This window comes from Sceloporus occidentalis, unplaced genomic scaffold (genome assembly GCF_023333645.1).
Source record: "Sceloporus occidentalis isolate IW3139 unplaced genomic scaffold, rSceOcc1.0.p SCAF_106, whole genome shotgun sequence".
NCBI lineage: Eukaryota > Metazoa > Chordata > Lepidosauria > Squamata > Phrynosomatidae > Sceloporus > Sceloporus occidentalis.
Window position 1 is genome coordinate 2,288,893 of NW_028317086.1, and position 115,943 is coordinate 2,404,835.

The 115,943-nt window shown below is 38.6% G+C and overlaps 4 protein-coding genes across 4 annotated transcripts; all 4 read right to left on the reverse strand.

The window, feature by feature from the left end:
• Positions 1–1,586: 1,586 nt before the first annotated feature.
• Positions 1,587–15,799, reverse strand: LOC149283345 (calcium-activated chloride channel regulator 1-like). The gene is made up of 13 exons (XM_089497720.1): positions 15,659–15,799; positions 15,129–15,276; positions 13,781–13,889; positions 11,533–11,707; positions 11,083–11,307; positions 10,358–10,582; positions 8,717–8,894; positions 7,969–8,075; positions 7,137–7,358; positions 6,062–6,332; positions 4,560–4,724; positions 3,587–3,817; positions 1,587–1,951 (listed from the first exon to the last, which is right to left on the reverse strand). Exons 1-13 carry the CDS (start codon positions 15,794–15,796, stop codon positions 1,587–1,589), a joined length of 2,559 nt encoding a protein of 852 aa, XP_089353846.1. The 5' UTR covers positions 15,797–15,799.
• Positions 15,800–50,999: 35,200 nt separating this feature from the next.
• Positions 51,000–66,366, reverse strand: LOC149283346 (calcium-activated chloride channel regulator 1-like). The gene is made up of 14 exons (XM_089497658.1): positions 66,238–66,366; positions 65,037–65,177; positions 64,397–64,547; positions 63,447–63,555; positions 61,634–61,817; positions 60,477–60,701; positions 60,002–60,226; positions 58,239–58,419; positions 57,967–58,073; positions 56,895–57,116; positions 56,067–56,337; positions 54,754–54,915; positions 53,151–53,378; positions 51,000–51,469 (listed from the first exon to the last, which is right to left on the reverse strand). Exons 1-14 carry the CDS (start codon positions 66,328–66,330, stop codon positions 51,000–51,002), a joined length of 2,769 nt encoding a protein of 922 aa, XP_089353784.1. The 5' UTR covers positions 66,331–66,366.
• Positions 66,367–67,562: 1,196 nt separating this feature from the next.
• LOC149283347 (calcium-activated chloride channel regulator 1-like) lies at positions 67,563–89,593 on the reverse strand. Its single transcript, XM_089497721.1, has 15 exons — positions 89,498–89,593; positions 86,581–86,721; positions 83,948–84,098; positions 83,508–83,616; positions 83,032–83,209; positions 82,024–82,248; positions 80,960–81,187; positions 80,575–80,749; positions 79,892–79,998; positions 78,792–79,013; positions 77,351–77,621; positions 76,576–76,740; positions 75,060–75,296; positions 73,223–74,136; positions 67,563–67,676 (listed from the first exon to the last, which is right to left on the reverse strand). Exons 1-15 carry the CDS (start codon positions 89,588–89,590, stop codon positions 67,563–67,565), a joined length of 3,330 nt encoding a protein of 1,109 aa, XP_089353847.1. The 5' UTR covers positions 89,591–89,593.
• Positions 89,594–95,086: 5,493 nt separating this feature from the next.
• Positions 95,087–109,857, reverse strand: LOC149283348 (calcium-activated chloride channel regulator 1-like). Its single transcript, XM_089497722.1, has 14 exons — positions 109,699–109,857; positions 109,305–109,442; positions 106,778–106,928; positions 105,991–106,099; positions 105,503–105,686; positions 105,077–105,301; positions 104,273–104,494; positions 103,457–103,637; positions 102,247–102,353; positions 100,988–101,209; positions 99,343–99,613; positions 98,093–98,257; positions 96,600–96,830; positions 95,087–95,553 (listed from the first exon to the last, which is right to left on the reverse strand). Exons 1-14 carry the CDS (start codon positions 109,855–109,857, stop codon positions 95,087–95,089), a joined length of 2,832 nt encoding a protein of 943 aa, XP_089353848.1.
• Positions 109,858–115,943: the final 6,086 nt, after the last annotated feature.

Genomic DNA, 115,943 nt, shown 5'->3' on the forward strand with positions numbered 1-115,943 from the left:
GAACCAAGACAGGTACTCAGACAAGCCGGGGTCAGGAATACAGAGTTCAGCGAAGTCAGGAACAAGCCAGGAATCAGGAGCCGGGAGGGACGTCAGAGAAAGCAAGGTCATATACAGGAATTCAGGAACACAGCGATAGCACTTGCAGACGGAAACAACACAAGGGCAAGGAGGAAGTGAAGTTTAGCTGCTAAAATAGCCAAAAGGGACTGGCTGTGGGCTGGATAATGGGCTGAGTCACATGAATGACAGGAGTGTAGCCATGGCAACCCAGCCAGGCTGTATAGCCTCCAGCAATGCAGCAGAAAAGCAGCTAGACCATAACAATAACAAATGTGAACAGTATGTGGTATTTCTTATGACAGGAAAAACTAAGCAGCTTTCGTTTTTTAGATTCTAAAGGGGAACTTACGGTTGTTTTTTCTCTGTATGTGGCATTTTACATTGCCAGCAGTTATCCTAGCAATGTGTGCATTTTTTCTCAGTGTGAGTTACAGGATCATCATGTGTTGTCTGTGACCTTTCCTAGCCCTTGAACACTAAGAAGAGTATGAGCCTGATCTAATATAATATAAAAAGAGACTTTTATTACTAACATACTGACACATCCTAACATAAGTACTTACCCACATACATACTTACACATATACACTAACATATATAGTCACACAGACTAACATACTACCATAATTATACACACACGTGTACTAACAATGGCTGCCCACGGGTAAGCTGACCTACAGCACTCTGTTTTATGATTAAGACCATTTATTATTATTTATTTCTGCACCACATCGTTGCACTTTGTGCCAGAACTGCCAAAAAACATGCTCAGCTGATAGTTGGTACATTTAATACCCATCTTGAAGCTTTGTTAATGAGAATTGAACTGATAGAGGGCTGAACCTGTCATGCCGAGAGCAAGCAGGGCGTAAACAGGTGTTTTGCTAGAGGCTGGGGTATGGCCCCCTCGTGGGGGTTCTCTCTTTATTCTGGGACTATACATGTGATTGACTGCCACTTCTTGATCCCATTTGCATTTAAAACAAGACTGTTCTTTTAGCTAATATTTTATGTGGACAGATCCACACCAAGTGATAAAATTGTTAATGAAGACAAGAAACCATATGCTTGTTTAATTAAAAAATATTGTATTGAGTCACGGAGCGGTGATCCCTGTTCGTTTCGCCGTAATTATTTTTCATGTTTACATTTAGCCATTTCATTTAAGTAAATTCCTGTCTTTTTCAGTGCATATAAACTATACTCAGGTACACAAACTTTATATAACTTAAACATATAAGGCTAAAAGCCTTGTAGTCCAGTGTATGATAAAGCCAAAAGGAAAATGAAATTTTTTTTCTAGCGTGCAAAAGTGGGTGGTTTATGAATAGCTATTACTACAAAGTCATGAAGCAGTTGTAGTTATCTCTCTAGGCTTTCTACAGCAGATATCACAGTGGCCAAATATCTTATTACAAAATCCAGTGTAAAACCCAAACCCCAAAGTACATTACAGTCCTCACATTTATTCACAGTGTAAAAAAAAGTGTTTAAACCCTCTTATTTCCTAGTTGTCCAAAAATTTAAACAAATAAAGCAGCCATCAGTGCCAATCCTGAAGTAAGGACCATAAGTATTGTACTCATTTTTCCAGAAATGTCCATGGCTGAATTGTTGTCCGAAGTTGGCTTTGGTGGTGGAGGAATATACAACACTGCCCTTGCTATGTTAGAAACATCTGAGTTTTGATTGCTATCATCAAAAGCAATCAGAGCAAAGTAAATGATCGTGCCATTTTTTAGAGTAATGTTCTCCGGCTCGAATGTAAATGTTTCTCTGGATCCAGCAGGCTGAGGTGTGACGGATGAGATGTTTACGAACGTTGCATTTGCAAAGTTATTCAGCAGTTCCTGAGCAGTGAGGCTCATTCTCAAATCATATCTTGACGCTGAAAGGTTGGAAGAAAATAAAAAAATAAACAATCTATTCATACTTTCTCGGCCATAAGCTTTTGCAAGCAACAAACCATGTTTTCCCATGACACTATAGACTTATTTGAATTGATAAGGAAACATTCTGGATCTTTTGGCTGGTTTTGGGGGGTTAAACCCAAGGACAGGAGTCTCATGTTTGCAAGTAAGGCATAGTTAAAAAGACGTCTAATTTATTTTCCTATTTGTGTATTAACATTCATTGCATCATAGAGTGCAACATAGAGTGGGTACTGTCTTGTATATAGCACATGACTAGGCTTTAAATTAAATTCTCATAATACAACATAAGTACTAAATTTGCTCCCAGATATGCCACTCTGCGCCCCGATTTGCCTTATATCCCCCTAATTGCCACTCTGCCTCCCTGATATGCCTTATACACCCATATATACCACTCTGCCCCCTGATATGCCACTCTGCCCCCCCATAACTTACCAATGCATCCCCAGACTTGTCCCCGTGCTTTAGACTCCCTGGTGTCCAGTGGGGGCAGCTGGTGGAAGTCTGTGTGATGCGCGTAGACAATCTCTGCTGCTGCCTGCCATTTCCGCCGGGGCTTCTATGACTGAGCACCGTCATAGAAACCCTGGCGGAAGTGCCGGGCAGCAGCGGAGGTTGTCTGTGCACATCACGCAGACATTCATCGGCTGCCAGAGAGCAGGATCCAGGTCCCCTGCAGCGCTGCGGGGGATCTGGATCTTAGTCTTATAGTCAGACCTCTATTTGAGGTTGGATTATAAAATGACCTTGAATATAGGACGAAGGGTATTTTTCAGAGCATTTGCTCTGAAGAAAAAACACCTTGTCTTATATTCGGGCAGATACGTTAGCAAAAAAACAAAACATTTATATTTTCACATGGGATCATTTCCTATTAGGTAATATTGTTTAAGATGCAATACAGGAGATGTACTATGGTGCTCTTCAAACTCCTTTATTTGTTTATAAAGGCTTACCATAAGCAATGGTCTATTTGCTCAAACTGAAAACACTCGCAGGCTATTCAAATGTGGAGGTAGGCTGGCCTTTTACTTTCTGTAAACTATAAAATGATATTCAGAGGCAGGGCAGAAAAGAGCCCAGTGAGACAGTGAATATAGGCATACCCCACATTAATGTACGCAATGGGGTCCAGGGCATATATGTAAAACGAAAAGCACTACCTTTTTTCACTTACCAATGCATGTACCACAGTGCAATTGTCAGGTCATTTCACCACAAAATACGAAACAATCAAAAGATGCTCAAAAGATGAACTGACGTGCTGGCGTCATGCTGTTATGTGTCTGTTCTTACAAACCGGGTGTATGTAAACAGGGAAATGCTTGTGTTGCAACAACGTCCTTACTCGCCAGGGTCCTTAAAGTTAATGTCTTTAAAGTGGGGTATGCCTTTACCCAGTGTTGGTAACATTTGGAAACTAGCATGCCAACTCAATACTAAAGGTCCATTATCAGATGAAGGTGATCAGGATCCCCCATCCACATTTTAGAAAAACAGGCAATAGTTTTAAATGTTATTCTTACATTATCTTACACATAGCAGAAATGTATTGACTTGCAGCTTCTAAGTCTTGACATTATACATACCATTTCCCTGGTCCAGATCATCACCAGTTGCTGTCCAAGACAAAGCAACTCGATTCCCCTGAATGAGTGCATCCAAGTCAGTAATTCGATCGGGTTTATAAATATCTGGCAAAGGACCTGCAGGTACATTTGTTACTATAAAGGCCCCACCAGATGTCGTCCTACTGAAATCTCCCAAAGTCACATTCTGAAATGTAGGTTTTGGCTTAGGTGGGTTACTTTCTATTGTACCTGTAATAAAAGAAAATGTGATTTCATATTTATTTCTGCAGCTAGTCAGATAAAAAAAACAAACTACAAGGGTAGGGCGGTCTAACTGTTGTTATGTACCTATGGAATAGAACTATGTATCAACAGATGAGTGTAGTCAGGATCAATGAAACTTTGAATTGATTACTATGAATGTTAACTGAGGTTTAAGCAGTTTGATGTCTAGTTTTTGTTTTATGATACATAAGCTGACATCTTCCTTCTTAAGATGCTTTGTGGCACCTATATGTTTCAGGGCTAGGGCTGTTGGGACCATCTTAACTTATACAGACTCACTCATACAATGTGGCACATGTTCTGATTGTGAACAAGGTTACAAACAAGTGGTAATATGGAAAACAAGCAAATAGGGAACCTCTATTTTTTCCTTGGCTATGTTAATACCATGTGTGACTAGGCATTAAAATACTATAAATGTTACGTTGTTAAAGTTTTTTTTATGTTTAATGGAAAGCTATAATAAAAGCATTTATTCTAAGACAATATTGTGATATTGCTATGGAAGCATTAAAAAAATAAGAAAGTAAATGCCTAACTTGGAAAAAGTTGAGCCCCTCAAAATAAAAAAAAAATGTAGAAATACATTTACTTACAACTGGACTCATGATTACTTGTGCATAACTGGATAAGTAAAAGATGAGTTTACCATCTTATTATTGGTATTAGCAACTTTTTTCAGTTGTGTTTTCAATATATCCCTTACCATTTACAACAATGCCAGGCAAGTAGAGGGCACGGCTTTTTGGTGAGGCTAGTTTGCTATCTTGTGTTGTACTTTCAACGCGCACTTTCAAGTTATATCTTCCATTGCCAGAGAAAGAGGTAAAGTATTTGGAATAGATGCCATCATTCTTGAGAATATCCGCACCTTAAAAGGAAGACAACTTGGTCAGAGACTTTAGAAAAGAAAATTATGGAAAGACAAAACGACTTTAGTTATGATACTGTGAGTCTGACAATATTCATTGTTGAGGTACAATAGCCCCAAGAATATTTAATTTTAGGGTTTTAGTGGCTCTTCATTTTCAGATTATTTAATTAGGTTTGTGTATTTATGCCTATAAACATTTCGGATTTAGCTTTACATATCACTGCCCAATACATATGTGTACATATATTTAAAGAAAGAAATACCGTATTTACTTGAATAGAGGTATCACTATAAGACTAAATTCCAGATCCCCCACAGTGTTGCAGGGGACCTTGATCCTCCTCTCCGGAGGTCTGTGTGCTATGTGCGCAGACAACCTTGTCTGCTGCTATATATATATATATATATATATATATATATACACACACACACAGACACACACTAAATTGTCTTTTTTTGGATTTGTTAAATTATTTGTTGTTCAAATTAGATGTAATTTGCCAGGTAAAGTTAAAGGTTACCTTGAGGGGATAATACATTCTGTATTAAAACAGTTTCTTTCCGGAGTTTTTGTTAGCTTATTAGCGATTTGACAAAAAGGCGGGGCCTCCGCGCACACGCTTTCCCCCGATTGGAGGAATGAGGAAGAGGCTGCCACCATGGTGCGCACCATAGCTCCGTCCTTTTGCGGAAGTACTACAAGAATCCAGAATAATGTAAATGGATTGAAGAAGAAAGAGAGGTGCAGAAACGCTTCTCTTTCTCCGTGAACCCATCCACCAATGGGAAGAAGAGGGTGTGTACGAAGCCTCTGTCCTTTTGAGAAATTGCTCCAAGAGGCAACTGAGATGATACTGGGGCGAAGCAGAGGAAGAAAGAAGACAGAAGAACAATAAGAAGCAAAGGAACAAGCAGAGCTGCAGAAAATGAGACAGGGACACAGCAGCAATCGGCAGAGAAGGTAGGAAGACACTGAGAACGCGCATGCATCAGGGATATTTTTGCATATGTCAGGGAGGCGGGAGAAACACCCGCATTTCCGTGAGACTTGAAACCTCAGAGACAGCACTGGAGAGGTTAAAACGCACCGCTCACCATCCTGGATATCTAAACCCCGATTATAGGCTGCACCCTCGGGACATTACGATACATACACACAAACATTATATATAATTCTTGAGTACAACAGTATAATGGGGGACTGTAAGATAAGTTAGATAAGAACAATTAGGCACATCTAGACTGCAGTTTGTCTTTGATGAGCAAATGGTGAGAGAGTCAAGAGTTGGCTTAGAATCATAACAGCCTATTTTATAAAACTTAAGTTACCTTACCTGCTCCATTATCCAAAAGCTGTAAGTGTTGAATGGCCCCAGTCTGTGGTTCTATTATAGCCGTCACAGTTGCACCAAGAACTGGTGAAAGACCTTGGGTTACGATTGCGTACACAATCATCGGATTGGGGTAACTGCTCGCATCAGCATTCATGTAGGCCTCAGCAACTATAGGTGGCATATTTTCATCAGCTGCTCTGGAATTCACTGTTATACCAATAACTTGATCCGCTGTTAGAGTGTTACATAAACTGTATTCCCATCTTCCTTTCTAAAGTATAATGATAAAGCAAAAATAATAGTAATTTTCAGAACACTATTTACATTTTGAATCCATTATTTGGTGACATCTTACTCAAAGAGAAACCCACCAGATCAACTGAGCTAAGTAAAATTTAGAAAATAAAGTAATAATATAGTAACATAGTAACTTAGGTGAAAAAAACACGCAAGTCCACTAGTTTATTATTTGTATCAGATTAAAATTACTTTTCAAGTGTAGTGTGTCCTTCTTTTAAAAAAAAAACACTTTTAGTTTTTGCATAACATAATGTATTTCAGAAAGCTATTATCCATGTTTCTTAGCTCTGTTATCTTAGCCCAATCTACTAAATAAACACCCTAACTCCTTATCATCAAGCCAGACACCATGACTAGTGGAAGTCCAAGATGGACTTCATTAGCATTTCCATAAACAATCAACTCGGTGTAGTGACCATGCAGGGAAAATCACCCAAAATATCACATGACTGCCTACAATGACAGCTTCAAGGACTGCAGAAGGAAAAATATTGGAACACAATAAAGTTTTTTTCAATGCTAATCTACATTACTGTATACAGCATTGCATTTAATGCTCAAAGTAAAATATCCATTTTTTTTTCATTGGACTTCCCTTCTTAGCATAGGAAATAGAAATGTCATCACCAATCTTTACAATTTAAACACACATAACTAAAATATGAAATAACAAATCGGATCATTAGTTATTTAAATAATTATCAAGTTTTGTTATTAAAGGTAAACTTTGCTAACAAATCCATTATCATGAATGCAATGGGTAAGGATGCTATACCTCTGTTATGCCTGGAATCATAAGACGGGCTGATTTGGAAACTTGGTCACTCGCAAACTCGTTATTTCCATATACTTTTCCTTTTGGATCTTTCAATGTAATACTTGGTATTCCACTAACCCATGTTACCAAAAAGAATGTGTCATTCCCTACTGTGTTATCAATGATCACTGTGCCATCCAAACATTGTGATGGTCCCATGCGTAGAGCTGTACTCTCAATCTGGAACAAAAAATACAAATACTCAGGATATAAATAGTAGAAGTTTAACAATGACTTTACTAATGTTCCTTAATGCGACACTTTTGTTTTCACTCCACTTTTTGAAAACCATTAAGCAAACCTTACTTATTTTAAAAATGTGATTTACTGTTAATGCTCACTTCTGCCTCTCATCTTGTCCCTATCTTCTCTGCGGCAGCTATACAGGCGCCAGGAATATGAAGATTTAGTATGTAAACCTCCCATTCAAGTCAGTGAAGCAGCATACAATAGTGTGTATGCTGGCAAAACATCTATGTTCAGATAGCATAGATGTGATGGCTCAGCTACCATGTGCAAGGAGTCGTTTTGCGGTATGTTACCTCCTTTCAGTAGAAACAACGTATTATTTGCTTGATCACAAACTTATATTTAGAGTAAATTTAAAGGTCTATGTTTATTAATTGCAGATGCATTGTTACTTATCCGAAACACCTCATTATCAGCCATCCAGTTTTAAAAACAGAATGAATAATAGAATTTCATATTTATTATGTATCATAGTATAGTTCAAATTGTTAGAATTGTTTAAAAAGATCTTTACTCTATATATATGGTGCAATTACAATACCTGTATGGATTGTTGTGTCAGATCACCACTACTGGTGACAATTCCACTGAAAGCATCAATCAAGCCATTTGCATCAACGTTATCTGATGCATAAAGTTTTAATCCACCTGAAAACAAATAAATGCATGACAACATTGAGAAATTAAAATATTGACCATTACAGCCTCTACTTGGATTAATCGTCACATATGGTAACGGTTTCTCTTTGTATGTAGCTGATTGCCAGGAGATTGGAACAATCCATTGATTTCCTTGCAAAACTGTAGTGGGTTTGTTGGTATAGAAGGAGACTTCTAGTGAACAAAGCTTTCTACTCAACAGCTCCACTATGCATTGTGATGGGCCAATCCAATTAAGCTTCTCAAACAAAAAGGTCTGAAATAGACCTGGGAAGATCTCTTGAAGGTTTCACACTCAAATTAACGATGCATTCATCAGAGCCCATTTTTTACTTCTTGGAGGAAATAATCACCTGGATAGACCATTCATAATGCAGTCAAGTCGGAGGGTAAAGGAATAAACATCCAATGAGTTTTGAGCTCTTTTTTTTTTTTACTATGCTTGCCAATCCTGCTTTCTTCCTTTCTTCATTATAACAATCGCCCCATTCACCAAAAAAAACAACCCCGTAACTCATAGCTGCAAAGGGATTTTTTTTAAGACATAGAAACTTGGACAAATCAGTTCACTCATCTGTACTACTGTGCATTCATATTTGACTCCATTGAAAAAATGGAGAACTGCCCACCTGTAATTTCTGCTAGTTCTTCCAGTGCTTTGTCCGCACTATTACCAAGAGCTATGGTGTGAATAATTGCGCCACTGTTTGTTACTTCAGGAAAACAAGAGCGAATTCCACTGTCTTCACCGTCTGTTAATAATACAATTTCAGTACCATATGTGATTCCATCAAGTTTTTTGTTTACCTGTAAAATATAGAATTCATTACTTTTTTTCAGCTCTATCATAATGAATGATCATATTTAAGCTATACATAAACAATGTAATTATGCAGATTTTTTAATTAAACTTATTATTTTTCCTCCCTTTAAATCACATAAAGATTTAGTTTTTCCTCACTAAATCGAGAACAAAGGCAAAGCTATCAAAAGGAAGCATGTCCCTACTAAAATTTACGTCCCCATTATATATTATATTTTTTATATTTTTCTTATATATATATATATCTTAATATGATAGATGGTTATGAAAAAAATTGGGAGAGCAAATTCCTTATCTTGAATGTAGAATGTGGAATGGCTCTAATTGCTAGATATCTGAAACTAATTAGTAACTAGTTGATATTAGATTTTTAAGCAAGCTATACTTTTACATTTTCATATTACATTAATTTCTGGTAAAATTAATATAATATATATATATACATTCTTCTTCTTTTTTATATTTTATGTAAGTGAATGCTATATTGCATCTTGTCTGTCTAAATGAAAATGTTTTATTGGTAAATACCAATATCACATTTCCTCTTAATTTATTCCTTAGACAAGAGCGCTCCTTAGTGGTACATAATGGTAGCAAACATGTGAAAATATGTTAAAACTGATCAGGTTGTCAACTATCCTATGTAAAACTTAGAAATCTGATTGGTGGATTCTCATAAAGGTCTTTAATAAAGGTCTAGGAGGGCTGTATGTTCATGAATATTGTCTTTAAAAGTTTATGTTAAGACAAAGAGAGGGTCTTGGGCCAGACAATTATCCGTAAGCTCTTTCACTCTTATTTTTGTTTTACTCTCTTCATAGTTTCTATTGTCTTCTGGGTAATTGGAATTTTGTGGCAATAGCCTAATTTTAAGAAAATTCTTTTTCTACTTCATTTTTGTACTGCAGCTGAAATGTTCACCCTTTGGTGAATATTGGATATTATTAACCCATGCTTGTTATCTCTAAATTGATATCATTTGATATGAGATGTTTATGCATAGATCCCTAAGCCAGTGATAACCGACATGAGCCACATGATAATAATGCACTGCATTTTATGTTATAATATATTTTGATATGCTTCAAAGGTAAATTCTTGATTTTATCTTTTGCACAGGACAGATCATATAGATATTTTCCACTACTGTGGTGATAATTTCTCATTTAGTTACACATTTTTGGTGATCTGAAAGTATTTTGGATCAGAGATAAAATATAGAGTATATCTTTGTATTGATATTGTGGATGTGGTCCTAAAGTAATTAATAGCGCTAGAATGTAATAGAATAAGACTAAACATAACACACAAAGGCTTACAATGTAACTCACATAAGTTACAGTTGTATCATACAATCCTAAATAGGCAGCAGCAGTAATAACATAACTTTTACGTAAAACAATGCAAACTGTGTAGAATTAGAATATCTAATGTATTTTTTTTTTACCTCAAGACCCGCTCTTACACCAGCACAAATATTAGTGCCTCCAGTTGCTATAGTTGGAAGAAGTGACTTCAGTTTTTCACGCTGAAATGTATCGGTTATTTTAACTAGCTGTGACTTCACAGTTGCGTCAGTTGAGAAAATTACAATGCCTAGATGGGAGCCAGTTTCTATAATCTGCATTACATACACCTCGGAAGCTTGATACAAACGAATGATCCGATTAGCCTGCAACGATAAGAAGAGATAGTAGTGACAACTCCATTTATTTTAATTTTCTCAACTCAACTGTTTTTTACCACACATGACCACATGGGCTTTCTAGATAAAAAAAACTGGATATGTATTTTTAGACATAATTTCACAAAATAAAAATTATTTAGGTTACAAATTCAAGTTTTGAGTCATTGGATTAGCTTTGCTGAAAAGCTGCCAGTCTGTTGCAGTGTCTATTTATAAAGAACATACAGTATATGTTTTTTTGCCCTCCTTGTTATGTGGTTGGGGACAGACCTAGAACCGGTAAAAGATTTAATGCGTTTGGGTAGTAAATAGGTAGGATAACAGAGGAGAACAGAAGGATCTAGTTTCAGTTTGGAAAATATATCTCTGAGCCTAGAAGAGATAGTTCTATCCATAAGAAATGCATAAATACTTCCTACTATTAGTCACAGACATCATGTTTTTTATAATAATGAACAAAAGAATCCATTGTAAAATACACTTACACCACTCATACTTCCGGAAACATCTAGGACCAAGGTGACTACTCTGTCCTTGTACTGTAGAAGTGAGATCACTGGAGGAGGTACATTGGTGTCCGCTAGCGGAGAAGTGTTACTCATGTCAGGCGATTTCATGATCACTTCCCATGTACTCTGGTGGTTACATAACCTGTTTTGTTGATTTGGGGCTTCTGAATTATGACTATTCTTATCACAGAACTCGTGCACCTTTAAAAGAAAAATTGAGAAAGGGCAATGAATAAAGCATATTTTCTGAAACACATTATCACATCTGCTGTAATTAGCCTTGTCTGCCAATACACCGCACAACCCTGTGGCTCTCATATGATTTATATGCAACTGTTAAACAAAAATATCTTACAGAATAATGATCCAATTATGGCTTGATGTCACATTTATAAGACCTTTAATACCAACACCAATGATACTCACAGGTTCGAGGCCTTGGCCATACATAATGGATTCCTTGATGCTCCCATCTATATTTGGATAAAACTCACAACCTTCTTCAAAAAGATTGTTCTTGTCATATTCACAGTCTTCCTTTTTACAGTTTGTTCCCACACACACATCAATTTTATTTAAACCTTTAAGACTTGAAGGACACCTAGCAGAGAAGAAAATATATAATTACAATATTTTGTTTAAAACATTCAAAAGCACTGGATTCAAGCATTAAACTGCAGAAATAAGTAGTTGTAGCTATATTTTAATTATTATAAGTTAATTTAATAAACACCAACAATCTTCACAGAGCTGTACATAGGGCAGACATATGTGGCCAGATGTAGGCTAAAGACAGCTATAGATGCTAAAGCTAGAAGTCCACTGGGGCCCACATGTCTGTGTTTGCCACTCATTTGCTACACCACATTTTGTCCGTGGAATCTGGCGTTATCATAAATTCCCACCTAGGAGCAGACGTGTGAGTTTGAGGAACTGGCTCTTGCGACTTGAGGAGAGATACTGAAACACTGGGTTCTAATGCCTATAATATATAGCTAGCCCCAGATCCTCCCGCAGTTGGGTAGAGAGATGCAGAGAGACAGGGATGAATAGACCCATTCTTTATGATTCTTTCTCTCCTTCCATTGTATTTTCCTATTAAAGGAAAGGAGTTACCATCCAATAGTAATAATACCGGGAAAGAATAAACTGCAAACTAAACTATATTTTCTGAAACCATACGATGGCAGAGACTCTACTGGAGGGCGCAGTAAAGCCAAAGAGCCTGGTATGTTTGCGCTCAGGACTTCATTTTTAGCACTTGTTCAACTAGGAGAATGATGTTCCTATATGTTATGTATACAAAGTGATTCTGATGTAAAGTTTCAAAAGCTGTTTTAGCAACGTAGCAAAAAAAAGAGAAAGAAATGGGCCTGCTGATTGAAGGCCGCATCTTTGCAACAGAATCACTTACGTAACTAATGGAAGAAAAATAGGTTCTACTGTTGTAAAATCTCCATGTGTCTACATATTTGTCATCAACCCTTCTTATCATATTATCTGCCAAATGCTGATATAATGATCCTGTGTGCTGTATAACATGCTTTATCTAGTTTGCCTAATATGTTTAACAGTTGCATAATATACATTCTGCAACAGTGATAAATCGCTGACTCACTGTGTAATGTAATCTATGTAACTGCTTTTTAGTTTCAATATCCCTGGTAAAAGTATCCTATTAACAAAAAGTTGCATGTTTAACATTGGCCGGAACATGAATAAAACAATTCCCAGTGTGGAGAGCAGTATGGAGTTGAGAGTGATAGTTAGGGTAGCAGGAGGAAGCAGTGGTTGTGTGACAGCGGTAGGGAGAGAGTAAGCTGGAATTTAGATAAAGGTTGAGGATCATACTTGTAAACTCTTTGGGAATCGCAGGGTATGACCAGACACCCGGGACAGCCTTTGCGTTTTTAATGTATGAGGGCTGCCCTGTCCCAAGTCTGCCTACTCAGAGGTTGGGCAGACTGGATGGGCCTACTAGTTCTTTTCTGCCATCACTTTCTATGTTTCTATGTTACTCACTAATGCACTAGTAGCAGCACCACTAATGACTAGCCCCATCAATCCAAACAAGCTCGGCTGTTCTTTCTCCTATAACAGACTGGTCTTGAAGCACTCCAGGGCACCAGAAGTTCCTAAATATCCTTGTGATGGGTGAGAGAGGAGTGACTGCTTGGAGGGAAAAACAATGGAAGGAAAAATAAATCATGAGGCTTAAAATTAAAATATGAGCTGTTTCCGTAGATGCTGCATGTCAACCTTTTTTTGCAACCAACTCCTGTCAGTCATAGAAATATTTAGGTACTTCTGATACTCAACTTCTGTTCAATAAATACTGTTAAATCTGTTTTCTGTAAAGTACATCAGCAGCTGATATTAAACAGATGTTGAAGTTTTATCCTGCCAGAAGTAATCAAGGGGTCCATGGGCAGAATTCTGAGGAATTTGGCTGTGCAGTACAAATGGTCTGACTAACAAGGATGTAGCACCTCTGACATGCTAATCTAACAAACAGCAGCGAGGAATGCAGACTATGTAGAGGTGTTGGGATGGAGAAGACATGGGTCAGATAAACTAGTAAAGGAAGGCCGATTAGAGGAGAAAGAGTGCCTGGCAATAGATGTGGGGAAAAAATACACCAGCACATACTTTGTTACAACTATACACATCATACCTTGTTGCTTCCACTTGCCCCTGTCCGGAAAGGTAGTACGGTTGATTAGGGTTGTATTCATCAAAAACACCCCATCGAAGATGAGCCCATTCGTGAACAAAGACTCTACCTGAAGTGACAAACAAAAGTAAATAATCATTGATTTTGGGTATGGTAACTAGAGTGAGGACTCCACTATTTTACTACTACCAATATAGCTAGTCATTCTGTTATGAAAAGGGATATGTTGTTAAGTAATCTTTTTACATTTACACTCAACTTTAATTAACCCTGTGTGTGTTTTGTCATGGGTGTGGGGCTTTTCATCTAATAATACATCTGTATTACTTTATTTTGTAGCTTTTAGTATATAGCCTGTTTTTCTGTGTGCTTTAAAAACAACACTGTCAGTGACATGTCCCACTATGCACATTTTATCCTATTGAGAGGGTAGAGGGCTGAGATTGTGGTCCAAGTCTGTCATGTATGTTGATAACAAACCTCGGGAGACCTGGCAATGAGTTGGACATTTCCATATATAGGATTGTGTAAAACGTCCATATTTGCACTCAAAAGTTGGAGGTATTCTTTAGTTATTGGAGTTAGAAAATGTCAAGTATGCAATTAGATAACTAAAAGCGTGCCGTGCACAAAATATCTTAGAAATTATTGCACTGCTCAAGTATTTGAATTTATGTTTTACATTCTCTGAGTGAAGGTGATATTTTCCATCTGCAGTTTACATAGTCGATCACCTTATCTTCTGACTTACAAGGCCAGATATAGGTTTTGCCTTTTTTTACTGTGTGCAGAATACAAATCCTGTATAACTTAACCTTCAAATTATACACTGTATCATATCATATAACTTTGTTAATAGTATTTATGGCAGCACACGATCTATAACATCCTGTTCCATGGCATAACGAATACATGTGTTTTGGGGTACTATTGTTTAACCCAGGGTTCCCCAAGGACCCCAACACAGGGTTTCAGGGATGTTTCACGTATGTCCATGCTACTCTTTAAACAGATGAGTCTGAGTGATTAAACTGCTTGTTCTTACATGGGGAGTTATTGAAGACCTAAACTAATGTAGTCTTATTAATTGGGTTAGTTTTGAATGATTTTACTTTTTTACCCATTTTACTTTGTTATGACATGTTTGATATCTTTCACTCTTCCATCTAGGTTGTATGTACATCAGAAGCATATAGGCTCACAGTAGCATAGATAGTCAGGGTTGGTGCTTGGGAAGCTCTGTTCTCATTTAGCTCACTTTAATGTTGTATTATCAAATTTTCAATTTATCCTTTCAATATTCTGTGTGTATGATTTTATCATTACATTCAATTTTTATTCACTGTACCTCTAGGTCCATAGATACGTAGCACTTCGTCATTCAGCAAAAAATTTGGAGTGAGATGGATGTATTTTCCTCTTTCGCCACATCTGCCATATTGCAAAGTATATGGGTCATCTCCATAAATAAACGGATCAGCTACAATGAGATCTGCCTAATGGAATCCAAATGTAAGAAGCGGAATTAACACAGACCAATATATACAGAATATGAATAATGTACCAACACATTAGAAACACAGTTTTCCTATCTGGAAATGGGAATAACTGTTTACTTGGAATATAAACTTCAAATTTCGTTATTAATCATATTGGTAATGTGAAGCATTTTTTCAACTAAAAATGATTAATTGAAAAACAAAAAGAACGAAGCTACAAGTAGTTTAGATGTTCAATTTAATGCTATGTAGGGCTGTGCAGGTGACAGTTATGACGCTAGGCCCATTCAAGTTAAATAAATGATCTCATTTAGTACCAAATAGGACAGATTATCCAATTATTTTATGTCTCAGTTATATATGGTTTTTTTTTTCTTACCTTATCATAAGATTCCATTTTTGGCCGTCCATAATCGCTTTTGGAAGACCATGTGTTGGGAATCAGAATTTTTGCGCTTCTTATGAAAACTCTTTTTTTTGTAGCTTGTAACATGTACGTAGAAGCATCTGTCAGCATGTTCTACGGTTAAAAATAAACACTTTATGAAAATAGCCCCATACACGCTGTTTACCAAAGATAAGGAGTTCTTAAAAAAGAGGTGTTTATGGTCTTTGAACGTCAATCCTGCGTGAGCCTTTTTTTTTTTTGCATGGAAAAACGCACTTTTTGATATTTGTGAAACCTAGCAGGTTTTGCATGTTACTTCATACAGATCTTTCTACAAAAGCAATCCAAATACAGAAATCCTCCTTTGAAATAGAGAAACATTAAAGATTATATTTATCCGTAATCAGGCCTGGACTGGCTAGCGAGCAAACTGGGCAAATGCCTGGTAGAGCGGTGTCAGAAGGCACGGCCCATTCATTTTTGCTGCCACTCAGGCTTGAGATCCAGTGTATATGGGGCCACACGCTGCTGGATGTAATAACCCCCCCCCCAGGCTAGCCATAGTTTTGATATAATAATACAATTATTCAATAGTAAAATAAAAATGTAAAAAAACATTTTTTAAACCTTAAAAAGAATGCCATTGTTAAAGGTTTTAATAATGTTATAATACAAAATTTAGTAACACAAAATAATGGTCACAATGTATCATGCTAATATGATATTAGTCATAATGGACCATATTTATGAAGGCAAAGCTTGAGATAACATGTTATATTTAGAACCAGTAAGAACAATTTAGCATTTTGCCCCAATTTTGCCCAGTTAAATTTAGTCCAATATGGCATTATTTAAATGTTTTAGTAAAGAGTTTGTATCAATATAATGATTCAATTTGTGGGCCTATTTTGTCTTCATTAGAGTCAAATCTTCCTTCTTAAAAATATTGGGGCAAATATAATATTGGGACAAATTAAATATTTTCGAAATTTATGTATATTATTATTATTATGATTATTATTACAGCCCCAACAATTTACACCACATTTTAAACAATAGAAGAAAAAATGCTACATTTGAAAATATGTGCTATAGAGGAGCAAATGGAAAAAAATCTGCAAAAAGTTAATTATCATGAGGGTTTTTAATGTAATTAATCAATGATGTAACGGATCTCACCGCCATTCGCTAAATCACCTATCAATGTCAGAGCTGCTTTTTAACATGTGAAGTCCAACAGCAGGTCCACCCAAATGATAAAACATACTAATTTGTCAATTTAATTTTTGGATTACCGCTTTTATGTGAACTCCAAAAACTCCAAACTTACTTTAATTTTTTCGATTAGCTGAGGATTTTCGGGTTGATTTGGACTAATGGCAATCACAATGTCTTCATATCCGTTGTCTTTTAACTGCACCAATGACTCTCTTGCACAATGTACGGTATGAAAGAGGGAAACCACGGTGAGTATGTTTAAGAGTTCCATTGTCCTATCGCCTGACTTGTCACCGGTGCTCTTATTACGTAGATATGTTCATCCAAGGTAGAGTTGTTCCAACAGCCTTTATCCTGCAGAGAATGAACAGTTCTCGTTTAGTTCATTTGTGAAGCAAAATCAATCAAAACAGAACGTGAAGTAAAATGAAGTGTGCTCATCACCTTCCATGCCCTGCAATTCATCTTAAACCTTTGTTATGGGCCAACACCAGCTTCCAGAAAGGCTCAGTTAGCCCTGCATCATGTGTAGTTAAATCAGTGAGATTGTTTTTTTATTGTCATCTGAATTAAATTGCTTTCTGTGGACCTTATTTTTAATAAAAAGTTTTCAGTTTAATTGAATTTGACAGTAGAGAAGAACCATTCAGCCCATCTAGTCTGCCCATTTTTCCTGATGTAAAGACCTTGGTCTCGTCTTATTCTGGATAGCCATATGCATGTTTAAATTCTCTCACTCTTTAAATTTGCAACAGGGGAGGGATGGGAAAAGCAGAACATTTATGACATACACTTACACAAACATGTGAATCAAAGTAAGTGGGTAACAGTTTAGCCGAAGTGACTTTATTAAAGTTATCATTGTCCTGGGGGAATGCTGTTGTAATCCAAGTTTCCTCTATTTCAGTAGAATGAAAGACTTCATTATACAAGACTGGAATGACTTAGGAATTTGCTGGGGATAGGTTTCATGTTGCTACATGTACCCAAAAAACCATTATTCCTATTGTAAAAGTTCAAACAGGATTCAGTCCTTGGTCTTGTCTTAGATTCAGGATAGCCGTATGCCTACCTCATGCATTTTTAAATTCCTTCACTGTATTAGCTGTAACCACCTTTGCTGGGAGGCTGTTCCATCTATCCAACACCATATCCAACTTCCTTACATGACATCTAAGCTTTGTTCTAAGCATTGCATCTAAGCTTCATTACATTACATGCACATTACATTACTGAGGTACATAGTAAAGAGTAAATAGATAAATTAATACCTGTTGTCTTTTGGAACAAACAATGTTTGACCCGTTGACAAAGCGGGTTGTGAGTAAAACCAAGAAGGATGTTGGGAAACAAGAACAATGATCCGTAGATTGCGCAATTTAGAGCCAATTGTCTCAGTTAATTTCTCAATGTACTCATTCTTAGATATAATGTAAAAGACAATGGAAAGATAAAATAATTTACATACGCTGCTAGACTTTGTAGACTGAAACACTGATGGCTTTTAGCACTAAAACCCACAAATAAATAAATATTAGCTTTTTTTCTTATAGATCTCTGTGCTTTCATATTTTCGTAATAATATTATTATACTGTCCTGCCAGTTATAGGGTGAATGCATGACTTTTCTGTGGATAGCTTACTAATGCAAGGTATGTTGTTTGGTTCTTTTTCATCTCTTTCTTGTATACATTTATCATGACACAACTGGTTTGGAGGTTATGACATTAACCTTTTCCTAAAAAGAAACTTTAAGTGCATTCCAGTGTATCCATGCATAAAAGCCTTTTCCAAACACTCCAACCAATAGCACACAAAATTTCTTTAAAACAATCACATTTTCTTATCTCTGAGCAACTTGAAAGGGTTATGTACAAGTAGGGTACACCTTTGTTGTATATGGTAATGTGTATATATATATATATAAAAATTACAATTATCAGCAGTTAAATCTGATTTTTGGAAATCCACTATAAACAAGATCTCTCCATAGTTTGCAAGCAGCCACAAATGGCCTCCTATCTTTAATTACTGATCTAACTTAACAAGTATATTATAATATAAATAAATTTATAAATACAATTTATGTAAAATAATCATAGCAGCAATATAATTTATCAGAAGACTTACCAGTAGCAGCTATTCTGATGAATTGAAGTGAAAGTCTATAGTTGCTCACTTTCAATTCTGATTGTGGGTAATGAAAAGATTATATATATGCCCAAGGCACTGCGAGTTGCAAATCCCAACCAATGGCAAACTCAGCATGAGGGATATGCCTGGGATTTCCCACATTTTGCAACATGTACAAAAGAAGAGTTTCCAGGAAGGAAACAAGCTGAACTTCCCAGAGAAAAAAGATATCCCTTAACTAAATATACATTACCTCTCTCTCTCTCCCTCCTCCCTCTATAGGAGATATATATAATATATATTAGATATGATATGATAATATTATATATATATAAGATGTTAATAATATTTTTCCTTAATATATAAGTTATTAATGTTTCATTTAATGCAGGAAAGTTGTTTCTCTAAATTGTACTCATCATGTATGTAGAATGTTACTAGCGATCATAATAACACACATATATATATATATATATATATATATATATATATATATATATATATATATACACACCGGTATATATATATATATATATATACACACACACACACAATACATATATATATTCAAGTATATATATATATATATATATATATATATACACACACACAATACATATATACATTCAAGTTTTTATATATATATATATAAATATATTGACATTTTAGACCCCGATGTATTTGTTTTCATTTTAGTAATATGTGTACATAAAAGAAACATATAAACGTGCTTAATACATTTGTACTCAGTCTGGCCGACTTTCTCTTATTCTTTTCTCTTATCACTTCTAGTGATTTGTGATTATATGTTTTAAGAATCAGCTTCAACAAGAATGTATTGAATGTAAACTTACCTGGAAGATGGTTTCAAGACAAGTTCTGGCTTCTCTAAGGATAGTCACAGTCAATATATATACACTCCCGGCGGTATCACGAATTCCTCCGGTGCACTCCCCTCGTGTTTATTCTTCCTGCCCCCAGGGTGTGGACAACACCCTGTGGATTTCCCAACAGTATCAACAGAAAATGCTAAACCCATGTGAGGACATGTTATCTTAATAACCAGGAAGGAGAGAGAGAGACCGATAAATGATCAAGGGAGGGAGCTAATTCTGGTGATCATATAGAGCACATTCTTAAAATATTGAATGAAGTTTATTTAGGATAAGATTAAGAAGTGTGTCCTAATTTAGGGGTGACTGAATTGTAAACTATCCCTCTGACTGCAGCTCAGTTTATTCCAGCACTCAGTATGCAACCTTTCATGTGAGTTTTTTCTATGATCATATTTTTTGGACTCATAGACCAGTTGAGGGAGAGAAGAGACCGATTCCTGGCTGTAGATGGCTGAATGATCTGCAGGAGAGTGCTAGATTTATATTGCAGATTCCCTTAAACTGAAGACTATTATGCAATTTTCAGAAATAATATAAACTGTTTAGGGCCATGGTAGGATATGATGCGTGCGCAGATAGAACCAACATCCATAACACACATGAAACACTAAGAAAGCCTGCAATAATAAAATATTTTTTTTAATATTTCTAGAATGTGGTACCATTACATAAGTTATGGTGGGTAAAAGGTGATGGAAACCCTTCCACTTAAATGTGAATGTGGTACAAACTTTTACTGCATTTTACCCGACACTGGCTTCAGGATTGAGCGCATGTAAATACTCTTTCCTATAATGTATACAGACAGCCACCTGGTAGTGGTGCAGTTTTCACTAATCCAGCAATGTCTCAAATTTGCTAGGTCAGTCTTGACAACCAGGCTTAAGTCGTTGGATGTTCCAACGCATATACTGTTTAATGGGACTACTGGCAGAAGTTGCCAGTGTAAAACCCCCATCATGATATGGGCAGAAGGTGACACCACCGCCCAAAGTTGGAACGTTAGTAAATATAATTACACTAAAATATCGATGATCATCAGTCTGTTAAGTGCTAAATTCTGTTTGAGGCCCATGGGCGTTGTATTTCAATAACTGAAGAACTCCCAGCTAACAACCCCTGTGCAACATCATTTCTTTTAATGTAGTAATGCAGCGTTACTGACTGTGTATTGCCTGTTCTTGCAGCAGGGGTAAATGCTTATGTAGGGTGAGGCGTCCACATGTTCTTATCAGTATATATTTAAGGAAATGGAGCAGTAAATATTATAATATAGTATAGCTTTTAACATGTTCACCTCTCTTCTATTAGCTTTTCTTGCAGATTGGATTTTTGATAAGGAAATGAAACCTATACTAATCAGAGTGGGTAAACCCATGTTAATCCATTTAATTCCAAAGCACACCTTACAGGTATTTGGTATTATCAGGTACATTACGTCAGTGTCCCTGTGCCCTGCCCCTCTGTAATATCTTGCATTAAGGACCACCTGTTTATTACATTGATATATATATATATATAGGTGCCAGCGGTAAATAAGCTAACCCAGAGGTCCTCCAGAACAATACGATTTAAGCCTCTGTCCATATGACTCGATCTGCTAATGTTAGTAACCAATTGAATCCGGGTTTGTTTGTATAGAAAAGTTTACTATGCATTATGGAGGGTCAACCTGGTCCTACCTTTTAGAACACATAGTGTAGTCTATGAGATGAAAAGTTTCACTAGAACTCAGGATCTATTAAACGAAAACGCACTCAATTTATGAGCGTAGCAGGAATACCGGTTTATGAGACGTATTACATGTTTTATCAGGGCGCTAAATGTTACCGATTGTGATGTTTTATATTTGTTCCTGTATCCTACAAACAGACAATTGCCCTCATTTCCTCTTTTCTTGGAAGTAAACAAAATGTTAGTGTGACCCTTTTCAACACTGTACCACCATAGCACCCTTGTCTTCATTCAGTCTCAACCTGCATCTGCAAGGAAGAAATTTCAGGCAGGTGTAAACCATCTGAGCTCTACAGAAACATAATATACTCTGCATTTAATCAGTTTAGTGGAGCATTTCACTACAATGCTGACCATACAACATAATTAACTATTGTAACACAAAAGCATTATGTTAGTATATCCACATTTATAGGTGATCTACAAACTCTAAGCTGCATTCTTTTATGCCAAGAAAATACTGCTTTGTACCAACATAACAATTAACTATTGTGTTGAAATTTGTCAAACTTTCCTTTATCTATGAATAAAACAGAAAAGGTAAAAGTGCTAGAAAGATCAAACAATTAGGTAGTAAAATAAGTCTTTAAATCTTGGTTTGAATAGTCTTTCTGTTGTAAAAGGTTTTGTAAATGTACAGCCGCAGACATGGGCGTAGGAACCCCTAAAAATCTGGGGGGGACAGCATTTTCCCCATCAGATCCCCACTTTCTCACACTATCTACCCCCTCTCCCCCCTCTCACACTTTCTTACTATCTACCCCTCTCCCTACCCCCCCTTCTCACTAGCTACCCTCTCCCTACCCTCCCTTCTCACTAGCTACCCTCTCCCTATCGCCCCCTTCTCGCTAGCTACCCTCTCCCTACCATCCTCTTCAAACTAGCTACCCTCTCCCTACCCCCCCTTCTCACTAGCTACCCTCTCGGCCTCCCTCTGCGTTCTCTGGTACTGCACAGAGGAAGCAGGATGTGATGTAATGTCACGTGAACTCTGCTGGGTTCCGGTTCCTCCCACAGGTAAGTAGCAGGGCTCAAGGTGCGGACCGCGTAAGATCGGTTGCCCTGGCTGCCGATCTTACGCGGGCCGCACCTCGAGGTCTCACGGGCCGCATTTGCGGCGTTACTATTGGGGGGGTTCCTACGGCCCTGGGGGGGGATTTCTTAATTATCGGCCCCCCCCGCATGAGTTACTGGGGGGGATCTGTCCCCCCCGTCCCCCCGTCCCCGGTTCCTACGCCCATGGCCGCAGACCACTTGCCAAGGATCCCTCTTCTTGGCTGGATAGTACAACAGTGGTCACGGGGGGGGGGGGTTGTGGTTGTGCTTCAGACGGATAGTAGTTATAAAAAAGCCCCAAAGTATGCGCTTGGGCGATATGATCCTCGCCTAAGGATATTCTTGCGTTGTGTTCTTACAGTTCTTTTGATGATTTTTGGTGAGTAATGTTGGAATTGCTCACTCTTTTGCGCTTAGGTGGTAGTAGATGGTTTTTCTGGATAAAAAATATATAAAAGATTAAAAACAGGTCCAGGAGCAAGAATAACTTATTTTTTTTTTAAAAAAACTATTTATCCAAGCTGGTAATATACATTTTTATGTAAATTATAGTGGAAAAGACTTTTTTAATTGCGCTTGTTGTCTATGCTTCTCCGTAAATAAGCACATATATAACCATAATAAACTTGGTTAACTATTCCCTTCATTTATATGTATAGGTGGTCTTGGATTCCCATCCAGATAATGGATAAAATATTATTTCTCCCTTTACGGATAATGATATAAAATCTTCTTTTATATTGATAACTCGACTATGTTATTTTGCGACGCAATTGCCCGAAGGTGGCTGTATATGTTACCAGTCCTTTGTTGTACCGCTTTGATTAGCACATTGTTTCATTATTTCAGCATCAGCCGGCCCAGTTAAATAAAACAATGTATTGAAAAGAATCCAAAAATAGTTTATTTATTGTACGATAAAAAGAAACAGGAAACAAACATGAAATCAACAAGTGAGATTAATTGGAGACAGAGAAATACTCTTTCGCAATAATCTTAACTCTTTAGACATTCAATTTAAAACCTTTACATTTATTTCCCAATTGCTTTATCAGTATTTTTGTAATGTAGCATTACAACAAATCTTATTACTAGCTGATGATAAACTACACGTAGACGTGTTGCTAGGTTACAACTGAATGCATGTTTTAGTATTGTTAGAGATTAATGGATTATTCTGCCATTTTGCAAGTCACCTTCTAGATGAAATTTAACAACTTGCAGGAAATGTGCAGCTGTCTCTTGTTCCTTCAATTCACGGTTAGTCTTCATGAAACTCATCGAGAGCAGAAGTGGGCAAACCAACCATGTCACGGCATAGGATAACCAAAGCCCCGCACAATAGTTGGCAAGCCATGGCGAAGCAAAGCTGGATTTACCTGCCGCATACCAAAATTCATCATATACACCTGTATAGATGTGTGTGTAAGAACCACAAAATTGGTGGGGTTGTTTAGTCTGCTCAGCTTCTACATTCACTAATTTTGACTGGCCAAACTCAAGCCCAGGGTGGCTTATCTAGATATAATTAAACCTAAAAGTTGCTGAGCTTGAAGGAAATCAATAAACTGCATATGTTTTATATGCTGGCTTCCAGTGCCTATGGTTAAAGAAGACTCAGAAGTGCTGACTGACACATCAGAATGTTTTTTTTCAATCTCAGTTTTGTATTATTTTTATTATTATGCATACACAACACAGTAAGACTAGCTCTGCTGAGAACAGACTGCAAATTCCCTCTGCACGAGGAAGCCACCAGACATAAATTTCAGCATTTTGGTCCTCACTAGTTGTACTCCTCTATGCGCAAATTAGCTCAACTTCAAACTTGGGAACAACCCCAATGGATTCCCAAAGCATAAAAGACCTACACAAAAGGGTGAGATGCACCTCATCGATGAGGGCCAGTATGACTGGGGTTGTGTTGGTTTCCTTGAGCAGAGGACATTTGCCTCACATTTTTTGTTTTAGAGTATACCAAGCCTACTCCAGCCCTTTGGCTTCTTCAACTCCAATTTAAGAGATAATCTGCTAAATATTGACATTCACAGTACCAGGAGACTCAACCCAAGAAGATACCCATGATCCTCTGGCATGCTCGTGTCTTCTCTTTATGACCTGGAAGCCTCCTGGAGCTTTAAAGGCGGTGGTTATGATGCCAGCATTTAAAAGTTTTCCCAGCCTTGGTAAGTGTGTGCTAAGAACAAGACAGGTAAGCTCAGGAAAATGATTAGGTCATTAAAGCTGAAATACAAGAAAGCTGAATTATCAAACAAAAAACCCAATCTATTGGTAGATTTAATAAACACATTTAGTTATGCTATAGCCATATGTCGCGGCTAGAAGACCAGCAGTGCAGGAACTTGGTAACATTCGCTGGGGTTCTGGAGGGGATCAGGACACTAGCCGAGAAAATGGGGAGAATAAATATACTGAAGATGTAGTTGTTACACAAAGCCGAGGTCAGGGATATATCAAGAACAGGATAATTGAATAGCAAGCTGAGTCAATCGCAGGAGACAGACAGGAACGTCAATACAAGCCAAGGTCAGAGCCAAAATCACAGGAGTTTATTCAAGCACAGCCAAACTATACAAGGCACTCTCACAGGCACTGATCTAGCATAACCACCAGGTTTAAATGGTCATTTAGATTGAATTTCCCGCCCAGGATGAAAAGGAGGCTTGGAATGCATAGGTGTCAGGTCCCTTTAAGAAGTTGTATGGATCCGGGAGGAAACGAGAGTCCGTACAGCCGATATTGGCTACACAGGGGCGCGCGCCTGACAGAGCCAGAGACCAGGCGTCGGTGAATCCTGGCAGCAGCTGCTGGCGTCAAGGGACTTCGGAGGGACGGCGGTTCGGGCGGACGGGAGGTAAGTTCCCCCAGTAGTAACACTATACCATTTAATCTTTAACTAAACAACTAGTAAATCTTTTGCCTGTCTCCATGTCAAAGATTAGTAAAACCCACTTGTTGCCTGAACTTTTTACAAGCAGGGAATTTCCCTGGTCCATTTTTTGTAGACAATCACAGGATGAGATAGATGACCTTTCATCTAAATGTGCATAAACAGGTAATAAAAAAAACAGAATTCTTTTTAATGCAGGCTTTCGTTTTGCTGATAGTTCTGTCCATGGTCTGGCAAATAACGCAAATATTTGAAATATATTTCCAGTAAACTTCCTTAATAAATGAAAGGGGAAATGCTCAGCATTACAAGCCGGCACCGAGACCGAACAGGGAGACTCGCCGCAGAGGAGAGAGAGCCTCAAAAGTGCCGCCTGGAGCAGTTGCCCCACTCAGCTCCATTGTCGGGCCGGCCCTGATAAAGTGGATACAAAGGCAAAAGGTGATTACTGTTGACTTTATTTGCATGCGCCTACCCAGAATCCCTTGTGGTTGTGGCAGCAACAAGAGATTTCTGAGGGAAAAACAAGTCTTCTGGCTTGTCTGGTGTCTGTAGATGGGTGTTTAATAATACTTCTACTACCCCTTAAATTTAAGTGAAAGGGTTTCCATCACCTTTACCCACCATAACTTATATAATGGTACATCAGAGAGAGTTAATGAGAATGTGAGAAAAGGTTGTTTTATCAGGTGATTTATTATTTATAATCGAGCAAATACAGTAAGTTGTGTGTACATTATGTTATTGGCAGTGCTTTAATGAACGCTTTAAATATGTATGGTCATGTGTATGTACCTGATGGTTAAGATGCTTTTGAATTCTTTAAATTGAATTACAAGTAGTATTTGGTAGCATGCACTATCATTCTTTTTAGTGTTTTAAAAAATTTAATGTTAACACGAGCATGGAGCTATTCCCTTTTTCACACAGAAATTCTTAGTAATATGTTAATGTTGGCTGTTTTTGTTACAGGAAATTCTAGCTGGCATGGAAAACTTAATTTACTGGACATCACCATAAACCCTGCTGGAAGAATAATATATACAGATAAACATTCTTTCAAGACAAAGTTGGGAGGGAGAATAAGAATGTCAAGAATAATAATTTTCCTAGGGTGGAAAAGAAAATACTTCTAGGGCACAAAAACCCAAACTTTAGCATTTGGTGAAGTTAGGTGTTATGCATAAAGAATAATTTCAATGCAAAGAGGTAAAACTGATGCAATTTTCATAGCAACCAATAGAATAGTCATTATTTGCATGTTTGCATCAGAGCTTCTCTTTATGCATAGTTTACTCCGCATTAATTTACTTTGTATCCATAAGAGACCAAGCTACCGGTAATCAGTTTCAGTGATTGTTTTTCCAGATAAATATATTGACATTGAGAGGGCATTAACTACAACAAGAAATTACTGCTGATCGACTGCTTAGGCCTAGATACTTGAACCCCAACCTTTTAACAGCATCACATAATAACGACAGTATATTAACGAGTATGTGGGTAATGTGGTTGGCCATTGCATTATTTCTCACATGCCAGTGATAACATAATACATATATCAACCAGATAACACTAACCACCCGCCAGCTGCTGAGCCTTGCCCATTTGCGTCTCCAGCTTTCATATTTAGGGGGCACATGGGGGGACAGGGACCAAAGTAGGGGGGGCAATATATATATATATATATATATATAGTTGTCTGTTAGACATGCATTTTTAACTACATAAATGTACTTGAAATATGATTTTTAAATAAGAGCTGAACTGGCAGTTATTTTTCATTCTTTAATATGAGACCCTGCTGCCAATATATATTTTAATATAAGCCCCTGCTGCAAATATATATAAATATTAGACCCCGTTGCCAATATATTTTATCAATTGACAAAATTGAACCCCTAGCGTGCAATCACTCCCTCTGCTACCACACAGAAAAAAATATTTGTCCCCTCATTCACTAATCCTTACTGCTCTTTTACTTATTCCCTGTAGTTCAGGTATAGATCAAATAAACAACACATGTAAACAGCAGGTGCATGTATAGATCAACTGAAAAGACATAAAAACTCTATATTTGCAAGTATACATAATCAATTATACATCAATGATACACACAGAAACTTTTACAGTCACTCACTAATTCACACTTTCATTCACACAATCATTTATTCTCTCACTCTTTCACACAAATCAGTTACACATATTAATTAATGAATTCTCACAAATTCATTAATTCTCTCACTAATTCACACAATTCATCCACACATTAATTCATACACACATTAATTCATACTCTCACTTGTTCACACAATGGATCGACACATTAATTCATTCATTCTCTCACTCATTCTCATGCTTTATTTATTTCAATATTCTTACTACCCTCCTTTCTCGCTATCTACCCCGTCCCTCTTTTTCTCACTATCTACTGCCTCTTCCCCCTTCTCACTATGTACCCGCTCCCCCTTGTCACTATCTATCCCCTCTCACCCCCTTATCACTATCTACCCCTCTCCCCTCCCTTGTCACTAGCTACACCTCTTCCCTCATTCCTTTCCATAAGAAGCCAGGCAGGAAAGAGGTAGGACCCTTTTCCCACCCATCATATAACCCTTTACAAACCTGTTACTTTGTTGCAACCGCCAGTTACAGAACTGCTGGCGTGCCCATACTCCAAGCCTAGGCCAGCAGTCATATGCCCCTTCCCTAACAGTCCAGGGCCCAGGGAGCTCTTTATTAAAGACTAGAACTTGAAATCTAAAATAAGTCAACTAATGAAATACCTAAATTGATTAGAATTACTTATAAGAAATGATAAGCAATGTGCCTGTTAAGTAAAATAATCAAATCTTAAAATACCCCAAATAAATAATCAATTGAATTTTTACCAAGTAATTCCATTGTCAAACCAAGAGTATCATAATTCAGAGTTTGTTAAAACATTGACCCCATTGTTTATGGATGACACTGGACCTAATTTTCTTGGTAAGCTTTTAATGAACTTCATTTGCATTTGGCATTCGTGCTCTTCATTCTAGATCATCATATGGATTTATGGTACTATCTACCTAGTAGTGGATCATGGCACTAAAGAGCATGGGACAGAATCAGAAGGGCAGAGAGGTCCCAAGAGATGATGCAGATTGCCATACTTGTTCGTTTAACATGATTGTCATTCTCTTAAGCTGTTTTGTTTTTCCTTACATAATGACACTGCGTGCACACTCAATAGATTATAAATATGAGAATAATATCTGGCAAGGCTACCAGGAAACTGGCAGCGACCACCATCAAAATTAGTAATGCTTCTAAAAAAAAAGTACTTGGATGTGGATGAAAGTCAAAATTGAAGAAAACAGTGTTATCTTTACTAATGTCTCAAAAAATATGTTCATTACTGCCCCTTTAAGTATTAACCTTGCAGTTGAGTAAATAATATCCTTTTTAGGAAATCCAGTTTTTGGGATGGTAGTCCTTCAGAGAATTTCCTGCAAAACATCTGCTTCTAACTAAATCTGCTGACATTATTCATGTAAAATAGCAAAGCAGCAAGAAGTAGATTATGAAAAAAAACTGGGAAATTCCTACTTTACTGTGGAAGTTCCATGTTTGACGTACAGTGGAATGTGTCCAGAGTACATGATTATATAATACGGCATAATGTTATTGCCTTTAAAGAAATATTCTCTTTACATATAACATACCTGGGAACTTTATATGGAAACTGACACTGAGGATCATTAAAATAAAACCTTTAATAGTTCTTGGTGACTAAAAATACAAAATAAGATGGTCTGAATTTTTAGGAGACAAGAGTGAAGATATTCTTAAATATGGGATAGAAATAGTGGGAAAACAGGCAAAACCATATAGCTTTGGTCATATATTCCCTTGGGAAAAAATGCAAATGTCCATGCTGAACCAGTTATATATATATATATATAACTCCTTGCCACGCTTCAGGCCAAGGTGTATGATTTTAGTATCCCCCTTTCCCCTGAAAAGAGAGAAGGCCCATGTACTGTTTTGAATTTTTGGGGCATTGAAATATACACCATGGAAATGGTGTTTAGGTTGCCTATTGATAAACTGCACGATTTGCTGGAGAGCGTAGTAGCAACACGGGCTGCAAAGAAAGTTACTCTTCGGCAGCTTCAATCTTTATGGGATAAATTGAATCTAGCATTCACGGTAATGCCAATGGGCACAATATTTTGTAGGCGGCTGTCTCTGGCAACTTGTGGGGTAAAAGCCCCCATAATTTTGTTTGTGTGACCAGACATCACAGGGGTTATTTGGTGTTTTGGGAGACCACCTTAAAATCATAGGATCAAGGGAAAAAAATCAAGGAGGAAGGTATGGCACTTGGTAATGGGCTGGAGGAGGATGTGTTGCTATTTTATATTTGTAAGGCTTTTGTAACAGGGCTTTCTTCGGCATCCATTAACAGGCGGATGTTGAGTTTGATGTTTTGGTTTAGGTATCACAAACCAATTTCACTAAAATGTTTAAAGTTAAACAGGAGTTAAAGGGTTATAGAAAGGGTCACGTGGTGGTGGATAAACGCGAATGCAGTCATTTTTTTCAGTTAGGGGATCCGCTGATGAATATTTGTCCATCTCCTTGCGAAATTTCTCCTTTTTCCTGGGCATGTTTTTATGGTGTTTAGGGTTGGTGAGTTGGTTAGTCCTAGAGTCCTAGGGATGTCAGGTTCCATCCGGTGTCAAGTTTTGAATAAGACTGATAGGTTGGGTAGGCATTTTAAAGTTTCTTTGGGGTCTTTGGTTAATCATGTTTTGAGTCTAGTCATGACATATAGGGATTATATGCCAAGTTGCCCTGTAACCGATGGGGCTGCCTCCTTTTTATTGCATGAGGACAGATCTTGCCTCTCTTGTTGCCAGTTTATAGCCATATTCTGAAAATTTTACATTTGTATCTACCTGCCAATTTAGTTCACATTCTTTTAGGATTGGGGCTACAACTGAGGCTTGAGATAGGAGTCCCAGGGTTTTCAATCTTACATTAGGCCACATATGTTACGGTAATTCAATTTTGACTTGTTTTTTTGTTTTACTTTAGGTGTTGGTCAGGTTAGCATTTAGATCCTGGAACATTCTTTCATCCATTGGGCTGCACGAAGAGGTGATGTTCGTCCCAGTGGGAGGTAGTTGTGGATCCCCAGGTCTAGGGCCATTATCCGTTGGGTAAGTGTTTGGGGTATGTTGTGGAGTGGGGTCTTGTCCCAGATAATGCGTAGATCCCGATGGGAGAAATGTCCTGGGATCCTGCTTGTTCATTCTGGAGGTAATAATTTAGGTCTAATTCTCATTCATCGTTTGATCAAGGACATTAGGTCAGATTTCCTTAGGTTATGTCGCGCTTTGAGGGTTTGGTTACTGTTTGGCCTAAGGTTGTTCCTCGTCAAGTATGATGTTTGACCATGTCCTCCATGGGTATGAATCGGGCCAGAATCAAAGTAAATAAAGCAATTGTGATACTGCTCGGTCTTTGGAGTATGACTTTGGGTCCCTTTAACAGGAGGAGATAGGGCTTAATGAGATAGGGCTTGATATATTTTGCTCTGGTTTGCAGGAAGGGATTGAGAAGGCCTTGATGGTATTGGGGGGTCAGGAAGATTAAGTGGGTTAATCTTCCCTTCCTGGCAGATGGAGTGGATAGGGTAGGAGATGGAGCATGTACATGGTCTAAAAATGGTAGTTAATGGGTAAGGCATGGTACAGCTATCCAGAAGCTGGTACCAATTTATGCATGGAAAGGTGGGGCCTCTGAGCTGGTGGCTGCCGGCTAGGGGTTATTGATGGCTATTGGCTGGCTACTGGTCGGGCTGAATCTCAAAAAAAGGTTTTAAAATTGAACTGTAGCCAGGTTGGGTATGATCGCTTACAGTTAGAGGTTTAATAAAAGGTAAAATTGTTGTAACTATCCACTTGTTACAGGTTTTCATTTCCGTGTATTTCCTGGTAAATAAAGCTGTGGCCTTCTCTATCCAAATATCTGTCCCGTGTTTTTATTTAAGGTTCTGCAAATGAAGATTACTAGACTATGTCCTAGTCAAGGCAGCCCTGGAAACAACTAGATGTAAGGGCAGAATACTTCAGGTCTGAACTAAGAGTTAATCATTTCCGGTATGGTGGGGGCTACAGGAAGGGAGCAGGGTCAGGTATGGGTCACTGTATCCTGCAGAGTCTAGCAAATGGGGGCTGGTACTCCCGCCCACCTGCCCTGGAGTATATAGGGGAGATCTAGCCTGTGTGTGGTATTTTAGTTGATGGTTATGGCATGGTACAGCTAGCCAGGAGTTGCTGGCAATTAAACGGTTGGTAAAAGTGGGCCCTCTGAGCTGGTGACCAGTGGCTATTGATGGCTATTGGCTGGCTTAGCTGGGAGAGGTGGGGCTAGATATCCAAAAAAGGTTTTAAAATCCAAGTTTTAATAAAAGGTTAAATTGTTGTAACTATCCACCTGTTACAGGTTTTAATTTCCTTTCAAACCTGGAGAGTTCCCAGGTGTGGCGCTGGAGCAGGAGAGTGCATCACGAGCATGGCATTTAGCTGCAGAATTGTCCAAAGCATTTGCAAAAGGGTCAACACAAAAATGTAATGGGGCCACACAGTTATCATCTGAATTAAGTATGTATGATGGTTAGAGTTTCGCTTTAGCTGCATTACTGTACACAGCACACTCTCTAATGTTTAATATTCAATATTTTTTGTTTCTTTTCTAGGTCTTTGGCTTTTAAAATGTACATTTCCCCTTTAAATGGGGGGCGTTTCCTGTGATGTCATTGGGCAGTCCTGGCCACGCCACGCAAGTGAAGGCTCTAGGTAGCTGGAGCTCAGAAGTTCCAAGGTACGTCCAGCGCTGGTTCTGTGAATGAATCATACACGGATCTCATTTGTTCGTATATGTTGAAATTGATGCCATTGATATCAGTGGCAGCACATACCTGTCACTGGTTGACTGCTTTAAGCTTCAGTAACATTTTTCATCTCATTGTCTGGAGTTCCCAGGGACTCTTGGTTGCTTCTGCGTATGGTTTAGATATGTTTCATAAACTCTTATTCCCATTATACTGATTAACAGATATTAAACATATTTTTTTTCGTTGTGTTTACAAAGTTCCCTCACTTCACCATTTCATCTGTTTGCTGTGTGATTTGTCAAGGTGATGCTTATTTTGTGCAATAAACCAGTGGTATTTTCCTGTTACAAACTGCATTTCTGACGTAAGAATCATAACCACAGGAAGTTGCCAAGTTTTTATCGCCCTCCTATTGATATGACCTCATGTTGACACTTGCATTTTCATCCCTTCTCATGCTGAGATCTAAATGATATTGTGAGTGAGCCCAAAGTGTCCCACTCCGGGATGAGGAATATAAATGTTTGTTGTAGTAGAGGAGTGACAAAGCAGATAACAGGAGCATATTAGTACAAATAAATGAAAGAAATACTATATAAATTCATATTGTATGTTCAATTATGAGACATTTCTGTCAAGACGTAGTATAAACCTTCAAAGATCTCAAAGAGGGCGTGCAAGAGACGGAACGTGTTCTCTGTTTCTGTTGGGACGGCCCTGCAGTTGTGTTCCGGCCGTCCTTAAGATCACCAGGCCGGGAAGAAGACCGCGGCATCGTCAACGGCGGGGAGTGAGCATTCTGCCAAGTCGGACCCCTCTTCGTGCGTTGCCATATCGGCGGTGTGGGTCAGAAGGAGGACGCGGCGTGGGACCAAGGTGAGTACAGCGGCGGGGACCTGACACAAGGAGACATGTTTCTAACACTGCTGTGTTTGATTAAAATCACTTCTAACAACATGATCATTTCTCTGTAAGAGTTTGTCAAGAATGTACAAAACTAAAAGGCCTCGGGCCTCTAAAAGTGTAATCAACCAGGATGCCATTAACGTGAGAGCCCAGAGGGCAGAATAATTCTTGATGATCATCACTCTCCTAGTTCTGAAAACTTTAACAAACCTTAAAGAGTCATTATTGCCTAAGCTTTTTAATTGTTTTGGAGCTTCCGGCACCGGACGGCTGGAGACACTGAGATTTTACGATAATACTTGCAGCGTTGCTTTTTGATATTCACTAACTCTGAGAGGGAAATTTAGCAGTTACTTATACTCTAGTCCTTTGTTATACTACGGAGCTTTATTTATGGAAGTAAACCATTGTTTATTTAGTGCATTCTATTTTTAATACAAAAGAGAAATTGTTACAAAATGTGGTGAACTCTACACATATCACTGAAGGCAACCACAAAGAGGAAATGTGTTGAACGAATAACACTTGAGATGGGAGGAGAGGTTCTAAACTGCTGTTGGATGCCGTGTTTCTAAAATTATGCTGTCTTTTGTGTGAGTAAGCCTTCCAGAGAAAGAATAAATTGACAGACCCTGCGAAGACTGCACCTTTAATTACAACATCTTAGTACATGTATGATGTACTGCCCCAGGTTATACATACCACACTGAGTTCCTTACTGATTTTCTCACACATTGTGTGATTCCAGTGAACTTGGAGTGCCATGCAAAATGCCATGCAGTAGATGCCTTCAGCCAAATGCATCTCCTTGCATGTGATGCGGGAACACTGTGGGTGGGGGTCTGTTCAGACCACCTGTGTGCATGAATGGAATGCACTCTCATTAATTTCAGTGGAAGCACTTTCCTGCCACTGCTTCAAGTAGACCGTGGAAGAAAAGATCAGCTGCTGTGTCAGTTACATAGTAATATAGCAAACATTTGTTTTCGTACCATTTTATTTTCCATCTTTAATATATAAAGCCAGGCACCACAAGAATGGAATTACCATATAAATATAGTCTTCCAACCATACATGCCATAGCTACCGCCAAACTGGACAACTTTTTTTGAAATAACATTCTGAAATTTTTGTTTGATATCTCATACGTTCATCTTAATGTTTCCCACAAGTAATACAAAAACAGCAATAGAATGCAATTGACTTCCTTAGACAAACAGCAATTAATAAAAATTGTTCTCTCTAACTATAGGGGAGTGTTGACAGGTCCTTTTTTCTGCTCATGGTCAGCTACATTTCAGAATGACGGGAAATATAAGGAAGCAGAGATTTTTAACACACTAAGGAAAAACAAATGCTTAAAATGCCTCTTCCTGTCTTTAAAAAATCTTAAAAAAACTGTATGTAAACTGTGCTAAACACTTCTCAACCCCCATGTATTTAAAAATAATTGTAGTAAAGAAAAACTAATGTAACTGAAAATAATAAAACTATATTTAAATATCTTTTGAACATAACAATTCAAGGTATTTTTTCACAACTAACTTAACTAACTTCGGTGCTACTTTGCACTTTATTTTTAATACTTTTATTTCATGGTAGTTCTGTCATTTTTCGCAAAAATCATACAGTTTATAAATATATATAATAATATTAATAGATGAAATTAATCAAAACATATGTATTAGATATATAGTATGCCTCATGTGTATACCATGGCCCGTTTGTGAATATTGCCCCAGGCCCCACATTCATGCTCACATACACTTATACACTTATACACAGACATCTATGCTCACATACATACAAACATACATACACACCCACTCCCATCCATGTGTACCTCCTTACATTTCCTGCAGTTTCCAGTCTGCTGATCGCACACCGCTGCCTTCCTGTCTCCCGTGCTGGTTAAAAATTGTTTAGAAAGCACCCTTCTAACAATTTTGAACCGGTATGCGCAGTTGCGACCTCTATGACCCCCAGTAGTTACACCATTGTTAACATCTGTTCTCAAGATTTGTGTGTTTGTTCCTTTCCCATTAACTTATCTTTACCGATTGTTGTTCCAGACAATCTGCCATTGACCTCAGCTTCTGTAAAAGACAAGGTACATGTTACTCCTGATACCCGTCTTGCCCTCTTTCAATCTTTGTTCATCTAACAATCTTCTCCCATCCTCTGTTCTAACGCTACCTCTCTTTATCCTATACAAGACTCCTCAAGCGCTGCCCCTATCTTATGCAATGCCTTACTGTGGCTTATCAGACTCTTTCCTAGTCTCCAATTGATCAAATGTTAAGACCAATTTCTACAAGCCTACCAATGGACAGGTTAATGGCCCTCCTTCCACCTACCACTGCCTCACCTCTCAATCCTCTTTAGTCAGCATGTACATAGTTCTAGTATAATTTATTGAAAAAATGTTTACACTGAGATTGTTGTGACAGTTGTGTGGCTGGTCCACTTGAAACAGTTACACCTTCTCTTCTTGTGTAATATACCCCAACCTCAAGAAACTCTAAAGAAAGGCCCCTCCTCACCTTTTGTTTCTGAAAGTCCATATGGTTAAGTGATGTTATAAGAACCTTTTTTTTTTTTTTTGCAATTTTGTTTAGAGTAAGATCAACCCAGTCAATTTGAATAGTATAGCTCAGCCAGTGGCGTAACAAAAAGTGTGAAACGTACAGTTGGGGCCCCAAGCTCCTCTTACATACATAGACACACACATACTTACACAGACTTAATCTAACATATTTTCACACGCACTAACATACTTACACACACAGTAAAATACTTACAGAAGATAACATATTAAGACACACAAACACATACATACAGTAACATACCTACACACACAGTAAGATACTTACACAGACACATTAACATTCTAACATACTTAGACACATATTAACAAACACACTAACATATTTAAACATCTAGTAACATACCTACACATACATCTACATACTCACACACATACTAACATACTTACACATACACACACACTAACATACACATATTTAGTAATCATTTACACAGGCAAACATCCTTACAAACACACTAACATACTTATTTGCACACATGCATTACCTTTATTGGCTCAGGAGCGGGTAGCCTGGCTTGCAGTCCTAACACGATGCCTCTGTCTGACCACTGGGATGTGATGTCATAACCCAGTGCACTTAGTGTGCTGGCCCTGATGAAGAGTGACCTATGGCTCCAGGCTAGTGGAATGCTTAGCCCAGGGGTGGAGTGGAGGAGCTGCTGTTAGGCCCCCCCCCCTTGAACAGCCCTCCACCCCCTGCAATGCTGGAGCCTCTGTTATGCCAGTGAGTTTTGTGTGAAATCAAGTGGAAGATGGTTCATCTAGCTGCCACAGTGATTATATGTATTCTGTGCAGTGGGCAGACAGCGCAGATTCTAGACTAAAATGGAAGTAGAAACTCTTGCAAGTTTGCAAAGGTGTCCACTGATCTACAATTGATTGATGACTGGGCAAGGCCAGAAATCCAATACATTATGAATAATGGTAACTCTTTGTGCGGTCGATGGGCATTTGTTTACCAGGTCCCAAACAAGCTCTCTGACTCTCATCTAACCTTCTAGATAGAAACTGGTCTTACCTCTTTTTTTGAGACAGAGTAGAATTGTAGTAAAATCTCCTTCTGTGTAGTAGCTGTTTAACACTAGGAGGGTGCCTTTAGATATCTAGGCACAAAACCATTTAAAAAGATTGGAATAATCTCTAATTATGATAAAATAATGAGTCACACATAATATTTTGCATAATCTGGTGATACGGAAGAGCTACCTGCCTAACAAAGAGAATGGCATTGTACAGGCATGGTTGTTTTACGTGTGTATTGTGGAAATGTCCTTGCTTTCCTCATCAAACGTATTGGACACGTACAATTTGTGGTAAAAACATTGAAAAGGTGAAATTTGTGTCAAGCACTTCTAAGTATAACACTAAAAAATCACAGGTGCCCCTTTGGCACTACTGATCAGCTTGTGGAGAAGTTAGGTAAACAGTGTTTTGTTTAAATACTTTACCCACCTAAAGTTCAATTGTTTAGTCTTTTAAAAGTAGATCTGTAGAGGTTATTTATTGTGTCACACTGCTAAAAAGATACACTTTTGTTTCATGAGGTGTGGTTAGACGTTTTATGTCATTTTGTGACCCAAGGGTAGAATCGCATGTAACTGAGCTGTGACATTTAGAGGAAGATTGTATTTTATGTACACAATTTACCGGTCACATAAAACTTTAAAAACCGTTTCTGTATTCAACCGTGATACATGCATACCAAGCAAGCCTCCCGCATACATTCCTCCTGTCATTTCAAATGACCAAACATTGACACAGGAGTTGTGATGAGGGGGCAGATCTTTTATGAATAATGGTCAATCCATCCCAATACAACTTCAATATCAATATCAAATAATAAAAGATGCACTACCATACAAAATATACAAAATACTTTATTATTCCAAAAATATACAAACCAAAACCAATCTAGTCAAATGATTGCTTACAGGTCTCAATAGACCAATCAACTTATCCTGGGGCAGAGCTTTACCAATACTTTTTTATGTGATTTTATGACATTTTGTTATTTATGTAACTGAGTAAGATATTTAGAAGAAGAATTTTGTATTTTACAATTTCATCTATAAACATATTTTCTGCTGTGTATACACACATTATTGTAACTTTTAAAGCTATATAACAATATGATAGACTCAGATCCATCAAACATTTGAAATAACAGAAAATATTGACACCAGAGTAGGAAAAAGGGTGGATTTGGGGCCAGAAGAGAACAGAAGAGTCCTTTTTGAGGAGCTTAGGATGTTTGGTGAGTATGAGTGTATCACAGTATTCTACAGCTCCAAAACTGACAATTATGCATCTATAATCAGCAGCAAACATAGTTATAATTTTCAATTTGTAAATAACATGCACTACTTCACGAAAAACTTTTCAGCAACAGCTCAGTGCCCCTCTGTCTCCTTCGCTCTCTGCCACCACAAGTCTTGTCCCGGCCCTGACTGCGGTGGTGGGAGTGCAAGGCCTCCGTCACGGCCATGGTAGTAAGAATATTGAAATCAATAAAGAGAAACGTAGGGAACAGATAATTAGGAGGAGCTAGAAAGGCAACAGTTCCCATGTGAGCAACCTGGGTGCTGGGGCAAGTTCTGTGGATGCAATCTGGATTCTGCCGCAAATCCTATGAGTGCGATCTGGGTGCTGAGCAAGTCCCATGGATACAACCGTCGTACTGGACAAGTCCTACGTGTGCAACCTGGGTTCTGTGCAAGTCCTACGTGTGCAACCTGGGTTCTGTGCAAGTCATACATGTGCCGTTTTGGTACTGTGTCAAGTCCCGTGGATGCAACCTGGGTGCTGCGACAAGTCCTGTGAGTGTGATCTGTGTGCTGAGCAAGTCTAGTGGACAGAGGCGTATCTACTGAAAATAGCGCCTATGGCAAGCACTGAAATTGCGCCCCTGTCCAATATATATATTATATATATATTAGTCCCTGCTGCCGATAGCGGGTATAGATCAACACGCAAACCCAGATCAATTGAAATTCACTTGTGATCTCAGCACTGAAGGTATATATCAAATAAACAGAATCAGACATACAAGTCCTGTATTTGCAGGTATACAATAATAATATATGAAACGTAGCATCGCTGGTATAGATCAACTGAATAAGGCTAGGTTTCCACTTGGGTTTTTGTCCGGCGTTTTTTTCTTGATGAAAAACGCCAGGAAAACTGCCAAGAAAACTGCCACTGCATTTACCTGCGTTTTGGCGTTTTTTCTGCAGTTTTTTCTGGCGTTTTAGCCTTTCTGTGGAAATTGCTTTTTTTGACCTTAGGCAGTTTTTCCAGGGATTAGGATAAATGGCAAGTATCTGCCCTCTCCTGATGTCATTTACTTGGTAGACCCTTTTGTCTCTTTTCTGTGGTTTGTAAGGCATGCTTTATTTCGAATGTCTGCTCCTCTGGGAAGATTGGCCCCAAATGATGGTGCAAATTGTTTGCTGTTGCTTTTGGCACGCAGGATCCAGTTGATGCGTTGGGTATGTTTGTTTGTAATGGCATGTTTGTTCCAAATGGTGTAAAATTCAATATGAACCAGTCCAGGACTTTGTTTTGTGTGAAACTGTTTGTTTTCAGCCTATTTCTCGTAGGACACACAGATACTGGGTCCATCCTCTGCATTGTAACTGTGGAAAAAACGCCATAAAAAACGCCAAGGCAATAAACCCACATGGCTTTTTCATGGCGTTTTTTCTCTCCCATAGACTTCTATTGGAGAAAAAAAGCCAAGATTTCTTGCAAAAAACGCCAGAGTGTGAACATGCTGCAGTTTTGAAAAACTGCCACAGAGCCCAAAAAAGCAGAAAAACGCCAAAGAGGACTGAAAAAACGCCAAACAGAAAAACGCCAAGTGGAAATGGCATTTTGCGATTTCCTATTGAATTACAGCTAACATCTGGCTGCAGCCGTTTTTCACAAAAAAAACGCCAGGTGGCGCTATTGGCGTTTTTATAGGCGTTTTTAGCAAAAAAAAACCAAATGGAAACCTAGCCTAAGACATATTAACCCTGTATTTGCAGGTACACATAAATAATGTATGGAAACATAGCATAGCAGATATGGATCTACAGCATAACACAAAAACCCAGCTTTGCAGGTAAAGATCAATTGGAATTCACATAAAAACACGGCATTAAAGGTATATTTACAACCCCCTAAATTACAGGGATAGATCACAGGTTGCACACCGCAAAGCCAGCCCTGGCGTCCACACTGCCGACATAGAACCTGACCAGCACCCAAATTACACACATAAGATTTGCCATCTTTGTCCCCAAATAGCCCACCACAAGTCAACTTTGTCCCCAAACAGTCCGGCCAGTGCCATCTTTGTCCCATATACACCCTGCCTGTGCCATCTCGGTCCCCAAGGCTCAAACCTCCTGCTAGTGCCATCTTTGCCCTTCCACAATTATACATCTATGATACACACAAACACTTTTACAGTCACTCACTAATTCACACTTTAATTCAGAGAACTCATCCACACATTAACTCATGCTCTCCCTCATTCAGACAATTCACCCACACATTAACTCATGCTTGCCCTCCTTCAGACAACTCATCCACACATTAACTCATGCTCTCTCTCATTCACTCAATGCATCCACACATTAATGCACACTCTTTACTTATATCTACCCCCCTCCCTCATCACTTTTTAACCCCCTCCCTCCCTTACCACTTTTTAACCCCCTCCCTCCCTCCCTCACCACTTTTTAACCATCTCCCTCCCTCCCTCCCTCACCACTTTTTAACCCCCTCCCTCCCTCCCTTACCACTTTTTAACCCCCTCCCTCCCTTACCACTTTTTAACCCCCTCCCTTACCACTTTTTAACCCCTCCCTCCCTTACCACTTTTTAACCCCTCCCTCCCTCCCTTACTCCCTCCCTTACTCCCTCCCTCCCTTACTCCCTCCCTTACTCCCTCCCTCCCTTACCACTTTTTAACCCCCTCCCTCCCTCCGTTACCACTTTTTAACCCCCTCCCTCCCTCCCTTACCACTTTTTAACCCCCTCCCTCCCTCACCACTTTTTAACTCCCTCCCTCCCTTACCACTTTTTAACCCCCTCCCTCCCTCCCTTACCACTTTTTAACCCCCTCCCTCCCTCCCTTACCACTTTTTAACCCCCTCCCTCCCTCCCTCACCACTTTTTAACTCCCTCCCTCACCACTTTTTAACTCCCTCCCTCCCTCCCTCACCACTTTTTAACTCCCTCCCTCCCTCCCTTACCACTTTTTAACCCCCTCCCTCCCTTACCACTTTTTAACCCCCTCCCTCCCTCCCTTACCACTTTTTAACCCCCCCCTCTCACCTTGAAGTCCAGCGACGGGAGCACGATGTTGCTGTCTTCCTGCACCGCTCGCTGGTGCCCGCTGCTTCACTGCTGAGCGCCGTAATATGACGTCATATTTCGGCGCCCAGCAGTGAAGCAGCGGGCACCAGCGAGCGGCTTTTAAACACTGATGCGGAGGAGATAGAGGGGCGCCTAGCAACCGCTCGGCGCCCCTCTATCTCCTCCGCATCAGTGTTTAAAAGCCGCTCGCTGGTGCCGGCATTTCATGCAGAGCACCGCAATATGCCGGCATATTGCGGCGCTCTGCATGAAATGCCGGCACCGGGATGGGGGTAGAGGGCTCATGGAGGAGAATGAGGGGTGCCGAGCGGTTGCTAGAAAATAAAAAATGTCGGTGAGCGGCATTTAACAGCCGCTCATCGGCGCCCCCCTGAGATGGCGCCCATGGCACTTGCCATGGCTGCCATACCCTATATACGCCTCTGCTAGTGGATGCAACCTTGGTGCCGGGGCAGATCCTGTGGAGAGCTTGGTGATAAATACATGAAATAAAGAGATTTTACGACATTACCGACTACTTAATGTGTAGTTACTAAGCTGGCAGGTTTAAAAGGGAAAAACACAAGTTGATAAAGTTCACTCCCTTTGTTTCAGATATGCTTTCAGGGTATTCAGAGAAAATTAACAAGCACTCCCCCACCCTCATTCCCACAAACAGAAATCCTTGACAAATATTTTCTAAGAGAGATATAGATCTTTTTCCATCTACAAAAGGGTCAACTTATTTTCATAACAATGGTCTCAGTATAACTATAAAATTTACCAACAGGGTTTTTCTCTTTTGATCAGAAAAAGGGGCCTAAAGCAAAAATCTTTTAAATGAGCAAATACGGTAAGTGAGAAAGCACATGCTAGAAAAAAGGTCCAGCGTGTGACCATTATTGTGAGTAGGGGAGTTCCTCTCTGTGAGGTTAAAAGAGGATGTAATTGAAGTTTCAAAGATGTGTCTACTGGGATGTTGAAGTCTCCAAGGATGACAGAGGGGACATCAGAGGAGAGGAAGTGGTGAAGGCATGAGGAGAAGTGACCCAGAAATATAATAGCAGGGCCAGGAGGAAGGTATACGATGGTGATACGTAAAGAGATGGGATTAAATAGCGAATAGCTTGAACCTCAAATGAGTAGAAAGAGAGTGAAAATGCAGAGGGAATGAGTTGATAGGTACAAGTTGGGGAGAGTAGGAAGTATACACCACCACCTTTTCTGTCATCAGGTCTTCTGAGTGTGAGTGAGGAGAAGGTCACCATAGGAGCAGCAGGGGAGGCATTGTTACATGAGGTCGAGTTTCAGTTAGATGGAATATGTGTAAGAAACTAGAGGTTAAGTGGTCGTGTATGGCTGTTAGTTCATTCCAAACAGAACGTTCATTACAGAAAATTTTGCAGAAAAATAAGCCTGTGGTACAGTAAGAAATACCTTGCTCATGTCTGGTAATAAATAATTACAGAAGTCATTAGCAGCACATTCAATAAGTGCCAAAATAAAAGGCCACAATTGTACAGGGCATTCTTGAACCATCTAAGAAAGGATTATTAGCTACAAATGACTCAGCTTTTAGAAATTCTTAGTTTACACAACAGTGCTTACCTAACTTTCAAGGTCATTCAAGTATTTCCCAGAATTTTTTAACAATAGTTACCTAATATTATCTTTGTTCATTTCTTGTTTTTTTTTTATTTTAAAAACAAAATAAATTGCAAAACTAAATGCAAAAAACCTGTAAATCATCCAGTAAAAGGTGGCTATATGTAGAACTGCAAGCACATATTTAGAAATCAGAGCAGTTCAAGGTGAAATTCCTCACCAATCCTTCCCTTAATGGCATTATTTACCAATTGACATTTAATTAATGTGATGGAAACCCATACTTTGACTGCAAAGATCTTCCTTGCTGCTAAAAGATCAATTGCTCAAGAGATTAACCCTTTGTAATCACCTAAGCACTAGTGTAGTGACTTAGTGTAGGGTGCAAAACAAAACTAAGTTTATTGAGAACAGCACAGGTATTTATACACAAACACAATCAGATCAGGAGTATAATCCCATCAACTACAGAAAGCCCGCACCGCCATAAAATGATCCTGAGGGTGCAGCGGCAATCCCTGGGTACCAATGAAGAGCCCAGAGTCCAAGCATGTTATGTTCGAAAGAGCAAGTTGATCAGTAGCTGGGACCCTGAGTCATTTGGGAATAGTCCTTAAAGTAGCCGGTCCAGAGTTTCAGAGCCGCGGCTGGGTAAACCCCGGTTCTAAAGATGGGTGGTAAAACCAGGTTTCCGAAATGAGCTCCATTTCAGTAACCACCTCCAATTGTGACTCACCACAAGTACAGCATAACCCCAGAAGAACGACGTGGTAGGGCAACCGACATCCATTCCAAAATTCGACGGGCATCTCCACGGTTCCTAGCCGCCACCCAATTCCATGGATTTGTGGCTTGTTCCATGGATTTGGTGCCAGGTAAGGAGGAAAGGGAGTCCAGCTAACACAAGGGGAGAACAGGGTCTAGAAAAAACACTGTTTAAAAAACACTCCTAGAGATATCATATAAAAGTGACATTGTTATGTCCCAGGTCTGGTGGAACAATACACACATTTACCTTTAATTATCTTGCACTTACCATTTTCCTCAGCAGGAAAATGAGAGGAGGAAAATTATTATTATTATTATTTATTGACTTCTATAGCAACATCATATTCTGAAGTGCTGTATGCTATAGTCTCGGTTTTGAGACTCTTTAAAAACTATACAGCGTTGATCTGTTTGTATGCAGTATACACTCCAAATATACACCATTAGCTCATAGTTACCTCTCTGAAAAGTGAACTAAATACTAGACTTGTGCATCCACATTTGTACAAATTGCAATATATTAATTTATTCAATTGGAAAGGGCTGCTGCTCTTCATTGGTTGATGCTAGACAAGCTCCCTGCTAGTGACCAATAGAGTCACTATTACAGACCTTTAAATCCTGGCGCAAAAGCCGGATTTTCCGCCAGTGCCATTGTATTTTCCCTCATCTCAAATCTTAAGGATATTTAATAGGCTTTGCCTTTTATTTGATGATATCTAAAAATGTACCGTAGCTTTTTATCTATTTTTTCAAGAAATGCTTTTTTAAGTCTATGATATACATCACAGCCCCTTGCTAGTGTCATAAAGTCATAAAGTTATTGAAATAACAGAATGAATTCCTCAACGATTTTCAGTTCCTCTGTTTTAAGCTGACAATCGAACCGGGGCTTTTAGTTCCTCCTGTGAATTCTTGCTGAATTATTGAATAGAAGCAGGAGATTCACATAATCTCGGCATAACAGAATATTTCAAAACTGTGATTCTGTGAGTTCTGTAATGTTTTCAAATGATTATTTTACAATATACTATAGAATCCCATGCAATGGTGTTTTTAAAATAACCCCTTCAGGACAACGGCATCAAGTGGGGTTGGCAGAAGTAGAAGTGGCAGAGAAGGTAGGGGGACATTTAAAGAGTGTTAAAGAGAGTGAATGAGAATTAATGAGTCAGTGTGTGAGAGAGTGTGAGTGAATGTAGGCCTATGAATTTTAAATGAAAATTCAGAGCTTTTTTGTCAGATTTATGTTGGTCCGGCCTTGTTTTCAGTGCTTTGTACAAATTTGGTTAATTTGCAATTTGTATGAATCCGAATGGACAAGTCTAGACTTTGATGACATTGTATTCTAAATACATAGTCATTAATATGAAGCTGGACCCCCTTTGCAGCTATAACAGTTTCCACTCTTCTGGGAAGGCCTTTCGCAGGATTTTGGAGTGTTTCTGTGAGAATGTTTGTCCATTTATCTAGTGGAGTATTTGTGAGGTCAGGCAACAATGTTTGTCAAGAAGGCCTGCATCGCAATCTCTGTTCCAGTTCATCCCAACATTGTTTAATGGGGTTGAGGTCAGGGCTCTGTGTAGGCCAGTCAAGTTCTTCCACACAAAATTCATCCAACCTTATCCTCTCTTTCAGTCACTCAGTCAGGCCCTTACCTTGCCACAGTTGTTCAGCTTTCCTACCTTTTACCGCCGAGTGATGGATGAGTGTTGTGATTGCTTAACCAACTCTCAATGTAAATACTGGCTGTTTTTGTATGTACTGGAAGAAGTGTGACATACAGTTAGTAGTGTTTGGAAGAATAAACTTCCTAGGTAACGTTCACACTCACAAAAGTGGAAGAAGACCTCAAGTTTTTGTACACAGACATAATGATACATGTTTCCTCATCTCAACCAATTTGACGCCAGGAGCAGTCACATGCAGTAGACTTGTGCACGGCAAGCAAAATCAATTCGGACAAAATTTCTGTTTGTGCTTGTTTTCAGAAAACAGAGTGTTGTTCTGAAACAAAATTCAGGGGAGTCCCAGACACCTTCTGTATTTACATTTCATTTACAGCAGCAGCATCTCAAGATTTAGGAAGAGATCCAGAATTCATTTTACATTGTAGGACCATCGCCACCAACAACAGTGGTACACATGTCCAGCAGAATGCTATGGGACTGAATTTCTCCAAATATCGGACCATTTGGTGAGCTGATCCCTCAGAGTACGTACTGGCAGCCATGGGCGTAGGAACCCCTAAAAATCTGGGGGGGACAGCATTTTCCCCCATCAGATCCCCACTTTCTCCCCATCTCTCACACTATCTACCCCCTCTCCCCCTTCTCACACTATCTACCCCCTCCCTACCCTCTCTTCTCACACTATCTACCCTCTCCCTACCCCCCTTCTCACTAGCTACCCTCTCCCTACCCTCCCTTCTCACTAGCTACCCTCTCCCTATCGCCCCCTTCTCACTAGCTACCCTCTCCCTACCGCCCCCTTCACACTAGCTACACTCTCCCTACCCCCCTTCTCATCAACTACCCTCTCCCTACCCCCCTTCTCACTAGCTACCCTCTCCCTACCCCCCCTCTCCCTACCTCCCCTTCTCACTGTCTACCCCAGTTTTTTCTGCAGTGGGCCACTTCATCAGAATTGTATATGTGCGCGTGCCGCACTCATTTTTCACTGTGAGAAAATATGGCCTTTAATAAAATATGCAGATTAAGATAAAGTAAATGACACAAAACCTTTACTTTTCCTCTCACTGATTTCTGGGCCTAGAAAGTTTTGTGACTACAAATTCAGGACTCCGGATAATTAAAAATGAAATAGTTCTATTTATTCTAGGGATGCACCAAAATGAAAATTCTGGACCAAAACATTCACGGTTCACTTAGCCAAAACCGAAAATGACCCCCCACCTTTAAAAATAATAATAAAAACTCCCATTTTTAATAAAAGTAGGTAACACACCACAACTGGACAAAAAAAATATCAATATGACTTGGCATGATAGGAGTGTGATTGCTTACAGCAATCACACTCCTATCATACCCAGGCAGGCAGTAAGTGATGTGCAGACCCCATATTGCTGGCAGCATCAATACACAAGGGGGACAGCTAGCTAGGTTTCAGCATGTACTGGCTGACTTGGCATGATAGGAGTGTGAGTGCTAACAGCAATCATAGTCCCATCATGCCAAGGTTCTAGCACTTACACATCCATGCTATCACACACACACTCATTCATTCATATACTCATTCATTCACAGATTCATTCCCTCAATCACGCATACTCATTCAAACATCCTCCCCCACCCCCTTACCTGCACTGCAGCTCCTTGATGCCGCTCACAGACTTCAGCACGGGGCGCGGCCTCCCTCTGCGTACTGCACAGAGGAAGCAGGATGTGATGTCACGTGAACTCTGCTGGGTTCCGCTTCCTCTGTGGAGTACAGAAGACCCTCCCACAGGTAAGTAGCAGGGCTCTTGTAGCAGGGCTCGAGGTGCGGACCGCGTAAGATCGGTTGCTCTGGCTGCCGATCTTACGTGGGCTGCACCTCGAGGTCTTGCGGGCCGCATTTGCGGCGTTTCTATTGGGGGGGGTTTCCTACGGCCCTGGGGGGGATTTCTTTTTTATCAGTCCCCCCCGCATGAGTTACTGGGGGGGATCTGTCCCCCCCGTTCCTACGCCCATGCTGGCAGCACATCCAGCCCCATGGTACATAACTGAATTCCTCCAAAAAAAGAAAGTAAGCGTAAGGAAAGAGATTGAGTCACAGCAGCAGCAGTGGCAGAGGCAGGGCACAGGGCAGGCACGGGCAGACACACACATCCACTCCACTTCAAAGAGATATCCAAATCTACTGTAATTGCAAGTTATAATGGAAAACACATAATGCCATGCCCTGTCTAATTAGCTAATATTTTCTACATATTTTATTTGGTTGTCCAAAATTAAGAGGTTTTGCTGGTAGTGTAAATGTGCAACTTAAACCAAATTCAGGAACAGTATTTCAAGAACTAAAACACACTGCACGCAGTATATTTTTTATTATATTCCATTCAGAGGTTGGACTGTAACATTCATGATGAACATGTGATGCTCAGCGAGCTAGCACCCAACAATGGTCTCCAATTATCCCCTACATGCATTGGTTTAATTGGCCATTGAATGATTCTTCACTGGATTGTGGCTGGTATCCCTAACATATTAATACACACCGGACATACTGAAAAAGCTACCTACTATTTCAAGACACCTATAGTGAACTAATCTCAGCCTGGGCTGTTTAAATTGAAGGGTCTTTTAACGTACGCTACAGAAATTAAACATTTTAGAACTTAACACAGCATTATAAACATTATTCTTTTGACTGCCAAATATACAAACTCTTCACAAAAATAAGTATTTAATCATTTAAAATGTACCTTTTTTTCTCACCAGGACAATTAATTGTCAGGTGATACATAAGCAAGCGCTGATGGTTGTTAATGAATGCTGTGTCCTTACAAGTGAAACAGCACAGTAGGTTACAAAAGCTAGAAATTAGCAGAGAGCACCCTCTAGTGGGATCACATTAAGTTACATCTGCAATACAAATTGACACTAAACACTCAAAAGATTATAGAAAGCAATAAAAACAAAACTTCTGTTGCCATGAGACCCACTTAAACTTGCTCAAGCTTATTGTTTTGCTCATGAGATTCTTCGTTGCTAATTACATTTAATTAACAGACCACGAGCAGATTATGTCAAGTATTCTGGACTTCAGGGAAGTGCTACTAATGGTGAATACTTTTCAGGATAAATTTTACCAGGGAAGACTAATTGTTAAAATGTGGTAAATTTGGTGATTTGCACAAAGCCCAAAAACGAACCCAAACCTCCCACCAATCGGACGAAAATGCATCTTCTTTTTCATATTCTATATTCTCCTTTCTCTTCTCCATTCTATCTTCAATCTGCATCTCCACATACATCACCCAGCAGCAATTTATAACAGAATGGGAGCTCTTGTAGTGATGAAAGTGCTGTGATTAGAACAAGAGTTCATAATCTATAATCTAAAAATAGAGGGTTATAGCCTAATTTATAGGGTTAGGTGTAAAACAGCTTTTCAGCAGAAGTGGTAGAGGGAATTTAAATATGCATGGGGTAGGCATAGACTTTTCTGAAAGACAAGAGCAAGGACTGAGTAAGGTCCTCCCAAGTTTGTCTAGTCCTATGTATTTTTTTCATGGCTTCTTAAGGAGCTGAATCTGTGTGACTGCATTGCATTTTAACCCACCGAGGCTCTCAAGGAATTTAAAGCCTTCTCTAGACATACACATTCAAATTGTGCGAAAATAATAATGACCAGTAAGTACACAAAACAGCAGTGTGAGGGAATCCCCAATAAACAAAGTATTATATATTTATTGGTCATTATTACTTTAGCAGCAGCCCGGGAATCTGAATGTGTATGCCTTTTACGCTCTTTAGAGTGTGCTACCCTCCTGCATATTGTTTTTGTTGTGCTTATTTACAGGTTCTGACCAAACCATAGGGTTGAGCACCTCACCTACCACACAGGTGCCTCATTCATGTTTTATATTGCTTTAATATGCTTTATAAAGGCTTTAAATTCAGTGGGTGAAATGTAGTGCCGTTCTACTGATTCAGCACCTTGGTAAGCAATATAGTCATGAAAAATTAGATAGCGTTTGCCAAAAAAGCGTTTGACATAGTGGTGGACTAAGCAATATATGGCCAAATAGTGTGCTGGAATCCCCAATATTTATACTTTTGTAATAGTAGTTATGGAGCATGGGCTGATTTGTTCGCTCTATTTTGAGTGAAATGAGTGAACACACATCAGAACATACTCTTACAGATGGAGAAGAAGGCCCTCTTGTCCCTATGTAGCAGAATGTCAACGTGTTTTCATGTTGTTATTTATTTTACATTTACACATTTGTAATGGTTATGGTTTGTTAGATGATCATACAGACAACCCAATAAAGCGTCTTCTGAAGATGATGGGAGTCAGTTACTTGGTATTAATGGCTGACCATACCGAATTGGCAATAATAGCAGATCACATAGTCAATGGAGAACTACAAAAGCCTACCTCATGGTCAGTAGGGGGCATTTCTCTTAATATACACTTCTACACATGTCCAAGGGTTTTCTAGATAGGTATACTATAAAAAGGGTAGAAGTAACTAGGGCTAGTGAAGCTTCAGTCATGGGTTTATCATTTAACTCAAATGAGACCATGTGACAAAAAAAGATTCAGAACTCTTGCTGATGCCCATAACCAAGATGGTCGTGGAGTCTTTGTATTCTTTGTCTGTGTAAACTGTAACTTGTAATTAGCCTTTTAGATATATTGCTTTACGTTTAGATGTTTAAGTAAAGTACGGTATATCACTCAACGTTACAGCTGTCTATGTATTTTATTTTCTGTATTTCATTTTTTCGCTCTGTATACTGAACTGTCATGTGAAAATGTTTTACTGTTATATAAAAAGTTTAGACTATGTGAAAACAGAATTTAATAACCCAGAGTTGGAGCAAAGATCACCTGGAGCACTTAGGGGATATTTAGGTATTTTTATTTTAATTATGATTTGTATGTATTTGTTTCTAGGAGTGCGTTCTAGGTGTTTCTAGGCTCTCTCCCAAGGGCTTTTTTTATTAACCCCTACCCCACATGGAGTTGGGGAAGAAGGTGTTGGCTTGGTTAAGTGCATCCTGGGTATGTGTATTCGAATGATAATTTAACTGATTGCTATTTCCTATGTATTGGTAAGTTGCTGATTGTTGTTGACTGGTTCAGGGAGCCTTTGTAAGAATGGATGAGAAGAAGGCAGATCATTTCAGGGCAGGAGAGGACAGGTTATATATCCCCATGCCACAGACTGCCACACTAAAAATAATATATATAACATTTGAAACCACAATGTAAAAATTGAGTATAAAAATATCTGCCATATGTTTATTTATAAATTACACCAACAATACATGATTTGAATATACAGTTAACTGCAATGTACACAAAATAACCAAATAATCACTTTTATTAAAAAAACAATAAACACATTAAATTTCTATTTATTTAGTATTGTATCAGTGCCCTTATTCTTGAGACAGTTTTTTTTTAGCAGCTAATGGTAAATAACCTTTTTATGCTTTTGTGACGGGGCACCACTGAATATATTGTTGGATAAACTAAAGACAAAAATAGGAGTGTAATATTCCAGAATTTCTCACCCATTTTGATCACAGTTTCATTTCTGGTTTTCTGGGCTTTTTATTTCTGCTCACAATACAGATTGTGATGCTTATAATAACACATATTATAATAACTGCTGAACATACTATCAATGTCAGATGAGTTATGTTCAGCTTCCCTGAATTGTTACTGGATGTGATGGGAGCCAATGAAGTTTTGGTTGGTGTAGTTGTGGTTGGGGCTGGTGTTGTGGTTGGGGCTGGTGTAGAAGGGATGACCAGGGCAGCTTGTGCTATGTTAGATATGTCAGAACGATGAGAAACTTTATCAATGGCAACTATGGCAAAATAAAGAATAATTCCATTTTCTATAACAACATTTTGCGGTACAAATGTAAATGTCTCTGCAGATCCAGACTGCTGTGGTTTCAAACTGGAGATGTTAACTTGTACTGTAGTGTTAAAGTTGTCTCTGAGCTCTATGGGATCGGTGTCCATTCTTAAGTCATACAATGCGGCTGAAAAATAAACAGAACAATAAAAATGATTTCAGTAACTTAAACAAACACAGTGAGGCTGCAGACTAATCAACACATGATTCTATTAATGAAAGCATTTAAACTTTGCATTTTACATGTAACACTCATCAAATGACATTTATGTAGTATACCTCTATAGTATCTATATAGATACTATAGACAGAACAAAAATGTATCTTAAAGTGTTGTAACACATGTAGGTAGCGTTACTAAATGACTTCATTTTTCAAAAAAAGGGATCTTATAGGTTTTGTTTAATGAATGATAGGTGAGCCATTATTTTAGAATTGAGTAAACGTTTATCTCTTACTCCAAGACCTCATTGTTAATCAATCTGTAATCCAATCAGTCTAATCAAAAGATAACTTGTCATTTTAGAGGAAAAAAAACACCCTTGATAAAGACCATTTTTGTCCCCCTCCCGTCTATTTTTTGTTGAAGTGTCTTAATTATGATATACTCCTATTTGTACTATTGTCTTTTTAAACATTGTGCTCATATACATTATATTTGTTTCTGAATTATACAGTGGGTTATGTGTTTTTTGTGGCATGTGTATCTCCTACTTTTCTATATTGTTCAGTGTGTAGCCCGTTGGGACGGGCTTGGAGCTTTTTCACTGTCTTTTGATCTTTATATGCTTACATTATTTTTTCAATGTTATTTAGAGTGCTGCCATATGGTTTGCAAATATAGTGTCATTTTTTGGTGTAGTAGCAATGTGAGGTACTGAGCAGCAGTTGGTTATTCGGTGGAGAACCCTGGCCTATTTATATTCTTCAAGGTACAATATCAAAAATTCCTTATGAAGAACATTGATTGGTGTAGAACCCGATCTTCCTTTTGAACGACTGGTAATAAATTAAGTTCTCCACTTTCAACAATCAATGGCAGAAGCAAAAAACAGTATACCTATACCGTATTTCCTCATGCATAAGACGCACCTTTTTTCGAAAAATTTGGGGTGTAAAAACCGGGGGAGTCTTATAAAGTGGTTGTAGGTTTTTTTCTTTGGTTTTTTTTCCGCTTACCTCTGTGTTGCTCAGCAGCGTCTCTTGTTCCGTCGAGGAGACACAGGAATCCAGTGGAGTCACGTCAATGTACATCACATCACATGACTCCGCTCCGTTCCTGCTCCCCTGTGCTGGACAAGAGAAGTTCACTCAAAGTTCGAGCAACGCAGAGGGAAACAAAGTCTGCGAGCAGCTCCGGAAGATCTGCAGTTCAGGTAAGGGTGGGTGAGGGTGTATAAGTCTGCGTTAATGAGGTAATGAATAAATATGTGTGTGTGATAGCATGGATTTGTAAGTGTGGGGGGGCAGGGCACAGAGAGGCTAAAAGTGATGTGCATGTGTTGGCTGCTTGTGCATGATAGGAGTGTGATTGCTATATTAAATATACATGATTGCTCACAGCAATAACACTCCTATCATGCCCAGGCATACCCAGATTCCAGCATAGCTAACATCACACTCATGTTGGAACCTGGGCATGATAGAAGTGTAATTTGCGGGCCCCGAAATTAATGTGAGTCTTATACATGGGAGAGTCTTATACATGGGGAAATACGGTATTTTCAATGTAAATAAAATTGACAAAAACATTTTATGTAATGTCAAAACAGAAGTTAAATGCAGTCTAAAAAAAACAGATTACTCACCGTTTCCCTGATCTAGATCATCACCAGTTGCTGTCCAAGACAACACAACTGAGCTTCCTTCTATCTTTGCCTTCAGGTCTGTTATTTTTTCAGGTGCTTGCATGTCTTGACTACCAGAGACAACATTATTCACCAAAAAAGAACCACCTGAAGCTGTCCTACTAAATTCTCCCAAATTAAGGTCTTCATCGTTAATTTCTGGCTTTGAAGGATTCACATGAATTGTACCTAAAAGCAATATTATACCTTGTAAATCATTTTGGCAATAAAAATATTTTATGCAAATGTTTTAATGCAACACTTGTCTTGTGCTACCCATTGCTGTACCTGGCTGGCAGTGAGTATAGCACATGGCAAGAAGGAGATGTATTCAAGCCATGGAGCTGGGAATGGAGACATAGGGCAAAAGGACAGGACTGCTGAGTACATCCATGCATTTGCAATGGGACAAAGGGTAATACTAATTAAAAGTGGACTTTGAGCTATGATAGCTAAGAGATCCCTTTACATTTATTTGCTATCCCCACATGTTAATGCATGGTTGGATTCTGTAGAACTCCCAGTATTGCCCCCGTCCCCACCCCCCAGCAACTATCTATGCACAAGATGTGGTTCGTGAATAAATCTACTTACATGTGATATACTTGCCAATAGTATGCTCCAGCGCTGGCTTGGAAAATAGGGGGTTTAATGAAGTCCCCTTGTGCACATATGCAGATTTATTCAAAAGGGAGTAGTTTTCTGTCACCGATTGGCTGCTTCAAGTGTAATCAAGCAGCCAATCACTGGCCAGAATTGCCAGACCACAGATGAGTATATGTTAAAGTAAATACTTACATTTTTTGTTGTGGCTGCCTGGGAATTCTGACATAAAATATAATTGCAGTTGCTTTGTTATAGTTATATAAATATTATAACTGTTCAAGTGGTTTTATTTGATAAATAAGAGAACAACTGTGATAAGGTGGTGGGGTTGCAGGAACATGAAGTGATATTTATTCTCTGAAAATCAGTAGTAGGGAGTATGAAATTCCTGCATCTTCTAAATCATAATAATTCTGCACCCTTTTTTTACATGATGTCTCATAGTTAAAGCGATTATATCATACACCATGTGTGATGTCATTTTGCAGTCTGTCCATCATCTGAGTAACATATTTCCTATTTCTCCCTTAGGACAACATAGGGTTAAAACATCAGTTTTGCTGCAAAGGGTTATGTGTCGGCTGGGAGTCTGATCCAAGTAAAAGTAGGATAATGAGCAAAAGGCTGACATGGAAAGAAGGGGTAAAATGATAACAGTACACTAGTGGTAGAGGGTTAAAAAGATATGGGTAATAAAAAGGTGGGTGGGGAGGAACATAACAGATAAAAGGTTGGGAAATGCATACTGGAAAAGATTATGTTGGCGTTAAATCAGTTTGAGGGGTTAAAGTCTGACCCTGCTGTGGCTCTTAGACAATCAACAACAAATCAGATTATATTTGTGGCCAGTGTAATCCCTTTATTATAGTGAGAATGGAAAAACCAAGCAAAGTAGAGAGTTTTGACTATAATAGAGATCCAACATTATGTACAGTAGCCAATATTATTGGGTTCCTACCATTTTCTACATAGCCTGGTATGTAAAGAGCGCGATTCTTTGGCAGCACCAGGCGACTTTTCTTGCCACTTTCAACTCGTACTTTTAAGCTGTATCTTCCTTTTACAGCGAAAGTGGTAAAATATCTTGTGTAGATTCCATCATCCTTTACAATATCAGCACCTAGATACAGAATGAACCAGTTATAATAATAATAATAATAATAATAATAATAATAATATGCCTAGAGCTGCCGAAATACTGGAATATAAAAAAAAAACTAAATTATTTCAATAATATCATGTATTACTATATGCTATATGTTGGCAAGCAATATTTGTTAATCGAGTATTATAATGTTTGTAAAAGATGTTAACGATGCAATTCTTCAAAAACAAGGTTGCCTCCATTCATTTAACATGCATGTTACTTTCATGAGTTGGACAAAAGTCCACAAATTCAATATCGAATTAACACTTGCAAAAAATACACTTGTATACAAGGCAAGAGTCCTTTTAACTTATCTCTTCATTTCTATTGCATCTTACAATATATAGCCATGGGTTTCTTCCATTTGTTTTTTGAGGACACCCTTTATGATTGACTACACCAAACAGTTGGAAAGATTTGTTAATAATTTTATTGATTGATCAAAGGTTTGGTTTGCAATAAACGCAATGAGAGGCGTGGGGTTGTTTCACAGCACCATATAAATACCTTTGTGGTGGATAGAGTGTATAATGCCCAAATAGACCGCTCTATACCCAATCTTATGCTCAGGATGATTGGGGGATAGATGTAATTAAAATACAATATAAGAGGCATACAAGTGGTTAAGTGTAAACAAAAAAATTAACAAAAAACTTTACTTACTACCCTTACCCCCGCAATATTTAGCATGTACGGGCGTGCAAACTCATGCATGTTCAGTGTAGTTAGTCAACCATTGTGACCGACCACTTGACTTTTTATTGAATACAAATTAATTGTAATAATATTATTTAAATTATTTACCATATCATTTTGAGGCTACAACCTGCGGCGTCAGGACTATATATTTTAGCTCTTGTTCATGCAGAAGCTATGGTTTACTTTGTTACCATACAGCAATGTTTGGTTTTGTTATGCTTTTTTAAAAAGTTTCATTGAGTAAACGTGAGGACTCATAGATGGGCAGTAAACGGTAAATGGTAACTAATTCATTGTTTCTGCTAATTTGACCATTCCAGTGGTTGTTATGATGATAGGACCACTTTTTAAACTTGGCACCAGATTTACGTTACAAAGTTCCACAAAGTTGTATAATATACAAAATATGTTTGTAAAATGATTACCTGCTCCATTGTCCAAAAGTTCTATGGTCTCCAAACTTCCAGTTGCTGACTCAATAATCGCTGTGACTTTTGCTCCTTTTACAGGCAGTAATCCTTGAGTTACCGACGCATAAACAACCATTGGATTGCCGTCATTGTTTATGTCCTTGTCCATGTGGGCCTTCACAGTAACTGGTGGTATACGTTCATCAGCTGCTTTAGAATTTACTGTTATACCAATGCTTTGAGTTGTACTTAACTTATTGCAAAGGCTGTAAATCCATGGTCCTCTCTAAAACAATTAAAAAAATTAGCCATTAAATGTTAAAATTCTTAATTAATATATTTAAAGCACATAAGAAACAGTCAAGAAGTCTGCTTTACTTTTCATATTTAATATTGAAAGAACTTTCTAAGAGCAAATACTTGTTTCTAGTCTAGAGCATAGCAGATAGTTATAGGAGCCAGAGGATAGCTTGGACTAGACTTGGGCAGGGCAAGCAAAATCGATTCGGGCGAAATATCCATTTTATTTGCGTTCATTTTCAGACAATGAATTTAGTTTCCCGACCGTTCAATTCAGACGAAATTCTGAACAGGCGCCCTGCGCAAACGCCAGGTGGGCTGGTCAGCTACTTACCATATTTGAAATTCACAAACAAGTTGGGGGTTAATTAATGCTTGTTTTTTCATCAAACAAAATTTGTCATTGGTGAATATGCCAGTTGGACTTCTAACACCTTACTTTTTGCACTAACTCCCATGCGCTTACATTCTGCTGTTGTTGCCTAATTTTTCTTGATGAGGATGTTGAAAATATTTTTATTTTTTTTAAACAAAGCAGATTACCTCAGCAGTTCCTGGGATCTGTAGTCTAGACGATTTGGAAGCTTGGTCAGTACTGAATTGTGTTTCCTTGTATACTCTCCCCGTTGGGTCTTGTAAAGTGATAGCTGGCACTGCAGATTGCCATGTAACCAGAAAGAATGTGTCGTTCCCAACCGTGCTGTCAATGAAAACTGTGCCATTCAAACAATTTGAATTGGCCAAATTCAAACCTCTGCTTTCAAGCTGAAATGAAATAAATAAATAAATAATAAATAAATACAAACCAATAAATTGCCATTTAGTTGGGTTGCATTTTTAAATGCAGATGCTAAAAAGTCCTTTAAAATATGGATTTTTAAAAAATAAGCACTAATGAGATTTTGCTTTTACAATAGTTTACCTGTAATTGCCAACCCCCCCTCCAGGTCACCTGAGGACAGCGGTGGGTGGGACCAACAACAGCAGTTGGCCATGTCTCTAACATTGTGGGTGGGGCTACCACAACCACTTTATATTTGTATGTGGGTGGGAGGGGGAAAAGGTCATGGGTGGAGAGTGGGGTGTGTCTAAATGCTGCATCCACATCCTAGAGAGACCCAGAGAGGTGAAACTTCACCTGGAGAGATCCCACGCATGGTAATTGCACACAGTAAAGACGTTTAAATGTTTTTTGTAATGACACAGCGTCTAAATCTATATGGCTCATTTACAGCAGGACTATGCTCTTTTCCTTAAAGGGAAATTCCGCTATGTGCAGGATCCCCTATGCATTTGCCACTTTCCCTGCCCCCAGCTATTTGTTGTGCGAATGTTTGAAGTGGACAGCCACACAAATGTATCCCAGTGCAAACATTTTTGTTTAAATAAATCATAATAAACACGGGTAGGAGTGAGACCAGGAAATGCCAGGCAGGATTTAAAAGACATTCCGAAAACAAAACCGGTTATAGCACAACATTTTTAAAGCTTAATTGTTTGCCTTAAGCGAGGCATTTTAACAATAGAGTAATTGCCACAGAGCTAAGCAAGCAGAATGATAGAGGTCACCCAGAAAATCTCCCGTATAGACAGACACACAAACATATAAATATACCTGAATAGCCTGTTGAGTGGTATCTCCGTTTCTAGACACAAGTGAGCTAAAAGCATCAATCAATCCGTTAGCATCCAGTCTGTCTGATGCTGAAAAATATAATCCTCCTGAAAAAATACACACGTATATATTACCGAATCAAGTAATATAATTTAGTAAATAAATCAGTTAGTTATTTCATCATGAAATATCATAACCATAGCAAAGTGATATTTGTTCTTGCGTCGTGCCAGAATTCTATTGATAACTTCATTCCTGTATAACAAGATTACCTGTTTTCTGTACAGTGTAATTCAATGCCTCTGAAGCTTGTGGTCCCAGAGCTATAAAATGAAGAATTATTCCTTTCGACAGTATTTCAGAAACACAAAGATTGGTATCATAATTGTCTTCTCCATCTGATAGTAGTACTAATTCAGTGCCAGCTGCTGATCCATCAAACCTTTCGTTAACCTGTCCAATGAAATGAAACAGAAGAAAATTGCAAAAGTAAAATCAGTAATCAATAATTATTTATTAAATTCATATATTAAAATCAACTATATACTGTCCTTTTTTGCTTGTTTGTACAATTGTTTTGGAGATATAGCATGATTCATTCATTTACCTGAATTGGTAAACAATAATTCATGAATAATCAATGGTTTATGATTCAATGTCCTGTCTAAAATCTAATTTTTAATGGTAGAATCTAGACAAAGCTAAAGTTTTGATCCCTGAGACCTGTACCATTGTGTGCCACTGCATTTTGGCCACCTTTCACCAAGGGTGAGGACCGGCCTTCGATTTCTGGTCACAGCCACAGTTTCCAGAATTCTCACTTCTGCCTACAAGCTGGTTCTTTGACTAGAGATGGCACCGAAGAGGAAGGTTACAGTCTTCTGCAAACTGAGGCTTAAGAGCCTACCAGCCCAGCAAAGAGTTCTGAAGAACAACTGGGTTTTACCACAAGCTTGAAAGTGCTGTTCTCTTAGGGACAGAGCTGTCTTTTTATTTTTTGTACCCTTCATGTTAACATTTCTGCGTTACTCGTTTTTAGCTATAATTTTCTTCTTGTGTATTTACTTTACCTACACATATTATATATTGTATTGTTCTGGATTTTCTTTAGATACCATAATTTAGATGATAGTGTCTAATATACTATAAAAATATATAAAATGCAGTGGAAAATTAAAAAAAGGACTTTTTCTGACTTCATCTACAAAAATGAATAAAAAAACTGTTAAATAGATTCTAATATTTGTCCTAAGTTTAGAAATACCCAATGTTTTTATGTTTGTATTCAAGTTATAGGACACCTATAGGCATACCTGGGAACTCTCCGGGTCGAGGGAGCGGGGTCTTGACACGCCCGCTCCCCGCCCATTTTTTCCTTGAAATGGGGGTGTTTCCCGCTGCCGTCAGCAGGAACGCCCCCGATGTCAGTGAGAACTCCCCCAACGTCAGTGTGCAGTCCTGCCCGCGTCCCTCAAGGGAAGGCTCCAGGTAGTCGGAGCCGAGAAGTTCCCAGGTATGCCTATAGGGACGTTTTTGAACCTGGTCAGTTCAATTTACCCCCATCAAACTATATATGTTTCAAAACTAGCCACCTCGGGGCATTTTCAAATTTGTGTCACTGTCAAACAACACCACAACATGTGTTCAGAAATATCTCCTGAATACAGTGTTAAAACCCATGCATGGGTTTGTTGGGTTGTTTTGGGGTGGAACACTACATTTGGGACATGTGAAATTCAGTTTTTCAACTTGGAATTTTGTCATGTTGGAAATTCTGCCCCATGTCCTCCCCTTGACAACTTTAGCTGTCCCCCTCTTTTGGAGGGAGCCAAGAAGAACCAGCACTCTCCAGCCCTAAGGTCTGTAATTCAACCAAAAATTAAAGTACAACATATTGACATTTTATTAAAAACAGTTAATAATGCTAAAAATCTGTATTGATTAAACTTCTTTTTTTTAAGTCATATATTATATTTACAAAATGAATATTATTTGTGTAATGCTTTAAGAAACAGTAAAATTGTATATACATTACCTGAATTCCAGACCGAATTCCGTCACAGACATTCGTTCCTCCACTAGCTTTTTGGGGAATACGGGCCTTTAAATTCAAACGGTCTTTTTCACCAGTTATTTTTACCAAATGTGAAAGGATGAACGCTGAGCTCGAAAACTCGACAAGCCCAACATAAGCATTGTTTTCAATGATCTCAATAATGAATACTTCTGCAGCCTGATACAGTCGTTGTGCCCGGGAATACTGCAATGGGATATTTTTTAAAAAAATTCAATGTGCTTGCACATATAGTTGTAGTTATTTTCTAAAACAACAAATGAGATGTAAGTAACTATGGCAAAAATGAGAATAAGGAACATAATGATATAGTTTGCTAAGAGCAGGGAATAATTACATTTGTGGCACAGACAACTAAGTTATAGTTTAAAATCAGCATTGAAAACAATCAATTTAATGAACAAAGCATGAGAGAAGAAGGCTAATGAACACTTACACTTCCCATGCTTCCAGAGACATCAAGGACTAATGTGATCACTCTTTCCTTATGCTGCAGGAGTGTGAAAGAAGGTTCGGGGACAATGAAATTATTTAAGGGAGCAGTACTTTTTATGTCAACAGAATTCTTGACAACCTCCCATGTACTACGATATCCACACACACTGTTTTGTAGGTTAGGCGCCTCTGTGTTATGGCTCTTTTTATCACAGAATTGGGATACCTGAAAAATAGGACAATGGCAGAGTAAATTCTGTAAAATGGCAAGTTGATGAGTGGTACGATGATAAACCTCACCACATTAACTATAATGAGGGAGCTCCTTCTTGCAGTAGGATCTACTAGGGTTAACTCCTCATAATACATTTTTACATTTTATTTAGAGTGCTATCTGGTTTCTAGAGCAAGGTAACTTAAGGTATCTCAAGGTAACTTAAATTTAAGGGATTTGTTTTCGCTTTTAATACTGATAAAGGCATTTATTATCCAATGGCATTATTAAAAAAAACTCATCAGGCAATTTATTTTATTGATCTTACCCTTTAAATCATATTTTATAGGTTGAGCTTACTGTCCCTGAAAGCTGCACCTGGTGGAAAGTGGAATGTAAATCCACCGTTGAGACAAGTGCCTAGTGTGACTTTTTTCGCATACCATATTTTTGCAGATGACCCTGATTATAAGACGACACCCCAAAATGTGAATATTAATTTAGAAAAAAAACCCTGAATATAAGACTACCCGATTGGAAAAAAGTTTCACTAGTAAATATTCATTTACAGGTAAACTATTTTTTCATATTTAATAAAAACTATGATTTGAGGTTGGATTATAAGAGACCTTGAATATAAGATGAGGGGTATTTTTCAGAGCATTTCCCTCACAAAAAGCCTTGTCTTATATTCAAGCAAATAGATATATATAGGGTGGGATTACTTATTATTTCATTTCATTAGTAGCTTTATGAATTATGAAAAATTATATTTTCTGATATTACTTATTTCAGATTTTTGTTTCCTGTACTATCTTCTTTTTTGTTTTGGTATTTTGTTTATTAGTTTATCACCGTATTCATCTATTTATGTATCATTTAGCACTTCTCTTCTTAAATTGCTTATGCTGCAATAGACATTTACAGCATAAAATAAAACTCACAGATGGTAATGCCTGCAGGTACATCAAAGAGTCACTGACAAACTGGTCCTTGTCTGGGAGAAAGAAACACTCATCTTCATAAAGGCCAGTTGAAGAATTAAAGAGGCAAAAATCTGGTTTGCAAGAATTTCCAGCACATTGACTTGGTATCTTCATATTAACACCTACAATGTCAGTCGAGCACCTGTAGAAGAAAAATATGGCTAAATATTAATATATTATTACCCACTTGAGTATTACAAAGTAGCAGGTAAACTGCCTGCAAAATTAGCATTTCATCATCAACTAATGAATTTCCTCCTTTATTTTCAGTTTTCAAGTCTATGCACCTGAAATTCTTTTAGATGAATTTAGCTTCTTGTCATGTCCTGTGTATCTAATTATTTTAGTGCCTCTGTTTTCAAGTTTAAGGCTAGGTTTCCACTTGGGTTTTTGTCCTGCGTTATTTTCTTGATGAAAAACGCCAGGAAAAACGCCAAGAAAACTGCCACTGCATTCTCCTGCGTTTTGGCGTTTTTTCTGGAGTTTTTTCTGGCATTTTAGCCTTTCTGTGGAAATTGCTTTTTGACCTTAGGCAGTTTTTCCAGCCTTTACACGTTAGGATTTTCACCCAGCTAAAAGGGATTAGGATAAATGGCAAGTATCTGCCCCCTCCTGATGTCATTTCCTTGGTAGAGTTCTACTTAAACACGCCCCGGCTGACCCTTTTGTCTCTTTTCTGTGGTTTGTAAGGCATGCTTTATTCCGAATGTCTGCTCCTCTAGGAAGATTGGCCCCAAATGATGGTGCAAATTGTTTGCTGTTGCTTTTGGCACGCAGGATCCAGTTGGGTATGTTTGTTTGTAATGGCATGTTTGTTCCAAATGGTGTAAAATTCAATATGAACTGTGTTTTGTGTGAAACTGTTTGTTTCCAGCCTATTTCTCGTAGGACACACAAATATTGGGTCCATCCTCTGCATTGTAACTGTGGAAAAAAACGCCATAAAAAACGCCAAGGCAAAAAACCCACATGGCTTTTTCATGGTGTTTTTTCTCTCCCATAGACTTCTATTGGAGAAAAAGATTTCCTTGCAAAAAATGCCAGTGTCAACATGCTGCGATTTTGAAAAACTGCCACAGAGCCCAAAAAAGCAGAAAACGGCAAACAGAAAAACGCCAAGTGGATATGGCATCGTGCGATTTCCTATTGAAGAATAGCTAACATCTGGCTGCAGCGTTTTTTCACAAAAAATGCCGTGTGGCTGAAATGGCGTTTTTATGGGCGTTTTTAGCAAAAAAAAAAACAAGTGGAAACCTAGCCTAATAAAAAAATCCTGTTGCAACCATGCGCCTGAAAATGTATTAATTTGACACAAGTTGTTCTAAAATACAACCGATTTTACCTCCCATGTGTCCACCTCAATGTTTGAGGAGTATGGGTGTGACAATGTTCTACAGCTCCAAGTGGCACGCTATTGTGTATGTAAACAGCAGATATGGGTCCAGGGGGGCTGTCTGGCATACTAGAAAAATCCCCAGCAGACCAGTGACCCGTATCACCGTATAAATACCCTTACTGCCACTTTACCAGCAGATCAGGTATTGCAGCAACCACATGCTGCAAGAGTTCTAAATGTTGTTTAGCGGCCGCTGGCCTTAAAGTGCCAGGACACTTTAGTTATCTCCAGTTCAGCCCTGTTTGTTAGTGTACGCATTATTGTCATCTAAGTCCCTAACTCAATCCCATAAGTAAATAAAAAAATACTAAATAGCATCAGTAAGTCACAGTAAGCTCAGTAAAACCATGTTCTATAAAAAGTAAAGTAATGTACCTTGTAGCTTCTACTTTACCATTCCTAGCAATGTAATACGGTGTCTCTGTGCTGTACTCGTCATACACCCCCCATCGAAAATGAGCCCATTCATGAACAAACACTCTACCTGCATAACAGAGAAGCAGTCATCTTTAAATAAGTTTGCGAAAAAAGACAAATAATCATATCTGCATACCAAATAATGCTTGACTGTATGTCCAAATTAGTATTAGCTCGCATTTTTAATAATTAAAGTCGGGCGTTTATGGATGGATTTATATGATATTTTGGTTTCAATTTTTTTGCTATACTGTACACAGGTGACTCTGTATATGTCTTGTATTACTCTTAGAAAGCTTTATATATACACCAAATAGATTAACAAGCTGTAAATAAAATATAGCACCTTCTATTGTACAGGAAAACATGGCAGAATCACCATAGCTCTAAGTAGTCTAGAGTTAATGAGGGCTCATTCATGCACTCTTACAAGAAATATGTTAGCACGAGGATGCACAATCATATTTTAGGTAACTTAGTTTCAGCCGATGCTTATCACCTTTCAAAGAATTGCCCAAGCCAGGCATTCACTTGCCAAAGCAAAAATCCAGAGAAGGAACTGGCAGCTAATTAATATGGAATAAAGCACATTTTTAACCGATCAAATAATTTTATGGTATCCATAGATAAGGTATGTGGATGGCTTTCACCTTCACTGGATTTTTTTTTTGTCTCCAGTGGATGCTTCATATAACAAAGCTGACTTTTTTCCTGGTATTTCTGATTACAGGGGAATATGATATTTAAAACCCACCACCTTTTGTGAAAAAAACACCACTGTCTTTATAAAAGCACAGACTAAAGTATAAGTTATTTATAGACAGCATGAGAAATTTGTATAAATAGTTGGGGCCCCTCATATATTTGCCCCTCTTAGCTCTGTTTTATAAATGATTTAATATTTTTACCTCGAGGTCCATATACATCAATCATTTTGTCATCCTTCAAGAAGCTAGGGGTAAAATGAATATATTGTCCTGGTTCCCCACACTTCCCATACTGAAGAGTATATGGGTCATCTCCATACTTGAGGTGAGGAGTTTCAATGACAACATCAGCCTAAATAAACAATAACATTATATAAGTATTTGTATAGTAATTTGAAAAAAAAATACAATTATCTCTAAAATGAAAACAATATCTAGATGTATTATATTAACTAAGATTTTTTGAAGAAATTGTTGTTTATCTCATTAATTCAAGTCATAAAAAAGCCTATGTAGTCCCCAACCTCTTAATGATTACTTTTTACCAGGCATGAAATAAGGAATGGATATTTAAAGGAGACATGTCACCAATTAAATAAAATAAATACAATTATTTCTTCTTATTATTTATTACTTATACATTCTGGTTACTTCTATACTGTCTAAAGTTTTTTATGATATTCCACGCTAGGATGGATTGTCTTATATAGACATTTAAAACTTTAGTAACTGTGGGTTCACTCCATTTATTAGCAATTTATTTTTAAATTTACACTGATATAAGTGGAGCGAAAAAGCCTACATTAAAAATGAAAAAAGAGAAAACCCCTTTGCATCTTACCTCGTTATATGTTTCTGTCTGGGATTTTATGTAATTAGGTGATGCTGTCCAGGTAAAAGGAATTAAGATCTTCACACTCTTTATGAAAAGTCTTTTCTTTGTAGCATCAAATAAATAATGCGTAGCTTCTCTCACCATATCCTAAAAAAAAATGATGTAGAACTGTCAAGGGCTTTCAAGTACTATTGTATGCTAATGCAGTCTGAGACCTGTGCATCCAAATAAGACATGGGAGTAGACTGGATTTATTGAATATCAGAAGTTAACCCGCAATTGGTAGGCAATCATTACCGTTAGATAAAAGTTAATGTAATGGTATTTGGTCAAAAAAGCAAGTTCCATGTAAAGCAGTGCCGGCTTCTTGGGGGCTCAGAAGGAAAGAATATAAGTTGGTAATGGCCTGGCTAAAACGCCTGCTGGCCTTACATCTTTTGCTTCTTGCGTACTTCTGTCTCAAACCACCTCAGGTTCTCTGGGATTTTTAATTGAAAAAAGTAAAAATTATGGATCATAGATGAATGAAACTAATGCCCACTTGTGTCACACTTCATTACATTCAAACTGTGTTCTGCAAAATAATATAAAAAAGAACCTGAATCCCACTATGTTTACATCACAGGATTTGACAAATGATGATATTCATATCCATAGACTCATTTTGTGCTTTGTGCCAACAAGAAAAAAACCATAAAACAGCAGTGAATGACTCAGTCTGAATGAAAGTCCAAGGCAACTTGGTAGATACATGTGGAATTGCAAGTAGGTAATGACACAAAATGCTCAGGTTAGGGGGTATTGTCCTTTTTCCAGCCTCCGATGACTACAATCATAATAATACAGAGTGATTTGTCATCAAAGATTGTCCATTTGACCACAGGGAAAAAGTGTCGTGGGTAAAGAAGTTAGGTCACCTTTCACGTGGAATCTGGTCACAGCTTTATCTCTTGCAACCCAGCCGGTACCCTTCAAACTGATGGCATTTTGAAATATGCATAATCCAAACATAACATTTCGGAAAATATAATTAAAAGATATTGGTTAGTGTAAAAGTATTCTAACTGAAACAATCTAAAGCATTTTAGTTTGTTTCCAATTATCCAATAATGATTAATGTATATTTTTTATAAAGCCATGGTTGATTTTCTCTAAAACAAACCATATGAGAAATCCAAAATAAAATATTTATTATTTCAATCCTTACCTTTATTTTTTCAATCACTTCTATATCTTCAGGTATCCTTGGGTTAATTGCAATAACAATATCTTCATATCCTCCATTATTAATCTTGACCATGGAACACTGAGAGGCTGAGAATAATTCAAATGCTAGTATTATTACAGAGAACTTTTTTAGTGCCATTGTACTCCGCAGTCCTTGTAAGTGTCTACGTTTGACAGATGTTTAAGTACTTGCACGCTAAATTCTTATCTTAATTGTTGAACTTTGTTACATTGTGTGACCTACAGTGCTTCTGAGTCAATGATGCAAATAGAGCAGTTAGTCAATTAGTGATTTCTGTCAATGTCTAATCTGACTTGGATTTCCCCACTTTAAATATTTCCTCCAGAGTACATTGGAATACAGAGCTATCTTTCTGTACACCCTTACATAAATGGCGTTCATGCTTTGTAGTATTTTTAAATAGGTTGACTAGACTAGACTAGAGTATACTGAGCCAGACATTGACAGTAGTACAGCATAACTACTATCACTATACACACTGAGTCAGTCATTGATGGTGGTACAGCATAACTCCTATCACAATATACTGAGACAGACATTGACTGTGGTATATAGTGATAGGAATTATGTTGTACCACCATCAACTAGATTGTAAGCTTACAAGAACAAGAAATGTTGCTGAAATAATAAGAGATAGAAAGGGAAGAAATAATGAGAAGAGGAGACAACAGGACAAAAGGGATTTTGTTGCTCTACACCTGCAATGCTATTTTTCCATGTGCTTAATTAATTTAATCTATCACTGCAAATACAGGGTTTGTATGTCTTATTCAGTTGATCTGTACCTGCAATGCTGTGTTTTCTTGTGTTTACTTGATCTATACCTGAACTACATGGGGTATAGCCCAGTGAAGAAGGGGACAAAGGGACTCTGGGGTGATATGTGGAGGAAGGAGCCGCAGGGGTTGCCTGCAAAGGGTGTCTGAACACATAAGCTGGCGGCTGCTGTGTCCCGGGAGAGAGAGACACACATAATGTCTCCTGCAGCCACTGACAAACTTTATGGTTCATGTGTATGATGTTCTCACTTGACTCTGCTCCCTGAGGGCGGGATACAATGGAGAAACAAAATAAGGTTTTGCTTAAGGTGGCGCCAGCCGTGAACAAACAGAGGCTGAACGATTGTGCTTGCTCAACTTGCTATGTGTTGCTCGGGCTCTCGGGCACCTCTTTTTTTTAATCCAGGACAACAAGATTGCCAACCTCAACACAGGGGCCCACATGTGATGTCACCCCGTCTGGTACCCTACAAATATACTAATTAGTGTAGTGGAGGAGGTGGATCAGCATGTCTGCTTCACCCAGCGCTTCATGATGATGACGATAATGAAGTTGTCATCCTGCTGTGAATTATGTGGGTCAATACATTTTTCACTTCGTCGTACTTTGGTAGTTTTCTGTTTGTGTGTTTTTAAAAATTTGTTTACACCATGAACCACATTTCATGTGTTGATCTGTGATATATCAATGTTCTCTTTCTTAATTGTGTATTCTGATGGGCCAACCTTTTATATAATGTTAGAAGTCATGCTGTACCATCAGTGGCGGAACTATACGGGTCGCAGGGGTCGCGACTGCGACCGGGCCCTGGAGTTCTGCCAGTCAGGGGGGCCCAAGGGGTGCCGAGCGGTTGCTGAAAACGACCGCTCGGCACCTCTTGGGCCCCCCTGACTGACAGAAATCCAGGACTCCTCTGCTCCCCGCCGCTGCTGCTGCTGCTGCCACCTGCCTCAGCGCTGGCCAGAGTGCAGTGTTGGGAGCGTGAGGTGTTTGTCTCGGGTGCCGGTGCTTCAAGCTGAGCGCCGGCATATGACGTCAAATGCCGGCGCTCAGCAGTGAAGCGCCGGCACCCGAGACAAGCGCCTCACGTTCCCAACACAGGAGTTGACGGTAAGTAACCTACAAAGGGGGGTAGGGAGGGAGTGGGTAGATCGTGAGAAGGGGGGTAGGGAGGGAGTGGGTAGATCGTGAGAAGGGGGGGTAGGGAGGGAGAGGGTAGATCGTGAGAACGGGGGTAGGGAGGGAGAGGGTAGATTGTGAGAAGGGGGGTAGGGAGGGAGAGGGTAGCTCGTGAGAAGAGGGGGTAGGGAGGGAGAGGGTAGATGGGTTGGGGGGGGCCCTTAACAGATTCTCGCACCGGGGCCCTGAGGTTTCTAGTTACGCCTCTGTGTATCATCATTCATGTCTGGATCACTGTATAATGACAGGAGTCATACTATACCCCTATTAGTGTTTGGAACACTGTATAATGGTGGGAGTTGTTTTATACCACTGTCAGACTCAGTATATTGATGTCAGTTATCCTGTACCACCATCAGTGTCAAAATATGAATAAGTTACTGGGTTTGAGTAAATTTGTTTTATTATTTTTTTAGCCCTGTGCAGTTTTAATATCAGGGGAGAGCTTGGCTGTTCCTGTATAATGCATAGTTAAATCACTGAGAAGTCTGCAAAGTCTCCTCACTCATTGAATTAGGCATTATGCAGGACCAACTCAACACTTCTTTCCTGGATACATTTGCTAGGGGTGGACTTTCATAATGAATAGTTTATTGAGGAAATTAGAACCACAACGCTCCTGACAACTTTCCCTTTAATCAAGCTTACAGAAATATTTTAATATTTTATAGTTGATTTAATCAGCTGCTTTCTTTGTACATGGAATAGTAAAATTGTATGAAAAAAATCACTTTGTATATCATATATCATATGAAATATCTTATGAAGCATTGCTAGAAAATAACATAATGATATCACCCTGTCCTCATCATAGTTTTACAAAGGTCACCATAATAAAAATAACTTTTTTCTGTTTCTGGTTTTTATATGGTTTAAATAGCAGTTATAATATTGGCTAATTTTACATAGCGTCATTTACCGGTAATTTACTGACCTTACAAGAAAACACTTTTTTCTTTTTACTAAAGGACTTTGGACTAAGTTATAAAAATTGAGTTGGCACACATGAAATAGATTATTTAACTAAATTATGAGACATGATATGACATCATATGATATCTCAGGAAATCCCTTGTAAAATGTAAATAATCCACTTATAGCGAGTGATTAAACTCAATAGATGACTCGATTTTTTGTGTATGTGCATGTATGAATATCCACTATAGGGACAAAAGTATTGGGACACCTGACTATTACACCTACAGGAACTTTTATGACATTGCATTCTAAATACAATGACATTAGCATGTAGTTGATCGCCTCTTTGCAGCTATAACACTCTCTTGAGAAAGCTTTCTCCAGCAGAGCATTTGTGAGGTCAGACATTGATGTTGGACGAGAAGGCTTGGCTCGCAATTCCGTTCCAGTTTATCCAAAAGGTATGCCAAAGGGGACATACCTACCCTGAGCATGGTAGACCAGGGACCTACTGGTTTGGCCTCCAAGTCCCTGTCAAATATGTGTCAGATTCCCATCACACCTGTGGCCCATCAGGTTATTCCCGTCACACCTGTGGTCCATCAGGTTATCAAGGGCCTTTATATACCAGGAGTGCTCCCAGGTGTCAGGGTCCGGCGACCCGACGCTGCAACTTACCTGGGTGCCAGCTACCCGCAGGCACCGGATCCGGCATGACATCCTCTGCCTCCTCCACTGTCTGTCTGGCTCCTGCCAGGCATGCGCGCGCGCCCCGTTATAGCTTTATTGTTTCTTGGGAACTCGATGCAGTAGCATCCCACTCGGGGGCGGAGTTTCCCCCGAGTGGCAAGTTTAAAGTCTTCAGTCCCCTTCAGTTATTGTGCTTACCTGCTACATTCTGAGTGCGTGTTTCCTATTGATTATCCGTGTACCTACCTGGCTTCCCTCTGACTTCGCTCCTGCCTGACCCTTATCTAAATGGCTCATGATTTATCCGTTTATCTACCTGGCTCTCCTTTGACCCTATTGTACCTCGTTGCCCTCTCGTGTACTGTACCTCGGCTTGTGTCCTGATTCTGCATCTGCCTGACCCTTCTGTACCTCGCTGCCCGCTTGTGTACCGTACCTTGACTTATCCTGACTCTGCATGGGCCTTATCCACTAAGTGCCTCTTCCTGCATACTGAGCTCCGTTACCCTGTTTATCATCCTGTTTATAATCCTACTGGATTGTTCCTGACACCAGGTTCCTTTGATGGGCCTTGACCTTTGGCTTAGGCTTTGGTTGTTTTCTTGGGTCATCCTTTGGCCCGGTGTACTTATTCCTGTTTATGTATAACCTTGGCTTGCCTGACCCTATCTCCCCAGACTCCACTACCAGTCTTACTACACTGTTCCAACAGACTGGAATTTCTCTAGCAAATATACCCTATATTGTCTATATTGCGAAATACTCATATGCAACTGACACCTAAACTTATTTTCTCCACTCCCAACAGCCACCCAATAATTAAACATAATATTGAAACTCTCCCAGACTTACTGTAAATCATTTTTTTATATTTATTTTTAATCAGAACAATACATTATACAGATATACTCTCTAATTTCCGTTATATTTGATGATCAAGGCACTAAGATATATAATACTCTTCATATATTATTCTGCATTTTAATTGGTTACCAAAATCACAGAAACAAGAGGTAGAATAATGAGAGAATTAGGAGTACATGGGTTCTTTAGGGCGGCACCAGTCGTGAACAAACGGAGGCTAAGCAATTGTGCTTGCTCACCTCACTGGGTGTTGTTCGAACTCTCGGGCACCTCCTTTTTTTTTATCCACTGTCCAGGACAACAAGATTGCCTCAACACAGGGGCCCACATGTGATGTCACCTCGCCTGATACCCTCCAAATATACTAATTAGTGTAGTGGAGGAGGTGGATCAACATGTCTGCTTCACCCAGCGCCTCTATGATAATGAAGATAATGAAGTAGTCATCCTACTGTGAATTATGTGGGTCAACACATTTTTTACTTGATCACACTTTGGTAGTTTTCTGTTTCTTTGTTTTTGAAAATTTGTTTACACCATGAACCACATTTCATTTGTCAATCTGTCATATATTAACCCCTTAAGGACAATGGGCGGTCCCTCAACCCATTGAAAACAATGCATTTTGAGCCTGCACATGTACGGGCTTTGTCATTAAGGGGTTACGGTTCTCTTTCTTAATTGTGCATTCTGGTGGGCCAACATTATACAAAATGTTAGGAGTCATGCTGTACCACCATTCATGTCTGGATCACTGATAGGAGTTATACTATACCCCTGTTAGTGTTTGGAACACTGTATAATGGTGGGAGTTGTGTTATACCACTGTCAGACTCAGTATATATTGATGTCAGTTATCCTGTACCACCCTCAGTGTCAAAATGTAAATAAATCACTGTGTTTGGGTAAATTTGTTTTATTATTTTTTTAGCCCTGAGCAGTTTTAATATCAGGGGAGAGCTTGGTTGTTCCTGTATAATGCATAGTGAAATCACTAAGATGTCTGCAAAGTCTCCTCACTCATTGAGTTAGGCGTAATGCAGGGCCAACTCAACCCTTCTTCCTGGACACATTTGCTAGGGATGGCCTTTCATAATGAATAGTTTATTGAGGAAACTAGAACCACTATGCTCCTGACAACTTTCCCTTTAGTGAAGCTTACAGAAATATTTTAATATTTAATTGTTGATTTAACCAGCTGTCTTCTTTGTACATCATAGTTTTACAAAGGTCACTATACTAAAAATAACTTTTTTCTGTTCCTGGTTTTTATATGGTTTAAATAGCAGTCATAATACTGGCTGATTTTACATAGCTTCATTTAATTCACTGACCTTACAAGAAAGCACTTTTTTCTTTTTACTAAAGGACTTTGGACTAAGTCATAAAAAAAAATGGAGTTGGCCCACAGGAAATAGATTATTTAACTAAATTATGAGACATGATATGACACCTCAGGAAAATCACTTGTCATATTTAAATAATCCACTTATAGCGAGTGATTAAACTCAATAGATGACTAGATTTTTTGTGTATGTGCATATACACTATAGGTACAAAAGTATTGGGACACCAACAGGAACTTTTATGACATTGCATTCTAAATAAAATGACATTAGCATGTAGTTGATCGCCTCTTTGCAGCTATAACACTCTCTTGAGAAGGCTTTCCGCAAAGATTTTGGGGTGTCTCTGTTGGAATTTTTGCCCATTCATCTAGCAGAGCATTTGTGAGGTCAAACATTGATGTTGGATGAGAAGGCTTGGCTTGCAATTTCCGTTCCAGTTTATCCAAAAGGTATGCCAAAGGGGACATACCTACCCTGAGCATGGTAGACCAGGGACCTACTGGTTTGGCCTCCAGGAGGCTCAGGAGGCTCAGCCCCTGGCCCCTGACCTTTGGCTTAGGCTTTGAGTGTTCTCTTGGGTCATCCTTTGGCCTGGTGTACTTATTCCTGTTTATGTATGACCTTGGCTTGCCTGACAATCTCCCCAGACTCCCCTACCAGTCTTACTACACTGTTCCTACAGACTGGAATTTCTCTAGCAAATATACCGTACCCTATATTGTCTATATTGCGAGATACTCATATGCAACTGACACTTAAACTTATTTTCTCCCCGCACCAACATCCACCCAATAATTAAACATAATATTGAAACTCTCCCAGACTTACTGTAAATCATATTTTTATATTTATTTTTAATCAGAACAATACCTTATACAGATATACTCTCTAATTTCCATTATATTTGATGACCAAGGCACTAAGATATATAATACTCTTCATATATTATTCTGCATTTTAATTGGTTACCAAAATCACAGAAACAAGAGGTAGAATCATGAGAGAATTAGGAGTACATATCATCATGGTAGAATATATAGGCCTTACACTGTTGTCATCGGATATATTATTCTCTTATATTTTGCAAGGTATACAATAATACATATAATAACGAGAATTACAGCTGCTGATACACAAACTACTATAACCACCACAACAGTTACTTGATCTTGGTCAAAATGTGTCTGAGCCAACGTGATCTTTGTTGGTGTGAAAACTTTGCCAGTTACTGATGTATTGTGGGTGTTGGCAGAGGGGTAATTATGGACTGTAGTAGTCGTTTTTATTGTTGCTGCTGACAAAAGTGAGGTGCTGTCAGGTGTTGCAGTTGGAACACCATATTCAGAGTGTGCTTTAGTGAAGACGGTAGTTATTTGTGAGCTAACACTTGTTTGGATACTGCTGTCATTTGCCAGGGTAGTACTGTCAGTGTCTGCAGAATAAATGTTAGTTGGTGGTATGGTGCCAGTTAAAGGGGTAATACTGTCCGATGGCGTGGCGCTGTTGTCACCCTTTGGTGAGAGAGTATAAATTAATGAACTTGTTTGGATAATTGTAGGTGAGGTAGAAGTTCTAGATAATGGAGTAGAACTGTACGTTTCAGTAGATATTTTTGGTGAAGTGGTTTTCTCTGGTTTAGTAGATAGTGGGGTCATGTTGACTACTGGTGACATTGTGGTATCTTCAGTTATGATGGCACTAGTTTCAACTGTACTTTCTGTTGATGAGGTAGTTTGTGTTGTAATTTCCACATATGAGGAAGTATAGGTATAACTTACCGGAAAGGTGCTTGTAGATGACACAGTAGGTAGAACTTTAGTGGGATCTGGTTGTATTAAAGAAAAAATGTCAGTGAAAGCTATATTAGACAGGTCTGATCTTTCATTGTCCCGACTGATCACAATCAAAGCAAAATAAAGGAATTTCTTCATAATAACTCCATCTGGTACAAATGTAAATGTTTCTGGTGATCCAGCTGTCTGCGGTGCCATACTGGTGATATTTACTGTGGAAGCACTGGAAAAGTTTTCCCTCAGTTCTTTGGGATTCTCACTCATTCTCAAGTCATATTTTGATGCTGAAATGAAAAATATAATAAAAGTAAATGTAAATAATGGTTAAATCTAGATGTGAAAGGATTTATTGTCTAACTGAACTACATTGCAAACTTTTAAGAGCACCAAGTTCTCTTTTTGGGCATATTATACAGCTGAAACTTCAAATGCTCATATATTTTTGGCAGTTATATGCACTGAGATGGCAATACCACAGTAATGTTAGAGAAAAGTGAAAGTGCAACACTAAAGAGGTAAAGTGAATTAGGAACAGGAACAAGGAAGAAGGAATAGCACATTCCATATTCCATTCATTCAGTCATTACAGTATGGGACAATGACAATATTAAAGAGAAAATTTAAAATGGCAAAAATATTAACACACGTTGAAACACTCTGGTGCAAATGAAGAAGAAGGCCCTGTTTTTGCGAGCTTGCAACCTACTAGGTGTTTGAGACAGTAGGATAGGACTGCATGAGGTGAGTTGACTGTAGTAACAGTAACATGTAGAACTCTATGTTGACCTTGCAGGTGAGCATGGGGTGGTTTCTTTGGCATACTGGTTGTGGGTAGTAGGTGAAAGGTTGTATTGTTCTCTGAATAGATGGGGTAAGTAGGAGAAAGACTGCCTGGATAGGGTAGGTAATTTTGACGAAGTAGTAGAATTGGAGTGAAATCCTAAATAGACTAGCTGGAAGAGGTAATAATGGTAGAATAAAGATGCAAGTCATGGGACGAACAATGCATAGTTGGACATGAGAGCAAGGGCCGCAGAGCTGTAAGCATAATTCATGAACATACACAAATGGGTCATGCAACGGTACAACATCCACCTGTAATGCTTATTTTCCTTTCACACCTTAGGTCAGTGCTATCAGTAGACAGTATGTCATTTCCCTAAACAGAAAATTTCTTTACATTCATAAGGCAGAAAACAATACATACCTTTTCCTTGGTCAAGATCGTCACCTGTTGCTGTCCATGATAACACAATTGTGTGCCCCTTTGTATTTGCGGCTAAGTCAGTTATTTTCCCAGGCTTGCTCTTTACAGGTTGGGGAGTCAGGGGCACATTAGATATTACAAAAGAGCCTCCGGACACCACTCTTCTGAAGCTTCCAACATCAAGCTGGAGGTCATCATCATTTATGTGAGGCCGTGAAGGGTTCATAAAAATTTCACCTACGATATATAACACAATTATTTATTATTCCTCAGCATTTTTATTGTCTTGCTTCTTATAATGTGCCAAGATGAAGTATTTTTTTTGACACAACGAACTTCATATAACTCCCACCCTGACCAGGTTTATGATGATGCTCCCTTTTTGCAATTTATGCATTTTCCTTTTTCAGTTTATGTTCAGCAAGATTCCTCAAGTTCATTAATGCCCCACATGGGTTTCTAACTATGTTTTGGAGAGACAAAGGCTCCCTTACATGGTATCCTTTTTAAACTATTTTTAAGACTTTTGGCTTAGGGGTGCAGCAAAAGGTTTTTTAAACTTTGAGGGCAAGGAGATGTTTTAATTATTTTTCACAATATTATTATTATTTTTTAACTTTTTTGACTAACCCTCAATTGTTGATTCAATTCATAGGAATAATTTGATATTTATGTGTTGTTCTCTTATAGATTGTAAGCTTTTGGGACAGGGCCCTCCTTACCATTTGTTTCTGTAAGTCCAAATTGACCCTTTCAAACCTAGAGGGCCAGAGGCTTAGATGTAAGGTAGATTTATTTTACAGGAAGAGTTGTAGATAAGTGGCAGAAGTGGTAGAGCTTAACATAGTAAGTGAATTTAAATACACATGTGATAGGCATATGGCTATCCTGAAACGTAGATGAGACCAAGGACTGATTAAGGTCTGAGACTTTGAAGCAGATGGTTCTTATCTGTTGGCACATTCTGTGTTTCTATCATGGCCATATTAACCAAGGGGCACATAGAGCAATTGCTCCAGGGCCCTGGAGTGGTAGGGGCCCTGGAGTCCCCATCCTGTAGTAGACTTACTTTATTTGTTGTAGCCTGAGTCACAAACGATGCTCCCTGTGAGTTCTGGATTAATGTGAGCTGGCTCTACAGCAGGAATGTATAATACATGTATAATCCAGGGCAGAGCCGGCTCTTCTCTCCCAGTGTCCGTCTGCACCCAGACAGAAAGAGTCTGAGGGCTTTAGGTCAATGAGTGTTCTTCCATTCCTTGTTGGGCACAATAAAAGAGGGGCCCTTTTTGTATAAGTGCTTCATGGCCCCAAACTCCTTAATCTGGCTTTGGTTTCTGTTTTTAGGTACTACTTGTTATGTCCCATTACCCATTGCACAGCACTAGAGAATATGATGGCGTTTTATAAATCAGTAAATAATTACACAGGTACACAGGCCTAAAATCAGAAATAAATGAGCAAAGTAATTTTCCATAATATGTTAGATACCGCTTCTAAAACAATTAGTGCCTACCATTTTGTATATAGCCAGGTACATAAAGAGCCAGACTTCTAGGCAGGGCCAGCTTGGTTTCATTCTTTATATTTTCGATGTAAACTTTTAAACTGTATCTTCCATTGTATTTATAACCAGAGAAGAATTTTGAGTAGACTCCATCATCTTCTGCAATATCAGCACCTTAAAATATTCAATGGATTAGTAAGGTCTGGTATCTTTTTTTTCTTTTTTGGAATATGTCTGTTGTTTTTGTTACATTTTTGGACTATATATACCGGTATATTGCTTAAGCTAATAACATGACTGTTAAGTCATCCCGGGAGCAAGTTCACCAACAGAACCATGCAAGGTGACCATGGCCTTTCTTCTCCTTCTTCCTTCTTAAGTCCTGTGGTTGGAGCACGAGGTCTGTTTATTTATACCTTTGCTTCAGTGTTCCCTCATGGTGTGTGTGGTTTCAAAGCTGAGTGCTGGAATAGCACCTCATATCCAGACGCTCACCCCTGTTATGTGTGGAATTTCTGTATGATAGAGCTATGCCTACCTGCATTTTTTTCTCTGTACACCATTATTTATCTAAGTAAACCTTTTCACAAAAAAATCTAATAGATAAAAGATATTATGAAAACATATTGCATTGAGACTTTTCTCTGAAACCTGTGGCACACTCCTGAAGACTGGCATGATTGTTGCCATAAATTCGGTGAGTTAAAAATCTCACCAAAGATTGTTAGAAACCATTAGTGGAGAGGGCTGTTATTTAGTTGTACAATAAAAGCTGGTTTCTTACCTGTTCCATTGTCCAAAAGCTCCAGGATGTCAGAATCCCCAGTCTCTGGTTCAATAATTGCTGTAACTTTCAATCCTGTCACAGGTGAAAGTCCCTGATTTACTGATGTATAGACAATCATTGGATCAGGATAAGTGTTCATATCCTTATTCATGTGAGCAGTCGCTGTTATCGGAGGCACATTCTCATCTGCTGCTCTGGTTGTGACTATTATGCCGATGACTTGATTTGACGTGTGATTATTGCAAAGGATATATTGCCATGGTCCTCTCTAGGCACAGAAATCCTATCATTAATATGTATTAGTAGTTTGAAAAAAAATTCACATGAATTTACCTGTAATTATCTCTCTCTCATCTTTACATATAGCAGTGTCATAGGATGCCACCTTTGCCTTTTGGTGGCCAGGTTCAATATATTCATGTTTTATACTTGTCAATTTCCTTAATACATTTTATTAACACTTGTATTTAACGTTCATGAGCAGTCCCCTCCCAGAGAGTAGGACTCCTAAGCATGTATTATTTGTACTATTTATTTACATAACATAATGGAACAACTGCAACTCTTGAACAAAGTCCCCCCTAGCCTCTATACACTGTCCAAATTACACTCATCCATCATCAGTGGGTCTTCGTGTTGATTGAATTCCATATGTAGTTCTAACCTAGATGATCATTTTTTGCCTTTAACAACAGAAACGTATTTTTGACATTAAAGTCTGCTCCAAACATATACACGTTATCATACTTACAATATCTTTAAAAGAGGAACCTAATATTATTTAGTTATTTTTAAACACCTTCATTATCATTCTAACTTTATAGTGGTGGTGCTAATCTTCAGTCTCCCTGCACACATTATTTTTAGTATAATACTGTCTTTGCGGGCCAACATTCATAGACTAATACCGTATGAACATTACACTTTCAATACCTCAGAGGTCCTTTCTTTAGATGTTATAGAACACTACGCATGATGCTATGTTATACAAAATTCTGGAGCGGGTTAGCAGTGTTTAACCATACTCACTCCCACCTAATTCCATTCCCAACCATTGTATGCTATCTGTTGCTAGCCCTGTCCTTGTCTGCTGCTAGCTTAGCTTCTCTCTGGGCTAACCACAGCTCTTGCATGGCTAGTCGTGCCACCCCAGAAAGCCAGTCCCTCAGAAGAGGGAGATGTCTGGGTAGACTGCATGGGCTGAATGGTTCTTATCTGCCGTCACCTTCTATGTTTCTGCCCTGGAAAGTCCTAAGGTACGCTGATTGCCAACAAAACATTATTTAAATGTACTGAAACAAATACATGATTATAGAAGTGTTAACATTCTTATAAAAAATATATTATCAATTACAGATGCTAGCAAAAACATATGTTGTTTTGTTTATGTTGGCTTACCAACAAAAAAAAATCAATAACGCTTTTCATAATATATTACCTCTGCTGTTCCTGGAATTTGGAGCCTAGAAGATTTAGAAATTGTGTTATTGGTGAATTGAGGTGCAGTATATAGATTTCTCTTTGGGTCTAGTAAAGCGATAGTTGGGACAGCCAGCTGCCAGGTAATGAGAAAGAACGTGGAATTTCCAACTGTTTTATCAATGACAATTGTGCCATTAAAACAGCCATATGGCTTTAGGCTTACACCAGTGCTTTCCAGCTGTTGAAAAGAACACATTAAAAATAAAGATTATTTGAATACCAACAGTGTTCCACACGTATTGCAAGTATGATATTTTACATAAACTATATATTAGGCTAGTGAAAAGATTGGAAATTTCGAAAGAGGTGGACCAGAGGTCTAAGTATGGCTACCAAAAAGTGCCCACAATTCTCTCTTTTCATTCACAGGCTTATAGATCCCTACTTATTATATAAAACAAACAAAAAAACAAGCATTATTTGTATCCCCTTCCTTGTTATGTTTTGAAAAATTAATAAACTTGATTTACTTCCTTGTGTTTTATAATGTATTTTTTATCTGTATTTCAAAACCTTAATAACCCCAAACACCGGATTTATATTGCATAAAAGCTATTTAATAACAAAATTACCATAGCTATCAGGGCATTTCCTTATCTCACGCCAATTGATGGTTCGTATAGTTAAAATAATGTTGTCTTAATTCCAAATGCCAAGAGTGAAAAGGACTATGGACTAGTAAAATAGTTAACTAGTCTAAAATAGACTCCAGCGTTTATTATTAATTATATGACTCAAATTCAGGGATCCTTGGCATTATTATTTCTTTTTAATCTTTTTTGTACATTACATGATAAATCAGACACTGTAAAAATAAAGCATGTAAGGACACAGCTTTATCGAACTGATAACATGCTTGTATTTATGATAATCAGTGATGACACCCTTCATAGTAAGTATAATTAGTGAAAAATTGGTTGTTTTTTATGCTGGTTGTTTAAGGCTGAAAAACACCAAGTTCTATTTAGAATTTGTCCAATTCTTCTAATGTTTGTAAACTTAAAGTTTTTAGAAAAAAAATATTCAATTAAAAATAATTTTGATGGGATACATCACCTGAATGGCACGCTGAAGAACATCGCCATTCCCTGAAGAAATTGCAGCAAATGAATCAATTAAACCATAAATCTCTGGATCATCTGTTGCAAAAAATTTAAATCCTCCTGAAAGATGATTTCATATATTTAGTATTTCCTAATTATTATAATTTATATATTTTGGTACTAGTCTACTTAAAATATCAACAGTGCCATGTTTTGTTCTTACATCAGTCATATTAAACACATAAAAACAATACCTGGAGTTTTTCACTCTACGTTAGTTTGTTTCTACTGCAAAGAGGGCCTAGTTGGTATCATGTATCATAGATTATTAAAAAGGGGTTTCTTGTATGTCGTCTCATTGCAAAATAACATTATGCAGGGCAAGTTCAGCCCTTCGTGGGGTACAAGGTCATCAGGTCTGTCCAAGTCAACTGAAGTGAGTTGAAATGTTCTCCTCAACTCGCATAACCTGCAGACTTATTCAGGTCTACTCCATGTCCTGATGAAAGTGTAATTTGCAACGCTTATGTATCTACAACACACAGTATGTCTGAAAAGTCAACTTGTCTTATAGGATGTTATGATTTGCTCCTGTACTTTGGTCTAACATGTTTTGTAACCTAATTTACCAAAGTGGAGATGTTTCAGCATGTCATATGAATGATTATTCATTTATGGATATAGCAGAACATTCACCGGTCATATCTGCAATCCGGTCAAGATTTTTTTCTGCCTCTTTTCCCAAAGCTATGATATGAACAATGACTTGGCTATTTTTTATTTCATCATAGCAATTGATAAAGTGATCTTCTCCATCTGTTACCAATATTATTTCAGTGCCATTTGGTGATCCATCAAATATTTTGTTTGCCTGAATAGACACAGGAAGACAAGTTACATGGAGGTAAGCCAACAGCCAACTCAATGTAAACCTTTGTTAACAGACCCCAGATAATTTACAATCTAAATAAAATCTAAAAGATAAAAACTATTTTTATGCTTAACCGGCTTCAGATTGTCAAAGTTCCTGCATAATAATATCTTACAGGAATCAGTTTGATATACTTTTTATTTGTTATACCTCAATGGCAGCTGATATTCCTGGACAAATAGATGATGTTTTGTGCGTCACGGTGTATGGAATAAGTGATACCAGCTTCTCACGTTCAATCTCATTGGTTAGTTGAATAGGCTCCAAAATAACAGTAGCCATGTCGGAGAACTCAACAATTCCAAAATAAGACCCTGCTTCAATTATCTGGGTGAGGAACACATCTGCTGCTTGAAATAATCGCTGAATCCGATTATGCTGAAAGGAATGAAGAATGCATATGTCGATTTCTATTATTTTACAACATATTTTATCCACATAAAACATTTCATTTTTAAACATACCCAGGGCCGGCCCAAGACATAGTGCTGTCTGGGGCGAAGTTTGAAATGCCGCCGCTCCCCCCCTGCCGACGCCACTGCTCATTATCTACCCTTCCTCTCCCTACCCTTCCTCTCCCTACCTACTCATTATCTACCCTATCTCCCCCCCTTTGTACTTCACTTACCTTCCAGCAGTGCTGCGGCGAGAGTCTCCCTGCTCTGCCACTGTACGTGTTGCTTCTCTGCTGAGCGCCAGAAATTACGTCATATTCCAGTGCTCAGCATTACAAGCCGGCACCGAGACCGAGCTAGAGGGCTTGCAGAGGAGAGAGAGGGCCGCCGAGCGGGTACTGACAACTTGATAAGCGAAAACCACTTGGCGTGCCACTCTCTCCTCCGCTTAAAAAAAAAAAAAGGCGCTTGGAGCGCCCCTTCAAAAGTACCGCCTGGGGCAATTGCCCCGCTCTGCTCCATGGCAAGGCCAGCCCTGAACATACCGATAGTTCTTGGCTTAGCATAACAAAACTTGCAACATTAGTAACAACAATAAAAAGACCCCATACTTTATTTAAGTTAAGATAAGTTTATATGAAAGATAAAACTAAGAAGAACAGTAGGCTAGCGTTGAAATCTAGATAATTGTTCACAAACACATGTCTTTCACAGTATAGTTGAAGAAAGTCTTAAGTATGCCTTTAACCTTTATGGTGTATTAAAAAAGAAATAGTAAAAAAGATTTTCATGTTTGTATGATTCCAAGAAGAAACCTACATATTCCATGCTTGCTGACACATCAACTAACAAAGTGATGACTCTGTCTTTGTATTGTATCAGTGAGAAGGAAGGGGGCGGAATATCACGGTTATCCATCGGAGAAGTAGAAATTATGTCAGGAGAGCTCAAAATAACATCCCATGTGCTACGAAAGCTGCACATTTTGTTTTGTAGACTTGGTGCTTCAACGTTGTGATTGGTCTCATCACAAAATTCAGACACCTGAACATAAAAGGAAATAAGAATAATATGAATTTATAGTCATATATACATCTATAAACATGGGCTTTCAGTCCTTTAATAATTAAAAACACATCAGCACTTTTATGGATACTTGAGAAGTTGAGAAACTCTGACGGTTTGTCAAATCTAGTCTTGTCATATACCCTGGATACAGTATAATATATATTTATTGTAAGAAGTGCTGCATAAATTGTTGACGCTATATTAATAAAATATAATAATAATAATAATATTAATCTTAGCACATGTCCTGAGCTTGAAATCCGAAACCTCAGATAAATCTCAGTGTCTGAAGCTGTTATGCAGAAGGCGTTTAAGTGACTTTAAAGTGGAGAATGGGTTGTAAAGAAGTTTTTTTTTTACTGACTCTTTTTACATATGTGATTTAATAGTCACCTGTCTCTACATTTGTCGTAATAAAGACACTTTATTTAGTTATTTAGTAACTATATTAGGATAATGGAATTATGTTCAATTTCTAGGCAACCAAATATACATTAGTGAAACCAAAGAGTAAAATGAGGACGTTCCAGCATGATGGCTCTCTAGGTATTAAGTCTATATAGATAACTCTGGTAATAAAATACTCAATATATAAACTCATATTAACATGTTATGTCATTTAAGGGAATGCAGGTTTCCCCATGGAAAGACAAAATCTACACCCTCTCATGCTTTCTAACCCAACATTTTAATTCATATCATCCCACCACACACAAGGACTCCCCCAAATAATCATTATGAAATATAAAAAATACTCACAGAAGGCAATCCCTGCAAATACATAATAGACTGATCAACGGTCTGCGTCTTCTCTGGTAGAAAAATACATTTTTCTTCAAAAAGGCCGGTTTTGGGGTCAATGTCGCATAATTTTATCACGCAAGAATCTCCTTCACAATGTTGCACTATATTTCTGCCACTGACATCGAAAGAGCACCTGCCATACAAAAGCTGTATATTTAGTATTTTACAAATATAGTTGAATGGTAATGTTTTTGTTCTTCCCAGTCTAATCTGTGGCCATTAAGATTTTGTAGCCTTGATGAAACATCTATCAACATGTATAATTTTACTCTGGACACACTTCATGTTTTTTGTAGCAAAAAAACAGTTAATAATGGATTTATGGATATCTTTATTGGAGCCTAGTGCTGTGAGCTCTACATTCTGTCGCTGTGTTTCGAGAAGTACTCATTTGCAGGCACCTAAACAGGTGACTTTTGTGACTACATTACCTTGTTGCTTCCACTTTAAACCCACTAGAGATGTAATAGGGAATATCAGTATTATACTCATCAAAGACTCCCCAGCGCAGGTGGGCCCATTCATGGACAAACACTCTGCCTACATAAAAACAGCAAATACATATTTGTAAACAACACATATAGATATTCCAACAACTGTTGTTTGTGGGGTTTTTGGGGGGCATTACAAGTTGTTAAAGGAAGTTAAGTGATGATGGATTTGGCTTTATCATACATTCTTCTGCTGTCTGGAAACCTTAGCAAATGCTGATTGTCTAAGACATTTTTGTTACTATTTCCAGGTCCATCAAATACTAGACCAAACAGCACTTCAGTAGCAGATGCAAAGAATTCATGATATATATATATATATATATATATATATATTATTAAGCATTATATTTTTATTATTAAATCATATTTTTCTTTACCTAGAGATCCATAAATCGAAGTGAGATTACTGTTCAGCAAGAAGTTAGGTGTTAAATGAATATATTTTCCTTTTTCCCCACAGCCTTTATATTGCAAAGTATATGGGTCATCTCCATATTTCAACCAAGATTCAGCAATTATAACATCAGCCTGCACAAAGTACAAACATAGAGCCCATGTTAGCACTTAACAAACATGTCACACGATGATCTAGTGATGATCAGGGGCACGCACCAATGTTTTCTTTATTCCCATGAAATACATACATCTTGGAAATGTTATAAAGAGATGACTTCGGAAACCCTGAAACATGTATTCCTATATAGAGGACTGACTTTATATGATGATTCAAATTGGTGTAATGCATCTAACCACTGGGGGCACAGCAGTATTTAACCTTCCACTCAGCCTGGTCCTTTTCATTCTGCTTTTTGGCCAAAGATGAAGACTGAAGGGTTTCTCCTGGCAATGCTAGATGTTTTTTTGCCACAGGTTGCACCATATTGTTCCAATTAGGGGACAGTGGATTTTATGATCCACCCTCCTGATGCCCATATGGATGGACCTTGCCCCCCTACTTGGGAGACACAGAGGAGGTGCAATAGCAAGGACATTTTGTAAAGTGTCATTTTTATTTAGATTTATTTTATTTTATTGAGCACTTAACTCCCTTCATCCCACAGAAAAGGAATGGAGGTAGACTGAGGAAAGCACCCTGTCACAAGGATCTTGAGAATACAAGTGAGGAACCCAGTATGCAGCAAAGGCACTGATGAATAGTAAGAATCGTCAGACAAGCCGGGTCAGGAGTGGAGAAGGCAGCGAAGTCAGGAACAGGCACGGGTCAGCAACGGAGATGGTAATCATACAAGCCGGATCAGGAGTGGAGAAGGCAGCGAAGTCAGGGACAGGCACGGGTCAGCAACAGAGATGGTAATCATACAAGCCGGATCAGGAGTGGAGAAGGCAGCGAAGTCAGGGACAGGCACGGGTCAGCAACAGAGATGGTAATCATACAAGCCGGATCAGGAGTGGAGAAGGCAGCAAAGTCAGGGACAGGCACAATTCAGCAACGGAGAGACAATCAGGTAAGAATACTGTAATAGGAACTGCTCAGCTAGAACAATAACCGAGCACTGAATGGAAGTCGGTGCTCGGCTTTTGAATCTGCCGCTTCAACCAAGCTCCGCCCCCAACAGGTGACGTAACGCTAGGTACGTTACGTTGCCTCCAGGGAGGCATACTATAAGAGAGAGGGCGTGGTTCGCCCCCGTGCGTACCGCCCATCACTTGCGACGGGGATACTGAGAAGGACCTGCCCATGGTGTCTGCTGGATGCTGGCACCTCGAAGCAAGGTCCCGGAACTGCGGGAGAGGTAAGTTTCGAGTACCCGCTAGCTGCGGGTACTCGGGTGAATTACTACGTTGCGGTCCGTGACATACCCTAGCCCTACCACCTGCTTATCAATAGGGCAGAATAGAATGTCATGTCACTGAGCTCTGCATTAGGTGGTGCAAAAAAACACAGTATGAAGGTCTGCATAGACATCCACAGTCCAAATAGGCCAGTGTGAAAGGAAATCTCTGATCATCCCACCTGACTTGTTGAGAGCTGTAGCTGTTGTTTAACATCCATCCTATTGACACTTGATGAGGTCTTTGGAAAGGGACAGGAGGAGCTCTGTGCCTCCCATAGGTCTATTCCAGGGTGCTAGCACACAATGTATGAGCAGCTGGGAAGAAGCCTCCGACAGTAAAGGGTGATGGGATGGAGTAATGTATGTATACATGTTAGAGTGAATGTGTTAGCATGACTGTGTAAGTGTGTGTTAGAGGGAGTGTGTGTAAGCATGAGTGGGAATGTATAAGTGTTTTAGCATGAATGAAATGCACCAAGAAATATTGGTCTGGTATTCAGTTATTTCCAGGGCTGCATTTTATTCCCAGTCCAGCCATGGACATCACACATATATAAGTGCAAACAACTTGACTTCTAAGTGAATAGAACCATATATCTACAGCCCTGGCCTTCATTTTTACTCTCCTTGTCATAGAAACTTGGGAGGATTGTTTGGGAGGATCAGTTCTTCATAAAACCATCTTGTGTAATACTAAGTATTTTGTTTGCCTCAGTATAGTGTAGTATTGCATAGCAAATGATTGCTTTGAGTATTTTACACACCAATGAAACCCACTAGAGAATGATTTTTACTGTCTTCTCTCCTGACACCCAACCTGGGTTACTTATAGGTACATCAAAGGTATGTATGATTAATACATTGTATTTTTACTTTAAACCCCTTTGGGATGGGGGATACAAACAGGCTCTCTGTCTCCCCGTAGGGTATCGTTTATTGCATTGTTGTCAACTTTTAGTAAATTACCTTAATTTGATATTATTCTATAAACCACAAAATTTAAAAGGGAATGAGAAATAGCCTGTACCAAGCGTAAATCACACAAGATCTAACATAAAAAAGGGCACATACTCTAGTTTATTATTTTATTTTTCTTCTAATTATATGTCCTGAAAATCCTGATGATGATTACTTTATTACTAGATTGAAGTCTTGCTACTAAAAGCGCAAAAGCTTAATGTTGAAAGGCAGCAAAGATATCTATAAAAACTTACTCGTTCATATGTTTCTCTTCTCCTTTTTCTGTAGTTACCCTTTGCCGACCACGTTCTAGGAATTAAAATGTTTACACTTCTAATGAAGAGTCTTTTCTTTGTCGCAAAAAGTACATATTCAGTGGCCTCTGTCACCATAGCCTTTAAAAAAAAAAAAATCCATTGATACAAATATATATAACATTGTCAAACTGGGGCAACACCAATACCTCACTTCATTTTGACTTGCTGTGCTTTCTAATTGCCTATTCGTTCCCACTATTAGGATTTAAAATGGGCCTGACATCCACACATGTGCTTTGTATTATTATTCCTTCCAATTAAACCATTGTTCTCCTTTTGATGTAGAGCAGGGTCTTAACAAGAAACCACAGAGCTCTGGTGCAAAAAAACTGCCCCAGGCCCGCCAACTTCACCAAGCAACATGTCCCACAGTGCCACATTTGCCCCCCCCCAACATACACTCTGGCACACATATCTAAACACACTTACACAAATTACACACACTTACTCATACTCACTAACACACACGTACACATTTATGCCAACACACACTCCCTCTCACACCACTCATGCTCTCACACCACTTATACATCCATGCTCACACACACTTAAAGATATACATCCATGCTCACACACAGAAAAAAATAAAATAGAAACGCACAATAACCTGGTTGCATAAGTGTGCACACCAAAAAGTGGCCAAAAAGTTCAACCTTTGTTTCATCAGACCATAATACATTTTCCCATGTGCTTTTGGGGGACTTGATGTTTGTTTTTCCAAACTTCAGCCGGGCTTGGATGTTTTTCTATGGGAATACGGGAGATTGTTGTCACATGTAGCACACAGCCGGTACTTGCCAGAAATTCCTACAGTTCCTTTAATGTTGCAGTAGGCCTCTTGTAAGCCTCCCTGACCAGGTTTCTTTTTATCTTTTCATAAAGTTTGCAGGGACGTCCAGTTCTTGGTAATGTCTCTGTTGTGCCATATTTTCTCCACTTGATGATGACTGTCTTCACTGTGTTCCATGGTATATCTAATGCTTTGGAAATTCTTTTGTACCCTTCTCCTGTCTGATATCTTTCAACAATGAGATCCCTCTGATGCTTTTGAAGCTCTCTGCGGGCCATGGCTTTTACTCTGAGATGCAACTAAGCAAATGTCACATAAATCCTACTAGAGCTTTATTTGTTATTAATGAGTCACTTTAAATGATGGTAGGTGTGTAATGACCCTATTTAAGAGGGTGTGCACACTTATGCAACCAGGTTATTGTGAGTTTTTATTAATTTCCCCCCCTCAAAGATTTCAGTTTGCTTTGCAATTGAATTGTTCACATTATAGGTCACATTAAAGGTGGAAAAGTTCTGACATGATTTATCTTTGTCTCATTCTTTAACATCACAAGAACTTGGCATTTTAACAGGGGTGTGTAGACTTTTTATATCCACTGTATAGACATCCATGCTCACATACACTTATGCATGCACATTCATGCTCTTATACATATATACATACAAACACAGTCCCTCCTGCAACCTTCTTACCTCTCCCGTAGAGGGCCCTTTCTTTACTATTTTGAATCACTATGAGGAGACAGGAACAAGTGGTCACAGGGGGTGCCCTAGGCCCCTAGAGAGATGGGCCCCATCGCAGTTGCAACCGCTGTGACCCCTGTTGTTATGCTATTGATGTAAAAGGTGGTAGATAAGTTTAGCAGCCTCGAAGAAGCGTAGAGGCTAATACATTAAGGGAATTTAAACAAGCATGCTATAGGCACGTGGCTTTCCTGAATCTAAGACAAACCTAAGGAATGATTAAACAGGGTTTTAGAAAGTGTAAAACTGATATTATTACTCTACTTGGACCCCATGGAGTCTTAATCTCTCACTGTGGAAATGTGATAAAATACAACAAATTAAACAAAGTGAAATTAAAATAGGATGTCAAATACTTGCTAATGTATTTATGTGCAGCTAATGCAAAATTAATTTCCTAACTATAACCTATTATGTTTAGCTGTACAACCTAGTCCATTAGGAGTCATTGAGGGCTTTGAGAACCACTAAATCAATAGAAAATGTAAAGAAACAAATGGTACCTGCAGTGTGTTAAAGTGTTATCAGACTATTATGCTGGAATCTTTGACCATTACGTGTAATATACATTTGTAGAATTGCTATAATAGTAAACAAATGGTTTTTTGATATTAAATAAAAAGTACATATTAGTTAGGAATAAGAGGAGAGGCTGGATGGAGAATAAAGGGAAAAGGATATGTGGGAAAGATATACAAATAGAAGGTCAATAGGAAGGGGGCAGACAAGGTATTAGGAGCTAGAAGAGAAGTGAGAAGTGTGGAATAGCCAAAAGATTGACAAGTTGGTTGTCTTGGCAAAACTTGATTTCATGGATCCACAAATATAAAAAAAAAATTAATTTTGTGTTAAGGGCAATTCAGCTACATTTAGCTAGAATACAAAGTCAGCACATCTGTCATAAATCGACATAGCTTAAAAATATACAGTATGTCCTCATTTTTATACGTGTTTAGTTTTTCAAGAAGCATCAGCTTTCTCTTCCACTATTATAACCCCTTCCCGTTGCCATGACCTCCATAACTTCATTGCCATCATGGTGTTTGTTTAGAATATCAGGCTCCGGATCTGAAAGAAACATCTATGTGGCTCCTTCTAAAATCAACTTTTCTATAGGATATTTTTTCGTCCCATTAACTTATTACAATAGAAGCACAATTAATCCATACTCTTCCACACAAGGTAAGGTGCCCGTGCACCTGAGCTATGCAAAGGAATTCCCGGCTTACTTAAAAATTAGAGCTGAACACAGTTTTTTGTTTAAAGCAAATAGCATTGTTTTATTTTTATATAATCAGTAGAAAATATTCCAGTTTACCTGAATTTTTTGAATAATCATGTCATTCTCCTGCAGTCCAGGGTGAATGGCAATAACAATATCCTCAAAGCCTCCGTTACTGATAGTCACCATAGAACCCCTTGATGTAAGAAACATCTGAAAAGCAAATATTAAAATCAAAATATTCCAGCCAGCCATCCTAAACCCTTTAGTCATTCATTTTACAGTTTTAGATTTACACAGGCTATATATGGTGTAAGCTTTAAATCTCTTATCTAAATTGCCCTTGTTACTATTGGTGGACATGGGCAATGGGCTGGCATAATCTCTTTTATCATGGATATTAAAACTCATACAACAAATGCAGTGTGGTTTTTCAATGGAATACAAAGGGCTAAATACTTCTATTAAAGGACCAAAAGTAATATTTATTTAAATTAATTTGATGCATCTATGAACACTTAGCTATTAGACACATATAATATGCTAGGAGATAAAAACCATTCACTCCATCTAGTCCAGGCCAAAAAATATGTTTTGTGGTTCTAGGACATAATGTAAATAGAAAAGTGTGCTGGTCGTCTGAAATTCCATCATCACTGTCATTGTTTAACCGCTAACATTGTCCAAAAGAATATAGCACAAAATAGGCTTTCATAAATGCACAACTAAACATGATTACACTGCAACCTCTAACTGCACATGCCACATTCCAGACAATTATGGAATTGACCCAGTCCATGATATTGGCTCATTCTCCATGTTATCATCTACCATACATTTAATTAGTTTTTTTGTAAGAGTTGTATGTGATGATTACCAAATTCTAGCTATAAATTCCAAATTTAAAAGATGTGTAAAAGTGATTGCACCCTCATGGAGATTATTTCTTAACTTGTAAATGTCTGGCTTAGGGTTTGTTTTTCACGCATGAACCTGGGCACGTATTTTGACTTCTTTTATTTTATAGCAATAGAGAGATGTTTCAGGAAGCCATTTTTCAACAATCACAATCTCCCTTTAAACGGCACAACATTAGGAAGCACACGGTCTGTCACTTCAGACCCTGGCTTCCGTGCTGCCTAATAGCTACGTGTGGGCAAATGATGCCTTCATCCCCGCACTCTGCACCAATAGCCAGCGCAAAGTGATGAGGCAGCACAAAAGCGGAAAGTCGGAAATAACAGACCTCGTGCTCCCAGGAAAGGATAGAGGATGGAGGGTGGAGGATGGAAGATGGAAGATGAGAAAGGTAAGAGACGGGGAGAAAGGGAGTAAGGGGAGTGTATGTGTGTATATATATATACTGTATATGTCTGTGTAAGTTTGTGTGCGTATGGGCAGATGAGCACATTAATGTTATGTTAACACTTCAGAGCTGCAGCATGGTTCCCCGTGTAATTTCTTTCCAGCTTTGCAGGACAATGATACACATGTAGCCACACAGTTCCATTCCACATCTAAGACCTTCTTTACAATATGCGTGTTAATGGGTAGGTGCATGTACAGGCAGTGTGTATGGGTAGGTGTGTGTAAGGGCAGTGTGTATGGTCAGGTGTGTGTAAGGGCAGTGTATGTGTATATGTGTGTTTATGGGCAGGTATGTTTAAAGGCAGTGTGTAAGGGCAGTGTATGTGTACATGTGTGTTTATGGGCAGGTATGTGTAAAGGCAGTGTAAATAAAATAACCTCTGTAAATACTATACTGCTTAAGAAATACTATTTTCAATGTTCAGCCGTACACATTTCCTGACATGTGGTTTAATAAATGAGTCAGCCCCAGCAATGACACTGTGAAAGTCAGTAGAGGTGGTCTAAAGACAGCCTCTGTGCTCATGCGCAAAAAGTGGGATGGGAAGAGAGGGAGAGGAAGGGAGAGGTGTGCAAGCTAGAGGGGGAGAGAGAAGGTGTGAGAAAGAGAGAGAAATAGGGAGGGGATAGAGAAAGAGGGAGGAGAGTGTGTGTGCATGTGTATTAGTGAATGGTGTAACGTGTGTGAGCATATGCTGTTAGCATGTGTGTATTAGCGTATGGTGTTAGCATGTATGTGAGCATATGGTGTTAGTGTGTATGTGAGCATATAACGTTAGTGTGAGCATCTGGTGTTATAGTGTAACACTAGGGCAACCCCTTGCACTGGTAAGAATTGCCAGTTTATGGAGGAGGCAAGTACCTGCAGCTGTGAAGATGCAGCTTCTTTCAAATGTAAGTCCTTTTAATTTAAAAACTTTTAAAGAATGCGTAATAAAGCACTTATTAAGCTGTCCCTTTAAGTGCCATACAAGTTTTAAAAATTTTAAATTCTTCCTTTTTTCCTTAATTGCAAAAGTTTAGATACTTATCTTACCTTTTTGCATCTGTGTTCACTTTAAGCTCCCAATTACATACCTGTCAGTCTGGAGCTCACCAATCTGTAGAAGCACCTGCCTACAGATATCCATTGTATAGAAGTGCCTGCCTAAAGGTCACCATTGTGTAGCAGCGCCTGCCTACTAGGGTGACCACTTGTCCCTGATCACCTGGGACAGTCCCACATTTTTGCGCACCATCCCAGGCACCTTCATACCAGGATAATGGAGTGTCCCGAAAAGAGTCTCCCTACCTTCTTTGAAGCGTTTCTTCCACGCCCCTGTCTCCATTCCCCAGCTCTGCTTCTTCTCTTGCCTCATTAATCTTCTTTCTTTGTCCGCTTGTCCCCGGTAACAGTTCCGCTGACCAGGCCTTCTGAAGCGCTTCCGCATAAGGGCCTCCGCGCACAATATGGACAGCCCCTCACCCGGTCCTGTTGTTGACTTATGTATCGTCTGCAAGAAGACACACCTTAGATTTAAGACCATTTATGATATCGCTAATAAAAATAATGCTTATGTTTAGTTTAAAAGGAAATTAAAATAACCTGTTTCTATCCAAAAGTTCAAATTGTTGAGTTATATTTTAACGCTTATTAATACCCTCAAACCCTTCCTAATTTTAAAAGCTCTTGGGTTGCTCAGATCCAGATCTCAATTTTTGGTCTGGGAGGGAGACCTTCTACATTATAAATTAATTTAATAGTCAACCCTGGGAGACATATTGCCCAAAAAAACATGCTTTGTCCATGGACTCTAACAAATAAAAGTGTATTGCAGTAATTAAGGTGAATTGTCTTGCAGTTGTGACGGAAGTATTAGCATGGAATTGCCCTAGAGTTCTTTATAGATTTGGCTGGTGATACACTTATAAACTCTTTGAGATGCATTGGCAGAGCAATTTAAGTAAACTTCCATCGTGATATGTGACATTGTTTACTACAGAGAAGATTGTCACAGCAACATAAAAAAACGACAGGCATGCAGCATCAGTAAACAATGAAAGAAAGGAGAGTTCCTAGAGTTGCCAAGTGTATATGGTACATTTATTTTGCTGTTGAGTAAATTAAGGTATGAGAGTCTATGGCTCCTAACTCTACGTCCACAATTTATACAGATTTCATCTTTGTTTTAAAAGAGTTACTTATCTTGCAGGTTTATTGGAATGAGCTCAAAACAAATTCCAGCCAACTAGAGGGTATAGCCTAATGATATGTGGCTAAGAACTAGTGATATGATCCTCTCATGGGATCGTTGAGACTGAATTACTCTCTCTGGAATATCTGATTAAGTGTATCTGTTTATTCCTCTATGTAAATGCAACAGGGCCATTCAGGAATAGAGAAAATGAGAAAAGAGAAAAGACAGAAAGATAGAAAGAGATGTTAGAATTGAGTGTGAAAGGAGAAAATAGGAGAAAATCAGCCTTTAAAGCCAGCAGGCGATAAATCTCATGGACGTTCTTGCCTACTGGATGACCGCTGCCTCACGCTACATTCTTATGCTTTTGCAGCATGCAGCTGCATATATCTGCTGGTGGCTTTTATTGGTGTCTCCAATTTATGGTTCTTTAATGTTCTAATAGGGATATGATATATTACATGTTATTTTTATAGAGCACCAGCACATTTTGTCACACTATTACCATAGGGGAAAGTAAACAGTTGTAGAAGTTGAGGAAGGCCCTGCTATTGCAAGCTTACAATCTATTTATAGGTTTAAGGAGAATGAAACAGCACATGAGGGACTGCTTGTCCGAGGATGATTGGATTGTAGAGAGGTCACATACAGAAATCAGTAACGTGGAAATCTCAAAGGGAAGAACAGATGGTTTCTTGTTAGGTTGCAGGTATTAGGAGGATAGATTATATTTATCTCTAAATAGGTGTATTTTAATTAATACTTTAAAGTTATAATAAACAGTTGAGAGTCAAATCAAACTAGGGTTGCCACCTTCTACCAATGGGCATGATTTTACAGATGATAGCTAAAATGTTTGTTTTAGTATAGAGAAAAACAAGAAACATATAAGCGACAAGAGGAGAGGAAAGACAGGAGAAAGAAAGGAGAAAAGAGAGAAAGAGATGTTAGAATTGAGTGTGAAAGGAGAAAATAGGAGAAAATAATGAAAAGAGATGAGAGAAATGATTCCCATTCTGTGCTGTTTTTGACGGAACACAGGAGGAAGTTCCAGAGAACAGGAACACGCAAGTATATGAGTGTACAAAGCATGTTCCCTCATAACAGTTATTACAAGTATTTTTTATTTTTATGCAATACAGTATCTGACTAAAAATTAAAAAAAATCAGAGTTTGCATAACCAGGTTAGTGGAATGGTGGGAGTTCAAGTCTTGGGTTCAAGGACTCAGCTGTTGGGCATTTCATATCCTCTTAATGCCCTCAGTAGCTTGAAGAGCACTCTTTGGTTGGAGCTCCATCATAAGCCTGCACAATTTCATAAAAGTTCAGCCATTTTATGTTACTGAACATTGTTTTTCTACCTCCCATGGGGTCCTTAAATGTTTCAGGTAACTTTGTATGCTTTGTCAAATATACAATGCTAAAGCCTCAAGATTTTTTAATCTATATATTTGTATTTATATGTAGGTTTGTATTTGGATGCTCTTTATTTGTTTCTCAATAAATAGCCATGACACTGTTAAACACAATTTCTGGAAATAGAAAAATATGTATTTTTAAGTGCATAACCCTATCCACACATATAAAACATGCAATCTAGACAGAATAAGATGCACTGCAGCATTGCACAGGATGCATCTTACACAAATGGCTTCTGATGACACAAGTGACAGATATGCAGATGTGGGTTTGGTGCCAAATTTTAATATAAAACATAACTTGACACCTATGCTAAGTTGTTCGGCTCCTTGGTGTTCTTTCCTGGTGTTGTATGTATTGCTTTGACCTTGCTTAACAGTTGACCTGACTCTTCTGATAACGAGTTTTGTTTTTCCCCTTGACTACCAGGCTTTTGGATTTTTTGTCTCATAGACTGTGTGCCCAGTGTCCATACTTTTGCCAATCATTTTTTAATTTTTCCAACAATGGGACACAAGATGCAGTCATAAACATGAATGAAAGTACCGTACATATAACCCCTTTCTGTTTAATGGTAACTAATAGAATTTTACATAAGTAAACTATTACAATTAACATATTTCTTTATTTATATTCATAAATTCTTTCTTATATACTTTATTATAAATTTTTGCAGGACAGGTATCAAAAAGAAAAAATTTGTTTTTTTAGCATTTTGCATTAGTTTCTTCTACTAAGTATGCATTTTACAACGCAGAGAGTAATGCATAGAATAATACAAATTATGATTACAGACCCACATACTATAGCGGCAATTATTCCTCCATTCAGTTCCTCGCTTTCAGAGTGCTCGCTTTCAGAGTCTGTTCCTTCGTTTTTTTCATCATGATGTGGTGTGGTTGTTGTGGAGGAAGTTGTTGTGGTGGTGGTGGTTGGTGGAGGAATAAGAAGAGCAGCCTGTGCTATGTTAGATGGGTCTGATTGCTGTGAAACCTTATCAGTAGCAACTATAGCAAAATAAAGTATCGTTCCATTTGCTATGACGACATTGTCAGGTTTGAATGTAAATGTTTCGCTGGATCCAGCTGGCTGAGGTGTCAAACTTGAAGTGTTAATTGAAGTGCAATCACTGAAGTTGTATCTGAGGCTTAGAGGATTGAGGCTCATTCGGATGTCATAACTTGAAGCTGATAAAACAACATTTAAAAATGACCGGAAAAAAGTTATTTTCAGTAATATAGCTTTAAAACTCTTCAGAAGTATATAAAGCCTGAAGTAAGAGTAAAAAGAAATTACTTTTACAACATGCTTATGTACCTACCATATTTTCTGGACAGTAAGTTTTACTGTTTTTTGAAGAAGAAAAAATATTAAACAATTCCTGTGGTTTTTACTCCAAGTACAACCATTTTCTTATAGCTGTAGCTTACATGTCAATTATCTAAATGTATCTCATTAATAATAATGCAGGTGATATTAATAGGACAGTATAGGCACCCATGTAACTTTGCTGCATTTAAAAGTCTAAAAAAAATCCAGTTTTTATTACTTAACTCTAGCACTTCCCCAGGTGGTCATTCTCTGCTCCAAGCCTAGTGCGTCTGCATGGGGTCTGGAGCAGAGAACCCAACTGCCAATGTGTCCGTTCTTTCACCCTTCCACACTGTAGGACCAGAGAGGAGGTATTTTGCTTCTTCCTAAGGCAAGTTTTTGTTTACATTTTAAAGAATACACATGAAAGTACTCACAAAGTACTTTAGAATGCATTCTTCTATGGTGTGGTTCCTTGCCATATTAAAATGTCCATTTAAAATGTAAAAATCTAGAATATTTTTGAAACATCGCCTATGGTGCACCCATATTTTAGAGTATCTTTTCTCATACTGTCAGACTCTCCCCTGCTTAGTAAAATGTCAAGCACTTATATATATATAACTTATAAAATCCCATCTGTTCAGAGAACTGTACAATCTATCCCATGATACCTCACAAACTATAGTTAGAGGGGAAAAAAACATTACAACTTAATCATCTTCAGGCCTTCATATTTTCCAATACAACCATCCTTGCCATAGTAATATCAGTGTTTATTGATTCATAGGCTTATGTTGATTCATGTTCTTAGTTTTGTATTTTTTCCCTCCATAAAAATGGTGCTACGCAAACAGCTGGTGCTCTATGAATAAAAATTTAATAATGGGTAATAAAAGGGTCAAATAATAAAACTGTTTACCATTTCCCTGATCCAGATCATTCCCTGTTGCAGTCCATGATAGTGTAATTGCCTCTCCTACTATTTTGGCATCCAGATCTGTTATTTTATGAGGTTTAAATATGTCAGGTTGGATGCCTGGAGGTACACTAGATACTTCGAAAGAGCCACCTGAAGCTGTCCTACTAAATGCTCCAACATATAGGTCATCATCGTTAAACACAGGTTGTGAAGGATTCATGTTGGCCGTGCCTACAAAATTAAATATGTATAAATATACTTTACATGCATAAACATGGCAGGCATATAAATAAGCTCACCAGGCATGTCACTTTTAGAATCCTTACCCACTATTTGGACAGACATACAGTGCCATGATAGTATTGTATTTTACTTGTTGTGCTTTCATGTAGTTTCACCATAGGCATACTAAATCTGGAATAGCCGGTGTTCAGGTTTATATTAGTGGATCCAAGCTGTTAGTATGAGCTCTGTCTCAGTATGCACATCATTGACAAGTATATTACGGAGTAGATTCCAGGACTCCCTTATGCCACAGAGGGGATTGTTTTGATTAACATGGCATCAAGTAGGTTATCTAATAGACACAAGGACATTGTATGGGTGGCTTTCCAGGGAGGCCTCATCCTAAGGACATTAATGCATGCTAGCGAGCTATGCAAATACAGACATTGTCCACGTTGCATCGGAAAGGAGGAGACGTTGACTACATTTGAAAATAAAGTCAAATATTCTGTGTAGACTTAGCTCCTCTCCCACGAATCTGTTCTGTATAGACTTTTTCAGAAACTCACACAGAGAGGGTGACTTTGAAGATGCTTGGCACCTAATGTCTTGTTATAGATGTTTTTGAGGTTTAGTAGGAGCCATCTGATCCTGAGTAGTGAATGGGTCGCTATCCAAGACTGTTGCAGGCTTAAGCTTGCTTAATGACTACTCCATAATTGAGAGCATTAAGGAGGACTAACCCCAACACCTGATATCACCTGATCCCTTCAACCCTTTGGACTTTTGTAATATCCCTATCCCCCATTCTTGCCATTATACCACAGTTTTTGCGCCCCTGGAACTGTTTACAGTTTTTCTTTAATGTTTGCATTTTCACAGTTGTTTCGTTGTAATATGTTTCACAACAATATATGAATGATTGTTGGTAATGCACTGTGACACGGTGCAGAACCTACAAATGTATGCGCGCTTTGATGTCTAAGGTATACAGCTTTTAATATTATTGACGGTACACACGTTATGCCTGTATATATTTTGTGAAGTTGTCAGTGTTTGTGTTTCCAGCATGTCTTGTGCATGAAATGCATGTTCTGTCTTTAAATAAACTCAATCAAGACAAAGACGACTAATCAATCGAATTCTTTAAAATATGTTCTAAACAGAATGTAGATATTTAGCTTGTTTTTTTTTATCTAGAACTAAGTTGTTGCTAAACCTATACATTTTTACAATATTGTTTAATAATATATAACAGCTCTGTTTACCATTTTCTAGAATTCCGGGTAAATATAGAGCTCGACTTGCAGGAATGGCCAGACGGGTTTTAGACTTCGTACCCTCAACACGCACTTTCAAGCTGTATCGAGCATTTGTCTTGAAAGCAGTGAAGTACTTTGAGTAGATACCATCATTCTTTGCAATGTCAGCACCTTACAGTCATAAAATAAAAAAATTAAGTACCAAAATCGATTTCATAACTTAACCCAAAACCCAATTTTAGCCCTCATGTTTCAATACACATTTATTCAATAATTATTGATGACAGTTATGCATTACTAGAATTTAGCCAGCTAATTTGAAAACAGGAACCAATTTACACAAGTATACATTTTATATTGGTAAATATACCAGTTGTGGAGGACATTTTTTCATTTTTTTTTATTTTTACACTTACTATGTATTACAAGTCTATTACCTGGGATATTTGGAAAATAGAGAGGAAAAAAAATGAAAGTTTTCAAAAGTTTAGAATTCGCTTTCAAAATATTTATAGGCGAATTCAAGAGACCAGCTGAGCTAAAGACTTGTGGTCTGTTCACATATGAGGTCCTTTATAGAAGAGTCATTTATTTGAGTTTTCTTGTGCTGTTGCAGAAAAAAATCCCCCAAAATACCAGGCTAGTTTCATCAACAAAGGCAGTCTAGAAGCTGTATGTTCTGACCTTGCTAAAATTCAATGAAGCACCGACATGTTTTGGCCAAGTCCTGGGGTAGCAGCAGGTTCCGTTGCAGGCAGCCCCTTTGCTGTATAACTAGGGCAAAGTACCGTGGTTGGCATGCTGCAGCTCCATGGGCGAGTTGGGGACATCAAAGATCTCCTTTGTAACCAGTCAAGCTACACTATGGAGGTCTGTGTCTAGCAGACACAATTGGCCCTTAAGAGGCAGAGCACCTGGATTGGACCTTTTATCACAGTTCTCAACTGAACGGGGTGCAAGTGGATGGTGGCCACAGAAATGTTAGTATTCAGGGCAATATACCCTCCTAATAAGGTCTATAGTTTTACAACTTTTTCTTTAACAACGCTCCCTGCAGATTTGTTTTGTTAAATATACTTATTGTCTTTAATGCATAAAGTGAACGTAGAATTCATACAATGATTTACAAAGGTAAATGAGTTACACTTACATTTTTTGCAGTTTTCAATTCATTAACTTTTGATATGGAAATAAATCAAGTGTATTGCATATTACCACAATAGCAAGAAAGACATGTGTGGGATATATTAAGTTACCTGCTCCATTGTCCAAAAGCTCTAGGACATCTGAAATTCCAGCTGCTGATTCAATAATCGCTGTGACCTTGGCTCCTTTCACAGGAAGAAACCCCTGACTTACTGATGCATATACGACCATTGGATTTGGGTAAGCGTTTGTGTTCGTGTTCATGTGGGCGCTTACAGTAACTGGGGGTATCTCTACATCAACTGCCATTGAGTTCACAACCAAACCAACCACATGAGGCGATGTTAAAGTATTGCAAAGACTGTAAAGCCAAGCTCCACTCTATAAAATAAAAGTACATTATTTATTTTCAAATATGTGCAATATATTAAAGGATTTAAACTGGAACTCCTACCAAATTTTGTGTCATATTTATATTCTCAGTAGTGTACCTAATGTGTGCTAAGTACGCAGTTATTGTTTTAAGTAGAAGAGAAGGAAACATGTCGTATGGGTTTCTTTCGTTTTTCTGGCTTTTTTTCTGCGTGAATAACCTAGAGTAAATAAGCTATTTGCTACAGTTAAGCATTGCCTATACCAGCAGGACTTCGGATTTCAAGGGGCTGCTATCAGACGCACCAAAAATGCACATCTTGCCTAGTGATGTTGTAAACCTTTTTTTGCGGCATGCATGTTTATGTTGCATGTGACGCAGTAATTACCTGCCATATCGGGAACCTATGGGGCGGATCTGGGAGTTCCCAGGTACGTACAGTGCCAAGAAAAAGTAAGTGAACCCTTTGGAATTATCAGCATTTATGTATATATTTGAGTTAAAATATATGATCTTCATCTAAGTGACAATAATGAACAAACACAATCTGTTTTAACTAATAACGTACAATTATTGTATTGTTCTTGTCCATATAGAACACAAACACTCACAGTGTGGGTTGGAAAAAGGTTAATCACTTCAACAAAAGCTAATTGGAGTCCCGAATTAGCAAACGTGGAGTCCAACTAATGAAACGGGATTTGAGATATCTTTTAAAGCTACTTTCACATGAACCATGCCTCACAAAAACATCTCAGACCTACAATCAAGAATTGATTTGCATAAAGCTATAAAGGCTTACAAAGTAAAAGTTTACATATGTATTAGTCCACAGTTAGACAGCTCATCTATAAATGCAGAGAATTTAGTTCTGTGGCTACTCTCCCTAGAAGTGGGTGTCCAGCCAAGAAGACTCCAAACACAACACAGAATGCTCAATGAAACCCTAGTGGTGTGTATATATATGAAAAAAGTCTGGTGGCATAGGATGGAAATATTTATTTTCTGGGGTTTGCTGGCCAATATATTCGGTATTGAAAAGATAATCTTTTCTAAAGCCCATGGCTAGCAAACTCCAGAGCTCCAGAAAATAATTATTTCCATCCTATGCCACCAGACTTTTTTCAGGCCCACTTTTAGTTAAAAAGATCCACTGTGAATACATCAGAGACTTTTCTACAGTATTCTCACCTTTTTTTATACCCTTATTGAAACTATTGTTTACTTAGAGTTTAGTTACAAATGGTCTCCCAGGCCCAAAAGCACAAATATTGTTACTCCTAGATTGGAGCAAAGGATAGGACCCACATTGACCCAACTCATACCACCTGGTAAGAAAAATGAGGAATGGGGTCAATATACCGGTAACTAGAATGACTCACCTCTGCAGTTCCTGGGATTTGTAGCCTGGAAGATTTAGAAGTTGTGTCACTGATGAATTGTGAATCATTGTATACTGTTCCTTTGGGATCTTGTAAAATTATCATTGGGACTGCAGATTGCCATGTAACCAGGAAGAATGTATCATTCCCAACTGTGCTGTCGATGAAAACGGTGCCATTTAGACATTCTTTCACAGCGAGAGATTTTCCTATGCTCTCCAGCTGAAAAAAAGGAATACAGACATTTATAGCAATATATCCTTCTGATTTTATTGTCAACAATTTCATATTTACAGAAAGTCAAATAGCTATCATAAATAATTTGATGTTTGTTAATTTCTTTGCTTAGTATACATCTCACAAAGATTTCTAGTCATGAAACCCTTCAGCTGTTACCAGTCTTGCAATTTATGACTGAGAATGCTGGAGACTGTAGGCACAACAAGTCACAGTAACTTTGCACGTGAAATGGAAAGCATACAATCGCAATAGAGTCCATCCATAAATTAGTGAGGTGGTTAGTTGAGAGTTCAAATTATTAAGAAAGTATGTATATGCCTTCTCCTAGCATGTACAGTGGCCGTAATGAATCAATCTGGAGGCCTATAAAGCCTACCTAGAACCCACTGCCCTCCACCCCATGTCCAGTGGTTAAAATATGTTACTATACCATATGGGAGGCACAGACCTCTAACCCCTTACTCCCATTCTGGTGCCCGATGGGGACAATTAAAAGTAATGAATAAGCAAGAGGCAAAACCCCAAAAATCATTTTAACTATAACTCTAGCGGTACAGGTTTTTTTTTTTGTGTGCACCTCCTGCTTATTCATTACTTTAGGGCACCCTATGGGAAAAAGGTTTTCACTTACGTAGGAGTAGGTATATATACCATTGTGTGCCAGTGGCTGCCAAGTGGGTAGAGGATGTATTGCATCATCCATGATTTTGAATGAAAATAGTAGATTTCCAAGCATTCTACATCAAGTAGAACACAATCACTATATAGTTTTATATCTAAGGCCAGTGGGGCGTTTCACAAACACTTAATTCAAATGTTAAAAAGGAGGCTTTGGAGGTGTAAATTTTGAGCAGAAAATTGCATGCTGAGAAGGCGGAGGGTCTGATCAAAGTACTTAATACATATGCATAAGTATCAAGGCTGTCAATATGTCCTAAAAGTAACTGGGCTACATTTATTTGAAATGTTTTCCTAAAAATACATAATGTTAAAAAAATGTTTTATATTAAATACTTCACCTGTATAGCTTGCTGAGAAATATCACCATTTCCATCAGAAACGCCACTGAATGCATCGATCAACCCATTAGTGTCCAATTTACCTGATGCCGAAAAAGTTAATCCCCCTGCATCAAAGAAAGATAATGTACATCTGATTAATTACAATTTATAATTTACATAACAGATATGCATAATACAATTATTTGTACTGAGCCCTCAACAAAAATGCCTAGCTTCCCCTCTAAAGTATTCTGCATGGCTATACCTCAGGGGATATGCAGCCTTCAAGGTCTTACCATCTATGTTTAGGACATGGCGAGGTAGAGCAATGCGAATGGCGGCGTAGAAAATGTACGAAAAATGAAAACAAAAATGGGTGGTAAGCGGAAAGAATCAGGTAGGGACCAAACACCTGACCTCCTCTTACCTGGAGATCAAAATGAAGCCTCGTTTTAGGAACTGCAAAATTTCACCGGTAGCTGCTCTTAATTTTACTATAAAAGCCATGGGCTTTGTCACCAGGGGCATAACTAGAAATTACAGGGCCCTGGTGAGGAAATTTCCCCAAGGTCCCTCAACTTCATCAAGCAAAATGTCCCACAGCGCCACCTTTGCTCCCAAACAGCTTGTGAGTACCTTTCTTTGCCTCCAAACAGCTTATGAATGCCACCTGTGCCCAACCAGCTTATCAGTTCCCCCATACAGCCTGCCATCTTTGCTCCAATTTGTCAGTGCCCCCAAAAGAGCTTATCTGTGGATCTTTGCCCCCAAACAGCTTGTCTGTGCCATCATTCCCCCCCCCCCTACAACATACATTATGGCACACATATGTAAACACACACCATTTACAGATGCTAACACACACACACTTACTCATACTCACTAACACACACCTACACACTCATTCTATCACACACTCCCTCCTCTCACACCACTCATGCTAACACACTCTCAATCTCACACCACATACACATCTATGCTCACACACACACTCCCTTTTGCCCATCCCTTATAAAATCCCTACAACGACAAGTAATGACAAGTCCTTAGTAGAGGAAACTGGACCCTGAATTAAAAACCTGTCAGAAAATAACCTTTGTGAAGGAGCACCATATCAAAAGACAACCACTGTGGTGCACATAAAAATACAACTGTTATGTTCGTCCATAGCCTTCCTTCTAAGCAAGACCATTGGATTATAAATTGCCATGCAAATCAGAATACTGACCTGTGTTAACTATTATATTGTTAAGTGAACTTGTTGCAGATGGTCCCAGGGCAATGAAATGAAGTATTACTCCACTTTCTAGTATTTCATGGAAGCAAAGGCTGGTATTAAAATTATCTTCTCCATCCGATAGTAACAATATTTCTGTGCCAATTGAGGATCCATCAAGCTGCTTATTTACCTGGAAAAATGGAAACAAGTACAAGTCTAAACTATGTTCAGAAGCTGCATTTAAGAACCCTAAACAGGCCACTATTGTAAAAACATTTCTATGAAAAAAAAAAACATTTGGGATATTATGACATCACATACAGAAACTACAGAAAAGTAGTCTGGCCCTCAATTTTCTTTAAACCTAGTGAAGATGGCTAGGTATATGGTTGTGATAGAAATGGACAATAACATATTTTTATACATTTTATTCATTTATTTGATTGGTTGTTTTTATGTTTCCTTAGTTATAGTTGCTTGGTATAAGAATTACTCATTATGTTTACAATGATATCGGTTAAGTGACGGTTTTACTGTGACTAATATGCTGGCCACATAATAAATCAAAAATACATTTAGATTATGAAAGGTCCCATTTAAATGACACCACCGTCACTGGCCCTTAAAGGGGTATGCAGTAGTGTAGAGTCACCTTGCTCCAGGTCTATGATGCATGAGATTTCCTAAGGATCTAACAAGACCTCTCCAACCATGTGCAGAAAGCACCCCCATTGATTTTAAAGGAGTGCTTTCAGAAGCATCAGTACCACTGATATGAATACACAGTCCTTGATTGTGGTGATTACTAAAGCGCTGGAAAATTACCTCAATGCCAGAACGGATCCCAGCACATATATTAGTTCTACCATATGCAGTTTTTGGAAGTAATGATTTGAGTTTTTCTCGCTGTACTTCGCTAATTACTTGAACTAGATGTGAAAGGATGGATGCACTGGTTGAAAAATTTACAATTCCAACACGGGAGCCTGTTTCAATGATTTGTACGAGAAACACCTCTGCTGCTTGATACAGTAGCTGAATACGAGTCTGAAAATGTAAAAATGTTTACATGTAAATAAATCAGCATCAGAAATAATTAGTATTAGTAAGTAGATCTGTCACGTGGAAGTGAGAAAGACAAATGTTCACCCATTCCACAAGTTGTGTGAGACTTTATTTTTACTATAGTCATATTAACAATAGACACTATATTTCTATTTTACTATAACTTAATTTTCTGGTCCTTGGCCATCATACCTTTAGCCACCTCAGAGCCTTGCCAGACACCAGTTGTCCCCAGTCTCTCCTATAAGCGTATGACCGAGAAATTTTAGTCAAGACGTCAAATGAAGCAGCAGAAGGCCTGCCATAGTTTGATGGTGGCCATGTTTTTAATTGGATGATGTTTGATGAATAAAGTGTTATCTTGAAATAGATATATGGTGGAACCTATTAGTCTATTAACTTAACCTGTTGGTCTGCTGGTGCTTCCTACTCACATAGACAAGTGAACACGTGTCTAACTGTTGAGGCTGTTGTACCATATACTTTCTCTCTATTCTCTTATGCAACATCTTCATTCACTCCCATGATTTTAAGAATACAAATATTATAAAGCAGTTAACTTACACCATTCATGCTTCCTGAAACATCAAGCACTAGTGTGACCACCCTGTCTCTGTATTGGAGGAGTGAAAAGGAAGGAACTGGAATATTGCTATGATTCATTGGCACAGTGTTGCTTATATCTGTGGAATTCATGATGACTTCCCATGTGCTGCGAGAATCACACATTCGATTTTGTAGTGTCGGAGCTTCAATGTTATGGTTACTTGCATCGCAGAACTCGGACACCTAAAAAAAATTAGAGTTCTGCCATTACAATACCTTCCTCAAAAGATCTTTCTAAATAACAATATTTTCAAACATACAAATGGGTTTAGTAGAGTAAACATTAGACTTATCAGAAATATTATAAGTATTCATTAAATCATTTTGTTTACTTTGTTTTAAGAAACTCCAAATTGCATATATTTGAAATACTTGAATACTCACAGAGGGGAGCGCCTGCAAATACATAATGGATGCATTGACCAGTTGTTCCTTTACAGGCACAAAAACACAGGCCTCTTCATAAAGTCCTGTGTTGGGATCAAAGTAGCATGGTTTTGCACGACAGGCACTGCCTTGGCATTGATCAGGGTTCTTAATGTTTATACCCAAAATATCAGTAGAACATCTGAGGAGAAAAAATGTATACATATTTTCTAATGTCGGGCAAGATTAGCCATAGGGCTTATTGGTAGCTAAGGAATCTATTTATGCTGTTCTATCCATGTTCCAGCAATAAACAGCATAGGGCACCAGAAGACTTTCCCTTGTCTGAAGGTGCCTGAAATATAGCAAAAAAAGTGTGTACACATATCTTTAATGAACAAGTCTCCCATTTACAAGGTAGACAGAGAAGAAACATATTTATATATAATATTTTTATGAAATGAGATAGGATATTGTTTAGTAAAATTACAAAATGAAGCAAGTACCTTGTTGCTTCAACTTTAAGGTCCCCTGATATATAATATGGTTTTTCATAGTTATATTCATCAAAGACTCCCCATCGGAGGTGAGCCCACTCATGGACAAATACTCTGCCTGCAAAAAAAAATAACTTGTAATGTATACTACATGACCAAAAGTCTGTTGACACCATTCATAATTATTGAGTTTAGGTGTTTCAGCCAAGTGTGAGCCAGGGCCAAGCATCACTCCACTCACAAAATGAAATACCGATTAAAAACTGTTTGGTATAGCTCGGAACATCCGGGCTCCAGCTATCTAGAGCCGCCACTCTTTAGGTTGCAGGTGGGAGGGTCTATTGGCATCAGTGGGCAGTACTGCTGATGCCAGTGGGTGGTCCGCTGATGTCAGAGGGTGGTCTGCTGACATTACATTTGAGGCAAGCCAAACAAACATCAGCGTGGTAGAAGGGGAAGTGGGCATGGATGGGGGGGTGCCTTCACACCACTCCCGCAACCCGGACCTAGGTGAAAACCAGGTGTGCCGAATGGGGACCTATGACTGCTCCCAGTGTGCGAAAATCTACAATCACATCTCACATTGAGGCTTGGATTCTCCATAGTTCATGAAAAGAAATCCAATACATTTTCAGTAATCTAGGTTAGAGTAAATTAAATACACATAATGTTAGTGACGAAATCCATTTTATATTAAAAACACTAGTAGTAAAGAATTTCTGATTAAACTTATTTTCCACACTTTAGTATCGATCAGCCAAATCTGAAAATGTTCAACTGAAAGAAAAATCGTTACCTCTGGGGCCGTAAACGGAGAGCAGACGATCATCAAGTAAAAATTTAGGTGTAAAATGGATGTATCTTCCTGGCTCCCCACAGCCTCCATATTGCAAAGTGTATGGGTCGTCTCCATATTTCAGGTACGGGGTAGCAATGATAACATCTGCCTAAAATTTGTTTAGATATTGAGAGTGTTACGTAGATTTCAAAGTCACAATAATAAGTGTACAAACAGAAAATGTCTTTGTAAGCTGAGTTTTGTAAACAAAATATATTCTTCTAAAAGCTTTGCTGTAAAACCTAAACAGCTATTAAAACATTGCAAGTTCCCATAAAACGTTTATGTATATATACATATAAAGTGGACACTTTCAGAGGAAGCACTTGCCGATTTTTTGGTGGCATATGGATCCAGTATTAATAATGTCAACGTTATTCCTATTACCTAACATTTTATTTACAGAGCACCAGTAGATTCCATGCCCCACTTACAATAGTGAGCAAATACCCCAGCGTGCATTTGATTTGGCCAAAGATAGACAAAATTCATTTAAAAGAAAAAAAATACTTAGATTTTTATTTTGGGAAGGCATTTCAAATTAACTTTATGCTTTATACTTGGCTTACATTCATTATCTTTTTTCTATTTCTATTTTTGATGAGCTGTAACTAATTGTATTTCTCGCATTTTGTGTTGTTGGTTACTTGATTAGTAAAAAAAAAAAAAAATAAACCCTTATTATTAACGGACAAAAGTGCAGCAAATGTAAAATTAGCGAAAGAAACATTTGAGAACCAAATTTATGGGTTCTTAAGGTTTATTGAACCATTAAACTTTACTAGGAACTGCTATATCAAATAGATTACATTTAGTAGAAGAAGATGGCATATCCTAGAAGTGTGCCAATGGGTTGTCCTTAAACCCATTAAAAACAATGCATTGTGAGCCCGTACATGTATGGGCTTTGTCATGAAGGGGTTAATATATGTGTTTAGGGCACACATACAGGCATGCACTCCTTAGTCTAAACACACTCCTTCACATGTCAAATACAGTTTGTTTCTAGATCAAACATATAATTAAGCAATCTGTAGTACAAACAGGCACTCGGATGCTTTCACTTGTGTTGAAGACAGATGCTTGGTGCAAATGATAAGCAAATACAACAGAGCAAAATAGAGATGAGTTGTTAGGTCTTGTGACATAATGATAAATTCATAGGTGATATAATAGCAAGAAAAGTCCCTGTACAGAATTCTTTGATAGAACAGGAGGTAAAACTAGAGGATCAAAGGCACAGATGTTATATATGGAGGGTCTGCTTTACTAAGCAGGTGGTAGATAAGTGGAACAGCCTCCCAGAAGAAGTAGTAAGGCTAACATTCATGGGATATGCATATGACTATTCTGAATCTAAGACCAAGGACTCTGAGTCTTTATAGCTGGGAAACTATAAACGTGATTGGGCTGCGTGGTTCTTATCTGCTCATTAGTTGATTGCGCATAAAATGGTAGACATATACAAGAACATTGATCTATAATGAATATAAATTATTTACACTGGGTGAGTCAGCAAAACTCCCACAAATAACTAGTCATAGACATGCCGGTTAAATCCCGACACCTTTTAATTGAGATCATGGGTCATCACATTAATTCTAATGTCTATGGCAAAGCCTGGCTGGGTTAGGGGTAAAGCCCAGAATTTCTTTTTTAATTTTAACAGAGTTGCTTTCACTTTCTGGACTTACAATCACCCTGTATTGTTCTTCTTAAAATCATAAGAGAAGGGGACACTTTAAGCCAGTTCAGGGTCCAGCTCATACCCACTTCCATTGAGCAATGGTGATTCGGAAATCTAGCTAAATCACTCATCAGCTTCCCAGTCATACATAAGAGCAGACTCTGATATGCCATTGAAACTAGAACATCTCTTCCAACGTCTCTGTGTTGTGTTTATTCATTTCTTCAGAGGAAACAATAAAATAATAGGTAAGTCAAGGCTTCTTTGGTTAACATGCTGGAGAATTCAGTGTTTTGTCTAAGTGACACAACTCCTTTAATTTTCCCCATCACAGTGACTGCTAAGAAACATAGATGACAAGTTAAGAATGTCATACTCTTCTGCATGTAATCATTTTCATAATATGAATTTAGATAAGCACAAAGTATGATCAGCCCTTTGAGGGAGAAAGCCCCTGTTAGGATTTGTGGAATGAAAAGACTCACACCATTCAGGTCCATTACTGCCTTCTCCACAATGTGCTCCTAGAAGACCCTGCATGGTTACATCCCCGAAGAGAATCCACACCGTACTTTTTCTTGAATAGGAGTCAAATATGTTCATAATTAACCCAATATCATTTCAGGTTCCAGGTGTTAAAATGTTGGGGGTATAGTGAATCATTTTAAAATATAACAGTTCCGTATCCAGAAAAAAAGATTTTACTTTTGTACATAAGTTTACAAAATTATATTTTTCCATAAACTATTCTGTGGCACATAACAGATAGAGCGTCTTTCTAGATGTTTACTGTCTTACCTTATCAAATGATTCACTTTGACGCTTGGTATAGTTCTTTCTCGGCCAAGTCAAAGGAATCAGTATTTTTGCACTTCTGATGAAAAGCCTTTTCTTTGTAGCATTAAACAAATAATTTGTGGCTTCTTTCACCATATCCTGATAAAAATATATGAAATAATACGTAATAAAGGATTTTAAAAAATAGGACATAAAAATCTATTCAAATTCACCTACTGTATCGGTTTGTCTTAGTCTGTCAATTCTAGACTTGTCATATATGTATTGTATTAAGCCGTTGTTTCCTATCCAAATTTTAGATTTCCTGCTATTTTTAAAATTCAAATTTGGATTTAATGATGATTTTGTAGAAAAAATATTGTTTAAACATTTGCAATATATACATTGTGCTTACCTGAATTTTTTCTAGAATCTTTATATCTTCTTTTAGTCCAGGATGAATTGCAATAACTAGGTTTTCATAACCTCCATCAATAAGTTTCACCATAGAACTCTCAGCTGTAGGGAAAATCTGAAATGCTAACAAGAGAACAAACAAATTGCAGAGTGTCATTGTGCACCTTTTACCTACTCCTTGCATTGATAGTAAGTTTGTTCAAGTATGTTTATATACTCCTAACTTATGACATCATCACCCATTTTCAAGGAGAGTGGCTCTGCCTGTGTTGCTATTGGTAAACAGGTATATGTGGGCAGACAAAACCATTTGTAAGAGTATAAATCACAGCTAAGCAAATTGTAAAATGTATTATGGGTCATTTTCTCTTATTTTTTTATGATAAGAACAATTAATCTTGATTTGCAAATATTAGCATTAACACATATGCATTATTGTGCTCTATATGTCATATTAGTCTCTGCGCTATGAAGTTAAATTACAGTCAATATTGAGTGGCGTTATTGTCTTCAATCGAATTGGGAGCCTCTTGGGAGACTTCAATTTCTTTGTAGGTTGGCCACGTTTTACTGCTCATGTAGGCTTTTCTCAGCAAAGTGTCCTTGAGTATTTCAGGGAAATCATTGCCCAGTCTATTTTTTACATAGCCAAGCTTACTTGCCTTATAATGGCTAAACTGTTGAACTAGTATGATATGCGATAATTTTTTTAAGAAATACAATATATACATATTGGATGGTAGGCTGTAGCTTCATGTCTTATTCCATTTTTATTGTCCCGTATTTAATATTTTAATTATTATCAGTCAACATGTCAAGCTTCCTCTGCTGTTATTTTAACAACTTAAAATATACGCTGGAGCTATTTTAAAAAAAATGATCATAAAATGGATATATTTTCAGTTTTGGCCTTGCGAATATAATCATTAATGTGTATGTGCATTGCTATAATCATCATATAAGTTCATAGGAGAGGAGCTTTTGATTTCTCACATTTGACCACATTCTTAACATACATCAAGTGTTTACAAGCATCTACACATCTCATGCACATAGCTAATTACATAGATCATGCAGATTTTAATACAGCCCAACCCTTCATTAAAACAATCCTTCCTCCAACCACCCACATCTCTTTCCATCTCACCACACATCATTACATTCACTCCCTATGCTATAAACCTTCCCTTTCTCCCCATGTCATAACTCTCACCTTAATTATTGTTATAGAGATGCAGGGCTTATTACTGGAACCTATAGACTTATGCAAATGGGCCAAAAAACGATTTAAACTATTCATCATTCACTTGCATTCAAATCTATGAAGGTTTAGAAAGGTCATTGGACCGAGCCTAATATTCACTGAGAATAATCTTTTTTTTCTATTATCATTCTTCGTTTTCAAGTTGTATAGAGTTTATTGGGCAGAGCTTTCATCTTAGTGAATCTAGTACATCCAGTCAATTAACTCATCCACAACAACATTAGAGTTTTTACACAACAAATGAGCGGTGTTGCAAGAAGGATGATCAATTAGAGTTCTTGACGATTGCTTTGCAGGCTTTTACACTATATCACCAAAGAGACATGGACAGCTGACCATCACACCTATATGCGACATCCCATTCCAAAACCGTGAGTGTGCTTTACCCCACTACAGCCGATGCTTGTCATTCCGCATAGTGACCTCCAGCTTGTGTGCAGGTACCTGGCGATGGAAGTCAATTTTGTAGAGCACCAGACGCACAGTGCTTGAGCTGATGTTGCTTCCAAAGGCAGTTTGGAGCTCTGTAGTGAGCGATGTTACAAAGGACAGGCGATTTTTACGTGTTACTCGCTTCAGCATTAAGCTACAGTATGATACCTGAGCTGTTACTCTTCCATTTCAGAATAATAGCACTTAAAGTGGACCAGATCTAGCAGGACAGAAATTTCACAAACTGACTTGTGGAAAAGTTGGCAACCTATGACGGTGCCACATTTAAAGTCTCTGAGCTCTTCGGTAAAGCCAAGGTTTGTCTATGGAGATGGCATGCTTGATTTTCTACACCTTCTACCAATTAATATGGTTGAAGCACCTCAGCTCAAGAAACACTGAAAGAAAGCTGCACAATTAAAAATGATATTATGATACTTATCTCGAAACCCCACTGTCATTGTTTTTATCTTATTTAATTGATGCACTTAGTCTTCTGTAATTTCTGGTGCCCACCTATTCCTACGCTTTGTGTGTTTTGTAAATAATCAATTATTGCTGTCAGTTAGATATCTCTTTAGAGTGTTTAGAGTATGCTTATCTGGAAGATCCGATTATTTACAAAACATTGCAAAGAATAGCCTGCATGCAAAAGCTCCATGTCCTATGGTATTATTACATATTAACCTGCCCTAAGCTATGTTTCAGAATGGAATGCAGCCCAAATTTACAGTACTGTGCAAAAGTTGTAGGCAGTTGTGAAAAAATGCCATAAAGTAAGAATGCTTTCCAAAATAGACATGATACTAGTTTATTGTTATCATTTATAGAAATGCAAAGTGATTGAGCAGAAGAAAAAATTGCTGTGACCACCCTTTGCCCTCAAAACAGCATAAATTCTAATAGATATGCTTGCACGCAGCTTTTTAAGGAACTCAGCAGGTAGTTCTTGGATAACTAACCACAGTTCTGTGGATTTAGGAAGCCCCAGTTGCTTCTCTCTTCATGTAATACCAGAAAGACTCAACTCAATGAAATCAGTTCTCTTTACGGCCATACCATCACCCCTTGTTCTTCTTTACGCTGGAGATGCTTCACTGTTGCCTGCAAACACTGATTCTTGTACCATTATCCAGTTCCCAACAAACTGCCTTCTGCTACATTCAAATATAAAAAAAAATTGACTCATCAGTCCAGAGCACCTGCTGCCCTTTTTTCTACACCTAAATAGTTGCGCCACTTGGCCTTGTTTTCACACAGATGGTATGGCTTTTTGTCTGCAAGTCTTCCATGAAGACCACTTCTGACCAGGCTTCTCCAGACAATAGATGGGTGTACAAGGGCCTCAGTGTTTTTTGCCAATGCTGAGCTGATGACACAGCTGGACAGCCTCCAATTGCAAATGGATGTAAGCATGATGGGTCTTTCATCTGCACTCGGTTTCCTCAGCCACTGTGTCTGCAGTCCTCAACATTGCCCGTTTCTTTGTGCTTCTTCAAAAGAGCTTGAACAGAACATCTGGAAACCCCTGTCTGCCTTGAAATTTCTGTCTGGGAGACCTTTCTGATGTGTCTTGTTGCTGTGCTTAGTCTTGCCAAGGTGTATGACTTTTAACTTTAACCTTGGTAGTGAGTTTTGCTGTTCCTCCCGCCACTACGTCAAAGTACCCCAAGTTTGGCAAGTCCTATTTACTTTTTAATGGCTATATTGCTTACCAATGAGCTAAATCAGTGGAACCGCACTGTAGTTTAACCCAAATGAGACTCTCAAGCCATTTGAAGCCTTCTTTGGGCACCTGTGGCAGGAGGGGCTGCTCAACCCTAAGGTTTGGCAGAACCTGCAAATAAGCACAGCCTGAAAAAACAAACTAAGGGAGCACACAAAAATCATAAAAGGCATACACATTCAGATTCTGGGGTTGCTGCTAAAATAATTCTAATACGGTTATGCTTTTTAGGCTGTGCGCTCCCCTAGTTTGTATTTTTTGAACTATTAACATGTTATTTTTTAAAGCATTGTTACTTTTCACATCTGCCTAAAATCTTTGCACAGTGTGATATATAGACGTTGGTTATATAAAAGAGTTTTAACAACTCTTAACAAGTATACAGAAAGAGTTACAACTTTTCCAGGAAGACAACTGATAATTTAATCAGTTTAATTAAATGACTACCTGGAAATTACAGTAAACTGTATATTGAACAAATACCGTATTTGCCCTAATTTAGGCTGCACTTTCCCCCCCACACTTTAAGTCTTTAACCCTATAATCGGGTTTAGCTTAGAAATGCGCAATTCGTATCGCCCGCCGCCCGGGACATGCAGTTCCGGGCAGGCAGCAGGGTTAGGATACCGATCCCCCACAGCACTGCAGGGGACCTGCAGCCTACTCTCCGGGAGCCGTGGACATCTACGCGATGCGCTGAGACAGCCTCCCCTGCCAGCACTTTCCACGGCGGGGTGCCGGCAAGGGAGATTGTTAAAGCACATTGCACAGACGTGCGGGCAGCGGAGGTTGTTTCCGCTTGCATCACCGCAGCTGGTGAAAGTCTGCGCGATGTGCTTTAACAATCTCCCCTGCCAGCACTTTCCACGGCGGGGTGCCGGCAAGGGAGATTGTTAAAGCACATTGCACAGACGTGCGGGCAGCGGAGGTTGTTTCCGCTTGCATCACCGCAGCTGTCGCGGTGCCGGGACCCGTCGCGGTCCCGGGTCCGGTGCCGGGACCCGTCGCGGTCCCGGGTCCGGTGCCGGGACCCGTCGCGGTCCCGGGTCCTTGTGTGCGGCGATCCGCTCGCGGGTCACGAAGACCCAAGCTGGAGAGCCCGGGCTCCGTCTCCGGCGGGCGGACGTCGGCACGTAAGTGCGGGGGGGTCCGGAGTTCCCGATCTCCCTGCACTGGCGATTTGCAACCCGATCGCCGGTGCAGGAAGCGGGAAGGCAGATCTGGGGATTCGGCAGCGATCAGAGTGAAAACTGCTCGCTGCCTAAGGAATCCCCAGAGAGGTCTACTTACCGGTTCGCCGGTCTCCACTGGGGGCGCAGCCAATTCTCACGGCTGGAGTCGTGAGTCAGAAGGACGTCTTAGGACACGCCCCTGACGCTCTGTTGGGGGCGTGGCTTTCTGTGGCGCCAGATTCAAAAACCCTGCAGATCTGTCCACAGGCACCCTGTCGTGGTCTTTCTCCGTTTTGAACTTGAGTTTGCTTTGTTGCTATTTAGTTGACCATTGGATTTTCCTGACTACCCTTTTGCCTGCTGATTTTGTACCTCTGCCTGTGACCATCGTGTATCCGACCCCTGGCTTGTCTTACTACCCGCATCGTGTACCTGACCCTGGCTTGGCTGACTATCCGCATTGTGTATCCGACCCCTGGCTTGTCTTACTACCCGCATCGTGTACCTGACCCTGGCTTGGCTGACTATCCGCATTGTGTATCCGTTCCCTGGCTCGTCTGTCGTCCGGCATCGTATCTCTGATCCTGGGCTGCTCCCATATCTACTACCTCTGCACCTCGCTGCTTCAGCTCAGTATCCACCGTTTTCAGCTATCACTGCAGCTCCTTCACTGTTGGGATCATCCTGAGTTCCTGGTGACTCCTTATTCCGAAGATCTCCTGCGGTGAGTGCTTTTGGTGTTAGCATACGTGACAGCAGCTGGTGAAAGTCTGCGCGATGTGCTTTAACAATCTCCCTTGCCAGCACTTCCAACGGCGGAAGTGCTGGCACCGGAAGTTGTCTATGCATATTGTGCAGATGTCCCCTGCCGGCCCTGCTAGACACCAGGGATTCTGCATTGGTAAGTCTAGGGGGGGGTATATCTGGAGGGGGCAGAGTGGCAGCATATCTGGAGGGGGCAGAGTGGCAGCATATCTGGAGGGGACAGAGTGGCAGCATATCTAGGGGGGGCAACAGAGTGGCAGCATATCTCGGGGGGGACGGAGTGGCAGCATATCTGGGGTGGGCAGAGTGGCAGCATATGTCGGGGGGGCAGAGTGGAAGAATATCTATTCCACTAAATTGTTTTTTTTTCTAAGAATCTAAAAAATGTTTTCTTTAAAAAAGCACCTAAATTTGTTTTTCTTTAAAAAAAGCACCTAATTTTTAGGGTGCGGCCTATAATCGGGTGCAGCCTATAATGGAGCCAATACGGTACTTGACACAAATACTTCATTCTTACTTGTATAGGATTCATGTGTTATGCATGTCTTAGCTCTATCAATATGTATGGAATATATTCATATAACGGGTCATATAATTTTTTTTTAAATGCCCCGTTTTGTTAGATCCTACTCTCCTCTGTTTGGCTCTGCATCTGTTATGGTTTTTTTGGAGTTCAGGATTAAAAATGGCCCCAAAGCTTGCAAAAGCATGTATGGCATTCTACTGAAGATGCAGATGCAGAGCATCATTTGTTCAATAAAAGAAATAATACAAATACAATCCCTGTGTTCCAATGCAGGCATTACTGACCTCTTTATGGGTTTTTTTTTTTAACATTATCTGATTGCGTAAATTATGTATACCAAGATGGATAATTAACCAAT

What these genes read in the sequence shown, in the direction of transcription:
- LOC149283346 (XM_089497658.1), bottom strand. Translation starts at nt 66,330, where the DNA reads ATGGTCAAGATTAATAATGGAGGATATGAAGATATTGTTATTGCAATT. An exon ending in TCTCTGGAAGCATGGGAAGT is followed by an intron (nt 60,227 to 60,476) that starts GTAAGTGTTCAT and finishes ATCCCATTGCAG; the next exon opens with TATTCCCGGGCACAACGACT. An exon ending in TGATCTAGATCAGGGAAACG is followed by an intron (nt 51,470 to 53,150) that starts GTGAGTAATCTG and finishes TTTATTTTTCAG; the next exon opens with CCGCATTGTATGACTTAAGA.
- LOC149283345 (XM_089497720.1), bottom strand. Translation starts at nt 15,796, where the DNA reads ATGCTGACAGATGCTTCTACGTACATGTTACAAGCTACAAAAAAAAGA. An exon ending in GTGTAAGAGCGGGTCTTGAG is followed by an intron (nt 8,895 to 10,357) that starts GTAAAAAAAAAA and finishes TATATTTTACAG; the next exon opens with GTAAACAAAAAACTTGATGG. An exon ending in AGAACTAGCAGAAATTACAG is followed by an intron (nt 8,076 to 8,716) that starts GTGGGCAGTTCT and finishes ATTTGTTTTCAG; the next exon opens with GTGGATTAAAACTTTATGCA.
- LOC149283347 (XM_089497721.1), bottom strand. Translation starts at nt 89,590, where the DNA reads ATGGTGACTATCAGTAACGGAGGCTTTGAGGATATTGTTATTGCCATT. An exon ending in TGATTATTCAAAAAATTCAG is followed by an intron (nt 86,722 to 89,497) that starts GTAAACTGGAAT and finishes TTTTTTTTAAAG; the next exon opens with GCTATGGTGACAGAGGCCAC. An exon ending in CACATTTTGACCAAGATCAA is followed by an intron (nt 67,677 to 73,222) that starts GTAACTGTTGTG and finishes ACACACAAACAG; the next exon opens with AAAACTACCAAAGTACGACG.
- LOC149283348 (XM_089497722.1), bottom strand. Translation starts at nt 109,857, where the DNA reads ATGACACTCTGCAATTTGTTTGTTCTCTTGTTAGCATTTCAGATTTTC. An exon ending in CTCCGTTTACGGCCCCAGAG is followed by an intron (nt 106,100 to 106,777) that starts GTAACGATTTTT and finishes TTTTTTTTGCAG; the next exon opens with GCAGAGTATTTGTCCATGAG. An exon ending in GCTTTTGGACAATGGAGCAG is followed by an intron (nt 98,258 to 99,342) that starts GTAACTTAATAT and finishes TATGACTGTAAG; the next exon opens with GTGCTGACATTGCAAAGAAT.